We start from the raw sequence: 144,179 nt of genomic DNA, 5'->3' as shown, positions 1-144,179 counted from the left end.
GTAATATGGGTTCGGCCGCTCGGTCGGTCGAGAACAGCATGGGTCGGTTCGGCCGACACACCTTCGGTCGGATATTGTCGGCAGCCATCTGTCGGGGTCATCCGTCGGGGTCGTCCGTCGGGGTCGTCTGTCGGGGTCGTCGGTCGGGATCGTCCGTCGGGATCGTCTGTCGGGGTCGTCGGTCGGTATATCCCAATAGTTGCCCCCCACTCCTGAGTCCGATGTCGTGTTGACTCACGTGAACACATGGGCGACGGCTTCGGACGAAAGGAGTGGTTTTCCATCACGTCTTGCCCCGACTTTGGCGATCGCATCAACGAACGATCCGATGTCGGTCGTCCCGACTGTAGGTCGGGTTATGCACGTCGGGTCGGAGGTCGGCCAACCTCCGAACGTCGCTCGTCGACACGATCATTCCGTAGAGTCTGATAGTCGAGTAGCGTCCGACGTATTCGGATAGGATAACGAAGGCAAGTCGAATACCCATTGTCTGGCCCTTGATCGGGCGTGCACGTCGGGTCGTATGATAAACGGTGGCAAGCCGAATATTCTTCGACCGATCGTGATCGGGTCGGTCCGTCGCAAGTCGAATACCCGTTGCCCAAACCTTGGTCAGGCGGGTACATCATGGTTGTCTTGGAATTTTGCCCTTTCTTAGTCGAAAGTTTGGCAAGTTAGTCAACGGCGTTGGTCGAGACCCTTTGCCTTCAGAGGCGGAGGCTGCCGTGGATTCGACAATCGACGATCGAGCCGTAGGTTCGGTGATCGATGATCGAGTTGTTGATTCGACGACCGACGATCAAGCCGTTGGTTCGACGATCGGGCCGCGTTGGTCGAGGCCTTTGCCTTCAGAGGTGGAGGCTGTCGTAGATTCAGCAATCGACGATCGAGCCGTTGGTTCAGCGATCGGTGATGGAGCTGCATTCGTCGAGGCCTTTTGCCTTCAGAGGCGAAGGCTGTCGTAGATTCGGCAATCGGCGACCGAGCCGTTGGTTCAACGATCGGCGATGGAGCTGCATTCGTCGAGGTCTTTTGCCTTCAGAAGCGGAGGCTGTCATAGATTCGACAATCGACGATCGAGCCGTTGGTTCAGCGATCGGCGATGGAGCCGCATTCGTCGAGGCCTTTTGCCTTCAGAGGCGGAGGCCGTCGTAGATTCGACAATCGACGATCGAGCCGTTGGTTCGACGATCGATGATCGAGCCGTTGATTCGACGATCGACGATCGAGCCGTGGATTCAACGATCGGCGATCGAGCTGTGTTGGTCGGGGTCTTTTTGCCTTCAGAGGCCGATGCCGTCGGTTCGGCGATCGAACTGCTTCGGTCGAGGTCTTTTGCCTTTAGAGGCCGAGGCCGTCGTAGATACTCCGCTCCTTCGATCTCTATCAGGATCTGCACACGAGGAGCGGAGAGAGGGGTGTAGGAGTCATACCTACGATGCATCTGTCTCGGACTCCGTTGTCAGGATGAGACCCGTCTATCGGTGGGGCCCGCTGGGTTCAGCAGGAGCTCGATTTTTCTTCCGCTTCTCCTTCTGACCCGTGCCCTCGATCAGGCGTCGGTCGAAAGCTCCTTCGTCTGCGCGCATATATTTGTACGCATGCTCCAGCAGTTCGGCGTATGTCCAGGGGAGGGTCTTGTCCAAGGAGTAGGTGAACCGAGACCCCCCTAGTCCCCCCTTCATGGCCGAGATAGCCATGTCTTCGTTGAGGTTCCGGACCTCAAGTGTGGCCGCATTGAACCAGGCCACAAAGTGTCGTAGAGTCTCATTTTCTCCCTGCTTGAGGGAGAAAAGACTGTCTGAGGTTCGCGGCGGCTTCCGACTAGTGTTGAAATGAGCCACGAAAGAATGTTCGAGCTGCTCGAAGGAGTGGATACTTTTCGAGCGGAGGTCGGAGTACCAGGCCCTGGCAGCTCTGCAGAGTGTGACGGGGAAGCCGACGCAAAGGAGGGCATCGGTTGCCCCTTGGATTGTCATGAGAGCCTTGTAGCTCTCCAAGTGGTCGACAGAGTCGGTAAAGCCATCGTAAGGCTCCACGTGCGGCATCTTGAACCGACTAGGGATCGGTTCGTCGAGGATGAGTCGGGAGAGAGGTTGGATGGTCTGGAAGTCGACGTCGTTCGAAGACTTCTGACCGTCCACCATGAGCTGGGCGAACCGACGGTCGATTTCTTCGAACCTGCGTTCGTAGTCGTCGACCCGTCAGTGCCGAGAGACCCCAGAGGTGGAGTCTCCTGACGAATTCGAGAGGGAGGCGGACGGTGTTCGCGGCCGCTTCTCCTTCCTTGCTCGTTCCAGCTGGGAAGGGGTCAGTCGTCGAGATCGGCGGGCATCATGTCGTGGCCGCCTCTCTTTCTCTCGATGGGAGTGCTGCGACAGCCGCTCCTGAGGAGGAGACGGAGACCGACGCGGGCGTCGGCGGCTGCTCCTGGAGGGCATCGAACGCACCGCCAATTGCTCCGCCGGCGAGCGCGGCAACCGGATGGGTTGAAGGCTTTTGACCGCATCCATCAACACGGTCATCTGCCGCACGATCGCTGCGATCTGCGCCTCCGTGGTCACCACGGGACGAGGAGAGCTTGGCTCCGCGGTGGGGAGTGGTGGAGAGGCCTCTTCCGGGCGGGAAGAGTGTCTCACCGACCCGGTGGCTCTCGACCGCTGAGCCCTGGTCCTCGTCATCTTGGAAAGGCTCTTCGAACTCCATGGAGGTCGTATGCCGGTCGTACCCCCCTTCCTGACGCGCCAAACCTGTTGCGGCCAATCTCCTCATCGTCTGGTCGTCGGGAATGAGCACCTGCAAAAGAAAGTCCACACTGACCAGAGATGCCTCCGGCGGGGACCCTCCGACGGTCAAGTCAGAGAGGAGACTAGGCAACAGTAGAGAGGAATCAGGGGACTCAGCGGTGGAGAAAGCGAGAGCCAGAGAGAGAAAGGACCCCCTCTTCCAGCTGCTGCCTTACCTCATCTTATAGTAGGAGGTGGTATGGTCCCACCGTTGGTGATGTAGACAACTGAAGAGTTGTCAAATCGTCGGAGGCTGTCAGAGTCGCCACGGACTTTCAAGTCGCCGTGGGCTGTCAAATCACAGGGGTTGGCCTATATCCTTGGCAGGACGATGCCCCCAGGACGGCCACGCCGCATGTCCTTGTCAGGACAGTAGCCCATAGCAGTCGTACGGCGTTTGGGGGAGCCGACCGACCATACGTCGGTATTCGGCTGCGGGACGTCGGGTGAAGATTCGGAGACACCGTCGGCTGGTCTGGTGCCTTGCTTAAGTTGGACGTCGGCTGCCACCCCCGACAGTGAGTCGGTAATATGGGTTCGGCCGCTCGGTCGGTCGAGAACAGCATGGGTCGGTTCGGCCGACACACCTTCGATCGGATATTATCGGCAGCCATCTGTCGGAGTCATCCGTCGGGGTCGTCGGTCAGTATATCCCAACACCAAGTTTAGTCAAAATCGTGATCCATGCTCCATTCATCAGTCCAACAATCCAACCCTTCAATTTGGAGTGCAACCAACCTCACCTATTCATCTTAGTCTTCTACCAATCTCAACTTTTAGGGAGTCAATTAACATCATACATTTAAACCCCACGATTGAAGGTTTTGGATTTACATAAAAAATAACCCCTCTGTCTATCTATCTAGGTCCGTCTTCTGTATGCTAGGAAAATGCCTAATAGCTAACAAGTCTATGTAAGATTGGCCTGCACGTGTATGAACCAAGATCTTTTCCTCTTGAATCTTGAGCAGCGAGCATATCTAAAGATTATACGTACTTGCTTCAGAGTGCCTGTGATGCAGGCCATATTGAAAATTCACAGTTCAACAGTAGAGATGATATATAATCGAACTTTAACATTTTCATATTTTTTGGGTACAGTAAGAAAGAGAAATTACGGTCTAAAAAAATCCATATTCTCTCGTAAAGAGAAATTATGATCTAAGAAATCTGCATCTCCTCATGTCAGCATTGATCAAGTCCAAAATGATAAAGCTCCTTCCAAAAAGGACACGAAGGATGCTGAGGGAAGCCTTCTTAGAAATGATGCTAGGAGATAGATTAGCCAAGTACGGTGTCATGCCCTCGTAGACAAGGATTTGTATATTAAGCTCAAACTGGTTCTGGCATTTGTATTTTTCTTTTTTTTTTTTTTGTAGAAAAAAATATTGCTGATACTGGTTTTCTTTTCTTTTCTTTTTCCAATAGATATTGCCAGTGTTAGTCAAATTAATACATGAGCGATTTTTAGAATTCTCACAATGTATAAGGATTCATATAAAATCTTTTTTTTTTTTTTTTTTTTTTTTTTTTTTTTTTTTTTTTGAGTTTGATCTAGTACCACTGCACTTGCAGGGACTAGCTCAAATAAATATGTGAAACTTATTTGCAATTTATATATTAGATAATTGGTTACATAATTACTCTTAAGTTAACTATGAGCTAGTCTCAGCTCCTTGACCACCAGATCTAGTGCAGACTAATCTCAATAAATCTTATCCTTGATCCTTATATCTTATGGGGGCATTATCTAATAATACATTAAGTTTGAAATAAGCACCGATGAGCCACCTGCCAAGATTGATTCAAAACTTCAAACACGATATGTATAGTATAGATCTTCTTAGTAATTGTATTAATTAATGGTAATATAAGTCTGCATTTATTAGTTGATAATTTTTTTTTTTGAAAAAAATTCTTGAATTTCATTAAACTTAGAAAATTGCAAACAATTATAGAGAAAGTAATGATGAGATGAGTTGGTTTTTTAGTGTGTTAATTAACCATGCTATGCTTTAATACTCGAGCTCATAAAGAGAAAATATGAAAATAATGATTTTGGAGGAAAGGCTACACCATAACGGTGTAACCACCGCAAGTCGAGCTTCCATTGGCTTTACTTTTCTTCTGTACATTCTTTGGATATATAAAATAGGATACAGGCCATGATGTAATTAGGAGATATGTTTCCTTTTTTATGAAGAGAAGTAATCTTCTACACAATCCTTTCAAATCTTATATGAAATACGTTAATGTAGATGGTATACGTAAAGATATTTATGGTGTATGGATTTTACTATATATGGAATATGTAAATTTTGCCAAGCCTAATATACATCATTAACCATTGTTTCAGTGATTTAAGGTTTTGGGTCAGTTGATTATTTGACATGGGATCAAAGATTAGATTTTCTGGATGTTACGACATCTAACCCCCTCGATACTAGTTATTTATTAGTATACAAAGTTATTTAACATAATCTATGAGTCAAATCCTCTTCATACTAGTTATTTATTAATATACAAAGTTACTTAACATAGCACATGAGCAGCGAGAGCATGGGTATTAACTTTGATGTACATTGATAACCATTTTCCCAATAGCTAGAGCTTTGATCACTCCATGCTGATTAATATTTATCTTGATTATTGTGTTGACTCATTTTAATTATTATTATCTCTCCATATGCATGGTGTGACTTGGACATAAAAGGTGCCAAGTTTAATATGCGCTGTTGATCCTTTCCCTAATAATTAAAGTTTTTGAAGTTATTTTGTTATTCAACAAATCTTTGAATGTGGACTTTAATAAAGGCTCTCCTTCTATTATTGCATCTATTATTCATGTGGATATATTATCAACACTGAGCATTCTCTCATAGTTATACAATTGATTTGTCAATCCTCATCCTCTCAACTTGGGTCAATGAGACCCTGATCACAAGTTTTGTAAATCCTTCCAGTAAATGTGGGAGATATTGGAATGAAGGATCTTTGTTCCTCCTAACCGGGTCTTGTAGTGCGCTCCTACCAAACAGTGAGAATGACCATTACTAGCTGCCGGAAGTCTTTAGAACCTAACGGTAGTGCCGGTAGGAACAAATCACTAAACTTGTATTTATTATTAAATGAAAGGGCCTCGAATTCACCGCAAGCACCAGTGGTCTAGTGGTAGAATAGTACCCTGCCACGGTACAGACCCGGGTTCGATTCCCGGCTGGTGCAGCCTATTTGTAGTTTTAACCTTTTTTTGTGTCTTGTGGAATATTCGGAGCATATTCTAGTCTCCTTCCGCCCACCATGGGAGTCCTCTTCTTTCTTGTTCCGGTCCTTTTTGTAATTTCCTTTCATAATATTTCCAACATTAAATCCAAGTCTAAACAGATCCTCCCTGCGATCTTTTTCCTTAATTCTGCCATACAATTCTAATCTGAGTCGGTCAGTCTTCGTGATCTCTCCTTCTCTCTCAATCCATCCTTTTTACCGCAAAGATCCAATTTTTTTCATCTCTAGTTCCACAACCTGCCGAGAAGTAATTAATACCCAAAGAGAGAATAGAATTGAAAGGTCTCCTCACCCACCTGCCTCTTCCTCCAAAACCCAACACCAACCCAAACCGAGGCAGCACCGGCAACAGCGGAGATCGTTTGATCCCTTCCGAACAGCGGTCCGATGGAAGAACAGCATCAAGCCGCCGCGGGGGAAGAGACCGAACAGGCCGAAGCCGTCGAACTCGTCCTGTTCCACGTCAACGAGTGCTACGTCTATTTGGTTCCCACTCTTTCACTAATCACATCACCGGTTCTTCCATATTGTTATTGTTTTGCCAGTAGAAATCATCCCCTTTGTTGAAAAGTTTAATCCCACTTCTTGATTCATTGGGTCTTAGATTTGATTGGTTTTGAACAGATACCTCCGAGGAAGACCGCAGCTTCCTACAGGTTTTGCTTCCGCTAATTCATCACCCGTTTTCTCGAATTTATTTTCTTGAATTGTAGTTATTACTCGATGTTTTGATTGCAATAAAGATACAATCTTGAGGAATCTTGGAGTTGGTGAGACCATCCGTGGAGAAATTAGGGTTTTGGATAGTTTGGATTGTGCCCCGATTTTAATGCTTCTTTGGAATTGTGACTATTCGCAGACGAATATAATGTTTCCTTTGATGTACTTAACTTCGTACTGTATCTTTCATGCTTGGACTGTCTTAATTAGCCATGATTCTGAACCATACAACGTTACAAGCTCTAGCACTGTCTTAGGAAATTCGGCTGCAGTCTTAGATCAGTGCTTATATACTCTAATGCCACTATATCTCAAAATTGACTGTAGGTTGAAATAATGTATCACAAGGGACTGGTAATGCAACTGCAACTGCTTTGGAAGCCTCTCTTGATTGTTTGATACATAAGCTATATATGCTTAAAGATAAAGTTAATTCCCTTTTTGGGAAAGCATATTGGGGTACCTGAAGTCCATAGGCAGCAAATTGTTGTCTATATCTTGTTTTCAACAATGCTTTTTTTTTTTTTTTTTCAAACTGTAAAAAGGTAAATGTGCGAATGCCCTCCTGCTATGAGGATCAAGATGCTCTGCGTACAACTGATATTGATAGCATTTGTCTCAGCTTTGTATTGAAACCAGAAAATATTGGCAATAGTGGTTACTGAACGTTTCTTTTGCTATGTTTAAACCAGGGTTTTTGTCTTTGATTTAAATGTGCTGACACTCCATAAAGGCTTCAACTCTGTTTTGATCTCTTGGTCCACACTTAGATATATTCTCATTTAAGATATGTTCACATTATGTGAGTTTACTCACAAAAAAAAAAATCCTTTGGCTGAGTGAATCTGAACTCATGTTGTTGTTTTAGGGCTGATGAATGGAATGTCAACAAATGGAATTGGGAAGGGGCATTAAAAGTTGTTAGCAAGGGGGAGGAGTGTATTATTAGACTGGAAGACAAGACTACAGGTGTGGCTGTCTTTTTAGTTAGTACCATAGCATCAAAAAGTTGGGGGTGTGTTCTTAGATATTGCTTATAGTTCTTATTTTAACTGTTCTTCTGAAACATTTGACTCAGGAGAACTATATGCTAGAGCATTTCTGAGAGAGGGTGAGCCACATCCAGTGGAGCCTGTAATTGACAGCAGCAGGTTCATTATTTTATTTTTCTGTTTGATCTAATAAAATGTTGTAACCTGGTTCTGATTCCATTTGGTTTAAATCTTTGAATGTTACAAGCTGTGTTCTCTGAGTTGTTTCACAGACAATACATGTACAATCATTTCTATTCGCATTTGAACTTTTTTGTCACTAAATCATCATTCCTTGTTTCGCCAGATACTTTGTGCTTCGAGTTGAAGAGGATATAGGTTAGTTTTTTCTCCTTCCTTTGGATGCTAAAATATTTAGTTCAGTTTATAGGATTCTTTTTAACTTTCCTTGCAAGTTTTAGGCATGTGATGGTGCAAAAGGGCAATTCTAAGTTGAGCCAGTGAATCGTGTATTGGTTATATTAGAGAATAAAGTGATGGAAAAAGGAATCAATGTTGTACAGAATAATAATAACTCAGCTCTCTGTGAATGCGTCAGAAAATGAGCCCCCGCTCACCCCCCCTCTCTCTCAAGAGATCTAGATGGAAGTTAGTAGCAGGATGTAGGGAACTTTTTTAAGGAATCTTCTTAAAGTTGACTCCAACTAAATTTAATAAGGCTGATGGATCGTAATTTACAGGAGCATCAAAATTTGTGGGATATGTCCTGTGATCTGACATTTAATTTGAACTCAGAAAGCATTCTGAGAAACCTTTAAAAGCCTGCTACTTTTGATTTATATTTTCTTTATATAGATATTGCTGAACTGAAGTTTTGTGGAACCATGTTTAAAACCCAAAATCATTCCAATGTGTCTGTTGGAATTTTATAAATTTTTGCTAAGTGAGATGTGCTTGCTTTGTATTTGATCTATTCCTAACACTGCCATTGATATCATGTCACTTTGGTGTCATTGCTGAAATAATTGAGAAAATCAGTGCTTTTTCTTAACCTATAGTGCTATATCCATTCGTTAGCTTTTATGCAACACCGACCCATAACTTCGGCGAGCATTTAGTTTCTTTGTGAATTTGTTGAATTTTGTGGATGTGATCACAAACACAAAATTAAAAATTTGAAACATAAAAACTTGCAGGTGGTCGCCGACGGCATGCGTTCATTGGTATAGGTTTCCGAGAAAGGCCACAAGCTTATGACTTTCAAGCTGCTCTCTATGACCACATGAAGTATCCTTATGCCTACTCTACCTGTCCCCCACCATGTGGCTCAGAAAAATAACCTTTTTCATCCAAGCATCCAAAAATATTTTGGCCTTGAGCTCCAGCTTCCCGTAGGGGTGCATACTTTCAGTAGTCCATTTCAACAAATGTTTGCTCCTTTATAATCTCACAGATATTTAAACAAAAAGAAAACAGCTGAAGAGATGGAACAGCATTATCAGACTACATCATCAGTTGATTATAGTCTAAAAGAAGGAGAAACTCTGGTGCTCCAGATCAAAAATGTAAGTCTACTCTGCCTAAGTTGTTCTGACATATCACTTTCAGCTGAGAACAAGACTATGGCCAGTAATTTTACTGATATCAAGATGGTACAGTGCTGGTGCAGGTTTGTGCTTCTTGTGAGGCGTCGATGGTTACATTTTACACCATGTCTTTTATGTATTATACATACACGGATACACCTCTCCTGGTTCTTATTAGATATAATATAAGGAGTTGCATAATAAAAGAATTATCAACTTGAAAACTAAGAAATATCATTCAAAACCTCTTAATATCGTTTAGAAACATGGGTCAAAATATACCACCTGCACAAGAATCATCTCTTATTATGTATAATGGGAACTCTAAAGCATCTGTGATCCATTGGTCGGACATTCCATGGTATTCTCATGGGAAAAGAAGAAAATAAAGTCTCTTTTAACTTAATCTCTTTTTTAGAGTCCCAACATACAATCTATTTCTGAGAGACACACTACTTAATTTGTTCTAACCAATCTCTTTCTTACAGTCCCAATGCAGAAGCCTATTGAGTGTTTCTAGAAATAGTTTCTAAATGCATATCCCTAATCCCTCTGTCAGTTTGAAAATAATCAGATCTCAGTGCCTCTGTCTTTCTCTCTTACTCTGTTAAAAAAATTGTATTTTTGAGAGTATATACAAAAAAAGAAAACTATTCGGTGCTGTTCAGATGCATTGTTGTGTGCCACGATCTAGTCAATAGATATGCATGGAGTGAATCATGGTTCATGTTTTACATGGATGCTGTAGGCCATAGAACAATTACCACAGCCCTAACTAATAAGGATTGGCTTTTGTGGATCTGGTAGGTTGACTTTTTTCTTCAACTGAAACTTTTTAGTTTTTGCTAATTAGTTCCATTTAATGATATCATGCACACTCCCCAGTCTCAGAGTGCTGAGTTCCTTCTTACTTGAGCCCTAGATTTAGGTTGAACATGCCCTTACTGGTCTTAATCTGTTAGATCACTCTATTTTCAGTTGATACAAACTCCAAGTTTTCCTGTTTTACGTTTCGTGGTGTATGACCATAGCCATGACCAATTATCGGTTGCCCTAGCTAATTGGGTTTGGCTTTTGTGGATATGATAAGGTGACATTTTTCGACTGATTTTTTTTAGTTTCTGCTAATCGTTTCCATTTAATGATTATCATGCACATCCCCCTGTTTCAGAAAGCTGAGTTTTTTCTCACTTGGGTCCTAGATTTAAGTTGAACACGTCTTTAATGTTGCATCTTTTATGGAGTCCTTTTGTTCTGGATTTTCTACATTTACCTCAACATGTTGATCCATGAAGCAGTTATAAGGTGCATGATCTCTCCATTTGCCCAATTATGATCTATACAACTTGGCAAGCTTTTTTATGTCATCAAAATTTTTCTTGAAGCGCGTTTTTCATAGATATTACCCAGTATGCACCTCATTCCATTCACCCTGCTCCTACCTATTACATATTTCATCAAGAAGATCTCCGTTCTTCCATGCAATGGTTTTGATATGGAAAAAGAAGAACATCAAATTAGACTATTGCTTATTAGATTAAATCATTCTCATGCCCATTTTCGTAACCATTTTCATTACAATTTTCGTTCAGATAGCTTTTGGCATATGTTGCTTAATGTGCATTGACTTTTTAACCCTGTTCCAATATAGTACCACTTCTCATAACAAGCAGTATGCCAGTTGTGGCTAGAAATGCGTGATGTAGCCTGCGCTGCAACATAAGCTGATGGATATATAATGTACCAGTGATGTAAGACATGGATGCTTTGTGGATGGACCGAGTATTTGTTTGTTTCTAAATAACACAGATGCAATTTTAATGAGATGAAATTTGGCTCCCATTACATGTCTATATTTTTTCAATCTTATTGCATTCTCTTCTACATCAACATCCTGATGGGCAAATTTAGCTGGTCAATTTGTGGGACTAATCCTTGTTTATGCTGCAGAAAGGAGGCCACCGAGGAAAGCCTGCGTCTGTTGAGGAAGGCCTCAGCAATCTTTCATTAAATGAGAATGCAGCCAACAAAGAGGTTCCGATCTGCCTTAAACCTCCTCCTCCCCCGCCTGCACCCCTTTCTCCTGTCGGTTGTCCTCAGAGATCACCAACCAGCGGTGCTGGTGTGCATTCTAAATTAGAATTTCCATCCGAATCTGAAGAATCATCTTCTACCACAGAAAAGAGTGCTGAGGATTTCACAGAAGATGACTTTGGGGATTTTCAGGCAGCTGTCTGAATTTTATATATTCACTTCCTTTTTGCTGATATGCTTACGCCGTTTTCTTTTTCAATTTGTTATGTTTGGTTGATGCACAAAAAGTTATACGACACTACAATCCTTTTGTGGCCATTTTAGATATCTGTGCTATAATTTGCTATGAGAATTATTGTTTTATTGAAGTATTCATAATTTTTCTTTCCTTAAAGAAGAACAGAGGCTCCAGCTATTTAAAATTTGTAAGTTTGTTTGGAGGCACAGTGGAGTCATCAGCCATATGCCAGGCTTCAGAGTACGGCTTAGGGTTGTGGTTTTGTCAGGAAGGTATATGAAGCAATAACAGCATGTGTGTATTTTGTCTCGGTTTGTCTTGCGTGTGTTCCATCTATCGATTTGAAATGAGGAACTTTGGCTGGTGGTGCTTGGTGGTCTCGAGGTGCTTTGGCTGCATGAGCCTAAGAGTGGTGTGGTCTTCTTACAAGCACTGCGAAGCCCGGAACCCTTGGAGGCGCTTGGCACCATAACAACTCAAATTTGTGCTGGAAAGCAATTCTGTTTTGGCGTAGTATGTTACCTGTTCCTACCTGTGTGAATTATGTTCAGGTATTTCAACTGCATTATGGCGTGCAAAGGTCTAGGTGTTGTCAAGCTAAATCATGGAAGAAATATGTTAATATATGTTAGTATAAAATAGTTTCTTTCAAGGATCGATCGTGATCTAAATGAACTAACAATTAAAACTTACTAGTAAGTAAATATTAAACTAAATTAATTTTACAATCGGAAGCATGCAGTGTACTGTCCTAAGGCAACTTTCGATCCTCGTGGGGGTTTCAAATCGAAAACTCTATCTTAAGATATAACTGGCAACTCTTTTTGCGGGTATGATCGTGGAGAAAATGATAGTGTTTCGATCCAGCAGCAGGTGAAAAAAATATAAAAATAAAAGAAACTTGGATAGGAAGTCTTTTAGGGATTAATTAAGAACAGAACAGATGGGAATAGAAGGGGAAGAGTATGAATTACTTTGGCGTGTTCAGACCTCAACGTGCAAAAAAAAAAGAGTACCATCCTATAAATGCTAGCGCGGCATGATCGTCCGTGTACTGAGCCAGGCCGGGCCGTACGCGCATGTTCATAGGTTCGAGAAAAGGGTCTTCTACATAAATCCTTTTCTCATTTACTCTTTTTTCAATGTGGGACTAAACATTACAAAGACTAGAGAAAAAGGTTAGAGAGGGTTGGAGGGAATTTTAAGTTTTCATCTTCCCTCCAAAATCAATAATCTCCCTTAAAACTTAAAATTCTCGAAATAATTAAAAATTAATAATGTAGAATAATTTTTTGATGGGTATATATATGCTGTGTAATAGGTGAAGTGTCTTTCATCACTAAACTTCACTTAGTATTTATTAATAGGATTAATCTAAAGGAAATGGAGTAAACTAGGTCTTGAATTGCGTTTCTTTGACTCAGATTTTTACTATCACATATATAATATAGAAGCTTATATCACAGGTTCGCACATTAATGATCGTGTGCAAGAATCTTAATTATTTTATGAGAGTTTCTAGAAATTGCCTATGTCCCTAGCCACGGTCAAATACGGATACTCTCACATAGGTGAGCCCCTTCAGGGATGTGTGTAGTATTACATCTCGAGAAATACTTCTTGGGTCTCATTCAGAGATAAACTCTTCCTAACCACTACATAAGAGCACTAATCATTATAGGGATGCGCTGGAGTCTAAGACTCCTATATCTAATAAATCACGAGCGTTCTCTGACCAACCAATCAACTTGTTATTATCACATTGAACCTCCTTCAAGGGATCTCCTATCACAGAGGTTGGGTTCTCACTGCTGGAAGGTTTTTTACAGATTAAACTCTATCTCCCTCGATGACTCTAGGACCTTAGTTCTATTTAAGCCTTTTGTAAGACAATTTGCCAGGTTCAAATTAGTTGCAACATGATTCAAAGAAACAATTTGAAGTTTCTCTTTTTTTTTTACAAACTTTTGTCTTAGTTTAATATATCTATTTATTTTAGTATTTACAAGGTTTTTTTTTACAAAAAATTATTGCAGCTCTTGAATCACAATAAATTGATATGGGAGGAATAGGAGAAGATACTGAAGGAATCTCGGATATAAGTTCTTTTAGCCATTCGACTTCGGAACAAGTAGAATCAAGGGCCATGAGTTCAGCTTCCATAGTACTTCTAGTTAAAATAGTTTGTTTGAATAATTGTCAAGAAACATCACTTCCTCCTAGAAGAAACACAGCCAGAAATGCATTTAACATCTAATGTATTAGAAATCTAATTTGAGTCACTATAACCTTTAAGTACATCTAGATAACCTACAAAATGTAAGGGACAATCTGTAGAACCTTTAAGATATCAAAATACTTTCTCTAAAGTAGTCCAATGAACTAGACTAGGATTATTAGTATATATACTGAGTCTAGAGATAGCATAAGTAATATCATATCTAGTTCGATTAGATAAATACATTAAAGAATCAATGATCTGAGCATATCTCTCTTGGTTCATAGATTTTCTAAATTTTTCAAGAGATGGATGGATGGATTATATGGAGTAGATACAACAGAAAAGTCAGAATATCCAAATTTAGTAATAATCATTTGAGCATAATGAGATTGAGAAAGGCAAATTAAGTCAGAGATACGAATGATCTTCATATCGAGAATTAAGTCAGCTTCACCTAAGTCTTTTATATCAAAATGATATGATAGAAAATTCTTGATGCCATCGACTAAATCAAGACTAGGAGCAAGAATCAAAATATCATCTACATAGAGACACAGAAGAATATATCGATCATCAATTCGTTTATAATAAAGATAATTATCTGATTCATTGATTTGAAATCCATAGAAAAAGATTACATGATCAAATTTTTCGTATCATTGTTTAGGAGCTTGCTTTAATCCATAAAGGGATCGAACAAGCCTACAGACTTTGTATTCCTTGTCTGGCATAGAAAAATTCTCAAGCTACTGCATGTAGATCTCTTCTTTAAGATCTTCATGCAAGAAGGCAGTCTTAACATCCATCTGATGAACAATAAGCTTATGAATAGAAGCTAAAGCAAGTAGAACTCGAATAGTGATAATTGAGCCACAGATGAATAGGTATCGAAGAAATCAATACCGGCTTTTTGCCCAAATCCTTGAGCGACAAGCTTCATCTTGAATTTCTTAATTGTACCGTCAATTCTTATTTTTTTCTTAAAGATCCACTTGCACTCTAAAGGTTTAATTCCAAGAGATAAATCAGTTAAAATCTAAGTATTGTTTCCAATAATAAATTCAATTTCACTGTTAATTGCCTTCTTCCAAAATAGAGCATCAAGAGAGTTCATGGCTTCTAAATATGTGGTAGAAGTATCTTCTATTAAGAATGTAAAGAAGTCTTCATCGAAATATTTTTCAACTCTAGTTCTCTTGCTTCTTTTAAGCTTAGGTTCAAGAATAGAAATAGATGATGATTGAATATTTGAAGAGGATGGATAATCAATGGTTGATCTAGAAATTTTAGTTTTAAAAGAAAAGATATTTTTAAAAAAGGTTGCATCTCTAGATTCAATGATGATATTATTTGATATTGATGGTATTTCAGAGTTAACAACAAAAAATTTATAGGTATTATTATCTAAAGAGTAGCCAACAAAAATAGCATTAACAGTTTTAGATCCTATTTTAACTCTCTTAGGTTTAGAAATTCCTACTTTAGCCAGGCACCCCCAAACTTGAAAGTAACTAAGTCTAGTAAGATGTCTTTTCCAAAGTTCAAAGGGAGTTTTTTCTCTATCCTTAGGAGAAACTCTATTTAGGATATAGCAGGCTGATAGAAGAACCTCTCTCCATAAGTTCTAAGATACACTAGAACTTATAATCATGGCATTGACCATATTCAGTAGGGTCCGATTCTTATGCTTAGCTACGCCATTCAATTGAGGAGAATAAAGAGCAGTGACTTCATGAATTATCATTTTTTTCATAGAAAAGAGTTAATTCATTTGAAGTATATTCACCTCTTCGATTAGACCTTAAAATTTTAATCCTTTTTTCAAGTTGGTTTTCTACTTTTGCTTTATAAACCTTAAACTTACTTAAGATTTCATCTTTGGTCTTTAAAAGATAGATATAACAAAACCTAAAGAAGTCATCAATAAAAGTCACAAAATATCGATTACCTCCATGGGTTGGCTCTCTATTAGAATCACAAACATCACTATGAATAAGCTAGAGAATTTTAGTATCTCTAAAGTTTATAAACTTAAAAGATTTCTTAGGTTGTTTGGATTGAACACAAACTTCACACTTTTGATGTTGAATTTTGGAATTAGATTAAGATTAGATATTTTCTTGATTTATTTAAGATTTATATGACCCAGTCTACCATGCCATGTTTCACAAGATTCTGAATTTAACACAAAAGATGCAGAAGAATTAACTGAATTTCATTAATATTGGAAGGACAGATTACATTCAATTTAAACAATCCCTCAGATATAAAATTCTTTCCAATGAAAATATCTCCTCTAGAAATTACAACTTATTGGACTCTAAAACAACTTTAAAACCTAACTGAATAAGTAGAGAATCACTTAACAAGTTTTTTTTTATTACTAAAATATGCTGCACATCTCGAAGAGTTAAGATTTTTTTTGAAGTAAACTTCAGATTGATCGTTCCTCATTTTAGTACCTTGACAGCTGTCCCATCACCCATGGTCACACTTCCTCCACCTATCCCTGATATGAGGAAAATCAAGATCTATCAGAACAAACATGGATGTTGGCTCTTATATCAAGCCACCATTTAGAATCTAAGTAGGTTAGATTGATAGATGGAGTAAAAGAAACTGACCTAAAAGAAGATGATTCTCCTTCGACCATATTCACCTGAGGTCTAAGTGGATGTTGGTTCTTCATATTCTTTTTGTTGTAGATAATTTTCTGTCTTTTTCTATAGTAACACTGAGGTTCAAGATGATTATCTCGACCACAGACAAAGCAGAATCTCTCACCATCTTGTTTCTTAGGTTTTTGGATTTGATGGTTAGTGATCGCTGTCGTAGGCGGTCAAGAATAAAAACCAACTCAAACTATATAGATAGGATGAGTCGGGATCGTTTCTACGGAGATGTAAATCTGATTAATCATTCAGTATTTAGTTGGACTTTAGATAGGGTTGGTAAAAATTATGGACTCCTAATATTGCATCTTATGACCATATAAAATTGGGATGACTTTCTGACCCTGGGTTATAGATTGGTGCATAAGGTTCATTTATGTAGCTTCATTGAATGCAATCTCCTGTATGAATTCAGTTTAGGTTAGGTTCATCAAATAAGGATACTCCTCCATAACATGATCTGATGCATCGCATCCAATGCACATAGATGCTAGCACTTAGTTAAATTGGATATGTCTTTCATATTCTAAGGCTTCAATTCTGTTCGTATTCTGAGAAAGAAGTCAACACATTAGAAAAGAATCTAGATGTCTTAGCGTAATCAACTTCAAACGTTAAAAATACTCTTAATAATTTTATGCAAATCACTGACTAATTATTTAAATAATGGGGCCAATCAACTATAGCGGATAGTAAACTAGAAGAGGGTAGATTATCAAGCCAACTAAAGGATGACCCGAGAGCTCATAATGGTCTAGAACTTAAAGACTAGTTCAATCAGTTGAGAATATTCAGGTCTGAGGAACTAGAGGAGATACCCGAAGTTGATAAAAATAATGAGGTATCCACACCTAGTGACCATTACACTAATTAAACCCAAAATTAATTACTGAACCCTCATAACACTAGTTGAACCTCTGCTTAAAAAGAAAAAGGCAACAATAGGAGATCCAAAAATACTCCCTCAGCACATCGAGTATATAGATCTAGGTCTCTTAAAACTCCGACTAGCACTTAAGTTATACCTAGATCTAATTATAGAGGAAGAATTGTTAGTTATCAGGAGAATGAGTCACATAATGGTCCCAAGTAGAAAATACCTTGAGGAAAAGCCTGAATCATGTAGAGAATTACAGACCCATGTTAAGATTTGGACAGGAATAGGATAGGTACTCTTTTAGCGTCTGGCTGAAGACGTTAAACTTAGCACTTTTTGAGAGGCAACCCAATTTTTTTTTTATTTTAACTGATCTTCATTTCTTTTAAGAATAAAGGACCGCTCTATGTGGAAGCACCTGTCGATAATTTGGTCTGACTGAAGATAATAAACTTAGTATTTTTTGGGAGGCAACCCAGTTTTAGCTTCTGCTTTTGTTTTCTTTTGCATTTTATTTAGGTTAATCAAGGCTTGCTTCGTATCTTTTGTAGAGATTTGAAGACAAAATTGGTTAAGTTGGGAGGATAACTAATTTTGAAAAGATATCTAGATCAGATAACATCTCTTTTTTTTCTTTCTCTTTTTATGCATCTTTTATTTTTTCTACTTTATTGAGGATAATGTCGATTAAGTTGAGGAGAAGAATAATAATTTTTTTTATTTTTTTTAAGTCCTCAAGTAAGTTAGAATTTAGTATTTAAGCACCTGATTACACTTAAGAATCGAGTTAAACTAAATATTTTTTTAAAAAAATTGATGTATAGATCAGAGAGTTTGTGAGATATTGAGAGATCGAGTATTAAGAGAACTCAATAAAGAGTTAAGTTTAGAATTTAAATAATTTTTTTTGAGCATTTCTAAATTTTTTTATCAACATCAAAGAAGAGTTTACTTCCTATAGATTTATGTAGGATAACTATATGTTTCTTCATATTTAAAAAAAAAAAGAAAGAGTTTTCAAGTATTTCATGCTGAGTAATCAGGCCTCTTTGCTTAAGCAAGTATTGAGTTTCGTATCAAAAGGTACGAAAGGCAAAGAAACTTATTGTAAAGCTAGTTTTAACTCGTAGCCTGTTTGATTCGAGTAAGTAGGTTCGATGGATATTCTATACTTAGTACTCTAAAGCCATCTAGTTTGAGAGTTATTGGCTGAAAACTCACTACATGGATCAAACAGAAAGCTTAAGAGATTAAGACACTCAATAGCAGTACAATGTTAAAAAAAAAAAATAATCAATAAATGAAAGACAGAAGTAACAATATACTTGTCCATATGTAGGTTAATGATTTAGAAATAAAGATAAAAATAATTTAGAAAAGTTTAAAAAAAATTTAGTATTTTTAGCTTGACTCTTATATTAATTAGTATTAATATCCTAATGACATATCTCACTCACACTCTACTGAACATCAATGATTCTTTTTAAAAATTATTTGATGAAATTCAAAACTTTAAGTTAAACGGTACTTAATTCTAAATTCTTTCTTTACTTGAGAACGAGTAAAATTCAAGTTGGAAGGTGTAATAAGTGATATATTTTTATATTTATTGAAGATATTTTTGATAATTTATTGTGCTAACATCTTCTTAAAAACTTAATTTCATGAATAAATTAGATTTTTTTATAAAAATAAATAATTTTTTAAAAAATAAAATTAGAGTATATTTATGAAAAATAGATATTGATTTAATTGAAAATTTAAGCACCAAAATATTAAGAAATTAATAAAAATTTTTATATATATATATTTTAATTTTTCAGACAAAAATCAGAGCAAAAATCGAGTAAAAATATCTTAAAAAATAAATTTTATTATCTTCAATGCACGGTGGACCCACCGCTCGGTCCACAGATTTAGGGATGCGGTTCACAAAATAGTTTCGTGGTCTACAGCATGGTCCACGGTGGGTGGAAGCCTCTTTGCATGATCCGACAGTCAAAAATGAATCTGAAGTCTGATCCAACGGCCAGCATCGATCCCGACTTTAAATAGGAGATAAAGGATGCTGATCGACGACCTAAATCTCATCCGAAGCATGATCGGATGGTTGTGGTAGAATCCGACCATGATAAAAAGATTAACGTTGATTTTTGGAGCGATCTGGATGGTTCAAAGGCAATCCGATGATCAATAATTAATGTAATGGTTATAATACGAATTCTAAGGGTTTTAGGACTCCTTTTGTAATCAGAAAAAGGTAAAAAATTTATCTATAAATAGAAGATCCAGGAATAAGAGTAGAAAAGAAAAAAAATTAGAGAAAAAATAAGAAAAAATAAAAAAAAAATAGAAAAGCTTTAAGGATCAAAAAGAGGAAGAATATAGAGCTAGAGATCTTGATGCGTGGCTAAATCCTTTCAATCCAGGAATACGATGAAGTTTGTAAATGAATTTTTATTTTTTTTTATATTTAATTTTTATGTAATAAAATTATGCTTTTATTTCATATCTTTTTATTTTTGAGGTATTGATCTAGCCTACATGAACTATACCCTTCACTGACGTGCCGTGATCCCTGGATACGGTACGTGCCTAGGAGAGATAGATCGTGGTATGTTAGATTAAATTTTATATCTTATAATTAAATTTAGATAGTTTATACTCTGATAGGATGAGCTGTGATCTACTGATACAGTCTGTACCTCTTAAAAATAAGCTATACTAATACCTTAATCACAAGAATTAATATTACAACATAAAAAAAGAAAAAAATAAATCTAATTTGTATGGTAGATTTAAAAATTTTGAATTATTTTTCTGACTTATTTTTTTCATAAATTAATTATATTTTTAATTTAATTTTTACTATTCTATTTTTTTTAATCATTCTATAATCAATTCTCTTTTATTACTTCTTAAAAAAAAAAAGAAAAAATCATCCTAGATCCCCATGAAAACGATCTCGACTCATCCTATCTATATAGTTTGAGTTAGTTTTTATTCTTGACTGCCTACGACAGCGATCAAATTTTGATATTCATCTTTTCTCTTGGATCTCTAAACCTCTCTTATATTTTTCTCTAATTTTTTTTACTTTTCTACTAATTTTTTCTCCTCCTTACTCTTATTCTCAGATTCTCTATTTATAAGTAAATTTTTCATCTTTTTCTGATCACAAAAGAAGTTCTAAAATCCTTAGAATTTATATTATAACTGTTACATTAATTTTTGACCATCGGATTGCCTTTGGACCATCCAGATCGCTCCAAAAATCAACGTTAATCTCCTTATCAGGGTCGGATTCCACCACAACCGTCCGATCGTGCTTCGGATGAGATCTGATCGTCGATCAGTGCCCTTTATCTTCTATTCAAAGTCGGGACGATGTTGGCCATTGGATCAGACTTCAGATTTGTTTTCGACCGTCGGATCGCATAAAGAGGCTTCCACCCATCATGGACCGTGTTGTGGATCGTAAAACTGTTCTGTGGACCGCACCGCTGAATCTATGGACCGAGCGGTCGGTCCACCGTGCACCGAAAATAATAAAATTTATTTTTTAAGATATTTTTACTCGATTTTCGCTCTGATTTTTGCTTGAAAAATTAAAAAAAATATGTATTAAAATTTTTATTAATTTATCAACATTTTGATACTTAAATTCTCAATTAAATTAACATCTATTTTTCATAAATATACTCTAATTTTATATTTTTTTAAAATTAATTATTTTTACAAGAAAATCTAATTTATTCGTGAAATTAGATTTTTAAGAAGATGTTAGCACAATAAATTATAAAAAATATCTCCAATAAATATAAAGATATACCACCTATCAGTTAGGTTTAGGCTTTTGGTTTTGATACCTAGGTTTATTTTTCCCTTTAAAGTTCTTTTCTTTGGGTTTGAAATTTGGATTTTGAGTTCTAAAGTTTTGACTCTTAAGGTTTAGACTCGGGTTTTGAGATTCAGTAAGATTGACTTTGCATTTAAGCTAATTTTCTTCAATTTTTTTAAATTTTCTAAGTTTGAATTGATTTTTTATCCTAATGGATTGAAGGACAAATCTAAGAGTGAGAGAAGATTGAGATCTTCTAAGGTTATGAGCAAATTGAGACCAAGAGGGTGGAAGTTTGTCTATCAAGCATGAAACTTAATAGGTTTCATCAAAAGTGGATTCTTTTCTATGGATTTCTTGGATTAGATTTTGGAATTAATGAATTTGATTATTGATGGGTATGTTGTCCACCATTTTAAACTTATGAAAGTCTGAAATGGTGAACCTCATAGCCCCCTTATTGTCTCTGGTATAGGTTTCTTCTAAAGTTTGTAAAAGTTTTTTTGAGATTTTAAATTTTTTATATATTTCATAAAGTTTGTTGGGTACAAAATACCCACAGCTGAAACCCTCAGCGGGGCCGACATCAGAATGGCTCCGTCCGGACTCCTACGGGAGCCGGGCTCCACCGCCGACATCAGAATGGCTCCGCCCGGACTCCTACGGGAGCCGGGCTCCACTGCCGACATCAGAATGGCTCCGCCCGGACTCCTACGGGAGCCGGGCTCCACCGCCGACATCAGAATGGTTCCGCCCCAACTCCTACGGGAGCCGGGCTCCACCGCCGACATCAGAATGGCTCCGCCCGGACTCCTACGGGAGCCGGGCTCCACCACCGACATAAGAATGGTTCCGCCCCGACTCCTACGGGAGCCGGACTCCACCGCCAACATCAGAATGGTTCCGCCCCGACTCCTACGGGAGTCAGGCTCCACCGTCGATATCAGAATGGCTCCGCCCGGACTCATACGGGAGCCGAGCTCCACCGCCAATATCAGAATGGCTCCGCCCGGACTCCTACGGGAGCCGGGCTCCACCGCCGACATCAGAATGGTTCCGCCCCGACTCCTACGGGAGCCGGGGGTGACTACAAAAGAACTCTAAGGAGGTCCTGCTCCCTCTAACCTAGGGTGATCACCTCCATCCCCCAACCAGGACTGCCTCAGGCTCTCCACCATTTCCTCTAGTTCTTCTTTCTTTTGCAGCATATCCTGAAGCGCCTGACGAAGTCACCGGCTCTCAGCCTCCGCTTCCCGATGCCACTTCCGCAAAACTTTGGACTCCGCCTCTGCGTCCGCGACGGCCTTCCTCTCAAGCCCCAGTTGGATTTTTACTTGTTGCAGCTCGGCTGTCTTCTCCCCAAGGGAGACGGAAATCCCTTCGACAGTGCCTCTCAAGGCTAGGAGCTCTTCGGTATCTTGGGCGTTAGCAAGCCGTGCCCTAGTAACCAACTGCTGCTGGAGACGAACAATCTCGTCCGCCGCCTGACGGAATCTCCCTTTGTACTCTTCTACCTGCCGGCGCCAGCTGGCCCGCTGCACATCATGGCTCATCTCAGCGTCTTGAAGCTGCTTCTGGAGGTCGGAGACCTTCTGCGACCATTTTTGCTCATCAACCCGCACCAGGGCCCGGGACGAGTTTCCTTCCAGCTGGCCGATCCTCCTCTTCGCAGCCGACAGCTCCACCTTAAGGGCGCTGATCCTGGCTTCTTGAGCCCAAGTTCGATCGCTGGCGCTCTTCTTACATTCCTCAAGCTCCTTCGTGAAGTTCGCCTTCCTGCGACTATAGTCCATGATTGCCTTCACTTGGAGACTCCTAAAGTGGGCGGCCTCAGCGGCGGCCTCAGAATAGCATTTTTTTGCCTGACGGAGCTCGCCCTCCGACTTCTTCAACTTCTTCGTCAATTGGAGGACCTCCTTTTTCAGCCGCTGGATAGTTGACTTCAGCGGAACCCCCAGGGGCAAAGGGAGTGCTTTGGCGGGGCACTGCCATCGGAAGATGCAAACGTCAAAGACCGACTCATTACAAGAAGAAAGGCGGAAAAGGAGGAGCGGAGGGAAGAAAAGACCATCTACAATAAGAAATTCAACTTTATTGATTGATTTTGATGACAAATGGAAAGTATGGCGACAAAGGAAAAGTACAAGATCGGAGGCCTCAGACCTCGGGGGCAGGGGGCGGAGAGCCCGGCGCGGGGGGTGCGACTGCAGTAGCGGCGGGCGAAGAAGGGGCGGCCTCGTCATCAGATTCCTCCAAAAAATCGAGACCAAGGTCGGGATATCTGCTGGCCACCTTCTCCCGGCAGAGCTCGAATCCCTTGGTGAATGCCTCCAGGCCGAACTGGACGCTCAGCTCCCTCATCTCCGCGGAGGCCTTAAACTCCTCCACCGCAAGGGCCCTGGCCTCCGAGACCAGAACCGGAGTTTGCTCGGCCAGATGGGCGACCTCGGCCTCCGCCTTCCTCACCGACTCCTCCAGGCTCCGTATCTCCTCCCCCCGGGCTTGTCTCTCCTCTTCCCGGTCTTGTCTCTCTCTCTCCAGGGCCTCTCGGAGGGCGGCCACCTCGGCCGTCTTCGCTTGAAGACGGGCAACCTCGTCCTGGCAGTGCTCCTCCGCCCGAAGAAGGTCCCTCCTCATGCGGTCCGATGCCTCGACATAGGCGAAGAGCTGGTGCCCGATCTGCAAGGACGGATAGAGAATTACAACAAAGACCAAACGACCATGCAAATAAACATCCGCTTACCTCGAGAAAGGACCCCAGAGTGTCCCAGGCCCGCTGCTCGGGATCGGCGCGGTCGATCCTCTCAACGACATCGGACAGAATGCAGCCGTCGAGTAGCCGCCTGATCAGAGCCTTGTCGTTGAAGGGGTTCTCCGATCCCCCCTCGGAGCAGACGGACTCGTCTGCAGCGGTTCGGTGGCCGCTCGCCCTGCGGGCCACCGATTTCCTCCTCTTCCCCGCGGCGGGCGCCTCCGTGGGGCGGACCTCCGGAATGGGGACCTCGGTCGGCGGAACCTGGGGAGCCGCTGGCTCAGCATCCGAAGGAATGTCGATGGCCGGGGTCGCCTGGACGGGCGCAGCCAAGCTCGTCTCCTCCACCCTGGCCCTCTTCGCCGAACCGGAGGTCGTCGCGCCCTTCCTCTTCTGAGCTCTCATAGACTTGGCGAGCATCCGCGTGGCTTCGGCGTCCATTGCTAAAAAAAAAAAAAAAAAGAAAAGAAAAAAGAGCGACACCGATCAGTCCAAAAAAAAAAAAAAAAGGGGAGAGAAGAGAAAAAGAGAAAGAAAGAGGAAGAAAAGAGGAGAAAGGAAAAAATAAATAAAAGAAGAAGAAGGCGAGAGAAAAAAGGTAAATACTTGCTGGATCCTGGGGGCTCAGGCCGATGTTGAAAAGGAGCGGCTCCTTCAGAAGGTTAGGAAGAGAAGGAGCGAGATAACTCAGAAGCTTCTGGGCAGCCTGGAGGTCGTCCTCTCCCAGGCTGGGAGCCCGGCGGACGGAATCCCTCAGAGCCCCCCAACGGGGCAGGCCTAGTTCCAGGGTCGGGCAGTAGACAAAAAGAAATTTCCCCTTCCAGTTGTGAATCGAAGAAGGGGCGCCCTTCAGCAACCCCTTCTTACCGAACTGGGGGGAGAAGTACCACCAGTCCTTCGCTGAGGATGGCGTTTGAAGGTGTAGAAATGTCTGAACAAGGAGAGGGATGGCTGGACCTCGGCTATATGGCAGAGAGAGAGAAATCCTATCAAAAACCTAAAGGAATTCGGGGCGACAGAGGCGAGTGAAATATCTAAGAAGCGAAAGAAGGCGGCAACAAAGACTGGAAGCGGAAGCCGAAGTCCGGCGCGAAATGCCTCCTGATACAAACAAAAGCGACCGGGAGGGGGAGCGCTGGCCCGGTCAGAGGGGCCGGGAAGCTCCAGGTCGTACTCCGAAGGAACCCCGTATCGAGCCCTTATCAGGAGAAGTTCGTCCGGAGTCGACGAACACGGAATGGCGCCCGGTGCGAAAACCGGGCGAGACCCTACCCCGAGCGCGGGTTCGTCCGCAGAAACGGGGGCCTGGGGGTTCGAAGCAGAAGAACTCCCAGAACTTACAGGGGTAGAAGATTCGGAAGATATTTTTTTTGGAGAGAACCTAAAGGGCCCTAGAAAGGCAAATCGAGAAGGGAGCGAAACGCCAAAGGTCAACCCAGAAAAAGACACGAAGAAAATAAAAAGAAGAGAGATCCCTAGGCGGCGAGAAGAAGGTGGGCACTAACCTATCTTGCTCTGGGGATCCAGAGAGCAAGAAATGGGAGGCGCCTACGGCTCAAGAGGGCGTTCGCTAGAGCAGACTCTCGGGAGATGACAGACGCCAGCAAAAAATCAGAAATGGAGTGGGACGCCTGAAGGGGGGAGGACGGGTTTAAATAGACCCTGGGATCCGGCGCTATAATGATCTCGAATCCCCCCAGGCCAGTCCGCGTTCGACGCGTGTCCCACTCCCCGTGGCAGACGGCTAAAGACGGCTGACGGTTGGCAGGGTCATAATTGCACCGTACCTAGGCCGGTGTACCTGCGGGATTCTCGAAGCGTCCCCTCGTACCGCTCCAACTCGAAAAAACCCCGGCACGCGCTCATTTAATGCCAAAATATCTGGGGACAGCAGCGCGCAGGATTCGAAGGGACGGTCTCAGCTGTGTCTCTCTCCCTCTCTGTACTTCCTTCATTTGAAATTCAAACTCAAAAGTAGGGGGACTGGTGTTGGGTACAAAATACCCACAGCTGAAACCCTCAGCGGGGCCGACATCAGAATGGCTCCGCCCGGACTCCTACGGGAGCCGGGCTCCACCGCCGACATCAGAATGGCTCCGCCCGGACTCCTACGGGAGCCGGGCTCCACCGCCGACATCAGAATGGTTCCGCCCCGACTCCTACGGGAGCCGGGCTCCACCGCCGACATCAGAATGGCTCCGCCCGGACTCCTACGGGAGCCGGGCTCCACCGCCGACATCAGAATGGTTCCGCCCCGACTCCTACGGGAGCCGGGCTCCACCGCCGACATCAGAATGGTTCCGCCCCGACTCCTACGGGAGCCGGGCTCCACCGCCGACATCAGAATGGCTCCGCCCGGACTCCTACGGGAGCCGGGCTCCACCGCCGATATCAGAATGGCTCCGCTCGGACTCCTACGGGAGCCGGGCTCCACCGCCGACATCAGAATGGTTCCGCCCCGACTCCTACGGGAGCCGGGCTCCACCGCCAGCACCGACATCGATGCAGCTCCGCCCGGGCTCCTACGGGAGCCGGGCTCCACCGCCGACAGCAAGTGCAGCCCCGCCCGGACTCCTACGGGAGCCGGGCTCCACCACCAACTGCAACGCATCTCCGCCCGGACTCCTACGGGAGCCGGGCTCCGTCTTCAACAGGAACTGCGGGTAAGCTCCGATCGGACTCCTACGGGAGCCGGACTTCACCTCTAACTTTGGTTGCAGCACGGCTCCGCCCGGACTCCTACGGGAGCCGGGCTCCGCCCTCAACATCAACCGCAACACGGCTCCGCCCGGACTCCTACGGGAGCCGGGCTCCGCCCTCAACATCAACCGCAACACGGCTCCGCCCGAACTCCTACGGGAGCCGGGCTCCGTCCTCGACACCAACTGCAACGCATCTCCGCCCGGACTCCTACGGGAGCCGGGCTCCGTCTTCAACATGAACTGCGGGTAAGCTCCGACCGGACTCCTACGGAAGCCGGACTTCACCTCTAACTTTCATTGCAGCGCATTTCCGCCCGGACTCCTACGGGAGCCGGGCTCCGCTGCCAACATCAGAACGGTTCCGCCCGGACTCCCCCAGAAGTCGGGCTCCGCTCACGACCCCTACCGCCAGGAGGACCTCACCCGGACCTCAGCAGAAATCGGGCTCCGGCCGTTGCCGAGCTTCAATCGACAGATCCACGCCCCCTGACAGGCCCCCAAAACGGCCACAACCCTGCTCCACTTCCTGTGGCGGACTCCGCGCAGTGCCATCATTCCCTGACAGGCCACAGTGACGGCCACGCACCTGCTCCACCTCCTGCGACGGATACCGCGCGATTCTCTTATCCGCTGACAACAGACGCTGCTCCACCCCTCATAACAGATTCCACGTGGCAAGCCTCCGTGATGGCCACGCGTCTACTCCACTATCCTTTGCAATCAATTTCCCTGACTACGGGCGGTCCACTACCAGACGGTTACAAACGTCGCCATCAATCCGTTGCCTCCTCCGCCTATAAAAGGGGGACCCAGATACGTTATTCTCTAAGCTCTTTTTTCTATCTCAAAACTCTGCTAAATTCTCCGTTCGAGCACTCCATTCTTGTTGAGGCAGAGTACTGACTTGAGCGTCGGAGGGTCTTGCCGGAGCAACCCCACCTCCGATTTAGACTTCCCTTGCAGGTCCCGACGGTGGCGACCGCAGCTTCTCCGACTCCAGCTTCTCCGGCGCGAACAGATTTCTGCACCAACAAAGTTCATCTAAAAGGCAGTTAAGTATTTTAAATTTACAATGATAGTCTATTTCTTCAAAAGATTTAGAATCTGAGTCAGATAAAGATGATTTAAAAGGAAGTGATTTTTCTAGGATAGATAATAAACCTAAAGATATTAACCAGGCTTCTAGTTGTTCTTGCCATCTAAGAAAGTCTTTTCTATTGAATCGATCGAGTTTAAGATTAGATAAGTCTTTTGAACCTATAGATCGAAACAAAAAACTAAGGAACAAAAAAGAGAGAGATAAGAGCTGCAAAAAGAATAAATTGAAGTCTTTGAGTGATTTCATTATATATATATATATATTTATATATATATATATAGACTAATATGTAAAAAATTCAGAGACTAAATAGAAATACTAATATGCAAAAAATTTAGGATCTAAACAGAAAATACTAGTATGCAGAAAATTAGGATTTAAACAGCAAATATCAGTATGCAGATATTACAAGGTCTAAAAAGTAAATATCAATATGCAGAAATGTCAGGGTCTAAACGGTAAATATTAGTATGCAGAAATTTCAGGGTCTAAATAGTAAATAAATTTATATAGAGTAATCTGTTGATTAATCAGAAAATATACAAAAATTCAATGATTAAACAGAAAAAGAATTTATATAGACTAATCTGTCGAGAATTTAGTGATTAATCAAAAATTCTGTAGAAATTCAATAGTTAAGTAGTAATCTAATTTCCAGAAAGTTCTGAGGTTAAACATGCATTTAGATAAAATTTAGAAAAATTTTAATAGAACTAATTGTATAAGAATTAAAGGTAATGCAATTTTAGATAAAATCACACTCAGAACGGTATTGGCCTTGGATTGTTAGTATAAAATAGTTTCTTTTAAGAGCCGATTGTGATCTAATTGAATTAACAATTAAAATTGACTAATAAGTAAATATTAAACTAAACTAATTTTACAATCGGAGGCATGCAGCGCACTGTCCTAAAACAATTTCAGACCCTCGTGCAGGCTTCAAATCGAGAACTTCATCCCAAGATACAACTGGCAACTCCTCCTGCGAGTATGACCGTAGAGAAGACGATAGAACTTCGACCCAATAGCAAGTGAAAAAAATATAAAAATAAAAGAAATTTGAAAAAGAAGTCTTTTGGGGATTAATTAAGAAGAGAACATATGGGATAGAATGGGAAGAGCGTGAATTACTTCGGCATGCTCAGACCCCTTCGATACAGGCCTAATTTAGGCCCACGGACTAGCAATCCAACGTTAAGAAACGTTGATCTTACAACAATCCCATCTCAACAGTTGGTAATAGCATAACAAATCTCAACGTGCAGAAAAAAAATGGATACAACGTCTAGAAATCCAACGAAAAAAAAAAAAACAAAAAAATAAAAATTGGAGAAACAAAATATAGAACACACCATGATTGTTCATATGCAGGCTGGGTCGGGCCGGGGCCCGTGCATATGCTCATAAGCTCAAGAAAAAAGTCTTCTACATAAATCCTTTCCTTTTTTTTTTCCATTTGTTCTTTTTTCAATGCGGGACTAAACGTCACAAAGACCAGAGAAAAAGATTAGAGAGGGTTGGAGGGAATTTTAAGTTTTCATCTTCCCTTCAAAACGAACAATATATTCCGGCGTTGACAGCGGTGTCATCTGAATTTGCATGTAGAAGTTGGATCTCGTTTGAGCGGTACCATCTTTCTTTTTCTTTATCTTTTTCATTGGGACGATGCTATCATTCAAATGTTCATATGTGATTTACTTTGCAACTACGTTTGTTGCCTCTCAAACACCTTCTTGTGAGTCTGACCATATGAACAGAGCTTCGTTGCAAGGGCACGACCATGTTCTGCTTACTAAAATTTATCCACTCCAGTATTATTGTGTTGGCCTCTGCACACGAGTTATCCCATCGCCCATCCTTGTGGCTTGTTAGCATATTGCTAACCAAGTGAGTCTTTTTGGTTGAGGTTGGAAATGTTTCCCCCTTCACTTGGTGTCATTAAACTGAATTTTGATGGAGCCAAATGAGGTCCAACAGCAATTGCAGGTTTTATCCTGCCGACGTAATCATGTTGGTGGCTGTTATGGATGGCTGGGTGTTCATTGCCTTCTTATTCTGTTGCCAATGCTGAGTTTTCCTGTTTACAGATCCTTCTTCTCTGTCAAGCCCACTTGTTCTTTTGGTACAAGATATTTTAAGGTGGTGGAGGTATGGTATGGTGTTCACATTTTCACATATACCATGCGCTGCTTTTTGTGCTTTCAATAACCTCTTTCAGTTTCGTATGCGGCATATTTTATCTTTGCTGCCTATCGGATCATTGGCAGCAGACATGGACTTCTCATCTGCTTCACTTCATAGGCCTATTTTGTTTAATTATGTGTCAGCTGTATGGATTTGTTTCTGCCTTCAGTTGTGTTGTGCTTGTGCCTTGTGTTGCCTTCGTTATTGTCAGGTTTCCGGGTTTTGGGGGGGGTCGTCCAACCGTGCTCGTTGAGTCCGTCCCAGTCCCGGATGATGGCCGGTGGACGTGAGATTTGTCAGCAACTGGTCGCGCTCAGGGCGTGCATCACGAACCCGAACCCCGATCGAACACCGTTAAGATGATTAATTCCGAAGGTTCATTAGAACACAACTCATCCCGCCGTATCGGAGTCTGTCTCTTGCTCTACGCTGTGCCTATCGGACTTGCCCTTCCAAGTAGCCAGTAACCCTTGCGAGTACCTCCTCTACTTCTCTCTCTTCTTTTTTTTTTTTTTTGTTTTGCACCATCTCATTTAATAATAAGATTCTCCTATCGTGAGCATTTTTTTTTTATTTTTTTGTTTTTCCACTACTCAGGGTATTGTCAAGATCTACTAGTCTTGGCCTTGTCTGAAATTCTTTAACGAGGATTTCGGCGTCATGTACATATATTTTACCGAATTTTTTGGAACCCAACAGCAGTACACGAGGAAACGAAATAAAATGGAACAGAATGGAATCACAAAAGTTCTAGACTTTTTTCCTTTTTCTTTCTTTTTATTTTTCTTCTTTTTGTCGGTTGTTCCCCCACCGAGGAAGGTGTGTTTTCCATGATGGCCTCTGTTGCGGTTCGTCTTCGATGGGATGGTCGAATCGTCGCACCTGAGTGCAGAATAGCAGAAAACTGATGGAGAAGGACTGTTTATCGAAGAGAAAGTACAGACAAGAAGGCCAAGAATGAGAGCGAGATCTTGCGGTGCGATGAACGGAAGCAAAATCAACTCGGATCGGATGAAAAAGTCAGCCGACGGCGTCCGATAGCAGCAAAGAGACCTGCAAGAAAGTCTGCGCCAGAGGTAGCTCCGACGAAGACACTCCGATACTCAAATCAATTTTTGACTCAAGAAGTAGAGGAGCGAGTAAGGCATATTTCAAGACTTAGAGTTCAAAAGCCCCAAATGGAGAAATAGTAGCTCTAGATTGAAGTAGTGAATCGGATCTAAAGAGTCTAAAAGTGTGATATTATAGGAAAGAAAAATAATTAGTTGGTCCCAAAAATAGTGAATCTCGTCATCATATTCTTGGTCACGTAATTCAAAATTTGGAGTCATTTAACTAGAGGCAAGTTATGATTTTGGCAGATACAGAGGAGCATTGTGAGAAAATGTGAGAAAAAATATTCTAGAAATTAATATAATTCAATCAGAGGAAAGGATTGAAGAAATTTAGGTAACTTTTAGGTATACATTCATCAAATTTGCTAAAATCTTGCAAAATGTTATTTTTGGACCATAAACTAGATACAATGAGAAGACTATAATCTGAGAATTCTTCTATTATTTGAAGGTCGTGGGGTCACTGTTTGATCTTTATATCATCAAAACTTCAAGCCAATGTTTTGTTGTGTCTATCAAACGTGACTCTCCTTTTCAGATACATATATTTATGTGATGATACCGTACAGTATGGTCTACGCTGTTGTGTTTTCTTCTTTGTAATAGCTTAGTCAAGTCATATTCAAAGGATTGTCTTTGGAGATGTAAACCATGTCCTGAATGGGTTTGCATACAGTGAACAATGGAGGGCTTCTATTTTGTTGAGTTTTAAGGTACCTGAAATGTCCAGCCTATTCCCTAATTTTTGATAGGAAAACAGTTACAATGGATGTACCATGTTATGTTTCATAGTCATGAAAATAAGTTCTTTCCCCTAAGAAAAAAAAAATTTACTCCTTGAGGCATTATCAAGAACAGATGTTTATTTAAATCAATCAAGTATCTTCTGTACATAAAGCAGTCCAATGGTGTAAAGTTTTAATATCAATGGCTTGCTTTGTATCACCTTTTAGAAAAAAAAAAAGGTTTTTTCTGCAAGAAAAATTGGCCTGCTGAAATCATACAAACACATATGGAATGTATGATGAGAGTTATATAGGTCCAAGTGAAGCATCAGATCAGTTGGTCCTACTGGTGAAAATATCAAACAACCTCACGTTATCTAGTGGCTTCTGTCGATACAACTTGGGGCAGTTTGGTTTTCAGTTAGCGCATAGCATAGAGACCTAAAATACCTCAAGTGATTGATATCCGTGTCTTTTTTTCTTTTTTGATTGAAAAGCAAGCATAAAGGGCATTTAGACATTGTCCAACTTATCTAGATGTAATAGGCTTGTCTATACATGTCTCTGTGAGAGAGAGAGAGAGAGAGAGAGAGAGAGAGAGAGAGAGGATGTTTTGGACATGTGCAGATTTGGATGAAATAGAATTTATAGATTTGACTGCCAAAATTTAGTTTAGGGCTTCTTGCTTTACTTTTAGAATGCATCAAATCATGTTTGCTTTTTAATGCAACTACTCAATAATAAATGTCTAAGGTTAATTTGGGTTTTGGCAGTGACATCTTCAATATGACATTTTCGGCTATCAGAATGCAAGTTGACATTTGGAAAGAACTTTGAGGATTTCATGAAGCCGAGTGCACCAGAGTTGGTGACAATCAGCAGTCTTTGTGAACTCTCTGCATGTTTCATATATGAGAAGAAGTTTGTTGTCTTTATGGTCTTTTCATGCCAGGAAATGCATGCCATGTTAATAATTCTTTTACCATGCAGGCAGAATTTCTTTGGGACCTGTATGCACTTGTATAATGAATAGTTTAGAGTTCCAGCAAGCACCAATGGTGCCAAAGGTTCAAATCTCTCCTCTCCATGCATCTCGAGCATTTATCCACATTCATTCCTTTCCAAAAGAGTCCTTTGATTGAGCATCGCAACTTGTCGAAGATGAAGAGTCATCTAAAATCAATCATCTGCAGTCGAATATGGAATTATTTACTAAGCAGTATAAACTTGTGAAGATTCCAGCAGATGGATGAAGAATGTCAATTGCATGAGTTAGACAATGATATATACAGGGAAGTTGATAGTGCTTCTAATTATGCAAAAGTGCTTTGAATATTTCTGACAAGGAATTCCAAAAAAGGTGGAAGTTTGGACAAGCACATAATGGTAGAACACCTTAGAACAAAGGGATGAAGCACAGCAAAGGTGTGATCTGTTTTCTCATTTGAGTGTGACCTAATTTATACGATTCTTATGCCATACAATAGAGACTTGGGAGCTTATCAAGAAGAGGACTATAGAGGCCTTTATTGATCCCAAGGTGATGTCATGCAAGCATCAATTTCATGCTGTTGTTCCATGGTCCTCAAGATCTATCAGTTGGTGTCTGTGGCTCTTCCTCATCTTGAATTTGCTAATTTCTTTTATTCTTTAGTCATGTTAGGAAGAAAATGCCTGAATACCCTCATTCTCACAGAACGATATTTGCTATTTAATAGTGTTATGGATAAGGACTCGGCTCATCAAGTGAGGTATTATTTTCTCTGATCCATGGGCCTCATGATTTTGCCTTTTAAAAGGTGCCTCACGTGGAAAGAATTGTTCTCTCCTTATAAGTATGAGTCCCCCTTGACTCACAACCGATGTGGAACTATTGATGCCTCCACATTATTAGAACCACAACAGAGCCCCTCAGTCAAGGGGGACTCCAATGTGTACAGTCTGAGGAGCCCCATAGTCAGTTGAGATGGATCTCAGCCCCAAAGAATCGAGGAGGACCTCGACCCCTACCTGGCCACCCGACTGTTTTCGTTGGAATCGGTCCTCGAATCAGCCCAGTGCAAAGGGAAGCCCCAGGGAAGAGAAAAAGCAACAAAGAAGAATTGATTTTTTCATTCGTGAATAGACGATGGAAGACCGGTGATGAAGGAAAGGCCTTTTCTTGGGTTGAAGAGCCATCAACCCTTGGCCTTTGGATGGGGACGGAGAACAAAGAAGGAACAGAAAAGAGAAGGATGAGGCTCGATCAGTATTAACCGACACAATAAAGCAAAGCTAATTATAAATCGGATCAAGTTCGATGCCAGCTGAGTGGGATAGAGACCATAATACTCCAGAAGATTTTGGACGAACTTCGGAATCGAAAATCGAAGATCCGTCTGAAGATTTTCGACATAGAAGGCCACCTGATCCGAAGGAAGGGAGTTCACCTGACCATCGGCACCAGGCGCAAAGAGTTGATATTGCTCTGGGATACGATATTGTTCCTGAAGCTGTTCAACATTGGATTCGGATAATGAAAAGGCCTCCACTTTCGGACCCGATGGAGAGTCATCGGTCGGATTCTCCGACCGACTATCTCGAGAAGAAGAAGCTCTAGCCATGGGAGAAGAAAACTAAAGAGAGCAAAAAGGAAATGGACCCAAGAAGGAAGGACAAAAACACTTACCCTGAAAGCTAAAAGCAAAAAGACGGAGAAGAAACCCTGATCTTCTAGCACTGGGGCAACCTTCCGGCAGAATTTCTGCAACAAAGGATGAGGATGAAATGTAAAGTAAAAGTCTAGTCGAAAGCGATTCTATATAAATAGGATTCCTCAACGGCTAGGATGGAAGCGATCAAATCGGAGTATCATCAGATGACGACACGTGATAATATTCGGACCGACCAATGATCGAACGGTTCGACACACCTGCTTATGATCGTGCCACCTCATTGTCATCCACGTGAAAAGCTCCGATCCAATATCATTCGGACACATGGCCAAAATCTATTAGTCAGAATCATATCGTCTGATGTCGAATTATCTTTCTAAAATGATGTCCGATACAGACGTCTGATACCAAATTGTTCTATCAAAATGATAGCTCAATAATGATTCTGCAGTCACTGAAACGACAAAACAGCTGAAAAACTCTCATACTCAAAAGTGACTACCAGCCAAGTCGGGGCTCGAGATGACATGTGACAACTCTCTCCGTCCAATGTGACAGGCCACGTGATGAAATACACGTCGAGCCACCTTAAACTTGGGAGTGGGGGGCAACTGTTGAGACAATACAACCGACCTCCGGATCCGACTTTACATCTACTGAATGAATATAATATGCTGACTCACAATCGGTTGACCGACTGAGAGTCGGCTATTATCGATCAATAACAGATGACTTAGTTAACTTCCGATCGAAGACCATCGGTATATCAGAGTTACCAGCCGATGGATATTCGGATCTTCTACCGACTTATCAGTGTTACTGACATACAGTCGGCTTATCTACTCAACATATCCTAACCATTATGAATGGTTATCAACTACGTATCACGGCTATTAGTGGGAATAAACGACCCACTAACTCCACAATTATAGCCCGATAATTTAGTGGCATAAAAAGTGGGACCACGTGCTCGAATGGTTACATCAGAATCATCTATAAAAAGAGAGGTAAACGAGCAATACGGATAAAACAATTCTAGGCTGAGACTTTGGCACACCAAATTTTTGATTAGCTGTTCACCAACCCCTCTCTGACTTAAGTATCGGAGGATCTTCACCAGATACAACTCCGATCTGTGAAGATTTTATCTTACAAGTACTCTTCACCGATGACAGGCGGCAGGGAGTTGACTACAACAAATGACATTAATCTTTATTCTTTACATAGCCCTTCTATGTGGACTGCCCATGCATGCAAAAGCCAACTGCGAAAGTTATAATTGAGCAAGTAAATTATTTCTTGCAGTGATCAGAGCAAGGCGAGAATTTAAGTTTTGGACTGAAAAGATTATGCGAAAAGCACTTGAAACATAGAAGATCACAAGAGAACCACTGTATCATATGGGCTGGAAGCACTGCAGAGGCAGCAAGACAAGGTGGTTATGACCAACAGGAATGGAATTGGGATAGTTATGAAAAAATTAAAGTTGATATTGAATATGAACACCTTCAGCAGAAAGCGGAAAAAGCAAGGGCCAGAGATTGTAAAGCGAAGGGCAGAGGGAGTGTCAGAAATTAGAGCAGAAAATGTTGCAAGGCTTGCTAAACAGAAGAAAGGCAGTCCAGAGAAGGCAAAAGCCAAAAAGGTTGAGGTATTGTCATGGAAGAGACCAGAGGATGAGAAAAAGAAGATAGCTTGGTCTAAGGGCTTAAAACTCAAGGCAGGATTGACTAAGGTAATGCTACAGATACTCTCCGTGCCTTCACACTTAAAATATCCTGTTTACAACTGTTGACCAGTACTTGCTTTTTATTTATTAGGATTTACTCTGTCTGCATTTTGGTCATCTTCCCAAGATCCAACAAAACTTATAAAGATGATCGTGTGGATCTCTTATCATATAGACATCAAAAATTAATACCATTAAGATATAGACATACAAAATTAACGTATTTACTTTTCCACTTCCTAAACATGTTCTGAAATTATCTTGTTTTAATTTTGCTGGTTGTCTGACTCCCTTGCAACTTCTCAGCCTGGTATATTTATGTTTTCCTCGTAGTGTTTCCATCAATGTTTTATATTTGTTGCTGAAGTTCCACCACCGTAAGAAACAGTCAGAGAGATTCGTAAGTCTTCAAAGCAAGAAAATAGTTGAGACTGAGCAACTAATTGAGGAATGGGATGTACAGCATATCCAGATGGAAAGAATGAGAAGAAAAATTTCACTTGCTGATCGAATTCAGGCTGTGAAGAGCAGAAAAGCAGAGTCTACCACCAAAGAAGTTCCACCCCCCGTATTGTTTGATTCTTCTATCAAAGACAAGGCAGGAGGCTGAAAGTTCTCTTGCATCTCTTGGCCACAAGTAATATATGCCAGGAATACATTATGACGTCTTTCTACATATGGTGCTTCTTTTAGTTCTCTATCCCATTTAGCATGTGTCTCTGATAAATTCTACCAATCATGAACATTATGTATTCCAGAACTGATCACCAATCAGAATGATCCAAATGAAGTTTCTTCTACTTGTCCCTTTGACACCATTTTTACGGTTCTTACGTTGGCTCTCATGACTGATTAACAATATCACCTGGCTCCTTGCTTTTTCTCTTAAGAAAATAGAAAAAAAAAAACATACTAACTTTCAAAAATAAATCGAAAAAATTTTTCTATCATGCAAATTCTAACTATTTTGAAAATATCAGCAGACTCCATAACATGACCCACGAGTGTCATAAGCGACAAAAAGTTCTTAAGAAGAAAGCAGGCCATGCTGAAGCTAGACTCCATAATGTAAAACCCATGGTTAAAATGAACCATCAATGCATCTCGCATACTAATTTTCAGAAGTAAATTATAATTTTTTTATGTCATACAAATTCTGGCTATTTTGAAAATCTCAACGGATTTAAACTTTATCCTTTATAAAATCAAATTTTAGTGATAATAAAAATGATCAATATATCACAATCATTCACAATTTGTAGAGGTTTAATGCATATGCTTTGATGTACATCCTAGATGTTATTACTATTATAGTTGTCACGCTCCCGATCCGAGATTGTGAATCGAGGGTCATGGTAACTGCCGCATACTCATAGAAAATTCTTTCCATAAGCATGCAAGGCATTTTATCATGCTATCCTAAAATAACAGCGAAATAATTAGTCAATAATTTAAATCCAAAATATAACAATCTAAATTTTAACTTTAATATCTCAATAAATTCAACAATGTTCAATACACCTTACATCAAATTCAATAAGATTTTCAGTCTAAAATAAAAGTATGGAGATTCTGCTTCTCATTACTCTTCTATTCATATCTTGTATCATCTTAATTCCTCAACATCTGTAAAAACAGTAAAATAGGAGGTAATGAGCTAGACAGCCCAGTAAGCAATGATCACTTTCAACAGATTTTATCAGGCATTAAAGTAAATAATCATTTATAGAAAATAAGCATATAAATTTCATCAATTCAAAATCAATTTCGATTATGCAACATAGTTTATGCCAAATTCATTTTTTTTTCGAAAATTCGAGTTTATTGCGAGATTTCAATTATTTTCATTCTTAAGTTCTTTTCATTAACCATGAGCTATAACCATATTTTTTTTGTGGCAGGGTCATAACACCACGTATCTTCTTGCGGTGAGCTGCGAATCATCTAGCAGCAAAGTCTTTCGAAATTGCTGGTCTCTCTGATAGTTTTTCGCTAGTCTCTCTGACGACATAAATCCTCAGGATAAATCAATTACCAACGTATATGCCTCCATTGGCGGGGTCCTTTATATAGTCAGGTTGTCAATTCATATTGTTCTTATATCAGAATTCTTCATAAATCATGTATCATATTCTAATTTCGATAAGAAAACATATAATCATATAGTATCAAAATCAATCAATATAATGCATCATGAAATCAATATGTTCAATCATGCTTCATCATAACATTTTGAATAAGATATTTTCATAACAAAATATCATTCATCCAATTCAAGCATCGTTTCCTAAATTATATCAAAAAAATACATTATAATTTATCGATAAATCTAGAAAAAGTGAAACATTACTTACCTCGAACACATTCCAATAATCCACATAATTCTATAAATTTTCTTTCAAAAATTTTGTTTGTAGATCATATCGCGATATCTCATGATCAAACATCCATAATCCTATATAGGATCAATTTCAATAATTAGAAAGGATATAAATACCATATTCAATAGTTTAGATTGGGTCCGATTATCTGATTTCATCTAATCAAAATCTAATTAGGACATAAATGATCTAAAGTTTGACTATCAGATCAAATCGGATTCGAAGTGATAGGATCGAAGTTTCTTTATTGGTTTCATAAAATCAAGTAGAGAGAGAAAATCAGAGGAGAGAGAATTCATGAGGTACAATTCGAATTGATCAGGTGACACAATCCATCATTACGATTGGTCCAATATCTCGATTTGTAAAATTAATATGATCTGATCAAGTCATGGCTAGATCGGGATCATGGATGATCAAATCTAATGATTCATGGTCTAATCAAGGTGCTGGCATACTACATGACAACCACGGATCAGGATGCTTTCACTAGAATCATTCAAACTTATCATCACTCAAACTCATCAAAATAAAATTTTTTTCTTGATAAATTCTAAAAAAATAAACTTCTAGAGAGATACAATTCTAGAGAGAGAAATTTATGAAGATAAATCTGTACTAATCAGATGATACGGTTCAACAAATTCGACTGATCAGATCAAGATTAATCAAATCATACTGAAATTATCACATGGATAATTCAATAAAATTATGGATGATAAAATCTAAAGATATTTGATCTGATCAAGATGGGTGCCAGTACGCTGCCCGACAATCATGGATCAGGATTCTTCATCAGATCAAAAATATTAAAAAAAAAATTTATTGATAAATCGATCAAGAGAGAGAAATAGTTTTAGAGAGAGAAAATTTTAGAGAAAAATTCATCTTGGACTCTTCAGACGATATGATTCAATAAATTCAATCGATTAGATCAAATCATGCTGAAATTATCATGTGGATAATTCAATAAAATCATGAAAAATAAAATCTAAAAATACCTGATCTGATCAAAGTGGGTACTGGTGTATCATCCAGCGATCACAAATCAAAAATCCATCACTAGGATCATTTAAATACATCATCATTCTTCTCAAAATTCTAAAAAATCTTAGGAGAGAGAAATAATTTAGAAAGAGAAAGTAGAGAGAGAAAGAAAAAGTAGAGAGAAAAAAAGAGGGAGAGAGAGAAAGCAGATAGAGAAAGTCTCTCTCTTTCTTCTTCTTTTTCTTTTTTTTTTTCTTTTTCTTCTTTTTCTTTTTTTTTCCTCCTCCTTCTTTTTCTTTTCTTCTTCCCATGGCTTACCTTGGGCCGAAACAGGGGACCTTATAGTCCCCTCAATTAGTCGGCCGATCGACGGTCGATCGGCACGAGACTGGCGACGACAAGAGGACGATGACGGGCGGCTCGGAGGGACCCAAACTGATGGCCGACGGCGATCACTGACGTCCGAAAAAAATCAAAAAAAATCGAATCCTCTATTTTGACAAAATTCAACAACTTCGATCGCCGACGAGCATGCACACCGGCACGAAAAGGAAGGGGGAGAAGAGAGGAAGGGGAGGAGGCTCACCTTCGATACCGACGAAGCTTTTTTGACGAGAAATCTCGATGGGTACAGGGACGGTCTTCCGTAGTGGCTTTCCGACGATTGCCACTGACGAACTTCGGGTTCTTTAGTGAGAGGGAGAGAGGAGGGATCCCCTCCTTAAATAGAGCCAGAGGGGGCCTCTTTCCAACTCCAGTTGGGAGTCGGTGAGAGGAGGAAGAAGACTCCCTTCAGGAGTCTTCTCCTCTGTTTCTTTTTTCCTTTTTTTTTCGTTTGTGTATTGGGCTGGGTTGAAGGCCCAATGGACCGGGCTATGACATTCTTCCTCTCTAAAAAAAATTTCATCCTCAAAATTTTTTTTATTTGAGTCTTCATAGTTTCTTACTTGAATCTCATTCTCAAATATTGTAATATTTTAATTTTTGATATAAATTCATTCTTAAATAATTTCATAAGACAAAAATCAATACATCAAATATCGATCTGAAACAGAACCATTCATTTCTTATTATCAAAATCAACATCTCAAAGATTTTCAATATTTTAAGATTTCAAAATCATGCTCTCATTTCCTATAAAATAATGTTCAATACCTCATGACTAGATCAAAATCAAACTTATCTCTTGTAAATAGAAAAAAATTAATATCTTAATTTTCTGAATAAAAATTTTATTTTTTTCAAAATACTAGCCGCTCTTAATTAATCAATCCATCATAAGATAGGAAAACATACTTTTATAATGTTGGGAATAGTGTCCCAAAGCCAATCGTCAGCCTGTTGACAGTTGTGCTCCTTTTGTATTAATACATGAATTATAAATAAATAAAAATTATTTTGATATTTTTTCATCACAAATATTTCATCTTCTAATGAACTCCTGTGTTGTGGTGAAGTCCTTAGGACTATTTAGACTCAACAAAGGAGGAATTGTCGCTTAGTCCTTAAACCTGTTCGCGACCAAATGATACGTTGTTACCAAAGACGACAATGTTTATCGAGCATAGGTCGTTGTGTGCCATATGGGTTGGTTGTCCTCATAACCAAGGAGTGTGGAGACACTGGTATAGCATACAGGTGAGATGTAATGGTACATCTGCACTGAACGTGACCGACTCCGGAGCTATTTCTGCTGTCAAGATTTGCTCCGATGGGATATGGGTATAAATGTCCCTCCGACCTGAGACCGCCACGGTGACTTGCAAGCAACTCACTGCACTTAGGCACTGGACTACCTGAATTTCTAATTCAGTGACGGAAGGCTGCTGGGTGTAGTCAAGTACTTGACTTGTCGGTGCGTGTGTCAAGATGGGATTGACCACTCCAGTTTAGGAGCTGTGTATAGTCGTATTTCAATTTAGCAAAACCTTGGCCAGGATAGTCCTAGTGAGGAGTCACAGGACTAATTGAGTTGAGCACGATTCGGATGATCTCATCAGGGTTGACAGTTTAATCCTGAGTCGTCCTAAACACAGGGGTCAAAAGGAATGAATTATACGATAACCATATTCACGTAGGTTCTGAGTATTGCAATTGCAACTATTCAACTTATCCGGATGTCGGGTACCATTGCTAGATGGTCACTTCGATTAGTACAGGAATTGGTTCCTGTGCTACCGGCTTAGGTTTGAACCTGCGGGGTCACACATATTAGAGGTTCCTTTCTGATCTGATGGCTGATTATGAGTCTTATGTGTCTGGGACTCTATGATTGAGAATTAAGATTCTCTGATCATGAGTTCCACACATTTTAGGTACCGGGGTCAAAATTTTGAATTTCAAATTTTGAATTTGAACTCTTCGATCAAGGTTTCATATTGATGGACTTTGATACCCGATTGCCCATCGGATTTGGACTCAATAATTATGAGAGATTTTATTAGTGATTTGATCGCTAATTAACTCAATTTGATTGAGTAATTATTTTTAGATCAAGTCCAATTGAATTGGATTCAGTTGGGTTTGACCCGATTAGGTTAAGAGTTGACCTAATCGTCGAGATGGTTTGATCTCTGATTTGATCAGGGATTGAGCTTAGTCAATTTTTGATTTGATTAGAATTTTATTGAGCCTAATTAAGCCTAATTAAGTTAGGTTTAATTTAGTCTAATTGTGCTTAACCTATTTTGATTAGGTTGGTTCAATTAAGATCAAACCACCATTCGAATTTCAATCCCTGCACCACCTTAAATCTCTGCGTCCATTTGAATTCACGAGAAGAAACTTCTCGTGAATTTTTTCTCACGCAAAGCCCTTCTCACGCCCACTTTTGTGCACCATATGGATGGATAAAGCTGATTAGTTAACCATTCAAATTCAAAGCGTGTTTGAATTTGAATGGATAACTTATCTCTTTTGCCTTCAAGCTTATCCATCTTATGCGCCACATAATTCACATGAGAAAGGGTTTCTCGTGAAACCTTTTCATGCACAAAGAGTCCACACCCTTCTCTTCTCATGCCACAAGTGGATAGGGATGAGTTGGTTTTCATTTGAATTCAAATTTGATTTGAATTCAAATGTGTAACCACTTATCTTTATCCTCTCACGCGGATAAGACACGTTTTGAACTGTTTTAAAAGAGATAGGGAGCTGGGGAGTGCATAGAAAAAAAATTGAGAAAGAAAGTGGGGCGTGAGGAAGCCTCGTGCGTGAGGTGAAGGTCCAAAATCTTCCGAGAGAAAAAAGAAAGAAAATTGGATGCAGAATTTTTGGTGTGTACCCTAGGGTCTCTACCTAGGGATCAGGAAGTGAGATTTGTGTGCCATGAGTGTCGTGAGTCCACCAAATTTCAGGGAGAGATCCATCAGCCTCTCAACCAACCGTGCAGACGATCCAGAGCATCCGAAAAGTCGGCACACATCGATCGAAGGAGTTCGATCAACATCAGCCATCAAAAGGGTGAAATCACGAACTAGCATTCGTGAGGAGCCGATCAGACGGGAGCTTCGTGTGGACGATCCACAGAGGTCAGACACTAGTATGGCTATGACGTGATGATCAGAGCCCCCCGACGGTGATCAGATTGCGATGATCGACTATCCGCAAAAGGTGATGTGTTCTGAACACAGTACAGTAAAAGTTTACTGTTTCAAATTTGAATTTCAAATTTAAATGCATGCTGTTGTATCATATTTAGATCCTAGTGTAGGATTAATTAGTATTAATTAATGAGATTAATTAATAATTTTGCTATAAAATAATAATTTTAAAAAATTTTTAAAATTATCATTTTGCCCCTGCACTGAATTTTCGCTTCATATGAATCATATGATGACATCCTAATCAATCAAAATTCAAAAATATTTTTTTTTATTTGTACTTTCAAAGGTTGAAGATTTATCATTTCAATCTCATTCTCGAACTTTTGATATTTTAATTCTCGATGCAACTTCATCATTAAGTCATTTCATAGGAAAAGATCAATATCACCGGTGTTGATTAGAATCAAAACCACTATTTCTAGTCATCGAAATTTTCTTACTCAAACCCTCAAACTCTTAAATATTCTAATTCTTGAAGTAAATTTTATCATTAAGTTATTCCATAAGAAAAATTAATAACTCAAAAGTTGGTCTAAATCAAAACTTTTTTTTTTATAATCAAAATCAATGTCTTTATTCTAAGTAAGTATATCAATTTTCTTTATCTAAACATTAACTACTCTTAATTAATCGATTCATTATCAATTAAATTATAAATAACTTCAATCCATCTTTTATAGAACAATCATCAATATCAATAGATAACCTCTATCTTTTCCATTCAGTCAGAAAAATAATAATGATCAAAAGAGTTCAAACTTCAAATTTTATTATACCCTGAAGATAAATATTTGAGTATAATAATCTAAGATCAAAATCATTATTCGATAAACAATCTCAAATTCTTTCTAATAAATAGAGAATTATAAAATTCAATTCTAGAATAGAAAAAATTTATCTTTAAATATTCTAAATCTAAAATTAAAAATCAAGGATCCACTCATCCTAGAATTAGGATGCTAAATATTTTTGTAGCATAGTAGGTGGAAGCACTACTTTTAAAAATCACATTAAGAATATCCAAAATAATCTAAAATTTTAAAATATTATTCTTTCTAATATCAATAATTTTTTTGTATCAAATAATATCATCTATCATAATTTTTTAACTCAAAAAGTCAACATTCCTGATTTACTCAAAATAATCCAGATCACCATGCTTCCGCTGTGCACTCTATTCTAGCAATCAAAATTTCTTAGGTTCATCAAAAAAAATTTTGATCAAATTATTTCTTTATCTTATCAACAGAAAAAATCTATAATTTTAAATTTAAATTAAAATCAAAGATTAACTTTCGATTGTCAATCTTACTTTTACTGGTATACAATAATCTTGATTAACCCTTGAGTCCAATATCACATTTAAAACTATCATATAGGTCTACTATAATCAATATGAATCAAATTTTAATTTTCATATCAATTTAATTCGATAATTCCAAATCAAAATTCTATAAGTAAAATCAATAAGAAAACCCTTCGATGCTTCACTAAATTAGGACATAATCAGAATATATAAGAATTTCATATCATTATCTTTTCTAAAATTTTTATCATCAGGATCTTCAATATCTATCAAGTATTCTTTTACAACAATCATACAAGTCTCAAAAAATCAAATCCCCACTTAATAGATTCAATCAGGGAACTCATTAACCAAAGTAAAGGAACTTCATATCAATTCCTAAATCCAAAATTTCTAACTGTAAATTCTTATGAGTCCCATAATCTTTAATAAATATAAATCGAATCTTTTATCTTAATCTAAAGATAGCAGTCTTTCATTAACAACCTCAACAATAATATCAAAAAATTCTTTGATCAATTTAGATACGAAATTTTTAAATTAAAATTTTATACACATCATATAGTCTCCAAGAGACACAAATAAGATCTATTATTTATATCCAAAGATGATAATTAAAAATTTCAGCATAATGAATATCTTACAATCTCATAATCGATTTCATCAATAAGAAATAGACTTCTTTGTAATATCTCCAAATATGCATTCATCCTAATATGTCACTTTATATATGATCTACATACGAAGTTCAATTTTGATAAATATTTCAATCAAGCATCATAAAAGACTTTCTTAGTCCATCTTGAAATAATATTTTATCATTAAATCTTTATCTTACCAATAATAGTCAACTTTTCAACTAGAAATAATATTATAGTATTATTCTCACATCGAATTTGAGCTTACGATTCACTTGAATAATCAATGATCAAATTAATAACCATAATACACAATAAAATTTTCATGTCAATCCTTTTGTAATTACTTTCGATCAAAATCTAACTAATCATATCATAATCTATAGATCATCCATCATATTTCAAACTCTATATGTCATAATCTCTTGTGATCCTTTTATATATAATCTCAATGTTTAACCAAAAGTTCATAAAAATTTCTTTCACTACAATCATCAAAGATCTACACCATGATGTCCCTAGTGTCTATCCACTGACACTCATTCTATACACATCTTAGTTCATGCACTAATGCTCTGATACCACTTTAATTGTCACATTCCCGATCTGAGATTGTGAATCGAGAGTCATGACAACCGCCGCATACTCATAGGAAACTCTTCCCATAAGCATGCAAAGCATCTTATCATGCTATCCTAAAATAACAGCGGAATAATTAGTCAATAATTTAAATCTAAAACATAACAATCTAAATTTTAACTTTAATATCTCAATAAATTCAATAATATTCAATACACCTTACATCAAATTCAATAAGACTTTCGGTCTAAAATAAAAGTATGAAGATTCTGCTTCTCATTACTCTTCTATTTATATCTTGTATCATCTTAATTTCTCAACATCTATAAAAATAGTAAAATAGGAGGTAATGAGCTGGATAGCCCAGTAAGCAATGATCACTTTCAACAGATTTCATCAGGTATTAAAGTAAATAAATATTTATAGAAAATAAGTATATAGATTTCATCAATTCGAAATCAATTTCGATTATGCAATATAGTTCATGTCAAATTCATTTCTTTTTCAAAAATTTAAATTTCTTTTGAGATTTTAATTTTTTTTATTCTTAAGTTCTTTTTATTAACCATGAGCTATGACCATATTTTTTTTGTGGCAGGATCATAACACCGCGTATCTTCTTACGGTGAGCTGCGAATCATCTGGCAGCAAAGTCCTTCGGAACCGCTGGTCTCTTTGGTAGTTTGTCGTTGGTCTCTCTGGTGACATAAACCCTCAGGACAAATCAATTGCCAACGTATATGCCCCCATTGGCGGGGTTCTTTACATAGTCAGGTTGTCAATTCATATTGTTCTTATATCAGAATTCTTCATAAATCATGTTTCATATTTTAATTTCGATAAGAAAATATATAATCATATAGTATCAAAATCAATCAATATAATGCATTATGAAATTAATATGTTCAATCATGCTTTATCATAACATTTCGAATAAGATATTTTCATAACAAAATATCATTCATCCAATTCATGCATCGTTTTACAAATCGTATCAGAAAAATATATTATAATTTATCGATAAATCTAGAAAAAGTGAAACATTACTTACCTCGAACGCATTCCAATAATTCACATAATTCTATAAATTTTCTTCCAAAAATTCTGTTCGTAGATCATATTGCGATATCCCATGATCAAACATCCATAATCCTATACAGGATCAATTTTAATAATTAGAAAGGATACGAATACCATATTCAATGGTTTAGATTGGATCCGATCATCTAATTTCATCTAATCAAAATCTAATTAGGACATAAATGATCCAAAGTTTGACTATCAGATCAAATCAGATTCGAAGTGATAGGATCGAGATTTTTTCATTGATTTCATAAAATCAAGTAGAGAGAGAAAATTAGAGGAGAAAAAATTTATGAGGTACAATTCGAATTAATCAGGTGACACAATCCATCATTACAATTGGTCCAATATCTCGATTTGTGAAATCAACACGATCTAATCAAGTCATGGCTAGATCGGCATCATGGATGATTAAATCTAATGATTCATGGTCTAATCAAGGTGCTGGCATACTACCTGACAACCACGGATCAGGATGCTTTCACTAAAATCATTCAAACTCATCATCACTCAAACTCATCAAAATAAATTTTTTTTTCTTGATAAATTCTAAAAAAATAAACTTCTAGAGAGATACAATTCTAGAGAGAGAAATTCATGAAGATAAATCTGTACTAATCAGATGATACGGTTCAACAAATTCGATTGATCAGATCAAGATTAATCAAATCATACTGAAATTATCATATGGATAATTCAATAGAATTATGGATGATAAAATCTAAAGATATTTGATCTGATCAAGATGGGTGCCAGTACGCTGCTCGACAATCATAGATCAGGATTCTTTATCAAAGCAAAAATATTAAAAGAAATTCTTCATTGATAAATCGATCAAGAGAGAGAAATAATTTTAGAGAGAGAAAATTTTAGAGAGAGAAAATTCTAGAGAGATTCATCTTGGACTCTTCAGACGATATGATTCAATAAATTCGATCAATCAGATCAAATCATGCTGAAATTATCATGTGGATAATTCAATAAAATCATGAAAAATAAAATCTAAAAATACCTGATTTGATCAAAGTGGGTGCTGGTGTATCGTCCGGCGATCACAGATCAAAAATTTATCACTAGGATCATTTAAATTCATCATCATTCTTCTCAAAATTTTAAAAAATCTTAGGAGAGAGAAATAATCTAGAGAGAGAAAGTAGAGAGAAAAAGTAGAGAGAGACTAGAGAGAGAAAGAGAAAGTAGAGAGAAGAAAAGAGGGAGAGAGAGAAAGCAGAGAGAGAAAGTCTCTCTCTTTCTTTTTCTTTTCTTTTCCTCCTTTTTCTTTTCTTCTTCCCATGGCTTGCCTTGGGCCGAAACAGGGGACCTCACAGTCCCCTCGATTAGTCGGCCGACCAACGATCGACGGCACGAAACTGGCCGGCGATAAGAGGATGATGACGGGTGGCTCGAAGGGACCCAAACTGGTGGCCAACGGCGACCACTGACACCCAAAAAAAAATCAAAAAAAATCGAATCCTCTATTTTGACAAAATTCAACGACTTCGGTTGCCGGCGAGCATGCACACCGACACGGAAAGGAAGGGGGAGAAGAGAAGAAGGGGAGGAGGCTCATCTTCGATGCCGGCGAAGCTTTTCTGACGAGAAATCTCGATGGGCACAGGGACGGCCTTCCGCAGTGGCTTTCTAACGATTGCCGCCGACGGACTTCGGGTTCTCCAGTGAGAGGAAGAGAGGAGGGATCCCCTCTTTAAATAGAGCTGGAGGGGGCCTCTTTCCAACTCCGGTTGGGAGTCGGTGAGAGGAGGAAGAAGACTCTCTCCCTTCGGGAGTCTTCTCCTCTGTTTCTTCTTTTTTTTTTTTTTTTGTTTGTGTATTGGGCTGGGTTGAAGGCCCAATGGGCCGGGCCATGACAATAGTATGAGGCACAAATGCAGGGACTGGCAGGAAACTTGAAGTCCAGCGTTCCTACAAAATTTTTGGTGTTAAGGAATGAAAGAGGCTTTGTTTGCCGAGTTCAGGTATGAGAATTATTCAAAGTGGCATACGAAAGGTATTTTAGAAAATATAAACAAATAGAACCTAACGAATCAAAGTATCAATGAGAGAAATACTCGAGAGTTTCTATTTAATAATAGTATGAATTTGGTGATTAGCTATTTTTTTTATACACAAAAGAGATTGCAAAAAAGTTTTAAAGAAAGTTTGTTTTTATAAAGTGCAAAATTACCAAGCTAGTAAATAAAGCCTCCGACAATTTACCGAATTGGCTCCCTACTTTTTACACGGGATCACGTAGACGATAGGCAAGCCCCGTGTACCAGCATTTCCCTTTACCGCAACCAGATAATTTGACGGCTGAGATTTCGCGGAACTGAGTTTCCGCTGTTAAGAACAAAACAGCATATTTTAGTCATACTTGTTTGCTATAAAACCACGAAAACCTGGACATTTTTCTCTCTCTCTCTCTCTTACCCTTCATCCATGGCGGCGGCGACATCCTTCAAGCCTTCTTCCATCGCCGCCGCTTCCCCAGCCAAAACTCTAAAGCCGGCCCCCAAAACCCTAGCTTTGGGGTTGGGATTCTCGTCGTCGTCCTCCAGATCCCTGAGGCTTCTCCTCTCCCGGATGCACATGGATGCGGCCGCGGCAGGGCGGGGTGGCGCCGCCGCCCTCGGAGCTCGAATGGTCTCCGTGCCATCCATCAGCAAGCCCGCTCCCTCTCTTGACTTCGAGACCTCCGTCTTTAAGAAGGAGAAGATCACCCTCGCCGGTCAAAATGAGGTCCTTGCAGCTCTCCTATTTCTCAAATCTTTCCCTTATTTTCTTAATTTTTAACCCCTTCTTTGTGGGGCTCTGATGTGTTTATTGTTTCCTTTTATTTTCAGTATATTGTTAGAGGTGGGAGGGATTTATTCCATTTGTTGCCAGATGCCTTCAAGGGGATCAAGCAAATTGGCGTGATTGGTTGGGGATCCCAGGTGAAAAATCCTTCCTTTCGCCTTTCTCGTTTCTCCTTATCTTCTCCTTTTCTTGATGTTTTTGGAATTTTCTTTTTTTTTTAAAAAAAAACAACTGGCTCTAAATTTACGTCCTTGTAGCTGTATTTATGACGTCTGAGTTTACCGATCGTGAACAGTGGTCATGGAATTTAGTGCACAATATTTTTGCAAACATTCTCTGTGAACAATTAGAAGACACACGGAACTGCATGAAATTTGTAGTGGATATATATGGGTTCCTTCAGCTTTGCATTCTCTTCTGTGTGCTATTCTAATCATTTTTAAGAAAATGAGACACCAAGCATAGACGGTTGATGAGAACTGATGCACACTATTTAAGGGGAAAACTGAGGTTATTATTCATATAACTTTTAATTTTAGGTCTTGATTCTGTGGATGTCCAAGGATGGTTCCCATGCTCATTAAGGTTGCTGGTCTTTTTACCCTTATCATTAAATCAGTTTACTGGTCCAAGCACAGTGTTACGTGTTTCTTTTTGGAAAATTATGGGTAGCTCCTTGAATAGCTTCTATTCTTTTGTTTTCTTTAACCCGAATGTGCCCTTCTTTGTCCCAGATTCTGTGGCAGTCTTGTGCAAACATTTCTTATTTTGGAAACAAATGATTTACCGTCATCATTCCTTACCTACGTTTAGTGTTAAATTTGATATTTGGTCTTTTGGCTATCAATCTCTTTTTCACATCCAATAGCAAAATTTCTCTGTTTGCTTTGCAGGGTCCTGCCCAAGCACAGAACTTGAGGGATTCACTTGCAGAGGCACAATCAGACATTGTGGTCAAGGTGAGTCTGCTTCTTATATTCTACACATTCTGGCATTTGTCTGAGCACTGGAAGATGACAACCTGCTCAATTGAGTTGTGCATGAGCGAATTCATATGTTCTATTCTCAATTGCTGAGTACAAGGGGGCTGTCATTGGAAGGAAGACATGCAAAAAGTTGTCAGTTTTCAATCTTCTAAATTAGTCAAACTGCCGTTATAAGATAATAGAGGCAGAAAAGCATCATATGCTAGTATAGCTACTAAATGAACCATCTCTTCTCTTTCTTGTCAATTTAGCCTGGGTTCGACCCCCATCCAGACTACAAACACAAAAATAAACTCTAATCATCACAGACACAAAATTTTCAGTGTCTATTGTTTGATTTGCCTGTCTTCTGTGTTTTTTCTCCGTGGTGGAATGTTCTGGTCGATAGCTTCTTTTCTTTTTTCCCCCTCAAGGGGAAAAAAAAAAGATCGTAGTACTCTGTTTTAGTTTTGAGGAGTCTATGATACTTGAAAGTGGGGTTGAATGAGTATGAGATTTTTCTCTATTTTCATCCCAGTCTATTGTGTTACACCATGCAAGTTCAATCCTTTATTTGAATGTTTATCCCATCTGAATGCTACCAACTCTGTGAAACATTGTTAGAAGAGGAACATTATAGGGAAACTGGTCAAGGCTTTTTAGAAGGGTAATCACTATAGAGAAAAATGTTTTCTTTGTTTAAGAGAAGATCAGACTTAAGACCTCTCACTGTTGCTGCCTGACTTTACATGGTCAATTTTGTTGAGGTTGGCTTGATTGCATCAAGCTTCCTAATATCTTCCAGACAATGTTGAGTTGTGAATATGAGCTTAGCCCTTACCCTTTTGATAGAAAAGAGTAAAGTTCTTGTGATATTCCTCCACATGTGAGATGGTCAGATGTTTGAGAAAAGAGGAATAGAGGTTGCTTGAGATGAAGAGAGTATTTGGATGAGTTGCTTTTTCAAAAAATCTACCTTTTCACTGTTGAGAAGACCTTTTTTTTTTTTTTGTTGTGGGGGGGGGGTCTAAATGCTCTTTTCTTCAGGAAAGAGTCTGAATGATCCTGATCCATTATTTTAAACATACATTGCTTGTCTTCTCTTCCTGATTATGAACAAACCTTTACTTTTAATATCATGCATTATTTTGTCTTATTACTGGAGAAACGGGGACCATTTTTGTCCCTTCAAATGTTTTGTTATTGACATGGCTGTGTACTCTGCAATGTTTATATCTACAGATTGGTCTGAGAAAAGGTTCTCGTTCCTTTGAGGAAGCACGTGCTGCTGGGTTTACTGAAGAAAATGGAACCTTGGGTGATATCTGGGAGACAATTTCAGGCAGTGACCTTGTCTTGTTGCTGATTTCGGATTCTGCACAGGTTCGCATATGTCATACACAAAAACTTCTAAACCATTTCTGATTTAATCTGTGCCTCTTTTCACATGGTATAATATATGCTTCTGAATTTCAGACCTATTTTTTCAGGGATTCTATAGATTTATGTACAACATTTAGGAATTGGTGCCATGAGTTCGTCCTGTTATAACTGTAGTTCTTTCATTCAGTCTTATGTTAAGATAGCCATTAATAATATCTACTCTCTGTTTTAGATCTGGACTTATCTGTATAATTGTCAAGGATTCGTAGCGCCTCAATGCCCAAAAATAATTGTAACCCTTGGGAATAAATACAACCTCATAATTAACAGGTTTAGCATTATTTCCATCTCAACTATCAGTTGAATGCCGTTCTGTTATATCCATGTGAGTAATTTTTGACCTGCTATTTTTCTGGAAGTTTGGATTTTATTAGATCAATTTTCTTTGTGAATATTCTTCTCAATTATTTGACTTGCATAAATTAATAATCTGGACTTTTTACTTTTACTATTAGAGACCGGAGAAGTTAGTTTTAATAGATTTCTGCTTAAATTTACTTTATATGGTACTTTTACCACTGCACTTCTGTATAAAGTTCTAATGTGCACCTTTTTTGGTACTAATACTGTGCTGCAGGCAGACAACTACGAGAAAGTATTCTCTCACATGAAACCAAACAGCATTCTGGGGCTGTCTCATGGTTTTCTTCTTGGGCATTTGCAATCCCTTGGCCTTGATTTCCCCAAAAACATCAGCGTGATTGCTGTATGTCCTAAGGGGATGGGTCCATCAGTGAGAAGGTTGTATGTTCAGGGAAAAGAGATAAATGGTGCAGGAATCAATTCCAGTTTTGCTGTCCATCAGGTATTTCTATAAATTTAAAGTTGGTTTTCAATAATTTGTGCCTCTTTGTTTATATAAATCTATTTATAAACCTGGTTATATAATGAGTTTCAATATTTAGCTGTGCAATGATGTGGTAGTGTAGTTTGTGTGAAGTGAATAATAGATCAGCATCTTTTCACAAATTTCTTGTTTTATGTCAACAGGATGTTGATGGCAGGGCCACAGATGTTGCTCTGGGGTGGTCAGTTGCTCTAGGATCTCCTTTTACATTTGCCACTACTTTAGAGCAGGAGTACAAGAGTGACATTTTTGGGGAGCGTGGTGAGTCTCTACACCTGTCAGTGTGTTGGTTAAATAATTTCATGAGTTTTCTGACTATCTTGTGGTGTTTAGGTATTTTGCTTGGTGCTGTGCATGGAATTGTGGAGGCCTTGTTTAGAAGGTACACTGAGAATGGAATGAGTGAAGAAAAGGCTTATAAAAACACAGTTGAGTGCATCACAGGAATTATGTCAAAGACCATTTCAACAAAGGTAGGTTTTTATAAGGTGCTGTATACTATTTTTGAGACTGTATGGATACTCATTGACTTGCACTACTAAATGCAGGGTATGCTCTCTGTATACAACTCTCTGACTGAAGAAGAGAAAAAGGAATTTAATGCTGCATATAGTGCATCATACTATCCTTGCATGGATATCTTGTATGAGTGTTATGAGGATGTTGCCTGTGGCAGTGAAATTCGCAGTGTTGTTTTAGCTGGACGACGCTTTTATGTAAGCTTATAACCGGTTTTGTGTTTTCAGTATTAATTAATCGAGAGTTGTGGTAATTACCTGTTTGAAGCATTCGAAAACATAAATATTTTCTTGTTAATGTATTTATCTTTACATGAGCCAAGAAAGGGATGTTAAAAAAAATGTGGTTTTTTTTTGCCCCTGTCCTGACAGGAAAAGGAAGGGCTTCCTGCTTTCCCAATGGGTAAAATCGATCAGACACGAATGTGGAAAGTTGGTGAGCGAGTCCGTGCGGCTCGACCTGAGGGTGACTTGGGCCCCTTGCACCCGTTTACTGCTGGGGTTTATGTGGCTCTAATGATGGCTCAGGTATCACATGCCCACCTGTTTCTTTTGATGCACCTTACAGTAATTGGAAAAATGTATTGTTGATGTAAATTTGCTGAAACTATCGACACCTTTATCTTCTATTAAATGTTTTGCAGATTGAGGTCCTAAGAAAGAAGGGACATTCTTACTCAGAGATCATTAATGAGAGTGTGATCGAGTCAGTGGATTCCCTAAATCCTTTCATGCATGCTCGCGGGGTGTCATTCATGGTGGACAACTGTTCCACAACCGCGCGCCTGGGGTCAAGAAAGTGGGCTCCGCGTTTTGATTATATCCTTACTCAGCAAGCATTAGTAGCTGTCGACAAGAACGCTCCTATCAATCAGGACCTACTCAGCAACTTCTTTTCCGATCCAGTGCATGGTGCTATTGAAGTCTGTGCAGAGTTGAGGCCAACTGTTGATATATCTGTGCCACCTGATGCAGATTTTGTGCGTCCAGAATTGCGACAAACTGGCAATTGAGAAATGGCAATAGATTTTGATAGATAGCCTACAGCCATTGTGATATTTTGAGAGGGTAATCTTAGCATGAAAGCTCTTTAAACATCTAGGTTGTATGTGCATGCGAACATTGTGCGGTCTCTGAGTGCGTAGTGTCTGAATAAATTGGTGCGTGGCTGGGCATCAGTTGTGTGTACGTTGCACTTGTTTGACGGTAATTGAGTAATCCCTGGGAGTCGTTTGTAGCTTTCTGAGATCTTTCCCTTTTTTTTTTTTTGTGTGTGTGTGTGTGTGTTTTGCCTTGATGATAACTCTCAGTTTTAGATGCAAATCACGCTTGCTGTATTGGTGCATAGCTGGGCATCCAGCTATGGAATATTGAACCAATCCATGTTCTCAAAGAAACTGTTTCTTTTGATCCCATTTGCATATGTAGATCCGTCATCGACAAGAACAAGCTGAACAGCTTGGAGTGCTCTTCTTATGGATGTTTAGTAGCAGCTTCTGATCATTATGTTGCAATGGCGAACATTCTATAAGGTTGTGACAGTAGCAATTTTCTATATCTTAGCACGCTTGTTAAAATTATTTTAAGTGGGGTTAATCTCCAAAAAGTGAAAATGAGCATGTTTCAGTGTAACAAAACAAAGAGAGACCGAGGGAAGGTGCACTTGAGGTGCGCATGCGGATGTGTTAATCGCTCCGATTATTGCTGGAAGTAGATACGGTCGCGATTCCAAATGAGAGCCTTGGGTTCCCTCGCTACGATTATTGCTGGAATTAGATACGGTCGCGATTCCAAATGAGAGCCTTGGGTTCCCTCGTGCATTATATATTAACGAGGACGCATGGTAAATTCCCAGTCATTGTGAGATGGCTTCAGTAAGAGAGTGGGTAAGCGAGCGGAGAGATAATATAAGAGCTTGCGTGAATGCATAGGCTTTTTCTTTTTCTTGTTCTTTTTTTTTTTTTGATATTGATGGGAACTTGTGCCAAAAAGAAACGCTACGTACGAAAATGTGAATTAGGTTACCAGCATTTTAAAGTGGGGATAATATGTATAAGACAAAAAAAAAAAAAAACAGCAGAAGAACCGAGAAGAGGTTGGAGGGGAACAATAGAGGATGTTACAGAAGCGGAAACTAGAAAATCTTGTTCAATATTTACCTGCACTCCTAATCTTCCTCAAGCTCCTAACAACTGCATGTGTTTTCCTCTTACCCAGTGCAAACACCACCCCTAGTTAAGAATTTGATGCTTCAACCTTGAATGCTTTTGATCCCTGAATATCATGCGATTCTATTGAATCCAAAATCTCTAGCAGATAGCGATAGGAATCATATTTTTCCCAAGCCAAATAGCCTTCATAGCCTATTTTGTCCTTCATCTCCCCAAACTTCTTCCAAAGAAGCTGTTGCACCATGCATGCCTAACTTGTGAAGGAAATGCCTCCGAATCAAAGATGCAAATCCACATTGGAGGGAGAGTTGGGTAGAAGATTCTTCCAATTTACCACAGAATACGCATGACCAAGGACCTGCCCGGTTTCTTTTCTAAAGTTGTCTTTTTTGTTCTTTTTGGTAAAGTTCTAAAGTTGTCTACCGTCAAAGCTTGTTTTATAGAGGTATCCAAAACATAATTATAAGTTTGTAGGGCACGGGAAACTTCCAAAGAAGAGGAGTTTTTCTTCAGATTGAGAGAAAAACTATAACCGACGATATTGTTTATGAAGATATTTTTCATTTCTGTGTTAAATAGAAGTTTGTCCATGGTAGAAAATACATTATCATTAGGGCCATACTACTAATGTCCAGCAATAATTAACATGGATTATAGTTCTGACCGTGAGGACTAGTTCTAAATTGAGAAGTTATGTTATGTAACTATTCATATATTTTTATTATATCACATATCTTAGTCCTTTTCGGTGACTCTGGTGCTTAAAAGTTATTAAAAAAAAAACTGATTAACTTATACTATTGCAGGGGAATGGGAAAGTGATTTTCACTTCAAAATAATAACAAAAGAAGACTTGGAAACTAAATAATAAATCTTACATGCAGATTGTGATGTTTTACGATGAAGATAGGTTTTAGGGACATAAAAAAAGTTTGTTTGAAGTTTTTTTACCCCTCCCCAACCAGAAAAAGAGATCTAAATAGAGCAAATCAAAGACTTGGCCTTGAATTAGATTAAAACGTCCAAAAATTAAGCAAGAAAGCAAACAATCACATCAACAAGATGCCAATAACCAAAAAAACTCATCAAGATTATTTTAAACTTCCCATTCAACTAGAAATTTAGGACAAATGGTAAGCAATAAAGAAAGAGTTTGAGTTGTATTTTTCGTGAATGATTGATTTTTATTCATGATTTTAATCGTTGGATATATTTTGTACATCTTTTAAAATATGGCCAACCTCTTTCGTCCACCACAATATAGATCAAAAAGTTCATATTGTATTTTAAAAGATATATAAAATACGATCCAACAGACGGATGGCAATGAGTAAAATTTGGATCGAATATTATACTACTCATCTCCAAATTCAAACTTAATATCCTATACTCAAATCCTATTCGATATCCGATCGGATAAGAAAAAAGATATCCATTTTCATATCCAATAAGTTTGGAGATACCCACAGATAATCCATTTTTCAATATCCAATCCATACTCGCCTCATGTCTATCTTATACTAAAAAAAAATAAACAATCAAAATAATTTTATGCATATTATCAATCAAAATAAAATTATCAATTCAATATAGAACATAATTTATAAGTTTACATTTATAAAAATCAAATGTAGAAATAGAATTACAATTCAATATAAAATATATAAATAATTAAAATAATTTTATACATATTATTAATCAAAATAAAATTACTAAAATAGAATTATAAATATATATATTTGGATATGGATTCGGATATTATCCATACCGTATGTTCAGATCGCGTTCGGATTCGAATTCGGATAGAAAATAGTATTTTTCATATCTTATCATATCTGTGCTACAGTTTTTAGATTTTATCTAAATTTAAATCTAATAAAATTTTATTTTTTAATTTTGATTAAATTTAAATAAAATATATATCTATCGTATCGAAAGGGTTTTACCATCAACAGATGGTAAAAACTAGCCATTCTTTCACGTGAAAGGTACAATCCAACAGACGGATGGCAATGAATAGAATTTGGATCGAATATTATATTACTCATCTCCAAATTCAAACTTAATATCCTATAGATAAAAAAAGAGATACCCATTTTCATATCCAATGAGTTTGGAGATACCCACGGATAATCCATTTCCCAATATCCAATTCATATTCGCCTCATGTCTATTCCATATCAAAAAAAATAAATAATCAAAATAATTTTATGCATATTATCAATCAAAATAAAATTATCAATTTAATATAGAACATAATTTATATGTTCAGATTTATAAAATCAAATGTAGAAATAGAATTATAATTAAATATAAAATATATAAATAATTAAAATAATTTTATATGTATTATTAATTAAAATAGAATTATTAAAATAAAATTATAAATATATATATTCGGATATGGATTCGAATATTACTCATATCCGTAGGTTCGGATCGCGTTCGGATTCGAATTTAGATAGAAAATAGTATTTTTCATATCTTATCTATATTTATGCTACAATTTTCAGATTTTATTCAAATTTAAATCTAAATCTAATAAAATTTTATTTTTTTAAATTTAATTGAATTTAAATAAAATATATATTTATCGTATTGAATCAATTTTACCATCAAAAGGTGGTAAGAAAACCAACCATTCTTTCACGTGAAAGGTACAGCCCAAGCCCACGGAGAAATCCTACCCGTTCAGACTCCCTACCATCCGAACTACACTACCATCTCATCTTCCCTGTCTATTTTATAATTTTTCCACCTCAACGGTCACCAGCAAGTGGAAGTGTGATAAACGTCCTCATCGTCCGTCAATTAGTCCATCACAAACGCGACACTATTGCCGCCTTAACCGCTAAGCTTCCCAGAAAATTGTATTTGTCCACATCAGGTGCCCCTTCTTTATATTTATCCGCGAGACATCGCACCAACAAAACCGAGTGTTGATATTTATTATTTAAAAAATAAAAAAAAGAGATTCATAATTGAACGAAGGAGAGAAATAAAAAGAGTACCGCGGGTCACCGTTGACAGGCAGCCCATGTCGGTGTCTTGCTTGATCCCTTCCCTCCTTCGCTTCCACCACCAAACCCTAGAGAAAGAGAGAGAGATTCCGGTGGACGGAGGAAAAGATCTCCCATTCTCTCTCTAAACCCCCTTTCTACCCCCCGCTCTTCCCCCGAACATACGAGACCGTGCCATCGGCCATGGCGCTCAACATGAAGACCTTGACCCAGGCGCTGGCCAAGACGGCGGCGGTGATCGAGAAAACGGTCCAGACCACGGTCCAGGAGGTGACCGGGCCGCGGCCGCTCCAGGACTACGACCTCCTGGACCCGGTCGGCTCCGGCGGGCCAGGCCTGGCCTGGCGGCTCTTCGCCGGCCGGCCCCGCCCCTCCGCCCCATCTACTCAGTACCCGCTCGTCTGCGTCTGGGTCCTCGACAAGCGCGCCCTCTCCGAGGCCCGCGCCCGTGCCGGTCTCTCCAAGGCGGCCGAGGACGCCTTTCTTGACCTCCTTCGCGCCGACGCCGCCCGCCTCGTCCGCATCCGCCACCCGGGCGTCGTCCACGTCGTTCAGGCCCTCGATGAGAGCAAGACCGCGATGGCCATGGTTACCGAGCCCCTTTTCGCCTCTGTCGCCAACGCCCTCGGCAACCACGACAACGTCCCCAAGGTTCCCAAGGAGCTCAAGGGCATGGTACGTTCTATCTCTCCCTCCCGCCCTCTCTCAAGATATAATCTTTTCTATATTATGTTGTTCTCTTATCTAGATCTGGGGATCTAGACATCGATTGGTGCTTTGATCGATGTGATGTCTTGAGATGATTCTGATCCATAGGAATTTCAAGATATGGAGAGTAGGATCTAGATTTCTGGACATTGTGGGTCGGTGGTATAGATGAATTATTAATCTACTTGCGTTGATTGAGTTTTACCTGTTTGGGTAAGATTTAGAGAAGCGGATAACAATGGAGAATTCCTCAAAGATTTGAAGATTTATATTGATTTAAGGGGATTTGGTGACTTTATCTTGCAAACAAGCTCGTACGGGAAAGAAAGAAATGTTTTACAAAGAGCTCGGGTAAAAGAATGGGAAAAAGGGAAATTTGGGAATCTTAATCGGATATATTGTTGTTAAATTAATAAGTTCTAGCAATATGTCAGCAGTTTCAGCCATTAAGCCTGCAAGCAATTGGAAAGATGAGAATTTATATAATAAAGTCTAGGTATACCCACCAAGATTTGTTGAGGCTTTACTGCTGATATAACATTGTGTTTGGATTGTGGAAGTATATTGCTATATGCTGTCATTTTTAGATTCATATAGATGGAGCTGCCTTGATTACAGATTTGATAACAATTCGTATGGGGGCAACCTCTGATTATATCCATGAGGATGCTGTCTGCAATTATGTTTCCTTAAGACTAACTGCTAATTTCTATTTGTAACTATGACTAAGAGTTCTCGCCTGTACTTTTTAAGCTTGGATAAACATTCACAATACGTTGTGAATATAGCTAAGCTTTCTTTTATACACCTCAAAAAGCCTTATCTCATGAGTTTGCCAAACAATATAGATATGCCATTTGATTACTTACAAGTATCAATTAGAGAACTTACATCTAAACCCTAGTTGACCAAAAGGATGAGACAGGAACATATATGTCTAGAGGTGCATCTTTTCCTCATCCATCTTAATATAATCCTAGGAATGTATGTTCTTTTCTTTTCTAGAATGAATCCAGGGTTGCAATAGCTGATTTGGTTGTCAGCTTTAATGATCCTTATCTTCTTAATCCTAAATCTGCCGCAAAGTGGCATTTCATTCTTTTTAATTGGTTTGATAAAGTTTCTTTTCTTTATTTGCGTATTTATGGCTTTTTACTCACCCTTTATGCAACCTAAATTGCAACTCAATATCATTTATGATAGCATTAGCCTCTTTTTGAATATCAAAAGTTGATAAATATGGAACTTGTGAAATCCAGGGGCTTGGATATGATCCTTTATGAGGGCTTGTTGCTCTTGGCACACCCTAGTCTAGGTTGAGGGGTGTGGCTTATAATTCTCTCACAATCACATTTTCTAGCACTGTTACTATATTGTCTGACATGCTTTTGTTCCCCATTTCCCACCAAATAAATTCTTTTGGTAGTAGATCCCACAAGCATACTAAAAAAATGAACATAGATATGATCTGGACGAGAGTAAATTTGGAAAGATTTCATGTATTTGTTTTGTCCATGGGAATAGCTCACTGACTTCCCTAAGTTTCTTTCTACCTTTCTATTATGTTGTCCTCTGTTCCTTTCTTGATGATCTTACTGGATCATTGCCAACTAACCCTTGAGTGCAGAGTCATGGCCTGACGGGGCATTTTTGGTAGGTATCTTATTTGATAATTAGATGTCAAGTTACCATTGAATCAGCTTGTTGGGTTCTTAGCTCCATCTTTTCTTAAGAAAAGGGTTACTGTACAGTCTAGGCTTGGTAAGTGGGCGACCTTAACCTGGAACTTGGAAAGTATTGGGTGTTTGATGGAGTGTTGGGAAGCTTCACACTGTTGATCTGGCATATTTTGTCTGGGCATTGACTTATAATGATTAAAAAAAAAAAGGATATTCAATGTTTCGAGTGTCTTTTCACTGTACTGTCAATTACTATTTTTGGAGATTTTTGTTATTCCTAGGAAATCTTTCCAGTGTCTATTGCAGTTCTTGGAAGATATCTGCACGACAAAGTCTTCCATCATCTGGATGTCTACCATTGATTTATCTTGTTTCCATTTTAATTCCTTTTTTTTTTCCTGCATGTAGTTGGTTTTGGGGTTGTCCGGTTATGGAGTCAGATGCAGACCAATTTTATCATTCAATTTTTTAGTGTGCTTTAGCAGTGGTTCTTCAAAGATGTTTATGATTCAGATGAATTCTGATATTATTTAAGTAATAGTGTTATCATTTTTCTTTGTTCACTTAAAATGACAAATTAGTTTTACCATGTTTTGGCAGGAGATGGGGCTCTTGGAGGTCAAACATGGGTTACTCCAGATTGCAGAAACCTTAGATTTTCTTCATAACAATGCTCACCTCGTACATCGAGCTATATCTCCAGAGGTTACATTGCTTATCAATTATTTCATTTGTCCTATCATTTCTAAGATAAAGTACTCCATATTTAAATAGTGTCATGTTTTTAATCATTTTTTATTTGTGCTCTTTTGGCATTAATTACTTTTGTGCAGTTGCTGGATCATGATGGTTTTATTAGAATACATTTGATGCTTACATGGCTGTTTGATAATTGTTGACCATATGCTTGTTTCATCTGTATCTTGTTTTTGCTCTATTTGCTTATAGGTGATTCATTGAACTTACAAATATCCACTGATGTAAAGGACGATATGCAAATTCAAAGTAAAAAGGAGATCATGTGAATTATAGCTAAGGGGGAATCCCTGGAGATCCGAATTTGCTAGAAAAATGCTTTAGTCTCAATGTAGTTTCTTAATGGAGATCCAGTTTTCCTAGAAAATTGATACAATATGAAGAATGGAGATATCTTAAATGATGTGACATGCCCAGTAGAAATAAATAGGAAGAGCAAGACCCACGCCATTTATCTATATTGTTGGTTGGTCAAGTCAGTTCTAAACTTTACAGGGAGGAGCTTAACTCAACTCAATTCTGTTAATTGACCAGAGAGGTTTACTCTGTTAATCTGTTCATGATGAATGCTGAAGATATTCTGTTGAATCTTAACAGTCTTCAAATACAACTGGATAATCTGTCCTTTCATGTCTAATTAACCATGAAACCATTAACTTTCCAGCGAAATCTTTTCGTCTGACTTGAACATCTTGTTATAATGTAATCTATGATCTGCTCCTTGGATAATCATGTTTATATGACTTATAAATCATAATTATTTTCTAACTCCATATTTTTTCATGTTCATTGGAAAAAAAACTTTGTAACTTCACCTGTCAAAAATGTTCTTTCTGTATCAATTTTTTTTCTTTCCGTGCCTGTATTCTCATTTAGTTTCAGCATTTTGCATTTGCAATTCTGTCAGGAATATTCTTTGTTGTTATGCTTTGGAATCACATATAGCTTCAACATGAAAATTCTTTTACTTCTTAGTTAAAAGTAGTATAGGTTATTGTATACAGTTTACTAATGTATGGAAAACCTGATTTAGACTTGTTACCAATTTTTTGCATCCTATAACCCCTTAGACTGCTTGGAACTGTTATGCTTAAGGTCATTCTCAGGGAGAAATCCTTTAATCCTGTAGTTTGTAAGCTTTGGCATGTGAATTATTCACTTGATTTTGCTGTTGCAGACAGTCTTTATAACTGCAAGTGGAGCTTGGAAGCTTGGTGGGTTTGGTTTTGCCGTCTCTATTGATCAGGTCTCAGGTGGTTTGACATCCACACAACAATTTCATTATCCGGTCAGTTTTTTAACCGTTTGGAAGGACAGATATTGCCTTCTTCGTGTTTTGCTTCTATTTTCTCTAACTTGTTTTCTTTTTTTCTCTTTTTTTTTTTTTAAATTTTTGTTGTTATGTACTTCACCAATACATTGATGGATATATGAAAGCACTCGATTACTATATATTGCAACTCATATTCTGTGTTTGGTTCTAGTATTATCAATTGATCTATACCATGCTGCAAGATTCTCAATCTCGATACCGGACCCTTGACTGGTACCATGTTGGTACAGTGTTGGTACACCCAGTATGATGGTTTGTTCAATGTTCTGAATCTAGTATGCTCCCCTATATTGAATATTGGTTGGATACCAGTGTGGTACGATATATCTGGTATTGGCAGTACACCGATGTTGTGAACCTTGTATGCTGAGTTATGTTGCATTTGAACTTGTCATGCTGATTATCTGTGCAGTAGTTTTCTTTCTGTGTCAAAAATTGCTTCCAAGCTATTTATTTGCTGGATTTGTGTAAGCAGGAGTATGATGTCGAGGATTCCATGTTACCCCTTCAACCATCTCTAAATTATACGGCTCCAGAATTGGTTCGCAACAAAGCACCCACTGCAGGATATTCTTCTGACATTTTCAGTCTTGGATGTCTCGCATACCATTTGATCGCCCACAAGCCACTTTTGGATTGTCATAACAATGTTAAGATGGTGTGTATCATTACTTATTGTTTGTTTTTAGTGAAAGTCTATTCTTCAAATCATTAATATTTTATCATGTATAAAATTACTTTCATTTTTTCTTTTTTTTGTGGCGGGCGGGTGTGGGTGGTTTGGTGGGGGGGATGATATGTTAAAATTTTTCTTCTCCAGTTCATTGATCCTCTTGTTGATTTCAATAATTAAACTCTTGGTCACTTGGATCAGTGGAAGCTAAATGCATGTTTCTTGAATACTTGGTAAGGATAGATGTTCGTGATGCTGTAAACTTTGGTCTGTAAGATGATAACATGAATTTAATATCTCTTCAAGGTTGGTTTTACATCTCCTGTGAGCACATTGAAAAGTATAAGTGAGAATAATATATCTTTAGTCTGATCAGATGAGGAACAGGCCAGTCCACAATTTCAACCTTGTTTAAATATTATCAATTCTGTTTACTTTTTTAATTAATCTTGAAATTGCTGTATGTATTGATACTACAATTGTACTAATTTTCTTCTTTGTTTGTCAGGCTTTGAGGTTTATGTCTTGATTTGTTTCTTTGGCTTGTGATGTGCCTTATGGATACAATGCATTTCCCGGTTTTAGATCTTATGTTCTTCCCTTCTCATTTAGAATCTTCTATAGTTTATGGTATTGATGTTCAGAGACTTGGATAACCATTTGTATGGATAGGAATAGTCATTGGACGGATGAGAATTTTAAGTTGGTCATGCTGTGATGCTGGAACTTAAAAAAGATTATATTAGATGAATTGTTGGAGCTTCTCCAAAAAAAAGGGCTGTGGTTAGGCCACCAAGAAAGTAAGTTTTGAGGAGAGTCCTGTAAAGAGTTGAATGTGTTGGTGTGAAAGAGGAGGGAGATATGAAGAATTATCTGAAAATTTTATATTGATAATCTATGCAGCTTTTGCAAGAATCAGTGGACAAGGACACAAAATATAGAGCAATCCATCTGGTACCCATCAGGCATCTTTCATTTCTTAAGTTATGCTTACTGGATGATATGTCAGTCCTGAGAGTCTTTTTTTTTTTTCTGATCTTTATTCAGTAAACTACAGCTGTGTTTATACTGCAATTATTTAGTCAATGTTATCAAGAAGAATATATGGAAGATTCGATTGCTTCATAAGGCTATTTCGGAAACACCTCTTTGTTCTGCAGATGCATTTTTTGTTTGATTATCTGTGCTATTCTTCTTTAACTGGCACCATTAGTATTTATATATGTTAGTATAGGTATTGTGGGTAAGTTTAGTAATGGATGGGTTTGTCTTGGTGTGTTTCAAGTAATAGAGGTTGTAGATACTGTGTCTTTATTTTTCATAATTTATTTGTAACAGTTGTTTGCTCTTGCAGCACACAAATAGCTTGGCATACTTAACAAGTGAAGCATTCTCAGTCATTCCCTCAGAGCTGATTGCAGACTTGCAGAGTATGTTGTCTATGGATGAGGCAGCTAGGCCAAGTGCTTCAGATTTCACAGGTAGAAACGTGACTTTAATCTGCTTTGGTTTGCTATTGTCAGCATCTGAATATTTAGCATTCCTGACAAATACTGTTAACTTAATTATCTTGAATTTTTTTACAACATTTGTCCATGTGTGAGGGGACCATTTGCTGTAGCTGGCTCGCAAAAGTACCGGATTGAATTGTTTACCAGTGTTTATATGGCTGCTATTAGTTCATTTGAAATTATATTTAATTTTTAATTTTCAATTACAAAAGTAATTTGAAGCATTGTTTCATTAATTAGTTTCTATTTTTTTTATTGTTCGATATCAATAATGTTATTCTTTTCTTATGGCTTTATTAAGCCTAATTTAAAGATTGAGATGGTGGATGAAAGGATGAAGTACTTTATTGCATGCCATTAGCTGGTGGGATAAATGAAAAAATAAGCCAGTGATCACAAATTCTAACATTTATAAAAGAAAAAGATGTATATGAAAGATAAGGTCAATACTTTATTTGAAGAGTTGAGTTTTTACTGATAGTAAAAAAGAAAAATAGTGCTATTACTAGCTAGCTAAAGGAAGTTATATAAAGAACCTGATGAATCTTGAAGAAGCTTGTATGTATGTGTACTTCAACAGACACCTAACACAAGTTTGGCCTTCTTTAATGGTGGTCCATTTAAGCTGTATGTAAGTTGATCAAAATTCGAGGAAGATTGTAGGGGCCACCTTTTTCTTGAGGAGTCTTATGATATTTAATGAATGGTATATCTTGTCTAAGATAATGGGTGATCAACTACAAAGACTTGCTGATTGTATGGAACAGTCAGAACATTAGAAATGTTATCCAGTAATATGCATACTAAAGTTAGAATAGAAGGTTTCTAATATTGTTGGGGCTTGAAATATGAAATACAGTGACATATTATCACTAATTTATTACATTATTGCTATATACAAGAAGTCAGAGTTCATCTATAGAGGAAATTGCTATTTTTGGGATATAAATTTTAATGATGTGACAACCATAACCTAAGATGGTACCTGTAGGATTGGGGTGGGACATCATAGTTTATAAGCGGCAGTTTTTCCTCTGCTAATCAATTTAATCATGAACATTGTTTCTTTTCTTTTCCCTTGAACATTTTCAATGACAAAAAGGTTGCTGTGATAGACATGGATATCTAATGTCAAACTTGAAGTAAATTAAAGCTTTTCGCTGAACCATTCCTGTGACACTTAAAAAGTGACACTTGAGGGGGGAACTTTGATGCCACGGTAAGATTGCTCTATTGTGACTTGAACGTTAACAGTTCGAAACATAGAAACAACCACTCAACTTCCAGAATGATGTCACTTCTGTTGCTAAACTTTTGTTTCACTAGTTAGTATCGCTGGTTATCTTAAGAATGATTTGTTGGTTTGCAGGTTCTTCTTTTTTCCGGCTTGATACTAGGTTGCGTGCTCTTCGTTTCCTGGACCATATGCTCGTATGATTTCCTGCTTTTGAGTTTGATTAGTTGTTTCTCGCTAAAGGCCTGAAACATCTAATCTTCTTGTTTTATCATTTTGCAGGAAAGAGATAATATGCAGAAGACTGAGTTTCTAAAGGCATTGTCTGATATGTGGAAAGACTTTGATGCTCGTGTGCTGCGGTATAAGGTTTGATTCATTTTACTTCTCCATATATTCCCTCCCCTCCCCCCCTCAAAAGAAAGGAAAGAAGATGCATGTAGATACTTTCTTCAACACAGAACTGAATCCTTTTGGCAAAAGAACAAGCCTCATATATATTTTTCTTTCTCTTGTTCTCGTCATTGGAGTTATTTTGCATTTCTTTATAGAAATGTACCACTTGCATTGCAGTTCATTATAACTGCATAAACTTTTGCAGCTATCTGAATGATGAGATTAAAACAAAGTATGTTGTCTAGCATTACTAACATCGCAGGGCCTTTATGATTTTAGCTGGTCCCCGGGCCTAGGTCAAGTACGTTGTCCAAAACTTCTTGCTACATAAAATTGTACCTCCTATAGTTGTCTTTCCTTTAACAATCAACATGAAAATTTGAGAAATTCTTATATCTTGATCTCAAGATGATGACAATCTTAAACAAATTGATGTTAAAATTCTTTGCCAACCTAACTTCGAGCAAGAAAGGATTCTGTCCATGACCTGGGAGACCAGTTGGTGCAAAGGAAGGCTACCTTACGCATTACAGTGTTCCAATTTGTGCAAACAACTAGACATCTTCAAGATTGTTACTGGACTTAAGAAGTGTCCTTGTGAAGGGGCAAAAACAAGGGTTTTGCGAAGGAACTTGCATTAATCCATTTGGTGTCAGTTAATGAATTAGAAGCAAGAGATTCTTTTTCAAAATCTAACTTATTTATGTGAATATGCATGTTATATACCATTTTCTCCTCATAGTTGTTGAAGGTGCATTTTGTTATGGTTACTGTAGATCCCCAATCGCCAGCACTTTGGTGCATTGTGGCATTGTTGGGTGCTTGTTGTTTCAAGAATGATGTGAAAGCATGATAAGCATCATGTAAAATGAAACATATTTTACATGCATGCACTTTAAATGCTTTATCTCTGTTTTTTCCATTAATCAAATTCTCATTTCCAGAAGTTTGGGATTAAACAGTTGGAAGATTCCTAGGTTTACAAGGATAGAGTTTATAACTTTATGTATTTGCTGTAAATCCATTATACACAGTGTAGAAATGCAAAATTTCATATATGGCGTGGTTGATTCTGTTAATCAATTCTTTTCTTGATATGAGCTCAGACCAGCCCATGTACCTCAATGCTGTATGTACTGAGCTAAACTGAAACACCAATATGAAGGTTCACAATCTTAGCTTGCTAATAGATATCATGACATATTCCTTTTAGAGAAACATCTTGGCAGATATGCATTAATAATCATGTGATGGATTAAGTTACTAATCAAGCACAGGAGGTGATACAAGGTCATCTTCTTGGTTGATCACATGATTTTGTGATATGTACCCTTTTCTTGTATACTGCAAGTACTGATAAGAGTAAGTGGGCCGAAATGAAAGGTAGTTGTAAGGTTGATATAGATAAAAACTCTATGCCTCCTTTCAGGTAGATTTTCTTTTTGGCATTCTAAATCTTTATTTTAGAACAATTAAAGCCCTAGATTGCATTGCTTTTATCTTGTAGTTGAGTTTTTTTGCTTACAGGTTCTTCCACCTCTTTGTGCTGAGCTGCGGAATATGGTTATGCAGCCAATGATTTTACCCATGGTTCTCACAATCGCCGATTCTCAGGTATTTTTCATGTTCTGGTCCTCTGAATCTCTGAGATATCCAAATCAGTGTGAAGAATGGTGGCGATCTTTTCTTATCCAGCTTTGTTTCTTGAGGTTTATCGTCGTACAAAACATGCTTCAGTATTATATACCTGTTCAAGGAAGGAATTTCAGTTGCCTACTCTTGCTTAATTGATTGGAGATGATTTTGGCTGCGGTTGGCATTGTTGTCATTTAAAAAAAAAAATAAATTAAAAGTAGGATTTTATTTTTAAAAAAGTTGACAACAAAAACCTATTTGATAGTCATTGTTATTATTTTATTTTTCACAACAAAAAATAGGAAAACATGTTTGGTAAACCAAAATAGGAAATCCTTTTGCAGTGCTTTTCCTACGGCAGATTTTAGGCATGCACCCTCGGGCGATCATCAAGTGGAGGATACGTGAGATACAACATGAATTCTTGGACTGATTCTGCATTGTCCATCTCACGGATACATGCCGAATGAATGCTGGCAAGGGTAGCATGACCCTTGACATTCACATACTTTCCGGTCTCTCCCACCACCGTGATATCAGAGGTTGTTGTTGTTTTCATTATTGGTAGAGAAGCCACTGTTGATAGGGAGGACAGCGGGGTGGAAGAGGCAGGAGGGAGGGAAGACAGAGGAACTTATTGGTGAAGCGGGTGGGGATGGAGGCGACGAGGTACCAGTCTTTGAGGCCAGAAATAAATCATGGGATCTAACACTCAGTTTGATTTTACGGTTCAAAAAGTTGTTTTTTAACAAATAGTGGAAATAAAAAATTTTCATTTCCACTTTTTCTATAAATTATGGAATTTACTTTTAAAAATAAAAAACAAAAATGAGGGAACAAACATCTTTCTTGCATCGGATTTCATGTTTTCAATTTTTTTAAAAATAAAAAAAGGACAAAAGTGATGCCAAATAGGACCTTAATTTATCTCTTTGATTATAGTACATCATTATCTGCTATAATATCATGCCATTTGATTGGATTACTTGATTCTGCTTTTCTCTTTTCAATGATATTCAATAATACTTCAATCCTTTTTCTAGTCATCATGAAAGACTCTTTTTGTTATTCTCCTTCTACTAATGCAAAACTTCTCCAACAATGACAAAGTAAAATTAGAGTTAGATGTAGTTTTTTCTCCAATCTGCAGTCTGGCGATTGTGTATGGCAGTTCTGTGCCAATTCTCTCTGGTGTCTTCTGTTCATGTATATATACTGGAATTGTGAAATGGGTGCATCTTGTCTATTGTGTTAATATGGTGGCTGATGCCTTTGAATGTTGCTTTACTGTAGGATAAGGATGATTTTGAGCTTTCAACATTGCCTGCACTTGTCCCAGTCTTTAGTTCTGCATCAGGAGAAACACTTCTTCTGCTTGTGAGGCATGCAGAATTGATTATTAACAAGGTGATTAGAGCTTTCTCTCAATCTATGTGTTTCATAACTTTGGGTTCATGCTTTCATGACTTGTGACAGTAATTCCAGTAGTCATGCCTTTGAAATTTAAGAAGTGCAAGACTTATATTTTGAGTATGAGAGTAGTTATTCTCTAATTCCTTGTGGCCTTTCCATTTTTGCATTTTTTTTTTGAATATGATACTCTTTCTGTTATCTCAATGCTTTCGCTCCTGTAGAACTGCATGAAATTTTGTTTGATGCTTGTAAATGCCTTTACTTGTGTAGTTTGACACTTTGACTCTTCTCAACTATCAAAGAAAATAATCTCATGTTGTCCATTGAATAACAATTTGAGAAATCAAGATTTAATTTCCATGAATATTTCATTTTATTTTATCTACATATTCTGATTTTTTTTTTTACATGGTGTACTGTTGATGTTACAAAAATAAAGACTTCGGTTTTCATTTGAACGAGTATCCTGCATATATCATTTAGAATTCACAGGGCCTGCTTTTGACTAAACATGACATTTATCAGTGTAGAACTTCATGATACGAAGTTAACAATTGATAATTAGTGGTTTATGAATTTGAGAGCTGATACTGGCTATGAAGTTCATTCTGCCCACTACATTTTATTAGCAGTATGGTTCTATTTTGTTGTGTGGTTGGCACTTTGAAGTGATACCATGTTGCAATTATAGAAGGATGTAATAAGCAACAATGTGTTTTCTGTTGTTAGATTAATCCATATTTTTTTTTTGCTTCACATTTCCTTCCAATATTTTATGGATAATTAGCTTAATGTTACTTGTTATATTTAGAATTTACACTCTCTTATTCTGAGCAAGAGAAATCTTGGTCCTAGAAAGTTAAGCAGCTTGGTGTATGCGGTAGGCATTTTATGCCTTTTCCTCAAGTTTTCTTGAACACAATCATATGGCTTGGAATCTCTTACAGGCGAGTCAAGAACACTTGATATCAGACGTTCTCCCCTTGCTTGTTCGGGCATATGATGATACAGATGCTCGTATACAAGAAGAGGTATTGCGGAGAACTATTCCCCTCGCAAGGCAACTCGACATGCAGGTAATTAGTATGGCCTTTCTTAAGCATGAATGTAGAGCTAGCCTGCTTCTGATAAGGTGACCTTAATAATTATATGATTTTTAAGGACTTTGTGTTTTTTGACCATTAAATGATGGGTCCATAACATTACTTATTGTCATATAGCAGCAAAAATATCTTCGTCTCTGCAGCCTGTTTAAATTTCCTATTCATGTTTTTAGTTTCAGGAATGTATCTTGCAAGCACTTATGTAGACACTCAAACATGCATTTTAGGCTCTATTAATGCACAGTTATATTTATTCAGTTTTAGTGAAATTGTTTTTAGAATGTAGTGGCCTTTATAGCCCTGGATCTTATTAACTTGTTGCTATTATCATATTCTATTAAGCTAATAATTTCTCTTCCTTCATTGTTATGCAGCAGCCCAAAATAATAACCTGGTCTTCTATAAAGTACAGAATCTCAATGCAGACACCATATATAAGTTCGTTCTTCTTTAGTTTGTAATATTACTTCAGCATCCGTTTTGTAGTTGCACATACCCTAGAGCTTGGTTTAGTACTAAGGCTTGGCATATCTGAGCATGTGCCTCATAAGTGTTTTAAGTTGATCAAATGGATGTTTATCTTTTTTGAAGTCAATCCAATGGATGTTTATTTTCTTTAGGGTTTGTTTGGATGAATGGGTCCAAAATCGTATGGGATTTACAGGATAGGCTGGTACAACCATCAAAATCTGGCTGGCTAGGTCTATATTTATAAATACCAAGAGTATTGCTGAGGTCTTATTCTTCCCATGGGATTTAGGCCTGCCCACTCTAAAGGAGTATACTATCAGTATTTATGAATATAGACCTAGCCTAGCCAGATTTTGCTGGTTGTATTGACCCGCCCCACTAATCCCATAGGATTTTGGGCCTAATCACCCAAACAGCCCCTTGGTGTTATTCTAACTTAAAGGTAAATGTAGTAAACTTCAAGTCTTGTTCTAGGTGGCTACTTGGGTTTCTAGGTCTGCAAATTTCAATTGGCTACTTAGAATGACTATGAACCCACTTGATCATGTAAAATCAAAAGTCAAGGGACAACACATGTGAAGGCTCTTAAACACTTGGCCAATGTTCCAAGAAACAAATTGTTTCTTAAATTATAAGAGATGCTTGCCAATTGTGATGGTTATATATTTCTGTGTTTGAGGCACGTGTAGTGATTACATGAAATTTTGATTTAGGTTTTTACATGAATGGATGTAATCATATTTGTGATTTTGTAGTGAGAGAGCGTTTGATAGCATGTAATCCTGACAGAATTACATGTAATTTTGTAATAGGTAATCAGATTATACTGTTTGTTTCGTTACTTTCACAGGTAATGCTGCATTACATGTAATACAGTATTATCTCAAAAGGAGGTAATGTGATTGCGTAGGAGGAGATGGCTATGTGATTACATGTAATCTTACAGTATTATCTCAAAAGGAGGTAATGTGATTGCCTAGGAGGAGATAGCTATGTGATTACATGTAATCTTACAATCCTACAATCTTACAACAAGATAACTTCAAGACCAAAATACCCCCATCAAAATAAATCAAAATAAAGTATGGGTAGTCCCAGTTGGTGAAAATAGAAAAGAAAACATAATGGATGATGTCATGAAAAATGGTTGGTCTCAAAATTGTCCCTCTAGAAATTAGACGATAATCGATAAGCAAGGATGGGGGTACTTTGAAAAAATTAGTTTATATTCCATGTAATCTAAATTGTATACCAAACACTATAATGTAAGATTCTCTGTAATTTTACAACAATATTACTGCACATATCAAACACTGCAATATAGGATTCTCTGTAATTTTACTAGGTAATCACATTCCCTGTGCAATCATATTACCATAGCAACATTACCTATGTAATGTACCAAACACCACTTGAATTTTATATGCATGTGGAAACAAATCTTTACTCTTGCTGCAGCATGCCCGGATTATTTTTATGAAGTCATGTATATATGTTGATACTTGGCTGTTGCTGGAGATTGCTGAATGTTCCTTTTTCCATGGTGAATTGTGGATTGTGACCTTCTCACATATTGAGATTGCTTGCTAGATGGTTGGGATATGTTCCTCTTTACTGCCAGTTTTGAAACAGCTTTTAGCTTCTTTTTTGCAGCTAGTGAAGCAAGCTATCTTGCCTCGTGTTCATGGCTTGGCTTTGAAGACTACTGTTGCTGCGGTATTGTGTTGTTTTCTCATACACTGCCCTTTCCCTCAATAGTGCTTGTTACATAGAACTGATGATTTCTGTCATCTTTTATTGATCACTTGTGATAATGTTTATGAGTATGTGGAAGTTGCCTTATGCTGCTATGCCAGTGGACTGAACTTGCTCAGTCCTGAACAAACAGAACAGCATCACTAGTTCTTCTGAATTGATTGTTGACTGAAAACTAAAATTTAGCTTCTATAATGCAAACGAGTATTGTCCCTCTTTTTTCCCCAAAAGTGTTGTGACTAAGAATTTATTACCAAAAACATAGAGAACTAATATTAGGTTGGGAGCTGTTTACAAACCTAATGCGCATTTAGTTTTTTCTTTCTTGTGCTGGAGGAGGAGATATGATGCAGGGCAATCTTGAAAAATCCTGCTTAAGTTATTCGACAGTTTTGTGGAAGCATGATTAAATCCTTAAAAAATTAAAAGTAATTCTCAAAACAAACATAGGAAGTTTCAACTGCTTGTACATTTATTGTAGAAAATGAAATAGAAGATGGAAGTTTAGATGAATATCATCTTGAACAAATCAACACTTTCGCTATATTCATGTTTCAAAAGCTTGACTACATCTCAACTATGGACGAGATTAGAACTTTGATCAGTGGCGATGATGTGTCTGCTGGGTGTTGATTTGATGCACAGTGGCCAGCTTCTGGAAGCATCCATGCTCACATCTTAATGCAGTAAACTCACCATCCACAGCCAAGAGAAACAATTATTCTCACTAGCCAGTGGAGCCAACTTGCTTCCCGCAATAATAAATATTCATATAATACCAATGAGTAGGAGGCCTCTAAACTTGTACTCTGTTTTAGAGAAGCTATAATTTAGAGCCATTTGATTAGGCTATCCAAACACTAACTCTTCCATCAGACTTGTTTAGAGACTGATTATTAGGATGGTGTGTGCAAGGTCTAATACATTCATCTTCAGAGCATTAAAAAAAATATTAAATAGATTTCAGCCTCAGTGCATTTAAAAATGTACTAATCTTTCATTTGAGATGAATTATGGTTTTTTGTGAGTTATTGTTATATTGGACACCTTTTTAGTTTATATATGTCTAATATGATCTATCAGATAGGTTGATGCATGTTACTATCCATTTTGGGAACTATGTAAGGAGCCAGTGAATTGTGGGGTCCTTAGCATTGCTATCATTTAGTTTGACTTCCTACAATAGTTTAAGTGGGGCAGTACCGAGTGGCCAACAGATTGATGCTACTTAATTTGTGTCAGATGCACATATTGTCCAATTTTGGGTTTCTCTTGCAAAATTATTACCCAGAGTGAAGGGGACGTATTAAATGGTTGGTTTTCCTTGCATCATTTTCAGGTGCGGGTGAATGCCCTGCGTTGTTTTGGAGATCTGGTTTCCTCATTTGACAAACAAGCAGTTTTAGACATATTGCAAACAATTCAACGTTGTACTGCTGTTGACCGGTCTGCACCTACACTTATGTGTACTCTGGGAGTGGCAAATTCCATTTATAAACAGGTAAAATTGCTACTAAAAATTTGTTGCATCGATATTATTTCTGGTAGACCTTGATATATTCCTGTGTTGTATTTTATTTCTCCAATTCTTCATTTGCTTCACATTGGATTTTTCTTCCACTGAGCAAGCCTGGACTGCAATTCATTTTTTTCTTCATTTTTCTTTTCAGTATGGCATAGAATTTACTTTAGAGCATGTACTTCCTTTGCTCTTTCCTCTGCTTACTGCCCAACAGTTGAATATCCAGCAATTTGCCAAATACATGCTGTTTGTCAAGGATATTCTAAGGTATTGTATGTGTAGTAGAATCGTTTCCTCCATATTTATGCATCTCATCATTTGAACTGGGCTCATCCCCTATTGACAGAAAGATTGAGGAAAAACGAGGTGTGACGGTGACTGATTCTGGAGCTCCTGAGGTCTCAGCATCATCTGTATCTAATGGGCTTCATTCTGAATCATTACAAAGATCTACTGGACAGACAGCAAAGAGCAGCCCAGCATGGGATGAGGACTGGGGTCCCACAACAAAGAAAACGGCCACTTCTTCTCAGGCTTTAGAGTCAAACCTACAATCCAAGCAGCCATTACCAAGTTCACAGCCTATGCTGGTTACCGCTGCTTCATTGCAATCTCTCACACCGACACCTCCCCAGCAAACACCCACTGCATGTACTCCAGTTGACATTGAGTGGCCTCCAAATTCTTCTGCCGGCTTCAGCTCACAGCTGGGCGTTAATGAGAAGCAGAACTCAGGAGGTCCTGTTGGTACTTTTGATGATTTAGATCCTTTTGCTAATTGGCCACCCAAGCCAAGCAATTCAGCCAGCAGTTTGGGATCTCTGACCAAGTCAAGTCACACTCATGGAATTTCATCCAACACTAGCAGCACAGGATCTTGGAGCAACGGCAATCCTATTGGGCAGTCAAAACCTTATCAGGGAAGCTCTGTCTCAAATACAAACAACCTAAGTGGGTTGGGCCTGAATTCCCACACTCTTGGTCAGTTGAATCAGGGAAATTCAGGATCAGGTGTTGGAAATTCAATGTCGACTTTGGGTATGGGGTACCATAATTCTAGTGTTGGTCGATCTGCTGGTAAAGCAACAGGTGACCTTGGATCCATTTTTGCCTCATCAAACAATGGGCAGCCTATGCCAAGGCTTGCACCGCCTCCCACCACTGCAATTGGAAGAGGACGGGGTAGAAACCAAGGGCATTCAGGGCTCCCAAAAGCATCACGATCTGGCCATTCCAAAGTATCATCAGATCAACCACCTCTTTTGGATTTGCTGCAGTGAAAACTCTGTTCACTATTTTTTGTTGGAAACCAGCGGACCAGCTTCCTTAGGTAACTCATTCCCTTGAGGGCATCTAGTAACATATCCAGATTGCAGGTCATGGATATTGTTGAATTCTCTTTACACCGAGTACCGTGGTCATTTCTAATGGAATGCCAAGTATACCCGTCAATGTGGCAGTGCCTGTTGATATTATGTACTCTTTGAAACTGCTCCAGCCCCTTTGCCAGGTCATTGGTGATAATAAAGGAAGTCTGCGTGTAACCATTTTCTCTTCGTTAGTGTGAGAAAGGTCTGATTGAGCACGGAAAGAGGCTGTTTCTATTGTGGTTTTATGCCTTTTTTTTTTTTTTTTTTTAACTGGTGTAGATCTTCCAACTGTCCAGCGTAATACGGTGACTTGAATGAGAGTTATACTGTTGAACAGTTTGTCAGGAGAGAAACTGTATAGTTCTTCAGTTTGTAATTTTGAATGGAAACTGTTAGAAGCTTTGTGCGTCAAGAGTGTAATCATATACAAGCAAAAGAAGTAGAATTGCTTTGCACTTCACCCATTTAATAACTTGCCTTTTACTGCTAGCTTCAACCAGAGTATTGAACAAATGTCAAGATGGAACGAAGCTGTATATGCAAACATGATTGAATTGTTTGTGAGCCAAAATCTAAGCTGAAGTGTATGGCCGTTGCTTGGGGGCTTTGTGAACCATTGAGTGTGATGAGTGCTGGATGTAGTTTATGCATTTTCTTTTGTTTTTAACTTGGTGTACATCTTCCAACTTTCCAGCATAAATGGAAATATACCGTAAACTTGAATGAGTTATACTGTTGAACGGTTTGTCAGGAGAGAGATTGTATAGTGCCTCAATTTGTAATTTTGAATGGAAGGTGTTAGAAGCTTTGTGCGTCAAGAGTGTAATTCCAGACAAGACGGCACCCATTTAGTAATTTGCCTTTTGTTGCTAGCTCCAGTGCATTGAACAAATGTCAAGATGGAACGAAGCTGTATATGCAAACATGATTGAATGGGTTGTAAGCTTAAATCTAAGTTTAAGAAACGTTCCTATTGAACTATCGAGCGTGATGAATCCTAAATGTCGGTGCACCAGAGTGTTGTAGCTGTTGTTGTTTTTTATTATTATTACTTTTATGTTTTTATTTTATTTTTATTTTTTTATTGTGCCAAGGTACCTAGAGTCGTGATAAATGCTGGATGTTAGTGCAAATCGGATTTGTATTTTAGAATCGTTTCCAAGGTATGAAGTGTTGATTGTTGGATGTTAGTGCAAACTTGATTCTTTTTATTTTTATTTTTTCTGAATTTGTTGCTTAGGTATCGGATGGCCTGCTGCCGTTGTATTCTGGGTTTCAGAATGTGTAATGCGATATAGCGTGGCACGATAAGAATTAAACCTAGTGCGACTGGGCCCTTTTTTTTTTTTTTTTTTTTTTTTTGTGGGTAAGGAACGGTAACTTTTGACAGAGATGCCCCTTGTTTCTGCATGGTGGAAACGGGATTCTATTGGTAGATCTTCGAGCAGTTGCTTCCTTGCGAGGACATAAAGTTTAATCTTTATGTGCTGTAATGAGCATTCAGCTGGGAAACAGAGAAACATCTTGACAAAAGTGCAACTTGGTCATACAATTGCAGCCTCTATCTCTATGAGCTGTGCACAGTTTCTTGATTTTGATAAACTACATGTTTCAAACAAAATGTTTATTTAGAGAAGCTTTAGTCTGTGGTTACGCACTGGTTAACTCTTTTTAATATGTCACTGGAGTTTATTGAGCCCTCATCGTCTTAATTTCTTTTCAGCCTGTACGGCATATTCTGTGACAAATGCTTGTAGTAGCTCAGGCAAGTTTACAGGAAACTTGCCCATTCGTAGTTGACTAGATCTGTGGAAAGGCTGGTATGATACAAAGACAACCTGACAATATCATAATTTCAGAACATGCTTTGCTTGAGTATTATCCTGTTTTCCTTCTCTCCCTCCTTTTTATGATGAGCAGAGTAGATGAACTACAACATATATTATAAACAGGAAGCATTTTGAGCTGTCCTGGCCTTGCACTATGAAGACCTTTTTTGAAAGCTGTATGGTTGTGCTGTTAGCCGTTTTTTGTGCTTTCCATGGTTGTTCCTCCCCATGGTTCAGCCTTTTTCCTGATTGGATATCAAACTAAGATCCTCAACCCATGGATTGGCACAAATAGTAACAGTAAAGGACGGGCATTATAGATTTGCTTTCATTTGTGTCCGGGACCTGCTCACTTTCTTGTTTCTTGTGTTCAAGTGGCATCAAAACAGCACTGGTTACCAACAGAAAGAGAACAGGACGGGTATAGCTTTTCAACTATTACATCACTACGTTATGGTACACAAAAACGAGGTCTGGTACCACCTGCTCATTTGATTAAGAACAGGTCCCTCTATGACTCACTTGTTAGGTTAGAATGGACGGTGATGGGAGGAGAATGGCATGTGGTCAGACAGCGCAATAGAAAAGGATGGGACGTGAATGAAGAAGGCCAGCACAAACATGGAAGGATAGGGGATGGAGGACCTTCCTTTCTTTTATAATAATAATTCAGATGCCTCTATGTATTTGCATGGAGTTGGCCTCAATCAAGCCATAGAAGAGCAACAAGCGAGCCTAGGCCCATCCTTCTCTTCCCGCATGCATCTCCTACCGGTTTTCACATGGCATACCTTTTGATGGAATCTTCTATCTCTCTTATCCAGAACCATAATTGGGATGGGAGAATGGGTGCAAGGACTGGGATATATTTCATAGTCCACATCCAAAATTTTCATCGTATGACGCCAGCACCGATCCAACTATCCGAAGAAAGGTGTGGGTGGTCATCGCTATCGTTGAAGACATTTGCCATTAAATATGAAAGCGGATATGGAAAAGAAAAAAAATATAGCATGCTCAAGTTTACGTGGCTGGTGCGTAGATCTAACATTCACTACAGCTAGCTAAAAAGGATGGAGTACAAAAACAAAATTGCCTGTCATCAAAATCCTAATTTCAAAACACCCCATCTCGATTTTTCTTTCTAAAGTCAGGCAAAAGAAGGTGCGTATAAAAATCAGGTCGGGTTAGAATGTATAGAAGATTTTGTGAAAGGTTCAAGCAGATTTTACATCCAGTTGTTGTTTTGACATTAACTTTATGTCCATGATCTAAAGATTAACATACCAAGTGAGATGCAGACTGAAATACTAAGGATATATATTGAGTGAATATTGTGTAGATCCAAAGAGACGAGCTATCGACTTAGGATGATGCTTTTATAGAGCGGAAGCTAAGTAGTGGCTAATCAGTATGCAGATGAATGGTGGTGCTATCAAGAACTGTCATGCATGGTAGGTCACATGACATAAACCAACAAGTTAGTTATATTTATCTTATCATTACTTATACCACAATCTAAAACATGGGAGGAGTGATACAACTACTCAAAATATAGAAAAAATGAAGAGAAAACTATAATGTATGACAATAGTAGTCCATGTAGTGCAAATAGTAACGACAAGTATCGAAAGTTAAGTAAAGGCACCTATTCTAGTAGTTAATGATAACCATTTATAAATATCAAATTATAATCTCAAGACTCAAACTATAGTTGCTTTTATCCTTTTAAATTTTTTACTTTAATATCTTAGTAGAACTCTAATTTATCAATAACAGTAGAGCAACTTGTAGTTCCAACCATATCTTGCTTCTTCATCTATCAAGTTGGTAGTATTATGATAGGTCATGAAGGTGCCTGGATTCTTGCTACTATCACCGTCCCCTTCCTTTCTATTTTTTCTGGCTAATTAATGCTAATGAAACACTTGCACCACCATCAACTCCAGCTAACATAACTTGTCATCCCTATATGCAAGGAATCACTTTCCAAAATTAGTAGGAAATTTCTAATCAAGATAAATTTACATAAGAGCAACGCAGTAAACCTATTACGTGTGACTAGCTGATATGTGAAAACTTTCTGACCCCACGAGCAGCAAATTTTAAATGCTGGAAACTTTTTAATTGAAAACCTCCATGAAAGGAGGAGCAGGGAGAAATGGATAAAGTAGCAAGAGTTGGAAATGAGAATGAAGGGAAGAGAATAGGAACAAAACTAGCAAGCAAGCAAAAGGATAGATAAAGAACGGCCAACCATGAAAAAATGAGAGCTAGCTATAACCTCATCCACTTCGCTCTCCAGCGTGGAACCCAACCCCACCACCATGTGGCGCACGTGCCGGGTCAGCACCCTTCACGTGCCCCCATGCCAAACCACATGTAGCCCCAATACTTTACAACCTTAAACTCCCCCCCCACCACCTCCTTCCCACGTGATTACATCACATAGATTCAAGCAACCTAGGAACCCTCCCCACTTCCTCATTCCTCCTCCCTTCCATCTCTAATATAAACCCTTTTTTTTTTTTTTTTGTTCTTTAAGGTACTTCTGAAAAATATAAACCTCTTTGCTGGGGAGCTGATGATGGTTTCCCAACTTTTCTTCTGTGTCTGTACTTGGTCCTGGGAGAAGCTTTGTCACACATTGGCGATTCCCTGCTCCTAGACATTCTACTCCCCTCAAAGCCCACATGGTGGGCTTCTTGGGAGATGGGGTGATGGGGTCTGGTGTAGTATTAATGTTCCCATTTGGGTGTAACTTGATAGGAGTTTGGATACGTATTCTTCTGCGCCATGTTGGCGTTTGAGAAGCAGCAGTTGGTACTTCGCTTGGTTTCTTGTTCTTTAATTTGAAGATCTTTTGGAGGGAGAGACTCGGACCTGTTTGATAAGCCTTCATTTTGGCCTGTGATGAGCATTATATGGAATATCCCTTTAAGGGTGGGATAATTGTCAATGGAATTAGGATTGAAGGAGAACAAGGAGAATAGAACGAGAGAGCAGAAAGGTAAGCAAACCTTTAAATAAAGAAGTTGAGGTCGTGTGCATCTTTAAGAGTCATTCCCTCGAAGGGAGATTAGGAATAATAAACCACAAGGTAAAGTGGTAGACAATTTAAAGTCATAAGTTTAGAAAGATAAGTTTTTGAACTTAGCATTACCTAAAGATCTGCCTTTTTTTTTTTTTAAATCCGTCGTCATGTTAACATCTTTCGTCCCTATTCTTGTACTTCATGATTTTTTCCTCCTTTCTAGTGCTATAAGCTTTTTCACTTTAAACAGGATCTTGAGTTAGTTTAAAGAGATACTTTGGATGGATTGGATGTCTACAATAAATTACTAAATTGTGATCGAATTCCTTAACCATGCCAGATATTAAATCGTTTTTATATATGATGGTGGCCATTGCAGATTTTGGTGAGTTCAGACAAAGTGATTCAACTTCTCAGACTAAAATTAATCTGATCAAAGTACTTGAATATATGCTATGAGGGATTTATTTAGCAAACTTGAAATGCTCGAGTATTGTTGTATAAATGCTAAACTAAAAGTTTAAAGCTTATTATCCATTTGCCTATGAAATTCTTTGTCAGATATGGAAGCACGCCAACTATTGAATGCGTACATTGGATCACCCTCGGACTCCATTGTTTAGACAAACGATATATACCTTGATGCATAATGATAATGCTTTCTATACAGCTTCTTTACTTTTCCCAAAATGGAACCAATTGACCCTTCTTCTCGAAGCAAGTCTCTCGAGATCCATAGCAACAGAAATTTTGTGAAGTCGCGTAAGGGGAATTTATTAACAGCCAGGACCTTCTGTTAGTCCTCATCTCCGTTTTATTATTGTTTGCATTTTCTCCCTCATGAAACTGAGCTGTAACACTTTAAACTTCACATGTCTTCATTATCTCTTTCTATTTCCTTTTTATTTCTATCCAATAAAGTTGGGTGGCATTCCTCGCTTCTCTTTTCCTCAAAAAAAAAAAAAAGAACAACCAGGATCCTCTGCAGTGCTGCCCGTATACCGTAGAGTGTAGTTCATCTCTAAATAGCCACTATTTGAACACAGATGGCCATCAAACAACGTGCACTATGTAGGACACAGTATGAATTCGTGTACTATCTTATTTGATAGCCATTTGCCCATTCATTCTTTGATAATGGCCATCAATGGCTCCATGGTAATCTACGTTGCGCGCACCGCACTGCAGAAGATCCATGCACATTCATTAATGCTAAGCTTGCAAGGCTTGAAGGGTACTTCTCTACGCTTGAAGAATAAGCTCTTCAGCCAGTGCTCTGCAATATTTTGCAGCATTGAGCAATAATAAAATAATCGGAAGGAGTAGGTGACTGCATTAAGGGGACAGGTGTCTCTCAACTGCTTTTTCTTCAGTCTGTGGTTGGAAAAGGTTTCATAATAAATGCTAAGCAAAGGGCCTTATCTTTAGCACAAACAAGCCACGGCCTCGACACATGTATCCCACGGCCATCTTAATAGGTAGGACAAATGTGTGTACTTGATCATAGTAATAATGCCCTCCAAGTTATGGAGTAATTTTCATGTATTCAGCTATTTATCATTGGTTTACCGGCCCACCATTTCGAGGAATGGTTAGGTTAACCAAGAAGCTGCTCAAAAGTTGTTCAAGAATCATTCGCAATTTATTCATAAAATATTCTTGGATTTTTTTTAAAAAAAAAAAAAAAATTGGCACAAGGTTTGTTGCCGTTGCTACCAATGCTTGTTCTTTATCGTTTGAAGCATTCTGTTGTTACTTAATTTAGGCTTCTCCCTGATTATTTTTCTTTTTTAATGAAAGCCAAACTTTGGACCTTGCTTGTAGATTGATCTGCTGATCAAAATAACCAAATGCCCTTTAGTTATATTACTGTGGTATGATTAATGTAAGTAACGTGGTCTCCGAACGACTTCTTTGCAAATCCTAAAAATATGAATATTTTCTGACCAATGGAGATGAACAGGGATCTTGTCCTTCGAAGCAATGTCATTTTTATCAGGACTTGGGTATTACCAGAAAAGGTTAATTTAAGGGACACCTTAGCAAAGCTTGCATTGGACAAAGTACTTCATATTCTTAATCATTTCAACGATGCCATGGAATCTAGTAAGCTTGCCTTTCATGGGGAGAAGACAGAAAAGACTGCAAGCCATTCTACCTCAAAATTTGAAGGGACTGACAACACCACGTGAGCTTCTCGGTGCAACTTGTTAAAAAACGTCATAAGAAGGGCAAGACAATGACTACATATGCGTCCAATTGGCTCAAGTTTGGCCTATTGGATTTTGGGGGAACACAAAATGATCGATATGTTTCGAAAAGGTATCAAATCTTCCTTCTGTAATTAAGCATGGGCTAAAAATTTATTACCGTGCAGAAATTGGCAGGCTAAGTGTTTTCAATGGTTTAAGGCCACATGGAGTCCTCAATTCCACATGGTAATTTTATCTTTAAGGCAGTACGGTAGCCTCTTGCCCTTCCTAAGCACGAGTCCTACAATTCTCAACCCTGATTTAAATTGATTGACGAGCCCTGAGGGCTTTACATTTTTGCGTTACACATGCCTTCTAAAGTGCTCGTCTTTGTTCCCAAAACAAATGGTGCTCATTTTCATGACTTAGAAATGTAGGGACCATTGCTGCTGAAACCCAACTAGCTTGATGGGCACAGAGATGGTGAGTTTGCCGATGAGATTGGTGAAACTCTTGTTCAGATTGGCATGATCAACTTAGGAAAAACTTGATTTGAGATTGAAATCAAAATCGAAATAGATTGGAATGAAAATCAGAATGACCAAATCTCTCGAAGCGTTTGGTTCATGATCGAAATCGAAATTGAAATAGAAATTTGAATTCTTAGAAAAAAAATAAGGATTGAGTTTTAGATAGATTAGGCTATTCTCATTTCATCCCAAAATCGGAATCGAAATATAACTCTCTTCAATCAGACAGTTGGAATGAGAGCCATCCATTTCGATTTTCATTTTAGACCTCAATTTTTTCAAACCAAACATCTTCTTGGACTCGTTGCCGATCTCTAAGCTTGAGGAAGAGGGGTTAATTGATGATAGTTGTGCTCGGGCTAATATTCTAGTATCAAATCTGAAAGTCCACTTGTCGAAAAGTACCTAATAACTGCCACGATTGTTGAATAGTGGGCATTGGGCGGTTCTTAACCACATATAGAGTGGTGGCTATATGATAAGCTTTGGTAGGTTGGCTCCAACCATGCCGGTTGGGTCTGATTTGGTTTGATTTGGATGAGGTGGTTGCCATATGGTGGGTGTCCGTTGGTTGGTTTTGATTCAGCTCATAATAGGGATCTGACAAAATAAAGAAAACAAAAAAAAAATCAAAATGTGGGGCATAAAAGCACTTTATTCATATTTTAATGTCAATCCTCCATTATTTTCCACAATTACATAACGAAATCTGTTGTAAGGGCCACTGGGACAGCTGGGCCTATTCCATCTATTAGTTCTCAACTTAGTGTACTTTGCCTTTCCAAAACCAGGAGCCTTAAATTATTTTAGTTGTGCAATTAAAAGATCCACGTTAAGCAGTAGGTGATTCATTATTCTCTTCATGTAATTGACAAACATGTGTTACAAATCTTTGAGGAGAGACGAAAGAATGTCCCCATAAAAAGCAAACCATATGAGACAAAATTACTCCGAGTATTAGTCCTCTCAATAATTAATTTAATCACAATACGGGTATAATGGACCAAATCAAGAGGACTAACTCATCTATTCGACCCAAAAACCGCGTGCGGCTGGTCGTGTGGTATGCACGCTTCTACCGTCGCACTTGTTATTGCAATCGTATATTATTAATTATACATGGATTCGGTATGTGATATTTTCTTGTGGCATAACACTTGCATTAACATTTGTGAATAAGAACACATAGAAATGTTTAAAAAAATTATTTTGTTTAATAGAGAACCAACCAATTCAAGATTGGATGTACTATGGGTGGGGGAATATGGTTCTATTGAAGGGTATTGGCAAATATTTAAGTGTTCTTTTGGTTGAAGATAATTTGACATAAAAAAATGAATCTTATGTTATATTATCATGTTTGGTATGAAAAATAGAAAAAAAAATGATAAAAAATTGATGGGCTCCATATTTATTTTTCGGATAGAGAAGATAAAACATATATCACGAGTAGTGATAATTCATACCGGACAAAAATACTTTCAATAAAGCTATATATATAATCATTTGAACGTGTTTTAATGCCTTTCCAAATTTATTCAATAAAAAAGTTTTGCAAACAAATTAAGATGAAGATGATATTATGTAAGAGGCTATGTGATTATAGCAATTATATAAAAATTAAATAGAGATAATAGTACTATTCTGGTATTAAAAATTTATTTGATATTGGAGGGTATATTTATAAATTTCGTCATATTCCTATATAAGATTATCTCCAATCAAATATAGTAATTTTTTTTTTCTGTTGTTATTTTTTGAAGTAATTTTTCTATCAATCAAATATAGTAAAAATTTATTTTCTATCATAATTATTTTTTTCAGATAAATAATTTTTATGAATCATCAGATTATCCAGTAATTTGATACATCCCAATCAAATGAACCTTTAGAGGTTGTATGAAAACCTATAGGGTATGGAAAATATGGTGAAGTTCCCAAGTTAGGTGTGTTCCAGACCTGTTTTAAGTCGAAAAAACCTCCATCCATTGGAACCAAGGAAGTGCTGTGATGCTATGTCATGCCATATTGCATCATTTTACTTTTGCATGTAGCTAGTGGAGGAAATGAATGCTAAACAAGTATTGACTCAGGAATTATGTCCTCTAAACCTTGGTGTAATGATCCGTGCACGGAAAATTTCAATAAAAGCGTCTTGATTAAGTAAATAGAAGGATGAAGGGAGTCAATCATCAACCACCGAGATGTCGTTATAAATTAGCTTGGAAAAAATAGCAGTTAGCTTCACAAGTTTAGGATACACGTACAGGCAATCAGAGTTGATATAAGACAATTTGTTTTGAGTCATGCAGCATCACTACATCGATGACATTTAAATTTCAATGAAGGACAAAATGGTTTCTCAAAATAACAGATACCATCGCTGTATATAATACTATATAAAACAAATTCTACTGAATGTTTCACTCTAGTGCGATGTTCAACCATATGTGGGAAACAAGAGTGATAAATCAGCAACTGAAGGCTTTTTTGAAAAAAAAAAAAAAAATTCATCCTTATTTTTTCTTTCTTTTAAAATCCTAGAGTCACTTTCAGTCTTGAGTTATTTTTTATTTATGTTTTTGAGGGTTAGGGCTGTATCTTTCGTACCAAATAATGAATTTTTTTTTGGCAACATCAACCGTTAAATCACATCTTGCACAAATTTCAAAGCATTTCAATCACCATCTTCCCTCATATGCACAGATCTCCAGCACATATTATATGATCTAGTGGTTGATGTCACGAATGGAAGGGAATCATTCTTTACTCTCTTTGTATCCCATGTGACTAAGAATTATGCCAATTCCATGTGAATATTATCAGATGCTCTTTCTTAGTGCCCAACTTGCATCTCTCACAACAAAATGCTAATTATTATGTAACTCCTTTAAATTTTTACCAAAAAAAAAAAAAACCTCCTTTAAACTATGCATGTACATACCATCCTCTTTTAGTAATTTCTTGACCAGCTTTTTTTTTCCTGAAAAATACAATCCCTGAAATGCAAAGAAATTGAAAAAGCTAGTACATGCACATATATCATTTATTATTATTATTATTTAGAGGGGTTATTCACTATTATTCGTAAAGACGTAGATATATATGTTGGATCAAAGTGAGAAAGGACAAATTGGAATCGAACCCCGCACAAGTTGTACCATTCGAACTAACATTCAGCGGTACATAGCATCAATTTCAAACTATCATTAATTGTTGGGTCGGTAACCTTCAATTTTGCACCTCCTTTTATATTAATCATGTGCATAGATTGGGATTTGAATCCTAAAAACTTGAAACCCTTGTAATATCAGGGAAGATATGGGCCTGTTTGGTTACAAATAACTATTGGCAGTAATTGTCCTTTAGTTGCTTGATCATACGCAAATTAGTCAGCCATAAGTAACTTAAAAGATACACTGAAACAACTTAATTTAGGAGGCATTATTCTGGTATCAAGCTTTGCCACTAGATTTATGGCCAATTTGGCTATTAGGAAAGTCATGGCAAATGAAAAACCTTCGAAAAGTTAAATTACATCTTACCTACCATATCTAGTGAAGTATTTTAACTGGGTCACCTGCAATAATAAGTTCTCTCTTGCATCTAAATAGTATTTATAAATATAAAAAATTAAATAGTTTTGAGATCAATATCTGACTTAGACATCGAAAAATTCTTTATCAGATATGTTTTGGTAAATGAATTTTCAACTTTCCATTTCAAATTGGATTAAACATAGAAGTGTCGGATGAGCAGGACTGTCATTATCCAACCCTAACATAGTAGCTCGAAGACCAACAACAATCAACCTAATTGAACAAACAACCCATTGAACTCTCCATACCTATAGTCTGCTCAGTACCAAGATCAGTCCAAGTTCTGGCAGCAACAAATTCATATATTGCGGTATTAGTAATAGTAGCAAGGAAAAAAAAAAAAAAAAAGCAATGTCCCCCGGCCCGGGTTCTCCGCATGCAATCATATCACAGGAACCAGTCGGGAAGAAAGCGTACCAAAAAAAAAAAAAAAACAGCTGGGAAGAAAGGCCTTCGTCTCCCCAAGCCAATCCGGCAGCGAGGCAGGGTCGTAATCATAAGTCATAATCGGGTTAGTTTGATGGAATGATTGCATCCGTGGATCCGGTACGTATTGGCCATCATTCGCCCTCCGATCATGGACATCTGCCTCGAGATTCGCACCCGTGGTGATTGAGGCACAGGAGGTTCTGGTGGTCCCCTGCTTCAATTCTCGTGTCTTCTCTTCCTCGCCTCTTGCCTTCTGCTGGCTTTTACCGTATCAGTGCATGCCACGTCCTGGTAAAACAGCTGGCATATCTTTCCAGACATGGGAGCATGATACGGATATCTTTTTTCATTACATAAAAATTCCTATGCACTCATGTCGAATCTACCAGAAATACTAAATTGGAACGTTGATCTGCTGGTCTATCATCTAGTGTTTCAATAACAGCAATGCTCCGTCATAGCAAACAGATTTCTATGGAAATCAATATTAATTACAATAATGACGATAACAGTCCTCATTTATCTCAAAATATATTTTTTAAATTTTTTTTAATATTTAAAAAATAATTTTGTTGCCATCGAAATCTCAACTCAACCATTGAGGTTGGATGGAATTCGAGAATTTGTCCAATAAAAAAAATTTTAATATTAAAATTAATTAGATTTCAGTATAATAATGGTAAATTGAGAGAGTTGTGCAGTGTGGGAGAGTGAGGGCTTAAAAATACCTATTTGGAGATCTCCTGTGAGGTGGAAGTAGGTCTTAACCACCCGATAACGGTCCTCAAGTTGCACACTCGAGGAATTTTAATTATATTGATCATACAGTAACAACAAATCTGCTTGGGACAAGCCGTAATCACCCCTCAATTTGCAAGATCATGTCTACGCCTTTAATGATAATTAATTATCTTAGATATATTTGAATGGGAGACACATGCAAGTGGTTTGTTCTAACTAACCTACCGATTCTAATTGTCATCTTGATTTATATCAAGGTTATAATAAGTAGCGGACCCTTGAGATTAGTGGCTTGTTTAGTTGCTTAAACAGGTTGCTCGGTTGTTACCAAGCTCGCCTTTTCGGTTAGTAGTTGAGCTCATGTTTGATATATATCTCAATCTCACCAATTCTTATAATAGCTATTATATCAGTATTATGACATAGAATAATGAAGAATAATGGGAAAATAATGCTAACACTTTTCAAATCACTGCTAACTAAATGGAAAAAATATTATCTAAATGGTACACACTTTAAGAAGGAAAAATAATTTAATATATAAATTTTAAATGCATACCAATTTATTAAGAGAAACATTATGAGTATAAATGATGACTGTTATTTATATTATAACAGGTTGTTAGAATTCTAAATATTCCCATAAAATGGCTTTTAGCTTTCACTCTAATGTTTTATATATAGCATAATAATCGACGTTCGCCAAGACTCTTATTTTAAACCTTGCCATCACGTCGCATACAAGTTTTTATGCAGCACCAAGTTTTGGCAGAGGACAGCATATTCTGTACGTCGACGCGGCGAGGGCCGTGTCTCGCACGCTTCGGGAGAGCAATGAATTAGGAGTGGTGGGCCCGGGCCCACAGTTTTGGACCACCGGAGGAGGCAACGCGATCTTTTCTCTCGACGGATGGCTCCATCATTACCGTAGAATTTGGTGGACCTTTCCGACTGAATCAGAGTACAAAGTTTGGTGGGTTTTGATTGGAACGGATACCAGGGTCAGAATTCTAACAGGGTCCAAGTCGTTCCACTTTGGATCCCATGGCCATGGTACATAGAGGGAGATGATAAGGGGCTGAGCCAAATGTCCGAGGCTCGTTAGGCTTGGCCAAACTTGGAATAGTCCTTTTTTTTCTTTTCTAATGTCTGTCTTAAAATGGGTAGAATTTTTTTTTTTTCTTTTTTTTCCCCCCTCAACTTACAAATTTAAAGATTTATATGATTGCCAATTTTTCGCTGGTATGTGAATGAGAACCAATTACACACCACCTGCTTCAAAGAACGAAAGTGTGAGTAAGTGTGTATGAGCACATGCGGGTTGGGATGGCTGGCTGTGTGCAAACCTTATAATCCTTGACCTCTTTGGAAAAAAAAAAGTTATAAAACCTTACGTTTTTTTTATAAATTATCAAAGGTCATATAAATAAAAATCATTTTAGCAAATTGTCCATTATATATATATATATATATATATATATATATATATGTATATATATATATATATATATGTATTGAAGTCTCTCTCCCTATCTATCTATCTGGTATAAATATATATTGTAGGTATGGCCTTTCTTTAGATTTCATATTCAACCATGAACGATGGACATGTTATTCTCTCTGAATCTTGACAAGCACAGAAACATGCACCGCTCATACATATCAAGACGCCAATCTATATGACACAAACTTATGCCAACCAGTCATGTTCTTTGTATTGACCGTTTGGATCACAGATGGAAGAGTTTCATTTTCAGTTCTGTTGCAGCCAATTTTCTAGAATGCTTGATGCCGGTGAAAATTATCTGCAAAAGAAGTCCACACTGATCGGAGTTGTATCTAGCGGAGATCTTTCGATGCTTAAGTCAGTGAAGAATGGTCGAATAAAAAGTAAAATATCAAAAGTGACAGAGTATCAGCCTAGAAGTATCTTACCCACACTATTTATTTACCTCTCTTTTATAGACGAATTGTTTGTAATTGTATAGTTAGGCACGTGGGTCCTACTTATTTCGATACTATACGATTGTGGAGTGGACAGTTAATGCCTACTTAGTGGACAGTTGATGGCCTGATTATAAAAGTAACCATTACGCGCTTATTGCGCTGACGATTTCTGATAAGTAGACTGGAGGTCGGTGATACCGACTGGTAGTTGGTGATCCTAATATTATGTCGGAGTTGTCGATGGTATCGTTGATGGCATGCCGACAGGATGCCGCTACCAATTAGATGCTGATAGGGTGCTGTTATTGATTGGATGCTGATAGGGTGCCGTTACCAACTGGATGTCGGGTCATTTGAGTCGGTCACGGCTTGAGTAGACGATCGGCAGTAGGTTGTTGGCGTCGAATGCTGATAAGATAGTCGGTATGGTGAATTGTTAACTCCTTTGATCAATTAGACCATTCGGCTGGACATCGATCAGCGACACATAGTTGGATGCCATTGTCAAGTCGGAGATATCGTGTGTCGAGTGTGAATCAGGATAGCAAAATCGGTTGTCCCAATACTTACCCCCCACTCCCAAGTTCAAGATGACTTGACACATTGGATGATGAAAGTAGCTTCTATTATGATTTGGCACCAGATTTTGTGGTTGCTTTGGCTACCGGTATTCATGATTTCTTTGAAAATTGAACCATCATCCGCCTTATCACTTCATTGATCGTCATTTTGGAGGTCGTGCAATCATTATTGGAGTGTCACCTCGAGGAGATAATTATTTAATGTTGCAGGTGACTAGATGGTGGAATGATTTGATTCGATTTGATTTCGACCCGTCAGTAATTGCCACATGTCTGATGGTTGTTGGCTCCCGGTGATTCATACGGATTGTGCCCTCGTGTCAAGATCTGATGGCAGGTGCATCGAAGGGTCTGAACATCGAAGGGTTCGGATGCAGCCACGTGTCAGGATCCATGAACGTCTCAAGTTAGGCAGAATCATCTCAGTTGTTAAGGGGTCTATATAAGGTTTGCCATCCCTATTATTTGGATATTCTGCTGTGACTGAGAAACATCCTTTTGCTGCAACAGAGAGCTGAGTGCTGTGGGTATAGAGAGCTAGCTAGTTTCTTCTTTCTTCTTCATGTTTTCAGAGTCCAGTCTTGCTTTCAGGTTCCTACACCTTCCTTTCCTTTCTTTGTTTCTTTATTTATTCTTCTTCTCTTGATAATGGCTTCTGGTAAAGGTACTAAAGGTAAAAAACTGATAGATGGTCCTACAAAACTTCCTCGGGGTAGTCAGTTGGGTGATCTGATTGACGATTCTCTTCCGGATTCGGACATAAAAGTTTCTTCCTTGTCCAGATCTGATGTCCTTCAACTCCGAGGGCAGTACTGCATCCCGAAGCAATTTCGGCTTTCTGCGCTTGGTTCGAGTGGTCGGATGAATTTTTTTCCTCCTGTCTAGGTAGCGGTTTATGCGGAGGACCTCCGAGCAAGTCTTCGCTTTTCGATTCTGAAATTTGTCTAAAATCTATTTGATTATTATGGGATCTGTCTGACTCAGTTGTACCGAATGGTATCTAGCTTATCATTTTCTTTGCTCTGCTCTACCATCTTATCCCGACCAACCCTCGTCCATCACTATTTTGGACATTTTTGTTCTCCAACCCCACCCTGAGGCCTAGGGTTGGTGGTTTTTTGTTTCGAGATAGGGTCTTCGAATAATCTCCGACCTTCTTTTTTCTATCTATGGATGGAAAAATGAATTTTTCTTCGCTTCTTCTCTGTCGGCTTGAGGTTTTCCCTCTTCATGGGAATATCCTAGGTTAGGCTTGAATGATAATGACTGGATAGATGTCGGAGATTGGGAAGACTTCTTCTGATTGAAGGACATGGAGGTCCCTGAACAACGAGAGTTGTTGACAGAGCAGCACTTGTATGATGTCGGATTTGGTCTGGTTCCCTCTGTAGGTATAACTTAGTCATTTTTGTTGCTTTTCATTTGTCGATTTAATTTCAAAATTGTCATTGAGACGTCGCTTTTCTTTGCAGGCATGAGGCTGCCATTAGTAGAAAGGATTTGGCAATGAGCTACTGTGGGGAAGAGGCCTGGTGGTGCGGGTTCATCTTGGGTACTGAAGAAGGTCCGGCCCGGTACGTCCTCAGTAGTCAGCCTTTCTGAGATGCGAGCAGATCCTATCGTTGCCTTGCTAGTTTTTGAAGTCCCACCAGTTGCCGACGTTCCTCCGATAATTCTAGCAATGGCAGAGGCTTCAGTAGGTGTTCGCGATGGTGATGTCACGATCGTTGAACTGCCTCTGGCATCGATGACGTCTCGAGCGCCTTCCACATTGCGTCGATCTTCCACTCTCGATTGGTTGTCGGCTCCAATCGACGGACCATCAGCTTAAGATCGAGGAAAGATGCCACAACTTTCCAATGGCACAACTGGTGGAGATATTCCTAACGGCTTCACAGAATATTTCAACATCTAGGTGTCCAAAGGCGAGTCGGCCTTGAGCAACCCAAGACTGGCCAGGAAACTCGTAGAGGCTACACTTCTTCTGAAGAACCGAGAGACCAGAAAAGATTGGACTGTGTCTAAGATGTTTTTTTTATTTTATCCTACTCTCCTCACTATAAGTCGATATTCTCTCATCCGTCCATTTTTCGTTCACTGATTTTTGTGATTCTGACTTTTTTCTTTCTTTTCAGTTGGCGCACGATATATCATCGCTGAAACGAGGATATCGAAAGTTTGTAGATCTTCGTCGGACATGGTCTGACAAAGTGACGACCACAAATATCGAAAAAGATACTGCCATACGGGCAGCGGCTCAAATGGAGGAGAAGCATCAAGAAGAGACCTCCAAATTGAAGGTCGAGTTGGAGGCAACTCAAAAGCCTACCAAATTTCATGAGGCCCAGGTTTAACAGAAGAAAAAGACCATCAAGTGAGTTCAGAAGGAACATGATGACGGTCTCCAGGAGTTGGGGAAGCTGTAGAAGCTGCATCGAGCCACCAAAGAGTGGTTGATAATGATCGATGCAGAGTCGGTTGCTACGAAGGAGTCGGTGAAGATGGCTCAAGAAGCCTTAAATCAGGCCATCAAGGACTATAAGGAGTCCGATGACTTTGAAGAAGCGATCCTCAAAGTCAGCCATTAGGCTTATTGGGTCGGGTTTAAAGCTTGCAGAGAGACGATCATTTATCCAAACCTCGATCTGAGCAGCATTCAAGTTGAGGCTCCGGAAGACACTATCCTGACTGCTGAAGAAGAACCAGTGCCTACTACTGAGGTAATTCCAGCATCTGCTGAGGAAGAGCCAGCTGTTGGGGTTCAAGAGACTGATGCAGTGGCGGCGACTGGAGAGACAGCCGATGGAGTCGATGAGAGGGAGTCGATGTAGTTTTTTTTTTAATTTTTGTATTTGGACCTTAGTCTGCTTTTTGTAACCCTTTGACTTTTCATAGTAATGAAAGTAAATTTTTCTAAGTATTGAGTACTTTCTTTTTTTTTCTTTATTTGAATAATTAATTAACTGATTAATTTTGACTATCTGGAGTCATGCTCAATCGATCGAAATCGATATTATCAGTCGGCGTTATTTGATTAGAGTCGGTATTTACGAGTCAATCTTTTACCAATCAGAGTCGGTCTTTAACCGATCGGAGTCGGTGATTTACCGATCGGAGTCAGTCTTTGATCGATCAGAGCCGATGATTTGTCGATCGGAGTCAGTCTTTTATCGATCGGAGTCGATAATTTGCCGACTGGAGTTAGTCTTTGGGCAATTGAAGTTAGTGATTTGTCGATCAGAGTCGGTGATTTGCCGATTAGAGTCAGATCGGTAGATAAGTAGCTTATTGATAGTCGAATATTCAACAAAGATGTCGAAAGCCGATCATGTCATTTCAAATATTTGTCGAAGACATATCTACTAATAATATACACGTAGATTGTCAGCATTCCATATTTGGGTGATGGATGTCTCATCAAGAGTTTTGAGCCAATATGCTCCCGAGCATAGAAGTATTTTTTTTACATCATAATTAGCTATCATTGTCGAGACAACGACAGCATCATCATGAGGAGTTTGAACTTTTCGAGCATCTTCTTCTGAAAAGAAGATTACAGTGTCGTGTCGTCATTGTTTGGATGACTCCTCTTCGATGCTTGCCCCCCAATTTTTCGATCAGTCTGTGATTATATTGATCACCTCTGCAGTCAGTCGATTGAAAATCTTTTCAGTCGGTGGTGGGGGTCGCTCTGTAGCAACTTCAGGTTGTCGACCTTGGACATATTTTTTGAGATATCCTTTACGGATGAGGTCCTCAATTTCATCCTTCAATTGGATGTAGTCGTCGGTGTCGTGTCCATGATCGCGGTGGGACTCGTATCGGTGGGGGCTTCCTTACATATTCTTCCTTCTCAATCTCCATAAAGATTTGAGATCGAGGAGCCACAAGCGGAGTATAGCTGTTGTACTTATAGTTTGGGCTTCTCGGTCTCGACATTGATTGTCGTCGAGAAGGGTCCCTATCAGATCATCTTTGACCCAAACCTTCCTCGATCTCGTTCTTCTTCAAAGCACCTCTATCCTCACCATCGCATCGAGTAGTAGCAGCTTCTTCGGAATGGATGTATTTTTGTGCCTGGACGAGGAACTTAAAAAATAACTTGAGGGCCGTCTTATCCAGGGAGTAAGTGAAGCGTGAGCCATGCAGTCCCTGAGCAGCGGCCGCCATAGTCGTATCCTGATTAAGGTCATAGACTTCCAACATGGTGGCATTGAAATGCGTCATGTAATCTCTCGGTGATTCTCCTTCCCGTTGCTTGATCGAGAAGAGACTTGCGAAAATATGCATCAACTTTCTACTGGTGTGGAAATGCACTGCGAATTGCTGGTTGAGTTGATAGAAGGAGCTGATGCTCCATGGACTAAGTCCTGAATACCAAGCTCGGACTGCCTTTTGAAGGATTGCCTGGAAGGCCACACAGAGGAGGGCATCGGTCACATCTTGGATCATCATGAGAGCCTTGTAACTCTCCAGATAGTCGATGGGGTCGATGGAGCCATTGTATGGCTCCATCTGCGGCATCTTAAAATGAGCTAGAATGGGCTCGCCTTGGATGCACCGAATGAAGGGCAGCGTCGAATGGATGCCAAGATCATCAGAGAGCCCACGTGCATCCACTTGGATTTATGCGAGTCGACGGTCAAACTCCCTAAGCTTGCATTCGTAGTCATCGAATCGCTGTCATTGGGATATTTCCGACATCGAATCTTCTCCAAAAGAACTCGAAGGGAAAGAACTTGGTGATGAGTGAGGGCGTTTTCCCTTCTTTGTACTACGATGGTGAGAGGGAGAAGGAGACCGTCGCTCTTTGTGATCGGCACGATGGGAGTGCCAGGATGGTTGAGGCTCAACACAAGACTACCGAGCCTGTCATCATTTAGGGGGCTGAGAAGGTGATCGCCATGGCACATGGCGACTGTGCCTTGATGGCACTTTGTGCGGCACTGGTTCCTCCGATGCCGATCACTGCTGTTGCTATTGTTGTTGTTGCTGTTGGAAGCTATGCACCACCTCCATTAGTGAGATAACTTGCTGCACTAGAGCAGCAAACTGCTGAGCATCCGTCGTGATGATCGGACGCGAGGTGCTGGGCTCCGTCGGTGGTGGCGGACAGTCTTTCCGACGGAAAAACTGTCTGACGGAGCTAGTGGAGAGTTGTGCTCTCGTTCTTGTCATGATTGATAACAAAATAATTATTCTCCCCCCCAACCTGATGTGCCAATCTGTTGCGGACAATTCCCTAGAGCGCCTAACATCGATGAAGAGTATATACAAAAGAAGTCCATACTGACTGAGGTTATATCCGGTGGAAACTGTCTGATGCTTAAGTCAGTAGATAGTGATTGAACAGAAAGTAGAATACAAAAATTGATAGAGTATCAGTCCAGAAGTATCTTACCCACACTGTTCATTTACTTTCCTTTTATAGATGAATTGTTGGTAATTGTTCATAATGATTAGGCACGTGGATCTTATTTATTTTGGCACTATGCGATCGTGGGGCAGTTAATACCTACTTAGTGGGCAGCTAATGGCCTGATCATAGAAGTAATGGTTATGTGCTTATTATGCTGACGGTTACACGCTTATTGTGCTGACGATTTCTAATAAATCGATTGGAGATCGGTGATATCGACTAGTAGTCAGTGATCCCAATATTATGTTGGAGTCATCGATGGAATCATTGATGGCATACCGATAGGATGCTGTTACCGACTGGATGCCGACAGAATGTCGTTACCGATTGGATGCCAATAGGATGCCATTACTGACTGGATGTCGGGTCGTCTTAGTCGATCATGACTTGAGTAGATGATCGATGATAGATTGTCAGTGTCGAATGCTGATAAGATAGTCAGTGTGATAAATTATCAACTCCTTTGATCGATTAGACCATTCGATCGAACATCGATCAGTGATACATAGTCGGGTGCCGTTGTCGAGTCAGAGATATCGTGTGTCGAGTGTGAATCAGGATAGCATAATCGATTATTCCAACAAGTTCTAATGTACTTTTACTTACTGTATTATTGTTGGGGTTTGTACTTGTAACTACATCCAGTGTCGATGCGGTTGGTTTAGTTTTTACTATTATAAATTTGGTTTTATAGGTGCTGTAACTTTTTATTAAGCAAATGATCTTTTTTTTTAAAAAAGAAAAATCTTGACACAAACATTATATCACAAACACCTCCGATATTGTTGCATTTATGACATTTCAGAGCTCTTACTATAGCCTGATTGAAAGTTGGAGGATGCCAGATGCTTGAGCTATATTAGGAATATCATCCGAATGTGTTATCGGAAGGAACAAGAATAATTCCTGTTGGGAGAGATCCCCGATCTTTACTCGACTATCTTTCTTCCTCACCTCCCAACCGACCAAGTGCGTCATGCTGATCAGGTTGCTGTGGCCCGACCTGATGTGGATCTACGAGCCTTGACCCAATTGTCTTTTCATCGACCGCAATCGACGACACCTGGCCAACTAAGGGCGACCGATTCAACCAGGTCAGTACCGAGCCGACTTGGCTCCACGTACAGTCTACGTGCAACCTATGACTAGCTGATGATACTCAGCACTTAGCCGATTTTTCCTCGATATTCTACCGACTTTTCGATCAAGTGACACCACTCCGCAGGACCTTTCATTCGACTTTCGGGGCACAAGTATCAGCTGAGCTGTCGTATGCTAGACATGGCCGCCGTGCTGTCCCGTCAAGCCACAGCAAGTCATGTCATCGAGGAGCCATATCTCGAGCGGCTGGTTGCGCACCATGATAGGAAACCACGAGCTTATTAATTGCGCCATGCGCATGGTGATGTCCACCGCCATGGCCACCTGCACACCGAATAAAATACATGTCCACCGTCAGAGCTATTTAAAGATATCCATACATTTCTGTACGATGGGACATGCTCAAAATGACCGCTCGTCCTTTTACTATTGACTTTGCTCTCTTTATAAATAGAGATGAGAGGGGACCCCTCTAGGTATATGAGGCTAACGCCAACGTCAAAACTCTACTCCTCTCTCTATTGAGTGGTATCTTTGACTTGAGCGTTAGAGAGTCTTCACCGAAGTCATCTTCGGCGGGACTTCCCTTGCAGATCTCGCATTCATGGCGTCGAGCGGAGACCAATGCCGACACTCGCCGCCAACCTCTCAGTCTCTCTCTTGGCTCCTTCAACTGTGCATCTTCTTCGACGATCAGGCAACCTCTTTCGACTTCTCGCAGTCTGACTCCCAGGTGTAGCAATTCAGCTTCTGGCCGACTACCCCATCGGAGAAAGACTGCAACAATTCCCAACCGATTTGCTTATCCCCATGGCCTCAAAGTTTATACCTCAATAATATTTTCTTTTGATAACTCTGATGTATTAAATGAAACTAAATGTGAATAGATGCATCTATGAAAAATCAAAAAATTGAATTGAAATATCAGTTGAGGAAGTTCTCAAAATTGATTCCATAAAATCTGCTACCTGAGATACCATTAAAATAGCAACACTGTTAGTCTCTTTATAAATATGTGAAACATCATTCGAGATCAATAAGCATAATATCTTCCAGTAATCCTACAATAAAAGATGTAGACCTCTATCAGCAAGAAATTGACTAGCAAGTCATTGGTTCACCATCATAGAATAACCCTCTAAACAAACATACATCAATAGTATTCAATATCCATAGAAAAGTTGTCTGATAGTTGACAAATATATATTAGATCACATTGCGAGAATTGTATCCTTAATTGTTGACATGAAAGATTTTTAAGCTTCTCTCATGAATTGGCATGGCCGTCAAGAAACCATATGATGGCTAGTCAACTATTACGAGAGGTTGGTTGATGAGTTGGCCAACCGGAGTGAAACGCTGAAGCTGTTCATTCCTTTGTGTTTAACCTAGTTGTCATTAATGAAGAGAGATTGAATACTTTTGTATTATCTGTTACTACCAAAAGGAAAAAGTAATTTTCTATTACCCTCAATAAATAAAGAATTTGTTCTTATCAACAAAAAAGAGATTTGGATATTTAAAGAAGAATATTGAAGGGTTAAACGAAAAGTTTTGAGTGAAGTAAGCTGAATGTTAAATTAAGAATCTTGTGGATGATGTTAATCACATCTGTTAAAACTAATCTAGATATTTGTGCTGAACCTTCTTGCACTTAGGAAAGAAGGAGATTCTTAAACTAGGAGCTGAGTCATTTATCTTCTTCACCATACTTATTCTTGCTCTAGGATTTGCATCATGCCTAAACTCTACTAACATGATAGGTCTTAATTATCCAAAACAAAGGTAATCTAATTTCTATGTGCATAAATCCAAACTATTGAGGTTTGCTTTAGTAGTCATACCTTTTTGCTTAGCAACAAAATGTCAGATAGTTATATTACAATTCAATGAGGCGAATTTAATCTATTTGCAAAGTTGGAATTGATACGAAGCTTTCTTGTAATTCATGTAGGAGAGAAGTAATTTTTATGACAATTAATTATAATTTTATTATTCTCTAATATCATTATCCATCATTATATATTTTAAAAACATACTAATTGTACTAAAGCAGCTACACAAAGAGAATAGATAATCTATGCTTCCATTTATCCTTGTGTCCTATGAAATTAGATATTTGAAGTGAATTGATTACTCTTTTGATACCACCTTTCAACTTTATTTAACTTGTTCCACGTGTAAATGCTTCTTGTATACTAGAAGGAACTAATTGATAGAGTTGGCGAAGCCTCTTGTGGTTGCTATTGAAGGATCTAATTCGATCTGATTGTTATCTTGATTTCTTGTTAGAGTTCTACACATCCTACTTTTTATGGAGCAAAGAGAAATATGAAAATGATTTCAATTGGAACATAAATCTATACAACTTTATTCAAATTCTATGCACTCAAAAATGTGCAAAATAATTTTCCTTCACCGTAGATTTGATACATTGAATAATATTTTATTTTTTTATAAAAATATTTTATTTTTTTTTTAAGCAATGCTTCCTATTGTTTTCAAAAAAAAAGAAGAAGAAGAAGAAGAAGAAGTGCACAATAACAAATCCTGATCCCAGTCTTATAGGTAGCAAACCAATGAAAACGGTAACTACCAACTACGATGCCTCACCGTAATCAAAGTATTTTTCATTAACACTCAATTATGGTCCTAAAACCCAGTCCTAGCTTTAATCCACAACAATTAATTTTAAACACCTTTTATTAGCGCGCCGAGCTGCCACGTGACGAGCCGGAGGTGACGGGACCGTGGCTGTTAAGGTTTCGTCTCGACTCGCCGCCGCCTTGAGGTCAAAAGCTGCCGCGGGGTCTTGATCGATGGGTGCAGCCCCTCGGGTCCTCTAACCAACGGTTTGATCACCTCCCGACGGAATATTCCACGGTATCGGGTTGGGGCCGTCATGGTCGCCGTTAGCTACGCAGCTGGAGGGCGCTGGAGCGCTTAGGTTCCCTAAACGGGGCCAGCTGGCATAGCACACCGCACATGCTCAGCTGCCCCTGTCGCGAGGGCGATCCAAATTACCAAAAGGCCCCCCAGCATCACGGTAACTCCGCGGGTTTTTCGTAATTCCGCGAGGTAACTGAGGGCGTTCAGGTCATCCGGTGCGGGTTTGAACCTCATCTTGCTTCTGGCACGCGTAAGAAGAGAAGTGGGAATAGTACGGAATCTAACCATTAATTTTGCATAAAAATTTGGGCGAGGAGAGGCCACGGGAAATAAATATTTGCACACCAAAAGATCAATAACGATAAGCAAATCTTTCTTAGAAACAAATTTCCATAAATAAGAAAATTAAAAAGAACAAGGGAGAAATCCAAGCTCATTAGATGGAAGGGTGATCGGATCTCAATTTGTGGGGTAGTGGAAAGAAACAATACGGTACATGCAATGGATAGATAAGGATGGGGCTTGAGGTTTTATGCAGATCGTGATGTAAAGATTGATATAAATTGGATAAAATAAAAAAAATTAGGAGGACAGAAAGTGTCAGTCAAAATTAACATTTGGATTATATAAAGGAAACAAATGAAGTTTATATAACTAAGAGTCTAAAAAAAATCATAATTGAAAGGATAAAAAAATTGATTAAGAATAAGAAAATGGCTTATGCAGCTGAAACCAAATGTGGATTAATCGGAGTGATAATTGGATCTTAATTGAATCGATATCATCCCTGAAAACAATGGTATCTGTAGAAAGTTTAGAAGAGTGGGGTTTAAGCAAATCATGATTAAATGAAAAATATTCTGTTAATTGACTAAGAAAAGGAAAATCTGGGAGACAAACAGAGATGAAATCTCAAACAATGGGCAAATGATTGAGTCTTTCTGAAAGAAATTGGAAGAAGGAAAGAAGAATACAGTATTTATACATGGCGATGGGAGGAGGTAGAGGACAGCAGGGGTTCTCGTGAAATAGAAGAAAGAGAGAGAAGGGAGCGGAGGAGGGGCGAAGGTAGTGAAAGTTTGCCCCTTTTTATTGTTCCATACTCTCGCCCTCTCTTCTTTTCTTGTTCTCCTCTCCTTTCGTCTCTTCCTCTCTATTCCTCCCTTCTTCTCCTCTTCTGTCCATCACCAAATCTACCCACATTCATTCCTTGCTTTCTCCCTTCCGAATCACGAGATCCCCATCTTTCCCACTATAATCCCCTTCTCTTTTCTAACACCCACCCCCCCCCCTCTCTCTCTCTCTCTCAGTCCTCGTATATTTCTTCTTCTATGTCTTCAACTCTCTATCGCTGTCCAAAAACCGTATCTCGTACTGTTCTCGCCTTCCCTTGTAGCCACTACAGCTAGCCACGGGCAGTGATCCAGGTGGTGGCCGGAGGAGATCTAAGCCGCGGGAGCCCAAGAGACCCCTCGAGCCCAGATGTCCCGCCCCGGCGAGCTGACCGGCCGGACCCAAAGGCCCCATCCTGGCGTCGGGGTCGAGCCCCCCTCCGGTCGCTTCCAGTCTGCCCTCGCCCTTGACGCCAACAAGCCCGACTCCAAGGTATCGGCCCTCGATCTCGGCTCCCCCGTCTCCCCGCTCCAGCCCCGTGCCGCCTCCGCCGCGGTCACCAACACCAACACCAGCAGCAGCTCCAGCTCCTCCGGCTCCTTCACCGGGAAGACCCGGGCGAGCGCCGCCGCGGCACGAAACCTCGCCTCCGGCGGTGCTCCCGGGAGGCGGAACCACTCCGGGGAGCTCTCCGGCGAGAGTAGCCCCACTGCCTTCGACGGCAGGGGTTCGAGGCCGGGCCACCACCGGACCGGCTCTGGCCCGCTCATCTACTCCGGCAACGGTGGGAGCAGCTCGGCGAGTTCTCCGGTGACCAATGCGCTTCCGGCGGGGAACATCTGCCCCTCGGGGATAATCGGGAAGACGGGCATGATCGCCCAGAAGACGCCGAGGAGCGACGTGCTGGGATCCGGCACCGGGAATTACGGCCATGGGAGTATAATGCGCGGTGGGGCTGGCGGCGCGGTCTCGGGGAAGGTCGGTGGGGACGCTGTGATGGGGAATTTGGGGGATTCGGCGGCGCGGAGGGCAATGGCGAGCTCGGATCTACAGGAGGTGACAAGGGTGGCCAACGAGCAGTACAAAAGGGAACAGTTCGCGGAGGCGCTGAGGCTCTATGATCGAGCGATTGCGTTGTGCCAGCACAATGCCGCGTACCGGAGTAGCCTGGCATCGTGCCGGAGTAACCGGGCGGCGGCGCTGATGGGGCTCGGCAGGTTGGGGGAGGCGGTGAAGGAGTGCGAGGAGGTGGTCCACCTGGATCCGGTGAATGACCGGGCACACCAGAGATTGGCTTCGCTATACATACGGTGAGAAATCTCAGGCATTTACTCTTCTTCATTTAAGTTCTTCTTTTTCGAGAGATTTGGATACTTGTGAAGTGGTTATTGGTGGAAGTATTTGATCTTTATGAGTTGGATGTGCTGCTCTGATGCCTGGATGTGTTTATCGTTAGAAAGATTGGATCTTTGTTAGTTACAGATCTCTTCTTTTTATCTGCCTATCATATGTTTGTCCTTGGTTGTTGGAGACTGGCTCACTGAATGCGTTTTGTCGTCTGATATGAACTGACTTTTGCTTAGACCCATGGTTCATAGTTTGGTGTGATCTACTGCTCTGCGTTCCCTTTCCTTTCACATTGTTTTGCTGTCTGCTATTATAGAAATATAGTTGCTTGTTGATTGCAGCTTGGCTTGTTTTGTTTGTTGTCTTTTTGTGCCGTTTGGTTGGAGTTTTAATTTTATTGGCGACTTTTCTTTGCTTTGATTTTTGATGATAAATTATCCTGATGTTGAGGAGCCTGTGGTCTACTTAGCATAAAAAATCATCTGTGAAGGGTTGCTTGATAGCTATTTAATGGTAGAAAGAACATTTCTTCCTAAAAAATGACTGAATTGCCAGTCCATCTTCATCCAGTCAGTCTGCTTTGAGATAAATTTTTATTCAATATTCTAGAATGAAGTGATTCTCTTTGATCTGTTTCTTATGATTTCTTGATTTTTTTGGCAACTAATATCCTTTCCCAATTTAATGACTATAATTTTATTTATTTAGGATTATGTAATCCTTTTAACTTTCAATTGTTTTTCCTGTGTCACATTGTTTAAGTGGTTCCTCATGACAGCTTGGGGCAGGTTGACAATGCCAAGCGGCATATCAACTTTGGGGGCCAGCAGTCTTACGCTTTAGAGTTTCAGAAGCTCCAAGTATTGGAGAGACATCTGGGCAAATGTATGGATAGTAGGAAGCTTGGTGACTGGAAGAGCGCACTTAGGGAAGCTGATGCAGCCATTGCAGCAGGGGCAGACTCTTCTCCATCGGTAAAATTCATATTGGTTGTTATTTCTTAGTGGTCATTACAGGGAATAAATGAATGTGAAAGTCATATTCGATTGGAATTTGCAGCTCATTGCATCGAGAGCAGAAGCCCTTCTCCATCTCCATCAACTTGACGAGGCTGACTCAGCTTTATTAAGTGCACCTAAATTCAATACATCATTCTCACCTTCCTTGCAAACCAAATTTTTTGGTATGCTATCAGATTCCTACATATACATTGTTCAAGCCCAAGTTGATATGGCATTGGGAAGGTGAGCTCAGCAGTTTAGATTTCTACTAGTTTTTTGTAAAAAGTCTTGCATGAATGAGAATGATCAATGGAATTTTTACAGATTTGAGAATGCTGTTGCAATGGCTGAGAAAGCCAGGCAGATAGATCCTACAAATAAAGATGTGACAGCAATTCTGAATAGTGTGAGATCTGTGTCGAGAGCTCGAGCTCAAGGAAATGAGTTCTTCAAATCTGGATACTTTGCAGAGGCATGCATGGCATATGGGGAAGGTCTAAAATATGATCCTTCAAACTCAGTCCTCCACTGCAACAGAGCAGCTTGCCGGTCTAAACTTGGACAGTGGGAGAAAGCTGTTGAGGATTGCAATGAAGCCCTCAGGATCCATCCCAGTTACACCAAGGCCCTTCTCAGACGTGCTGCCTCCTATGTGAAGGTAAATTGTGTCTTATTGTCTGGTTGTTATCCTTGGTTTACAATGTCATGTGATGTCAGGGTACAAGAACAGTTTGGATTGATCTGTTTAATGTTTCTCATTGGGTTGATAGCTTGAGCGCTGGGCCGAAGCTGTGCGAGATTATGAAGCTCTAAGAAAAGAACTTCCCGGTGACACTGAGGTGGCTGAAGCCTTATTCCATGCTCAGGTTGCACTGAAAACATCTCGTGGTGAGGAAGTTTCTAATATGAAGTTCGGTGGGGAAGTTGAAGAGATTACTAGTATGGAACAATTCCAAGCAGCGATATCATTACCTGGTGAGCTTTCCCTTTCTATTTGCATCAAATCTCCAAACTATCAAGCTTTCCATACTGTACACCTCTTTGCTGAAAAGTTCCTGCAGTCTAGCTGGATGTTCTTTTTAGAGGTGCAATGGTTTATATTAATCTTATTGTCAACCTACTCACGTCAAACTGCCTGTTTAGATGAAATACACATTTTCACCGCAAGGTGGATATCTAAGAGAAAAAAAAAATATTGCTTTATGTTCTTGTATTTATGAGATATATTTTCAATCAAATGCTCTTGTGCCATTCTCCTGGGATCTCTTGTTCAGTTATTATTCTTTTTCGTTGTAATGGTATATTTTGTACCATAGTTTCATAACCTCGCTATGTCTGATATTGGCCATGGCCATTGCCCATGCAACTTATTGCACTAAGATGGAACTCGTATCATTTCAGGAGCTTCTGTTGTTTATTTCATGGCACCTTCGAACCAGCAGTGCACCCAGATGTCCCCATTTGTGGATGCACTATGTACACAAAATCCTTCTGCAAATTTTCTAAAGGTAATTGGACATTCCCTTCGCTATGTCTTGTTTCTTTCTGAAGCATTCATCTATTTTCTTTTCTCATTTTATGTTATCTGATTTTACTGTATTTATCTTAAAGGTTAATCTCCACGAGAGCCCTGCCATTGCCAAAGCGGAGAATGTGAGAATAGTCCCAAGCTTTAAGATTTACAAGGATGGGATGAAGATGAAGGAGATGATCTGCCCCAGCCAGAAGGTGTTGGAGGTATCGGTGAGGCACTACAGTATCTTGCATTGAAACAGATGGTTCATTTGATATTATCTTTGCAGCCCAACCTTCAATTCATAGAAATGTCAGCTACCACTGCAAACCTAGCCACAAAATAATTCATCCAGCTGAAGCATGAACCAGAGTGATAGAAAAGAGCCCATTTTTTTCCCTTCACTTTTTCCCCCTTTTTATTTACCTTTACCTCATTTAGTTCAATCCTCGCCCACCTTATTTATTCTTTCCATTTGCGGAACTTTGTCTCATTTCAACCGTTCAGCCCATTCCCTGGTTAACCTAGGATGCTCATAAATTTTCTTCCAGAAGAATCCACTTTTCTCTTGTTGGTAAGCTTAAGCGTACCATTTATTTGGCACTGCAGTCTTAGAGAGATTGAGATAGCTGAGAGAGATGGCTGCTTGAAATTATTACATGTATATATACTACATAGCAATTATTGGGAGCCATTGGGAAGATTGGGTATCTGGTGGTCGGGAAAGGAAAGGGAGAGTAGATATCATTGATGGTTTTGCTGCCGGTGCTGATACTTCCATTTTTATGAATAAAAACTCAAAATTCTTTCTCATGTCATCACAAGCATTTTTCAGTTTGTTTGAATGATCTTGCCATCATTTGTAAACCACAGGGAAATATTATGTTTATCAGACTACTTTTTAATGAAACCCTAAGTGCACAAAGCTGTTTTGGTATGTATGGGAGGCACATTATTTCCTCCATGACATCTCTACATCAGGGTGAAATCATTCCCTTCCTCCCCTGCGTCTGCTACTGCTTTATATTTTGGACTGTTGGATTTGTAAAGCGTAGTTCATGTGTAAGGGGTGTCCAAATGATCGAGAAGGCTTTTCTTTCCCTTTCCTCCCCCTTTCCCTTTTTTGCTTTTAAATGCAGTCCAATCGAGTGGCAGATACTTTTTTGAGTCAAAATAAGGAGCGTCTGAGTGGAGATATCTAAACTCTGAGGTGTGCCCGTTTGCCTTTTAATAAAGATAAATTTTAAGGAAACCCTTTAATTCAAATGGTGTTTTCTTTAACACGCTTCTGTTGGCATGCGGAGCCTAAAGATAACTCATGCTTTTCAAAATCACAGTTGGAGTGGGAATTAAGACATCGATTGGTAGGCTGGACTCATGTATGGTAACATCAAGGTGATGGGCTCCATTGATAAAATAGGAGAAAGGAGCATGAACATGAGATTGGGAAGATCTAGCAGGTCCAGCTCTAGCATGGGAAATGTGCGAATCTTGTGATGGTGATTTTTAGAATTAAAGAGCAGGAAATGCTTGATGGACGCGTAACCCTTGCAAGGTTTTACCATCAAATAGAACTTACATTGGGGAGAGGAGATTATTATGTGAAAGATGAACAAAATTTTCTATTTAAGAGGTGATTCACCGCACCATCCCCGTTCCGGTCCCCGGATGAGATTGTACATGGGGCCCATCTATTGCACGAAACCCCGACTGCCACGGGGATTGGTGCTCCATACAGGGAATAGAGTGGTGCCGGGATGCAGCTCTCTATCCGATTTAGTATATTTTCACGGGGCAGTGGCAGTTTTTCTTTTTTTTAAATAAAGGAAAAAAAAAAAACTCAACAGCTCATTTGGTTAGGGGCAATCTAGCATGGAAAACTAAATATTTCTTTTCCTAGTAGATACTAAGTAGAGAAAATCTGAAACTAATATTTCCTTTGATGAAAATGCCTCCATTTATATTATATTAATATGTTTATTAATATAGCAAAAATATACTGAAATTCACTTATGGTAAATAATATATTTAATATATATAATTAATTTAAAATATTTGTTAACTTATTTGAATTATTTATTCAAAAGTATCGTTAAAAATTTAACAATATTTTCATATAATATTACCTCGAAGTAAATATGATAATCTTTTTTCAATATCATTTTTAGAATAATTTTTTTTATCAATCAAACATAATAATTTTTTTTTTATAATTATTTTTTTAGATAAATAATTTTCAGAATCACCAAATAAACCTCCAAGTTTATTATGTAATTCCCTGGACGCATTAAGTAACTTGTTGTTTTCCTAAGATATCGTACATATTGATTTCTTATACTATTACAGTGTTACGCTTCGGTGTTTCCTTCTATTTCCCTACTTCAACTACAATTAAGCAAAGAAATGTTAGCTTATTAATGCGAAGAGAGGGAGGAAATTGATAACCATTACATCAAATGCAAGTCCTTGATTGATGACTCAGTTTTTCCAATTGAGAGAGAGTGAAAAAAGAAAGGTTAAAGGGCAGATCCAACTAACTAGGACTCAAAACAATGGAATCTAGTTTTGCTCCTTCCATCATTGAAAACGCTCATGATGATTTTGTTCGCAAGTCAGCAGTTGTTTTCCTTCTCTTTTGTTGTTTGTCGGCAGCCCCAACCCGTGACATGGCTGCCCCACCGCCACCTCCAAAGGATCCATGGCCAAATATTGCTTCATGGCGTGAGGCCTCTGCTGTTATCAAGCAACAAAGAAAAGGTCGTGGGGAATGAGACCTAACCCGTGATCCCAGCGTCGTGGCCTTGGCACGCCATAAAGGCTGGGTGGTCTCAAACCTCTTTCCCTTACGGACTATTATTATTTTTCTTCCTTAACTTCCCTTCCATCTCAACTGGAAGTGATCAATTACTTGCATGGTGTCTTTGGAATTTTATCTTCGATAAAATTACATATCTAGGCATCCGATCTGATCTAATAAATCTCCATATGCACTTAATAAACATACACAAACAGCATCAAATTGATATTAGAATTCATATTATTAACTACTTGTCCCAAATGGATTCAATCAAAGTGAGTGTTATATCCAATTAAATAGAACATTAATAAATGCTTGTACCGTAAGATTGGAGAAGCTACCATCTGCATCTTTAAATATATACACCTTTTTGTCAATGCCATATCATCTAGAGGAGAATAACCTGTTGAACAGGTGAATTTGGTTATTTCTCTTGAGATCCTTAACCGAAAGGATCAGATGAGGTTGCAAGGTGATGAATGAAAATTATTAACCTCTTGTGACATGTTCTCCAAAAATACGTGAACTTATTCTGTAAGTAATTTGAGTCATTTTTATTCTTTATCGCATCCAATATCTTTCTCATGCACAATCGGTAAATTCTTCCTCCTTGCGACATGCACATTATGCTTTCTACGTTCCAACGGCAAAATTGCAAGCACAAACAAGTGCAACACTCTCTTAGGACGAATGAAATGGCAATCAAGCTGCCTTCCTTCCTTAGCAATGGCTGGTGCTTGCAGTGACAGCTGCCGTCAAATCATTTTTGACCTTTTAAGACGAAGCATCCATCAATATCAATACTGAATTGGTTGACTAGTCCAATCATATACCAATGCACACAAATCCACGTTAATTCTATGCTTTCTCTTTTGTTTCTTTTTGCCCATTTTTGGGTGTGTTGATTCGTGGTTGAATTGGTCCACCACTAAGTTAGTAGTTCTGATCCAACCAATAATCTCTCCACCGGTTATGGAATGCAGTGAAGCTTTTTTTTAATTATTATTTTTTATTTTTTATTTGAACTTAATTGTGATGGTCCAAATCTCTCCAATTAGGAAAAAGAATGTTCGACATAAGCAACTCATTTTATTCTTGTGGTCCTAAGAATAGTTTTATCTATGAGCCTTATTATTATGCTTCTATCCTATTTTCGTTATATAGTATATACCATTGTCATAAAAGTTCTTGAAAAGCTAACCAGTATTTTTTGTGGAACAATGTAATGGCGTTCCTTAGTGATCCAGGATAGGGTTCGTTTATCTCAGGGCACAGAATTCTTTGAAGCAAACTAGAAGAAATGTAGAGATATGGACACCAGGGTTGCTCTTTTCCAAAGTAAAATATACCACCTCTATGTGCTTCTCTACCTCATGTTGGCTGTCTCCTGAAACCAGAGAGCAGTAGAATATGTCACATCATCAATTCCACCGACTTCTTAGATGCATTTCAGAATCCAATTCCTCTCTCCCCATCGTATTCTAGTTCTTGTACCTACGGGTGAATAATAATAAAAAGGAGGCTAGCATAAACAAGGTCATAAATTAACAACACGTCCATACCTTCCCTAAAGTCTAAAAATGTGGACCATTGACTATGGCAGCGCAATTGTGTGAGTGCGCTTGAGATTTTTTTTTTAAATAATATTTTTTTAATAAAATATTTTCAAAACACAATCATTCAGAAATTATTTTCAAAACTATCGTTTGGACGCCATGTAGGCTAAATTCGTGGGTTGAACCCATGATTTTTGAGTCCAGTTGGATATTTTTTGATGCTGAATAGGAGTGACAGATTTGATTTGAAAATATAGATGGAACCCATGATTTTAAATTCATAATTTCAACCCACAAATTTAGATTTAAAAATATGGATTGAACCCACAAAATTATTTAGCTTTTTTTTTTTCTTTTTGTTTCCTTCGTTTCTTCCTCCTAAACATGGCATTCCCAGCGCACCGCCTTCGACGGCCCACCCCCCCACCTCCGGGACCACCTCACCGACACGTTCCTTCGCCTTCCCCCCATGCGCATCCCCTTCGACACCCCCCTCGGCACGTTTCTCTGCCTTCTTCCCTTCCTGCACCCCCCCCGCAAGCGCACCCACCCTCTCCGGTGCCACCCACACCTCCTCCGCTCGGTGGCTGCTCCTCCACGCCCTTCCCCTCGGCCCCACACCCGCCCATGATCCCCCCTACCTAGGGCGCCTGCTTCACCACCCTGCCCTCCGCCCCTCCCACGGCAGCCCACACCCCCCTTTTCCCACCCCCAGCAACACCCAGCCCCCACACCTCTCCCCCTTCTGCCGGCGATGCTGCAGCTCCACCACAGGAAGAAAAAAAATAAAAAATAATATATATATATATATTATTTTTTAAAAAATAATTTTAAATAAATATATATATATATATATATGATTGTTGAGAATATAAAATATTTTTTTAAAAAATATTATTTTATTTTTTAAAATAAATTATTATTTTTAAAAATAATTAGTTGAAGATCCACGTATTGCACGAGGTCAGATGTACGAAAAACCTCAACTAACAGGTAGAATTTTCAAACTCAAAGAAAGGGAGAGAGAGAAGAGAGTGAAACTCTCTCTCTTCTTTTTTTTCTTCTTCTTCTTCCACGACTTTTTTTTGATGGAACACATCTTTATAAATATAAATAGAAATAAATATTTAAAAAATATAAATAAATAAATATTTTAAAAAATATTTAAATATTTTATAGAATATATTTTTTTTATACGTTCTCTCTCTCTCTCTCTCTCTCTCTCTCTCTCTCTTTCGGCACCTACACTACCAGTCAGCCGATTGCATTTTTGCTTGTGCAGCATATCATATGCGTGAGTTGTATAATATATTACTGAATATATAATTAAGACTGTTTGGCAATACATTATAGAATATCACGCTGAACTCAATTGAATTTCAAATGACAGTAGTATGCATCACTATTTCATTTTTATTGTAAAGAATTAGCCCACATATACATATCCTTGTCATATATTTAGTTTCGTCTAAATTCCTATTTAAGTTTTATGTCAAACTCTTCGTGTAGTTTATAATTACTACTGGAATTTGATTAGCACCATACTCCATTGACTTTTAATTTTATGATCATTCTAGGAAAGTGGAAAAGAAGAGGTTGGGGTGGAACTTGTTGAAGAGTCGTCTTTGTTTATCAAGATCCGTAGCAGTGCATATTCTAAAAAAAAAAGCAATACCCCTAACAGTCAGGAAAATGAGTGCTTTCCCATCAGATGAAGCAAAATGCTTTCCCTTATTGCCTTTTTGGCACCTTCAACCACTGCCATGCATTGGTGCCTTATTATATTTATGCTCTCTATGAGTTTCTCTCTTTTTTTCTCTCTCTTTTCGCTGAGTTTGAAAACCCCAATTTTCAATTAAGATTTTTTTGTATATCCACCCTATACAATGCACAAATTTTTGATTAATTATTTTTTAAAATAATATTTTATTTTTCAAATAAACTAATATTTTTTTTAACAAATAATATTTTATTTCAAAAAATTAAAATAATATTTTTTTAAAAATATTTTATTTTTTTAAAATTAAATATATATATTTTATAATATATATATATATATTTTTTCAAAATTATTTTTAAAAAATTTATTTTTGAAAAAATTATATATATATATATATATATATATATAGTGGCATCACAACGATGCCTCCGTCCGCCACATGTTCACGTTCTTTGTTTGACGCATGTATGGAATTATTACGGGAGAGATTTTCGATAGAGCATGATGGACTAATGCAAGACTGGGCTAATGCAGAGGTCGAGCATGGTAAGAGACTCCACGATACCGTCGCTACCAATAGTGGGGAGGTGAACGCCGGTCTAAAGAAGACCGTCTTCATCACCTCTACTGTCATGTTGGAGAGGATGATCCTGAAGAGGAATCTAGTGGGATCCAGATTCGTGGATCCGGCACTCATGGGGCTGATGGCGGATGTTTTCTGGCTAGAGCCCTGCGAATGGGACTAAGAGAGCCAGCTGAGGAATCTCTAGCGATAGAGGAAGAAGTACCTCCTTTCCACGACAGCGTACTATCTATACACGATGGTGGAGGGAGGGACGTATTGGATGCCGCAAAGATGAGCATGGTTGTTGCGGGGGCAGCAATGGTGCGGCCGGTGGTGTGCAAGGAGTGCGAGGGGGCGAAGGAAGAAGAAAAATAATAAAATAATATTTTTAAATAATAAAAAATATAATATATAATAAATAAATAAAATATTAAAAAAATATTTCATGCATCGCATGAGGCTGTAAACTAGTGTGTGTGTCTATATATATACATATATATATATATATATATATATATATATATATATATAATTTATTTATTTATTTTTTTTCTCCTCTCGCGGTGGAGTTGCAGCATCGCCGGCAGAAGGGAGAGGGGTGTGGGGGCTGGGCATCGCAGGAGCGGGGGCCGGGAGGGATGGGGATGGGGAATGTCGTTGGGGGGGGGAGGCGGAGGGCGGGGCGGGCGCTTGGGGTGGGGGGGACCGCAGGCAGGCGTGGGATCGAGGGGAGGGTGCAGAGGAGCGACGGCTAGACGGAGGAGATACGGGTGGCATCGAAGGGGGTAGATGCACGGCGGGGAGGGGGAGGCGTCGGAAGGGAAGAAGGCGAAGGAACGCGGCGCCGGTGGGGGGGGGGGGTGGGGGCGCTGAAGGGGGTGCGCGCAGGGCGGGGGGGGGGGGAAAAGGCGGAGGAACGCGTAGGAGGGGAGGGGGTGTGCACGAGACGCACTGGGCGGGCTGAGGGGGGAGGGGTTAGCATGTTTGGGAGGAAGAAATGAAGGGAAAAAAAAATAAAAACCTAAGTAACTTCGTGGGTTCATCTCATGTTTTTAAATATAAATTCATGAGCTGGAACCATGAATTTAAAATCATGAGTTTAACCTATATTTTCAAATCAAATCTATCACTTTCACTCAGTATCGAAGAATATCCATCTGAACTCAAAAATAATGGGTTAAACCCACGAAGTTAAGCAACATGGTGTCCGAACGGTAGTTTTGAAAATAGTTTCTGTACTATCATATTTTGAAAATATTTTATCAAAAAAATATTATTTAAAAAAAATCCAGTGGGCTTGCACTTTTTTCAGTACCAAAGGAGTAAAGGAAGCTTCAAAGGTCAAATAAAGAGTGCTATCCTTATGTTCCCTCAGGGCCCAACGATTAGGTCTGCCAGTCCTGCCAACTTGCAGATGAATGAAATTCCATGGTCTTCGGAAACCTGGGCCATGGAGACCCTTGCAGCGTCCAACTAGTGCAATTGTTGCAGTTTGACCTCGCGGTAAGTTCTAAGAGAGGTACATTTCGTGCCCCATTGGTGGCACTTGATCAGAGGATATATTTGCTTTCAAATTGCAACATAACCAGGTCTGACAATCTTGCGGCTAGGAAGTGTTACCCCTATCGCACATAGAAATAAATTGAATCAGGCACAAGACATAAGAGAAATGGTCGTCCTCTTGGAGGGGTTCAAAGTTAAATGCTTTATGATTTTCTATATTATTTGTTAAAATCTGGTGAGAATGGAGGATTTGGTTTGGATTCTGGTACCCAAACAAGGGATGCTGTGATCGAGTTAGAAGTCGTTTGATGTGTTGCAGGATGCTTCGTGCATACAAACTATAAACTTTTTTTTTATTTCTTCCTGACTAAAAGTTTAGTTTCGTGTACGCACGCAAGTGTTTTGTAACTTTACTAATGCCATGAACAAAATCTGTAATCCTCTTTTTATTGAATATAATTTTTATAGTCAGTTCGATCATGAAAAAAATTATAATCGGACCATCATCATTTACCACATGTTTTCCACCCATCAAAAAAAAAAAAAAAATTTCTCCTCCACACTCAACCCCACCCTCCCCCTTTGGCAGCTCCTCCCCGACGTCTGCACCCCGCCCCCGACCACTTTCATCCTGGCCCCTCGACGTCCACGCCGCCCCCGCACCCCGACCCCTAGCCCCCGCCACCCCACTCCGATGCCTGCATCCCGACCTACGACCGCTTGCAACTCGACCCCCCGCCGTCGGTGCCACCTCTACCGTGGCCCCACTCCACCACCATCCATGCCGCTCCCGCTGCGGCCCCGCTCTTCTCCTCTCCGGGCTCCAGCATCACTAACCTCCCTTCCTTCCCTCCTCCTCTCTTCTTTTTTTTCTCTTTCTGCTTCTGCTTTATGATTCGTGGGATGGAGGATACGTGATAGACGATGACGATCTGATCATAATTTTTTTATGATCGAACCGAATATAAAAGCTTTATCCCTCTTTATTGATGCTTTTATGAGTTGGCTTCCGGTACCAACGAGGAATCTCATGCCTTTAAGGCGACTAGCCTAAGAGACAAGAAGGGTTTGTGGATAAGTAATCAAGCAATGAGCTGGCTCTGGGTCAAGTATACCTAGGATTTTTCATTAGGGTTAACCCCAAACGCGACCCAAAGTGTACTAAAGTTTGGCCCATGTTCAGGACACATTGTAAGTGGAGGTCTCCATAAAGAACTTGTGCTCATACGCATACCATCTTATATTAGCAACTCATTCAAAATTTCATATTTTCATATCGACATGCTCTCACGTCCGGCTACCTAATCCAATATTCAGTCACCTAAAACATTCATCACATTTGCGAGATTAAAGACACTGCATATTTAATCTTGGGGCTAGTTGGCTATTGATGTTAATGGGCTGGGCTTGGTTCAAGAAATCCATAATTCTAAGTATGTACTCAACCCCATTAACTAAAATCAAACAATACAATATTATAGGTATACTCCTATATTACATTGATCTTGTACGTAGGAAGTGGGTGACATACATCATCCTTCTTTTCCATATCTTATGCCTACATACAGCGAGATTGTTTCTATGTTCCGTGATGCATAGATTATAATCTAGTAATCTTATCATTGCATCAAGACCACTTAACAAATTATATATATATATATATATATATATATATATATATATAGAGAGAGAGAGAGAGAGAGAGAGAGAGAGAGAGAAAGCCAAACTAATGTAAGATTGATCAGATTTGGACTTAAATCCAATCAGATCAAAATTGGACAATAAGGATTCTACATCGATGATCCAAATCATTGGATATGATCTATTACCTCAAAATTGCTTACACATTAAAAATTATATAATTTGAAGATCCTTAGTCTATACATCAAATGATCAAAAAATATATCTAATTCAACTTTAAATATTTAGACTATTTAATTTTTGACAACTTGATACATAGACTAGAGGACTCTAAATCTTTTTTCTTTTTTTTTTGTAAGTAGTTTTGAGATAGTGGATCATATTCAACAACTTGAATCATTAATGTAAGACTCTTATTATAGAAGTTTGATATGACTGGATCAGAATCCAAATCCGATCAATCTGATTTTAATCTGACTATCTCTCTATATAAATTGCATTACTATAACCTCAAATCAATGCTTAATTTGTAGCTCAAATTCCATTTTAGCTTCCAAATCACCATCATCGTTATTCTTCTCCCATCAAATATGCGATTGACAACAACGTAAATTAAGGACAGAAAAACATGGCAGTTCAATAGGCTTCTTTTTTATTCACGTTCCATGCGCTCACAACATACCGAAGCATAACATAAGAAGCCAGAGCCCATTTCAACTCCCGGAGAGCCGAAGGCAACACCAAACCAGCCAAGCAACATTGAGAGCACCATACTCGAATCGCCCGTTTGTACGCCAAATAAGCGAGCTCCAAAACTCCCCTACTGACCGGCAGCAAAGGCCTCCACGGGGAAGGTTTTGGTGACCCCAGCCAGACTCTTGAAGTGGATCTTCCCGGTAGGCGGTTCATCGACGGTGATATCGTTCACCGGCGGCCACAAGAGCAGCTCCCTGGTCTTCACCCCCTTGAGCTTCTTGATGCGGTTCTTCTCAACGTAACCATGGATCTCAGTGTCATAACTCACCAACTTATCGATCATCTTGAAATTGTGCTCCACTTTCTTCGTTTGGACGATCCACATGTAGCCGGTGCTCCTCACGAACCCAACCTCGATCACGCCAGCAAGCGGGAGGAGGCCGAGGGGGAGGCCGAACTCCTCGAGGAGGGATAAAGCAAGCTTCATCGCATCCTCATGGCCATTCTTGACGAGACCCCCCTCATTCTCAGCCATGGCTTGGTTACGTGCTAATTAGATATCAAACAGATTGAGATGTGGTAGGCTTTGGAGGTTGTCTCGAGGGAGGGCCGGTCTGGTGCAAGTGTTCTGTTTATATGCAGGGAGAGGTAATAGAAGCCAAATAGGTAGAACTGAGACAGGTTCACTAGCGGAGATGGAGAGGGATGCAGTCCTTTGATTGGCCGTCAATCTTTGTAGCTGTTGTAAGTTCTGAGGACTGGCAGTTGGATTCACGTTTGTTTGTTGGGATAGTTGGGATATATATCCTGACTGGTCATGGACAAGTAACAGTAGTGCCAATTACCTGATTTCTTAGATGAGAAGAGAACTGGTTGGATGGTGGAACTGCATAAATAATTGTTCAACTTGTTAGGAAAAGCTGTGGATGTAGGATATTTTATTCGCACCAACTTCGAGTCTACCGGTTACACCCAAGGCATGTTTAGTTGAGATGGACTTCGCAATGGAAAAGGGAATAGATGACTCCCATTTGGAGATAGTTGGATTTTCAATCAAATTCTAGGTAGAAATGGAAATGCTTTAGTCTCCTAAAATTCAATTTCTACTCTCCATTAATATTTAAATTTTATTTTAATTTTAATTATGGTAATAAATCAAACATATTATAAGATATGATCATTCTGATTTTCATTCTAATCCATTCCTATTCTCATTCTAATTTTTGTTTCGATAATGAATCAAAGGCATCTCTAAATTAAATCTGGCTTATATGTTAGAAAAATTAGGCGGGTTGCCAACTGTTGCTATCGATCTTCTCATCTAAGGTCAGACGTCGAAGTAGTTGTGGCTGATGTAAATTTTTTGCTGTAGCTTCGCCCGGACACCTGCAAAACAAGTCCACACCGGGAGGTTGACTCCAGTATAGACCCTCCGATGCTAAAGTCAGGAGATGGAGAACGATGAGAGGAAAGAATTAGGAGTCGATTGATTGCGTATCTTTTGAGAGTTTAGGAGCCTTTAATTTATAAGAGAGGAGTTTGAGACGTATTCGACTCGGAGTCCTGGTGATTTTCGTATTTATCGGATGGATAGATTCGAAAGAGGATTTTTTTTTATGAGAGATTTGATCGTAAAGGAGTTCTATCTTATCTGGACTTTTCAAATTTGGAGAAGAGTCTATTTACAGATGTAATAGTTCCACAAGAACCAACCTAGTAGGTGGTGCGGATACCAAAACTATCAGAAGTCGGCAACATAATTTGGATTCGATTTGGATCGAAGAAGCCCCATTAGATTCACTCTACTTTAGTTATTTATTTTCAGTCAATAAAATTATCTTGATGTATTTAGTTTTGGATCCATAGGGCCATACTTGGATTTGTATTGGGTTTGTCCATGTCATCTTTGGAACCACAACTCTCCACATGGCCAAGAAAAAATATGCATGCCAGCATGTGCCGTGCCCAAGGATCCTCATGCCAAGCTGTGCCAAGCATCAGGTGCCCACATGGAGTTTCATTTTTTCTCTAAGATTCTTTAAAAATTCTTGGTTATCTACTTATTTTGTTGAAGGACTAATTTCTTTCCCATGGTAGATTACTTTATTTGGAAATCAGACATAATGCTTTACTTTTTTATGGGAGGACTGATTTTTTTCTTGTAAAAGGTAAGGGATTCCGAAAGAAATAGGACCCCTAGGTTTCTATATAAATCTTTATATTTTTCATGAAGAGGATAATGAATGATTTTATAAATCTCATAAATACTTATGTCAATCATTTCAAGAGAGAGAGGGTGTAAGACCCAAAATCATCCTATAAGGAGAGGGTGTGAGGCCCACTTTCTTTTCTATCCCTTTAATCTTCATTTTCTTGAGATCTAGTATTTCTACGATCTCGATTCGACTTCACCATCTATCCATGTAAGCCTATCCCACCAAGAGAAGATCTATCTCCTTCAGGATTCTTGTTTATCGTGATGAGAGAAAAGAGTGATCCCTTATTCTATAGATCATATGCTGTCAAGGATCTTCATTCTTTCTTAGTTGATCTTTGATTTTTATTTTTCTGTTAGATCCGACGTTGGTAAAGACTTAGTTCTTTATCGATGGATCTGCTTGGTTAAAAGATTAAAAGTCCTAATTAAGATAGTTTTTTAACTACCACGATCTGAATTCTTATCATTTTCTCGAATTTTTTTACAGATTTAATATTTTACTCTTCCTCATCCTATTCATATTTCCTTTTGCATTTACTCATGAGCATGTTTAATTTCTGCTATCTGTTTATGTACTTTCTTATTGCTAGTTGTTTACTGATCTCTAGAATGACATTCATCTGCATCATTTAGATTGATCTCATTTTGATCTCATATCAATCATTCGCACCTCCTGAGCAGAGTATAGGCAACTATACTGTATGTCCTGAGAATAATGATGCCCCTGTCCGAACGTGATTTGTTATTGATGAACAGAAGGGAGCTTGATCTTTAGGAATGATTTTTTTTCTTTTTCGTTAGGGTTGTCCCACATCAATTTGGTATCAGAGCTAGTTGATTAGAGCTTTAGTTTAAATTCAGTAATTTAAATTTTCACAAGTTAAATTTTCATACTTCAAATTTCACAATTTACTTTCAGGCATTTTAATTTTTTTACTGCACCTTATTTCTATATCTTAGATTTGCATGACCACTAGATCAGGTACCCAGTACCAACGTCTTACTTTCCCATCGAGCACCAACATGGACCCCAATATAGCAGCTGATAAGTAATATATTTTTATATTTATTTTAGATATTTTTGATAATTTATGGTGCTAACATCTTCTGAAAAATCTAATTTCATAAATAAATTAGATTTTCTTACAAAAATAGATAATTTTAGAAAAATATGAAATTAGAATATATTTATGAAAAATAGATGTTGAGTTAATTGAGCAATTTAAGAATCAAAATAATAAAAAAAATTAAAAAATTTAATACATATTTTTTTTCTATTTTTCAGACAAAAATTGAAGTAAAAATCAAGCCAAAATATCCTAAAAAATAATTTTTATTGCCTTCGATGCACAGTGGACCGGCCGCTCGATCCACAGAAGCGATGGTGCAGTCCACAGGAATAGTTCGCAGTGTTTTGGTGCGGTCTACGGGTGAGCGAAAGAAAATTTGCACCATCCGATGGTTGATATCAATTCTGAGAGAGATCGAACGGTCCATATTGGTTGCTGGTTGAAAGAAAGATTTCTGGATGCGATCTGATGGTTGAAAATTGATCCATCGCTCGATCCAACGGTCAGCATCATTTTCGACTGTGAATAGGAAATAAACTGCGTAGATCAACACTCCAGATTCCATCAAGTGCCTGATCCGACAGCTGGTATTCATCCTGACTTTGAATAGGAGATAAAGAGCGCGATCCGATGGCCCAGATCAAATTCGAAGCACGATCAGATGGTCAGCATTGTCTTCAATCCCGATAAAAAGTATAATACTATTTTTTGGGCAGATCTAGATGGTCCAAGTGAGATTCGATGGCCAGAAAAATTTTTACGGGTATAATACGTTTTCTAAGGATTTTAGGACTCCTTTTGTGACTAAAAAAAGATAAAAAATTCATCTATAAATAGGAGATCTGGGAATAGGTCTTAAAAAAAAATTAGTAAAAAATTAAAAAAAAATAGAGAAAAAAAATAAATAGATTTAAAGACTCAAGAGAAAAAAGAAGAGAAGTCGGTTTGCTCTACGGAGTATTAAGGAAAAAGGAGAGGTCATCAACCATCTTCCTGATGAGGTTAGACTGATCAACTTTAGATCCTTATTACAGTTTTATTTTTATTTTATTTTATTATTTTTTTAAAATTTTTTGTACTTGAATTATAATTTTAATTAATGTAAAATTTATTTTCTTGCACTTTAAATTTCTGTATTTTATTTTTATTGTAATTAGATGCTAGGATCTAGTTAGTAGATCTTAGTATCAATTTATTTTATATATTTTAAATTTTTATTATTTTATTTTTATTGCTAGTAGAAATTAGGATCTAAATAGTAGATCTTAGTATCTGATTTATTTTTTATATTTTTAATTTTTATTTTCTGACTTGAATTGCTTTCTTCAAAATTTTATTTTTATTTTTATAAAATCAAAGATTTCAAATCAAAATCCTATATTCTCTGTGGATTCGATCTGACTCGCTACTTTTTACGTATTTTTTATTTTTATTAAAATCAAAATTAGATTGATAATCACGGTATCTTAACAACAACATCACGATCTTATTAATTTTTGACGTCGTTGCCAGGGAAGGCATCAATTTTAATGTTTGATTTCTTTGATTTTCTTATGAATATAGCTTACTAACTTTTCTTATTTTTTATCTTTTTACAGAAAAAAAATTAAAAAAAAAAAGAGATAGAAAGCTTTCACTTTTGCTTGATTAGATTAATCCTATCCCTAATCCTAACTATTTTTTTAATTTTAATTATTTTTTTTTCAAATTAACCTAAAATTCACCAACATAAACCTAATAAAAATTGCATGACAAGAGTAGAAACATAATTGTTAGAAGCATTCATCATCTTAGATTTTCTTTTGGTAATCGCTGGAGACAGGGTAAGCTTTCAAGTTTGATTAATTTTATGCATCTAATTTAATTGCATAGAATCCCTTGTTTGAATTTGGTTGTGCATATTCATCTCAAATCAACTTAAGAGCAATACTCATAAACAAAATAAGGTAAAAATTTTATCACCTTTTTTTAGCCCAAAAACAACCAACCAGCATCCCGTATTAATCCAAACCTAACTAAAATCAAGTAGACGTTGACCCCAAGGATCAATTAAGTTTAGTTTGAGTATTATGGTGAAGTCAAGTACAAATTAAGTTTGGACTCACACTTGAAATTGGTGTCTAAGGTAAGAGGTTACAAAGGCTCAGCCTAAGTGGACTCGTGGTTATTTAATTGGTTCCGTTAGCTTATCTGGCCAATCCAATTGGTGTCTAAGGCAAGCAACGGGAGGGACCCCCACGACCCCACCTCTTATCTGGCTAGTTGAAAGAAGTGAGAACAAACCCAATCTGCATTTAGGCTAAGCCAATCTATATCAAACTGTTAGGTCTAAAAAATCCATAGGTATCTAGATTTAATTGTTTGCTAACTTGATTACAATTAACACTTAACCACAACTAATTCTTCTCATCTTTCGTCTTTAGGTCTAGGACTTTCTTAAGGATCTCACCTTTAGAACTTTTTTCTTTTCTTTCTCCTTCTTTTTTTAAAAAAAAAATCTAAACCCCACACATTAGGGTTTGCATTGGTATATGCATGGTATAATTTTTTCTGATTTAGTTGAATCTAATTTTAAAATTGAACGGCTGATCCATGTTAAAATTGATAATCAAATGGCTGCAAATCTTGAGAAGCACCTAGACAAATGAAAGAATATTTTATTTCTTCTACCTATAATCCATCAATATTTTCATTATTCTATGAGATCAAACATTCAGATTCTAGTCCTAAGGTCGATTTGAATCTGATAGCCCAAAAATTAGATAAAATCGACCTTCTTATAGATAAATGCCTAGTCCTAGGTCCACAATCTCCTGTGCAATATATACCACCTTCTAATTATCAAGAGATTTATTCTATCTGTGCTAGCCCAGCCCATCATATGAGTGAATATCCTATGGCTGTACCATTTTCATCTTTCATCCAAGAACAAGTTCAAGCTGCTCAAGGTTACTCTAATCCTGTCAATGACCCATTCTTAAATATATATAATCAAGATTGAAGGAACCACCCTAATTTTTCTTGGAGATCCCAATAGACTCAGGCTCAGATCCAAATTTTTTCTGTGCAGAACTTTCAGAATAGGCCCCAATACCAAAATTATGCTTATAATAGAGATCAGCCTAGTTAGTTTATCCAGCCATCCTATTACAATCAGCCATCATACCTACCTCCTCAACAGACCAATCTAGCCGACGATAGATTCAATCAACTTCAATAAATGATTATGACCCAATATAATCTCTCATCAGGCTAGAAGTACAAATAGATCAATTAGCTGAGTCTACCATGAGGAGAGAACTAGGTAAATTGACGAGCCAATCAATACCTAATTTCAAAAATGATCCACCCATCCATCAACTACCTGGACCTAGTCATCAATCAAATATCCCACCTAAGAATCCTCAATTTGAAAGTGACAAAGTAATTTCTGAGCTTAGAAGTGATAGAATTTTTAAAGACCCATACTAAAATCAGGTGAAAGAGGTTAGTACTGATGCTAGCCAAAAAAAAAATTTAGAAGAGGAGATTGTACTGAGACTAACCCAATAGAAGAACCTGAGCCCAGTACTGATACTGATTTAAGTGATAAAGAGAAAAGCGGATGAGTTACCTGAGATATATTCATCAAGAGTTCCATTTTCTTCAGTTCTAGAAGCCGATTTTTCTACTCTAGAATCATCACCTCCTCCAGAAATAAAGTTATCTTTGATCGTACCTGAGTACATAAGTTTAGAATCAAGTAACACCCTTCCAACACCCATTACTTCAAATTCAACTCCTAACCTAAAAACTCAATTCATGAGCATTTTAGAAGAACAAATAAGAAAAATTCTCAACAAACAAAGATTTGTGAATAGGTTTGTGAATTATCTTACTACAATTAAGAACAGAAATGTAAACTACTTTTTAAAGATTGACAACAAAATACTGAAATTTATTATAGGCCATCTTCCTGAGATTGACAATCTAAAATTATTAAAATTTATCAATCTCATATTTGATACGGGGTAGGTGAGAGAATCGGCATGGTCTGACTGAAGACGGTAAACTTAGCACTTTCTGGGAGGCAATCCAGTTTTTAATTTTTAGCTTTTATTTTTGCTTTCTTTTGCATTTTATTTAGGTTAATCGAGTTTTACTTAGTGTCTTTTGTAGGGATCTGAAGACAATATTGGTTAAGTTGGGGAGAGAACTAATTTTGAAAAAACTTCTGGATCAGATGATATCTCTTCTTTTCTTTCTCTTTATATGCACCCTTCATTTTCTCTACTCCATTGAGATAATAAAATTTTTTAAATTTTTTTAAAGTCTTTAAGTAAATTAGTATTTAGCATTTAAGCACCTGATTATATTTAAGAATTGAATTAAATCAAATATTTTTTAAAAAAAATTGATGTACAGACCAGAGAATTTGCGAGATATTGAAGGATCAAATATTAAAAAAACTCAATAAAGAGTTAAGTTTAGAACTTAAACAGTTTTTTTAAATATTTTTAAATTTTTTTATCAACATCAAAGAAGAGTTTACTTCCTATAGGCTTGTGTAGGATAACCATACATTTTTTTCATATAAAAATAAAAAAAAAGTGAGTTTTCAAGTACTTCATGCTGAGTAACCGGACCTCTTTGCCTAAGCAAGTATTGAGTTTCATGTCAAAATGTATGAAGGATAAAGAAATTTTATTGTAAAGCTAGTTTTAACTCGTAGCCTGTTTGATTCAAGCAAGTAGGTCCGAGGGGTATTCTATACCTAGTATCCTAAAGTCATCTGATTTGGGAGTCATTCATTGAAACTCGCTACATGGATCAAACAGAAAGCTTAAGGGATTAAGACACTCGATAACGGTATAACGTTAAAAAAAATAGAGAAAAAAAAAATCAATAAATGAAGGACGGAAGTAACAATATACTTATCCATATGAAGGTTAATGATTTGGAGATAAAGGTAGAAATAATTTAGAAAAATTCAGAAAAAATTTAGTATTCTTAGCTTAACTCCTATATTGATTAGTATTAATACTTCAATGATATGTCTCACTTACGTTTTACTGAATATCAGTGATCCGTTTTAAAAATTATTTGATGAAATTTGAAACCTTAAGTTAAACGGTATTTAATGCTAAATTCTTTCTTTACTTGAGGACGAGTAAAGTTCAAGTTGGAGAATGTGATAAGTGATATATTTTTATATTTTTTTAGATATTTTTGATAATTTATGATGCTAACATCTTCTAAAAAATCTAATTTTATAAATAAATTAGATTTTTTTATAAAAATAGATAATTTAAAAAAATATAAAATTAGAGCATATTTATAAAAAAATAGATATTGAGTTAATTGAGTAATTTAAGCACTAAAATAATAAAAATTTTTAAAAAATTTAATGTATATTTTTTTATTTTTTAGATAAAAATTAGAGCAAAAATTAAGCCAAAATATTTAAAAATAATAATTTTTATTGCCTTTGGTGCACGATGGACCGACCACTCGATCCACAGAAGCGATGGTGCGATCCATAGGAATAGTTCGCTATGTTTTGGTGTGGTCTATGGGCGAGCAGAGAAAAATTTGCACCATCCGATGGTTGATATCAATTCTGAGGGAGATCGGATGGTCCATATTGGTTGTCGGTTGAAAGAAGGATTTTTGGGCACGATCTGATGGCTGAAAATCGATCCATTGCTCGATCCAACGGCCAGCATCGTTCTCGACTATGAATAGAAAATAAACTGTGCTGATCAACACTCCAGATTCCATCAAGCACCTGATACGACAGTTGGTATTCATCTTGACTTTGAATAGGAGATAAAGAGCACGATCCGATAGCCCAAATTAAATTTGAAGCATGATCGGACGGTCAGCATCATCTCCAATCCTGATAAAGAGTATAACACTATTTTTTGGGCAGATCTGGACAGTCCGAGTGAGATCCGACGGTCAGAAAATTTTTTACGGATATAATATATTTTTTAAGGGTTTTAAGACTCTTTTTGTGATCAGAAAAAGGTAAAAATTTATCTATAAATAGAGGATCTGAGAATAAGTCTTAAGAGAAGAAAAATCAATAGAAACTTAAGAAAAAAATAGAGAAAAAAATTAGATAGGTTTAGGGACTCAAGGGGAAGAAGAAGAGAAGTCGGTTCGCTCTACAGAGTACTAAGAAAGAAGGAGAAGTCATCAATCATCTTTTTGATAAGGTTGGACTAATCAACTTTAGATCTTTATTATAGTTTTATTTTTATTTTTATTTTATTTTATTATTATTTTTAAATTTTTTATATTTAAATTTTAATTTTAATTAATACAAAATTTATTTTCTCATACTTTAAATTTTTATCTTTTATTTTTATTGTAATTAGATACTAGGATCTAGTTAGTAGATCTTAGTACTAATTTATTTTATATATTTTAAATTTTTATTATTTTATTTTTATTTTTTATTTTTTATTTTTAACTTGAATTACTTTTTTCAAAATTTTATTTTTTTTACAAAATCAAAGATTTCAAATCAAAATCTTATCTTTTCTGTGGATTCGATATGACTCACTATTTTTTATATATTTTAAATTTTTATTAAAATCAGAATTAGATTGATAATCACAGTGTCCTAACAATAATATCGCGATCATATCAACAGCCATCATTAATACTCTGACTGAAAAGTTTGATGACATAAAAAATTTTATTAAAGTCATGAATGAGAGAATAGTAGTATTAGAAGAAGCTAGATAGAAACAATCTGAACCTAAGTCTCCCCGGCTACCTATAGAACAGAGAGGTAGGAACCTAAAACTAAATCGACCTATAGGGGCACATCCGCACCATATCCAGTTTGATCAAGATGAGTATATTCTTAGAAATATGAAGGTTGAAGTTTCAAGTTTTGATGGTTGTCTAGATCTGAGAGAGTACCTAGACTGAAAATCGAGCATGGACCACTACTTTGGATGGTACAAAATATCTGAAACAAAGAGAGTTAGGTTTGCTAGAATGAAGTTGGTTAGGCAAGTCCGACTTTATTGAAAAAGTGTTGAGCGTCTTCTCAACCAGAGAAGACAAGATCTGATAGAAATCTGGGATAAGATAAAAGAGAAACTCAGAGAGAAGTACCTCCCCACCTCCTACCAATAAAAATTTTTAGATCAATGGCAGAGACTTACTTAAGAGAATAGATCGATCATCGAGTACATTACGAGATTTAATGAGTACCTCATGAGATGTGAAGTAGCCGAAGATAGGGTTGTTACCTTGTCTAGATTTAGAGTTAAATTATGAGAAGATATCCAGCGTAAGCTCTTTCTACGAGAGATAACTACATTAGAACAAGCTTATCAACTTGCCTTAGATTTTGAGAGATTTTTTACCTATTCGACTTTTCGTCGTCCTGAACCCAGCTGAGTAACCCTTCTGGATCGAGACCCAATATTAACCAGGCTCTTAGTAACGGACCTCCACCTACAAATCCTATTGAGAGATAAGAAGATAAAGAAAAATGAGCTATAGGAGAGTTATCAAAAGGAAGTAGTTCTCGATCCCATTGCTTCAAGTGCCATGGTTACGGTCACTTACTGTACAATGCCCCAACTAATCATTATTAGTGAAAGAATTAGAGGAAGAAATCCTAAAAAATATTGAGAAGAAAGTTTATGAAGCTGATCCAGACTTAGTCGAGCAGTTTGAGAGTACTGAGGATATCCTAGGTTATGTTGCATCCGAGTCAGACCATAGGCTTGGAGTTGTTAAGTATGTTCTAACACAGACCAAGAGAAGTGAAGACTGGCGTAGAACCTCTATTTTTCATATCTTAATAAATTTTGATGATAAAATTTATAAGGTGATCATTGATAGTGGTAGTTGTATCAATGCCATCTCCATCGATACGATTAAATGATTAGGATTAACTCCTGTAGATCATCTCAGCCCATACCGTGTGTCCTAGATAGATTTTTTCTCTATTTTCATCAAATTTAGATACCATATTACCATCCAGCTTCATTCTTACCAAGATCATATTTGGTGCGATGTCTTATCCACGAAAGTCGGAAATATCATATTAGGTCGGCCTTGGCTATTTAACAATGTATTACGATTTATGGCCGAACCAACTCTTGTAGTTTTACTCATCAGGATAAGAAGATCACGATTAATCCTTTCCCACCTAAGGCTACCAATAGAAAGATAGGTGATGGACAAAAAAAAAAACATCAAGAAAAAAAGCCTCCATCTGATAGGTGCTAAAGAATTAGAGATGACCATGAGTGAAGGATCATCAGTTTGGATGCTTGCTGCAAGAGAAGTTCGTGAGGACCTTAAGATAGATTATCCTAAAGAAGTAGCTATCCTTCTTAGTAAGTTTCATGATGCCTTCCCTGAGGATCTCCCAGATTATTTACCACCTATGAGAAACATTCAACACGCCACTGATTTAGTTTCTAAATCGACCCTACCTAACTTACCCCACTATAGATTGAATCCTACTGAGCATGCCGAGCTACAAAGACAAGTTGGAGAGCTTATGAAAAAAAAATTCATGAGAGAGAGTTTGAGCCTTGCACAGTTCCTGCACTATTGACTCCAAAGAAGGATGGTATATGGAGGATATGTATAGATAGTGTGCCATTAACAAGATCTTTATTAAGTACCACTTCTCCATCCCTAGATTAGATGACATGCTAGATATGATGGTTGGAGACACTATTTTTTCTAAGATTGATCTTAAGAATGGATACCATCAAGTAAAGATTAGATCGGGAGATAAGTGAAAAACTACTTTTAAGATGAAAGATGATTTATATGAGTGGATAGTGATGCCATTTGGATTATCCAATGCTTCTAGTACTTTAATGAGGTTGATGACCCAAGTATTACGATCGTATATAGGAGTGTTTGTAGTCATAAACTTTGATGACATTTTGATCTATAGTCAAACTAGGAAGGATAATCTAGACCATCTTCGAAGAATGTGTCAAGTTCTTAAAATAGAAAGCTTGTTTACCAATCCTAAGAAGTGCGCTTTCATGATAGACTGTGTCATCTTTTTAGATTTTATTGTTACCCCCGATGGTGTATTGATGAATATTTAATTTAAGCCACTAGAGGCATTAAATATTATTATAATTGATATTATTTTATTAAAATTTAATGCTCTCTAATCTATTTTGCAGATGATGGAGAGTTTGGGTTAATACGATTCAAATTGGACTTAAATCGGATCAGATTTGAGCGAACCAAGCAACTAGTTCTCATTTTAGTGTGAACATGACTTAAATCTCAAAGGCTCAGATTAAAAGATCACTCTTCATGAAGATCCAAGGGTCTTTATTCATGCTCCCACTTCTCTTTTCATGAAACCTTAGCCTCTCCACTCTATAAATAGAACTCCAAGGCCTCCATCTTCTCCAATAAAGTCAACGCCTAAGTTTCTCTCTAAGTTGCTGCCTCCATCTCTCCTTTCTTCTCCATAAGTCTAGGGGAGGTCCTAACCCTCGCACACCTTCTATCAAATCTAGGAGAGGTTCTAATCCTAGTACCGCTATCCTTTTCTCTTCTACATACCCTCTGTCATCTACCTTTCATCCTTGAAGTTCCTAGACCAAGCTTTCCAACCATCCTGCCACTGTCTGCACAGAGGAAGATGAAGGATTCAAAAAGACACATCCACTATCGGGTGCAGCGAGAAGATCAACTTGGTTTAGTTGTCTTGTATCATAATTTTATTTTTTTTCTTTATATATACTTTTTTATTTGATTTATGAAAAATAATTTTATTATAATTTTTATGCTTTTTTCTTAGTTTCTTGCAATCTATTATTCTTTTCTTTTGTGTTTTCGAAACAATCGATTAAGATCTCTACAGATATGATTTTGACTCACTTTATCTACATAGTAGTGAGTAGAATTAATTTTGATGTACTACGATACGCATCAAATTTTGACATCGTTGTCGGAGATCTTGATGTGATTATTTTGAAAAAAAATTAAAATCAAAAAAATATCTGCAAAATAATAAAAAAAAATTTACTACTTTCTAAGATTTTATTTCTTACTTTAGATTACTTGACTGCCTTATATGCTTTACTACTTTATATTTCTAATTGATTATTTTTTTTTATACCTTATTTTTCATACTTTATTTTGCTGATGAGTAATTTACCTTTTATTGTTAGTTAATTTACTTAAATTACTTAATTATCTTCTATTTCTTCTTCTATCTTTTAAAAATTTTTATCTCATATTGCTTTCATATACGGTAGATTTACTACTTTATATCTAGATTTTTTTATTTACATGCATAAAAAAAATTTTTTGCTTTTTATAGCATAGTGATTTACTACATTTTATAGCTTAGAATAATTTACTATTTTATATAATTAGTAATTTTTTGCTTGCTAAGTAGATTAGATTCTTTATCTTTTATTTAGATTATATAATTACTTTTTATTCTTAATTATGAGATTACCTTATTTACATAGTTAAGTAATTACCTTATTTATTACTGCTCATTATTCTTAGTGATTTACTAATTTTCATAGCCTAGAATAATTTATTATCTTAAAAATAGATTTAATTTGTTACTTTATTTGTAGGTTACCTACTTGCCTTTTAATCTGAGCATTATTTACTTTCTATTTAATTAGATTCACTAGATCTTCTCATACCTAATTAACTTAATTTAAAACTTATCTCTTATTTTTTCTTACTTAAAGATAACATAATATAAAAAGAATACAAAGACATCACATAATACTTAACTAATATAATTAAATTAATTAAATCTTAAAAGTTACTTAACATATTTGGATACCTTTTTTTTTTGCATTACATATTTTCATAAAAAATCTTAATAGCAAAACTCTAATCAATATAAGGTGGAGATTTCATCATCCTTCTTTGACCCACAAACCACCATCTTGCAATTGCACTGACCTAAACCTCTAATTTAAAATCGATTAGATGTTGACCTCTAAAGATCTTCGAGCTCAGTAAGACAAGAAATCCAAAAAATTGGATCAAATTCAGGTTAGTCAGTTTAACTGGTGTCTAAGAAAGTGGTTCAGAGATTACATTCCGAAGGAAGGTGGTTCATTAATTGATTTCGTTCGCTTATCTGGCCAATGCAGTTAGTGTTTAAGAAAAGCAATGGGGGACCCCCACTAACATTATACTTATTTGGCCAGTTAAGCGGCTAGTCTGCTACCTGGAGTGCTTGAAGGTGATCTTGACAATTAGGAACTGTTTAGATCTAGGATAACCCATAGTCAGGATTAATTGAACCACATGATTGTTAACAAAAATATCAAACCTAATTAATTTTTTTCTCTCTTCTTAGCCTTAGAACTCCTTAGGTTCTCTTCTTTAGAACTCTTTTCTCTCCCCCTACTTTTTTCAGCTTTTTTTTCAAAAAAAAATTACTGAAATTAAAACTCAGCGAGATCTTTTGGGTGCATGCTAAGACAATAATCATTACAACCTAATTTACACCCATTAGATCTAGAGCTAGAAAGAATGATTCGAACAAACCAAATCAAAATCATGGATCCAAAATAGGAGACTGACCCACCACGATAATTGAGGGAGTATTTTACTCCCTCATTATACACTTACTTACCATGTATCCAGCCTCTTCCTGTGGAGACGGCATAATACGAAATCAAGTCAGGATTATTCAAATGCTACCATCATTCTATGGACTGATGAATGAGGATCCGTACAAATATTTGGATAAATTTTTTAAAATATGCTCCATAGTAAAAATTCAAAACTTCTTCGATGATGCCCTCAGGTTGAAACTATTTCCTTTTTCACTTAATGATAAAGTAAAGCATTGGTTAAACTCCCTATATTTCATAACTATTTCAACCTGGGACCATCTTCAGAGAGAGTTCCTCAAGAAATACTTTTCAATTGGAAAAACAAATCAATTTAGAAAAGCCATCATTAGTTTTTTCCAATTGGATTGTGAACTTTTTCATGAGATATGAAAAAGATTAAGGGACATTATTCATAAATGCCCCCACCATGCTGTCTCCAAATGGCAACTTGTTCAGTGTTTCTACGATGTCTATTGGAGAAACACCGACAAATGATCGATACATCGTATGGTGAGACATTCATGCTAAAGAGTAAGAATGAGGCTTGGCAGCTCTTTAAAATACTTAGTAAGACTCCCTGCATCACATATCTGCCACCTTTATAGAATAACCCATGTCTCAATAGAAAAAAGGTGGAATCTATCAGATTGGAAACGTTATAAATATCCACAATAAAGTAGATGAGTTTGTGCATCCACATTAAATATCCACAATAAGGTAGATATCCACATTAGACCATCTTCTAAATACTGGATATTCTTTGATTCTACTTAACCCTGTCTAAGATGTTTGTGCATTGTGTGCAAGTCCGACCCATTTTGTTAGTGAATGCCCAATCATACTTTAATTTTCTGAGTTTATGCACGAGCAGGTCCAGCAAGCTCAAACCCAATAAGCTCGTAGATCAGAAAATGATCTATATTCAAATACTTATAACCCTGACTGGAGAAACCACTCAAATTTTTTCTGAAAACCACAACCAATGGTTTGCCCTGCTATACCTAGATTCAACTATCAGGATCCGACATATAGGCTTGGACCATACTATCAGTTCCAAGATGCTCCTCAACCATCTACCATTAGTCACAGCTCAGTTTTTGAGGAGAAGGTTCTAAAAATGCTAGAACAATTAGAAATCAACACCCAGACTCTTAACTCCCACACGTAATCTATTGCTTAGCTAGAGACCTAAATAGGTCAACTAGCAATCGCAGTCAGTAGGAGGGAAGGAGAAAAATTATCTAACCAATCTAAGAGCAATCCGAGAGGATAATTCATGGTTGAGAGCTCCAATGCTCTAGAAACCTTTTCTAAACACGTCAAATCAATCATAACTCTTAAAAGTGGAAAGGTCATTGAACACATAAGTAAAACCAATGAGACCAACCCTAGACCTCTGACCAAGCTCGAATCACCTAAGAACAAGGAGGACCCAAAAGTAGAGATGGACCAACTGTACCGAAATCACCTTACTTGCCTAAAGTCCCATTTTTGAGTGCCCTAAAAGCCCCAACTCTTATGGATAAGAAGGGAGGAAGACTTGATAAGATGTTGAAATTATTTAAGCAAGTCCAAATTAATCTCTTCCTTCTAGGCACAATCAAACAGGTCCCAGTTTACGTAAAATTTTTGAAAGAATAGTATACCTAAAAATATAAATCTCAATCACAACTTTCGAAAAAAGTATGCCTCACCGAACAAGCTAGCTCTATATTACAGCATGCTACCCCTTCAAAGCTTAAAGATCCAGGTATCCCTACCATTTCTTGTATTATAGGAGATTTTCATATCGAATAAGCTCTCTTGGACCTAGGGGCCAGTGTGAACCTTTTATCTAGCTCGATTTATGAACTTTTTGGGTTTGAAAAATTGAAACCCATGTCGGTCACTTTATAGTTAGCTGATAGATCAATTAAAATACCACGTGGGACGATCGAAGATATTTTGGTCAAGGTAGATGAGTTCTATTTTTTAATTAATTTTCTAATCCTTGATATGGAACTGAGTGGCAATCCAAGATAAATTTTCATTATCTTACGTTGACCCTTCCTAGCTACGGCAAATACGTGCATCAATTGTAGGATAGGAGTCATGAACGTATCGTTTAGAAATAAGAAACTAAGATTGAATATGTTCAGTGCATCTCAGGGACCATCAACTAATAGTTGCTTCGAGATAGATACATTCGAGGATATCATAGAGGAAGCAACATCAATGACTTTTGCACATGATTTTTGAGACACCCACTTGACGTACTTTGGAGTGGATGACTGTGATATAGAGGGAGGTAGCGAAGAAGTAAATATTCTAGTTGATACATCAAATACTGAAACTACTCTTCCTTAGACAATCAAGTACGAGTCATTGTCCGCATTAGCCAATACACCTACAGCTCCATCATTAGTATCATCACTTGCACTAGAATTAAAGCCACTTTTGGCCGCACTCAAGTATGCATTCCTAGGACCTAATAACACCCTCCTGGTGATCATTGCATCAGACTTGACCCCAGATCTGGAAGCATAATTGGTTGGTATTCTGAAGAATAACAAAGAGGCTATCAGCTGGTCCATTGCCGATCTAAAAAGAATTGACCCCTCCATCTATATGCACCACATTCATTGCAAGGTAGATGCCAAACTCCATCGAGACATGCAGAGGAGACTGAACCCAAACATGTGAGAAGTAGTGAAAAAAAAGATTGTAAAATGGTTAGATGCTGAAATCATTTACCCTATATCCGACAGTAAATGAGTCAGTCCTATCCAAGTAATACCTAAGAAATTAGGTATTACTGTGGTGGAGAATGAAGAAGGTAAATTATTTCTCACTCGCACACCATCTAGCTGGCGAGTATGCATTGATTATAGGAAACTAAATGCTGTTACTAGGAAGGATCATTTTTCATTACCCTTTATCGATCAAATCCTAGAATGGCTAGTGGGTCAATATTTTTTTTGTTTCTTAGATGATTATTCAGGATACAATCAGATATCTATATTTCTAGATGACCAAGAAAAAATCACCTTCACTTGCCCTTATGGCACTTTCGCTTTTCGACATATGTCGTTCGGGCTCTGCAATGCATCCGCTACATTTCAACAGTGCATCTTGACCATTTTTTGGATATGATGAATAAATATCTCGAAGTATTCATGAATGATTTTTTCATATTTGAAATCACTTTTGAGGATTATCTTCACAACCTCTTCAAAGTCCTTAAGTACTGTATGGAGATAAATTTGATTTTAAATTAGAAAAAGAGCCATTTCATGGTTCGAAAAGGAATTGTATTAGGACATATTATTTTTAAAAGGGAGATTGAGGTAGACAAAGCCAAAATCGACATCATATCAAAACTATCACCCCCCACTTCGGTTCGATAAATTCGATCCTTCTTAGATCACACTGGATTTTACAGATGCTTCATCAAAGATTTTAGCAAGATATCGAGACCCTTGTACAATCTACTGGTCAAGAACATGCCATTTGTCTTTAATGAAGAATGTCTACAAGCCTTCCACACATTATGAGCAGCTCTGACAATAGCATCCATAATAAAATTTTTTGATTGGTTCTTCTCATTTGAAATCATGTGTGACGCTTCTGATTTCGCAATAGGGACCGTCTTAGGTTAAAGAATCAACAAGGAGCCACATGTGATCTATTATGCTAGCAAAACTCTATTCGATGCCCAATTGAACAACACCATGACAGAAAAAGAGCTACTAGCGGTGGTATTCATCCTTGATAAATTTTATTTATATCTAATAGGGTCTAAGGTTCTAGTGTATTCTGATTACATGGCTCTGAAATATCTGCTTTCAAAGAAAGATACTAAACCGTGATTGATCAGATGGATCCTTCTGCTTCAAGAATTTGACCTAAAAATTCAAGACAAAAATAGTTTCAAAAATGTGATCGCTGATCATATTTCTAGAATCTTAGTTGATCATACGATGGGTACAGATGAGGTTAAAAAAAAAATTTTTGACGAACAACTTTTTGCAACCTCCTATGATCAAATCCCATGATTTGCCCACATCATTAACTATTTGGTAATAGGACAAGTTTCTCTCCATTGGATAAAATAGGAGAAGGATCGATTCTTCTCACAGGTCAAACATTATTATTGGGAGGAACCCGAATTATTCAAACATTGCCTTGATCAAGTGATTCGACGCTGTGTCCCTGAGAGTGAGTATCAAAGTATACTTACCTTTTGTCACTCTCATGCATGCAGGGGACATTTCAGTAGAAAGAGAATGACCGTAAAAGTGTTACAAAGTGAATTTTACTGACTGACATTGTTTAAAGATACATATAAATTTTATCTTGAATGCTTGCACTGTCAGCAGATGTAGAATATTTTTAAAAAAAAAATATGATGCCACTATCCCCCATCTTGATCGTGAAAGTTTTTGATGTTTGGAGAATCAATTTTTTGGGCCCCTTTCCTCCATCCTATGGATACAAATATATTTTGGTTGTGATAGATTACATATCTAAATGGGTTAAGGCTATGGCAACCAGAACGAATGATCACAAGGTGGTAATCAAATTCATCTAACAGAACATCTTAAGTCGATTTGGTTGTCCAAAAGTCATTATTAGTGATGGAGGTACACACTTCACGAATAGATACTTTGAAATTTTAATAAAAAAATATAAAAATATTCATAAAATTGCCACACCATACCACCCCCAAACTAGTGGCCAAGTGGAAGTCTCCAATAGGAAGATCAAACGAATTTTCAAGAAGATGGTTAGGCCTGATCGAAAAGATTGGTCTGGATGATTAAACGATGCATTATGGACCTACCGTACTGCATACAGGATCTCGATAGCAATGTCTTCCTACCGGCTCATTTTCAAAAAAGCTTATCATCTACTGGTAGAACTAGAACACCGTGCATTTTGGGCTATAAAGCAATTCAATTTCGATATAGAAAATACAGGTAGTAATAAGAGACTACAATTGAACGAATTAGAAGAGCTATGCAATGAAGCATACGAGAATTCACGAATTTATAAGGCTCGAACTAAGGCTTATCATGATAAATACATTTCACGAAAAATATTCGAACCTAATCAAAAAGTATGGCTTTATAATTCGAGGTTGCGACTATTCTCTGAAAAACTCCGTTCACGTTGGGATGGACCATATGTCGCAACTCAGGTGTTCCCTCATGGAGTAATTGAAATCAAAGATCCTAAACAAAAAAATACCTTCAAAGTAAATGGCCAACAATTGAAACATTATGTGGATGAAATTAGAGATGGCGAACAAGTTGACTCAATTGAATTGCAGGATCCAGTCTACAATCTAATATTTTATTTTTTTTGGTTATCCAGATTTTTTTTATTTTGTAAGAATCTAATAAGGATGACTAGCTAAGTTGAGGAGAGAACATCATCAACATCTGACGAGGGATATTGAAAAACATGAAAGAACTTGCAAACAATAGCAAATCAGGTAGTATCCTTCCTTGTTATATTTTATTATGATTCTCTTCTTTCATTGGGGATAATAAAAATTATGTTGGGGGGAGAATAACTAATTTAATTAAGTCTTCGAGTATAGTCAGAAATAATTAATTTTATTTAAATTTTATCTCGATTTGAAGTTAACTAGGCACCTTAATCAACGAGTGATTAATGATCTAGATAATTCTAAAAATATTAAGAAAAAAATTATTAAGGATATCCAATTAATGGTAGAATTTAGATCAGACTAAATTTTGAAGTGATTCTAGAATCCTCTTTCCACCTATCTCAATGAAGAATCTGCTTCATGCGGGTATGGATAAAAATGTCTAAGGATGCAAAAAGTTTACCTTAATCATTGATGAAAAAAAAGAATTTTTAGCATTTCTCACTAAGTAATCAGGTCCCTTCGTCTAAGCAAACGTTGTTGTTTGCATCAAAAGGTGAGAATGTGAAGAAACCTCTCGTACCTAGTCAGTTTTAACTCGTAGCCTTTTTGACTCGAGTCAGTAAGCCTGAAGGATGTTTTAAACCTAATACCCTAAAGCCAATTGGTTTGGGAGTCATTGGTCTAAAGCTCACTACAAGAGTTAATTAGAAAGCTTAAAGGGTTAGGACATTCTACCGACTATACATATAAATATTTTTCTAAAAAAAAAGAGAAAGAATAAGGAGAATAAACTGCAAAAAGATACTACATCAAATCCACATTAAGTTAGAGGATTTAAAGAGAAGAGTGGGGAGTCGATGAAAGAAGATCTCTAAAAATTTTTATGGCTAATACTCAACCACTAATTGGGTCGAATTGATAATCTAATGAAGTATCTCTTTAAGGGTCTAGCAGGATATCTACTACAGTTAGGAATGTCTAGGATAATTTTTGATTCAAGAATAATTTGATGCTCAATGCTAATGTATCTATTTTACTCAAGGACGAGTAAAAATTCAAGTTGGAAGGTGTGATAAATATTTAATTTAAACCGCTAGAGGCACTAAATATTATAATAATTGATATTATTTTATTAAAATTTGATGCTCTCTAGTCTATTTTGCAGGTAATAGAGAATTTAGGTTCATATGATTTAAATTGGACTTAAATCGGATCAGATTTGAGTGAACCAGACAATCAATTTTCATTCCAGTATGAACATGGCTTAAATCTCAAAGGCTTAGATTAAAAGATCACTCTTCATGAAGATTCAAGGGTCCTTATTCATTTTTTCACCTCTCTTTTCATAAAATCCTAGCCTCTCCACTCTATAAATAGAACCCCAAGGCCTTCATCTTCTCCAATAAAGCCAAAGCCTAAGTTTCTCTCTAAGTTGCTACCCCCATCTCTTCTTCTTTCTTCTCCATAAGTCTAGGAGAGGTCCTAATCCTAGCACGCCTTCCATCAAATTTAGGAGAGATCCTAATCCTAGTGTCGCTATCCTTTTTTCTTCTACATACTCTCTGCCATCTATCTTTCTTTCTTGAAGTTTCTAAATCAAGCCTTCCAGCCATCCTGTCACTGTCTGCACAGAAAAAGATGAAGGATTTAAGGAGATACATCCACTATCGGACACAGCGAAAAGATCAACTTGATATTTTTTTCTTTACGTATGCTTTTTTATTTAATTAATAAAAAATAATTTTATTATAATTTTTATATTTCTTTCTTAGTTTTTTATAATATATTATTCTTTTCTTTTGTATTTTTGAAACAATCGACTAAGATCCCTGCGGATACGATTTTGACTCACTCTATCTACATAGTAATGAGTAAGATTAATTTTGGTGTGCTACGACACGCATCATATATCTATCGATCCTAAAAAGATTAGAGCAATAGTTGAGTAGCCGATACCCAAAAGTGTGCATGACGTGCGGAGTTTTCATGGATTAGCAAATTTTTACTATAGGTTCATAAAAGGGTTTAGCACCATAATTGCTTCCATCACTGACTGCATTAGAAAGAGATATTTTGAATGGATTAGGACAGCCAATAGAGCCTTCCTAAATATTAAAGACAAGATGACCCATGCCCCAGTCTTATGTCTATCTGACTTTTTCAAGATTTTTGAAGTAACATACGATACGTCAGGAGTTGAGATTGGTGGTATCCTTAGTCAAGAAGGTCATACGGTAGCATATTTTAACGAAAAACTTAACGATTCTAAACTCAAGTATTCTACCTATGATAAAAAATTTTACGCAGTAATCCAAGCTTTAAGATACTGGAGACATTACCTACTATTGTAAAAATTTATTTTGTACTTTGACCATGAAGTCCTTCGATTCCTGAATTTCCAAAAAAAACTGAATCATAGACACGGTAGGTGGGTCTAGTTTTTGTAAGCCTATACTTTTATTTTGAAACATCGTGGAGGTATAGAGAATCACGTTGGTGGTGCCCTGAGTCATCGTCATACTTTGATGTCTACCGTTAGTATAAAAGTTGTTGGTTTTGATAAGATTAAAGAAGATTATGAGAAGTGTTCAGATTTTGATAGCATACTTACCACTTTATATAAAGGGCCATCTAGAGAATATAGTGAATATATCCTTCCAGATGGTTACTTATTTAGAGGAACTAGGCTGTATGTCTCCCGTACATCTTTAAGAGATTTTCTAGTTTGAAAATTATACGCTGGAGAATTAGCCAGACACTTTGGTAGGAATAAAACCATAGAGTTCGTAGAAGCTCAGTTCTTTTGGCCAAGCATAAAAAGAGATGTTGTCCGAATTGTTATCCATTATAGAACGTGTGCCATGGTCAAGTAGAGAAAATAAAACATCGGCCTATATACACCCTTACTTGATCAGACTGTCCTTGACAAGACATTAGTATGGATTTTCTTTTGAGATTACCTAGGACAGCTAGGAAGTATAATTTTATTCTAGTGGTTGTAGATAGATTTTCAAAAATGGCTCATTTCTTGCCCTGTTGCCAAATGTCTGATGCATCGAAAGTTACAAGGATACACTTTGATGAGATTGTTAGACTATACAGATTGCCTAAAATCATTGTAACTGATAGGGATGTTAGATTATAAGCTACTTTTGAAAAACTCTATGACATCTTCTAGGTATAAAATTAAAATTTTTTTCTGCTTATCATCCGCAAACGGATGGTCAGAATCGAAGTGGTTAATAAGAGTCTTGAAAATCTGTTGCATTGCTTGATTGGGGAACATATGGGTAACTGAGATCTTTGGTTGTCGCGAGCTGAATTTACATATAACTGCTTTATTAATAGGTCCATTGGCATAAATATTTTTAAAGTAGTTCATGGATATCAACTTAAAAAATCAATAGACCTCATCCTACTGCCCATGCATACTAGGATTTCCAAATCTGTAGAGTTATTTACACAGCATGTCAAGAGTCTGCATAAAGAGATCATTAAAAAAATTAGTATTAACAATAAAATTTAGAAATAGAATGCAGATTCTCATCGACGTATCCAAGAGTTTGCAAAGGGAGACTATGTGATGGTTCGATTGAGGCGTGAATAGTTTCCACCTGGAACCATAAAGAACTTATATGCCCGAAAAGCAGGTCCGTTAAAGATCATAAAGAAAATCGGACCGAATGCATATGTTGTGGACTTACCTTCTAATTTTGAGATTAGCTCTACTTTTAACATTACAGATCTCATCGCCTATATAGAGCCAACTCGGATACCTAGTGAAACGTTTGAGCTTCAACCAACTTTTGAGAGTGAGCCTGTCCCTAAGTGTCCACCAACCAAAATGTCAGTAAAATACCATCGATCAGATTGAGAAAATTTTGGACGATCAGATCCTCTCCACCTAGAGCCGAGGCTATCAGTGATATTTGATCAGATGGTGAGGTCGACTGGAGTCTGGAGATATCTGGATCACTCGAGAAGAGCTGCAGCACATTGATCCCGATTTACTTGAGCGTCACCAGAGTGAAATCGACCCACACTCGATAGAGTTGAATTCTCCCCACCCTAGGAGAATTGATGTGGATATTAGAGCCATCAGAAGTCGACGATATGATTTGGATCAAAGAATCTCCATTAGATTGACTCTACTTCAGTTATTTATTTTCATTCAACAAAGTTATCTTGATGTATTTAGTTTGGGTCCATAGGGCCATAATTGGGTTTGTATTAGATTTGTCCACGTCACCTTTGGAGCCACAACTCTCTACATGCCCAGAGAGAAAATATGCATACCAGCATGTGCCATACCCAAGGATCCTCATGTCAAGTTATGCCAAGCATCAAGCACCCACGTGGAGTTCCATTTCTTTCCTAAGATTTCTTAAGAATTCTTGGCTACCTACTTATTTTGTTAAATGGCTGAATTCTTTCTCATGGTAGATTACTATGTTTGGAAACCAGACATAATACTTTATTTTTTTATGGGAGGATCGATTTTTTCCTCATAAAAGATAAGAGATTCTTAAAGAAATAGGACCTTTAGGGTCCTATATAAACTTTTATATTTTTTATGAAGAAGACAATGAATGATTTTACAAATCTCACAAATACTTATGTCAATCATTCCAAGAGGAAGAGAGTGTAAGACCCAAAATCGCACCACAAGGAGAAGATGTGAGGTCCACTTTCTTTTCTATCCCTTTAATCTTCATCTTCTTGAGATTCAGTATTTCTACGATCTCGATTTGACTCAACCATATATCCATGCAAGCCTATCATACTAAGAGAAGATCTGTCTCCTCCAAAATTTTTGTCTATCGTGATAAGAGAAAAGAGTGATCCCTTTTTTATAGATCACATGCTGTCAAAGATCTTCGTTTCTCCTCAATTGATCTTTGATTTTTATTTTTCTGTTAGATCTGACGTTGGTAAAGACTTAGTTTTTTATTGACGAATATGCTTGGCTAAAAGATTAAGAGCCCTAATCAAGATAGTTTCTTAACTATCATGATTTAGATTCTTATCATCTTCTTAAATTTTCTCACGGATTTAATATTTTACTCTTCCTCATCCTATTCATATTTTTTTTGTATTTACTCGTGAGCATGTTTAATTTCTGCTATCTATTTATATACTTTTTTATTGTTAATTATTTACTGATCTCTAGAATAGCATTCATCTACATCATTTAGATTGATCTCGCTTTGATCTCGTATCAATCAATCATACCTCCTAAGCAGAGTATAGGTAACTATACTATCTGTCCTGGGAATAATGATGCCCCTGGACGGACATGATTTATGTTGATAAACATAAGGGAGCATGATCTTTAAGATTGGTTTCTTTCTCTTTTCGTTAGGATTGTCCTACATCAGTAGGTCTTCCTAGGCAACAGCCAACCTAGTAGGTCTTCCTCGGCAACAACCGACCTAGTAGGTTGCCAAAGTCGAGAAACGTAGGATCTTGCAATCTAAAATTGACTGGCTTGAAGTAGATCATCCATCGAGATAAGAAGGGATCAGACTGAGGAAGAAGATTTACTGTTAATCCAATAAATTATACTAGGCGATCACCTTGTCTATCTAATCCAGTAAATGCCATCTCCTATAGCTTAGCTATAACTTGCTCGATGGTGATGAGATTGTTTAGGCCGAGGCTAAGGTGCAGATCTACAACAGATGCCCCATACTCTCAAGATCGAGCTACAAATAGGTCAGTCGAAGAGAGTACTTAATCCGAGGATGAGACTGAGAGGATCACTGTTCACTAAGGACACGCATCAAGAATCGAATGACAGAGATGAACCATCTTTGAATATAGAGAGTTGATTCCTCAGATCTACGGAAGCCCTGCTTTGACCAATCATCAAGCGATGCTTGTCGAACATCGATCGGAGGAGGTAAATCATCAGTAGATTGGAGCCGTTCTGGGGTTTTATAAATAGGACCGCGGTAACTTTCTTTTTTTTGCCTCTACTGTTCAAAGGGGAAACTCTGGCACTTTGGTGATTCTGCAAACTTGCTCGGATAAAGATGAGCTAGTCGGTCTTCCTCTACTCCTCATCCCCCATTTGCTCGACCACTTCACTTTTAGGTCAGTCCCTCTTTCTTTCAACCATGAGTGATTCTAATTTTTTTGCCGACACCTAGAGCATAGGTGATGATTTTAGGAGTGCGGGCCCTAAGGCATCAAGCTCGGACGACAACGTTAGGAGTGTCACCCCCAAGATGTTAAGCTCGAGGAGATAACATTAGAAATGTAGATCCTGAATTTAACATAGCTTGTTCTTCAGGAAGATCCAAGGTTCCAGACTTCGATCTATACAGGATAGATTCTGTCCTTACCTCCGAGGACTTAGAAGTCCTTCGATTAAAATACCAAATTCCTTCTGAGTATAAATTGGGGATCGCCATTCCAGGCAAAAGAATAGCTCTTCCTCACCCAGACCGGGTTGGTCTATACGAGGAGGCTCTGAAGGTCAGAGTTTGGTTGCCCTTCCACTATCTCATAGTAAATTTTTTTAAATTATATAAAATAAGTTTCTATAGTATCACACCAAACTCGTGGTGCCAGATCATAGGCTTCTTTGCTCATTGCCTTCTCCTCGGGGTTGAGCCGACCTTCTATCTTCTTTGGGCCTTTTTCACATTAAAGGAGTATCCCATAGAGAATGAATGGTGGTATGTTTCTCCTCGATGGAGACGTCATCACTTCCGAGGTGCTCCTTCAACAGTTCACAACTGCAAGGAGCATTTTTTTTTTCATCTCGATCGAGCAACCCGAGGACTTCTATACATCATGGGGTAGACCCTATAGGTCGGCGGTTAGGGCTCCAGCTGTGTCTGATGTCGAGGAGGAGGTGTTAAAGCAGATCTTCTGTCAGACTCCTCCTTCACTAGCTAAGTTTCTTATCAAGTATACTTTGTTCAGGATCAGGTTAAGTCTAGTCGATCCAAAGAGTGAGTAGCTTTTTATAATCTTTTTTAGCTCGTCATTTTTTATATTTTTTTTACTGACTTCATATGCCATGTAGAAATGGACCCCAAGGTTGCCGAGGCTCTTTGTCAGGCTATGAAGAGAAAGAAGATGAGCGCAGCCCTAGCTCCAAAGCACAGCCGCACTAAGGCCATTCTTGCTCAGCCTGTTGCTGGGGGCTCCTCGAGGCCAATCGAAACTCTGAGAAGGAAGTCGTCGACACCGACGAGTGCAGTCGTGTTGCTACAATCTGCTACTCCAGGAAAACCTGGCTCCCGACCTTCTGCATCTTCATCACAGAGGAGTTCAGACAGGCCCTAAATTTTTGTGAGGATATCTTTGCTACTAGCCGACATACAGGTCAATTCTTCTGCTCCAGTGGGAGCTTCCTCGGGCATCGAGGCCCAAGACACCAGGATAGGTATAAACAACTTTCGAGTTGCCCGATCCCTGATCTAGTCGATCCTCCTACCAACTGATGTCGAAGCCTTCAACACTGATTGCGATGCATTCTGTATGCATTGTGTATACGACTCCATACTTCAGGTAAGCGATGATCTTCCCCATATTGCTTGATCATTACCGATCTCGATATTTGATACTAAATTAAAATTTTTTTTAGCTCATCCATCATGTAGACTACTATATCGAGGTGATGCGTGAAGCTCGACGCATCTCAAAGGAGGCTGAAGAAAAGATCGATCAGACTAGTAGAAGGGCGGATGACGTCCAACTGGCAAAGCTTAAGGCCGAAGAGAAGGCTAAGTCACTAGAGGAGGAAATGAAGTGACTGAAATCTGAGCTTTCTAAAGCTCGGGCTGAATCTGAAGCTCGGCTTTTGATCGAGAAAAAAAAGAATGAGGAGGAGCTGAAGGCCGCCAAGATCGCCGCGGTTAAGACCTTCAAATCTTTGATCGAGTTCTGCAACATCAAAGCAAACTTCGGAGTGGCCTCATATGTGCAAGGTATCGCCGACCTCAAAGAAAATGTCAAGAAAATAGCTCTGAATTTTGACCTCAGCCTATTGGAGTCAAACAATGAGAAGGAGGTCGGCAAGGGTGGAGATGAAGGTCTGTAGGTTGAAGA

At 38.2% G+C, this 144,179-nt stretch overlaps 6 protein-coding genes, 1 non-coding gene and 1 pseudogene across 7 annotated transcripts; 6 read left to right on the top strand and 2 right to left on the bottom strand.

Annotated features, from left to right (window-relative positions):
* Window positions 1-5,940: 5,940 nt before the first annotated feature.
* Window positions 5,941-6,011, top strand: TRNAG-GCC (transfer RNA glycine (anticodon GCC)). The gene has a single exon. It is a non-coding gene; the product is annotated as a tRNA-Gly (tRNA).
* A 306-nt stretch (window positions 6,012-6,317) lies between these two features.
* Window positions 6,318-11,781, top strand: LOC105038964 (uncharacterized protein At1g03900). The gene is made up of 8 exons (XM_010914913.4): window positions 6,318-6,557; window positions 6,696-6,727; window positions 7,660-7,760; window positions 7,870-7,942; window positions 8,130-8,161; window positions 8,980-9,070; window positions 9,237-9,348; window positions 11,320-11,781. The coding sequence occupies exons 1-8, from the start codon at window positions 6,459-6,461 to the stop codon at window positions 11,605-11,607; spliced, it is 828 nt and encodes a 275-aa protein (XP_010913215.1). The 5' UTR covers window positions 6,318-6,458; the 3' UTR covers window positions 11,608-11,781.
* An 11,627-nt stretch (window positions 11,782-23,408) lies between these two features.
* On the bottom strand, window positions 23,409-24,441 carry LOC114912958 (uncharacterized). Its single transcript, XM_073251395.1, has 2 exons — window positions 23,996-24,441; window positions 23,409-23,931 (listed from the first exon to the last, which is right to left on the bottom strand). The coding sequence occupies exons 1-2, from the start codon at window positions 24,422-24,424 to the stop codon at window positions 23,410-23,412; spliced, it is 951 nt and encodes a 316-aa protein (XP_073107496.1). The 5' UTR covers window positions 24,425-24,441; the 3' UTR covers window position 23,409.
* An 8,413-nt stretch (window positions 24,442-32,854) lies between these two features.
* Window positions 32,855-36,822, top strand: LOC105038973 (uncharacterized; annotated as a pseudogene).
* A 12,379-nt stretch (window positions 36,823-49,201) lies between these two features.
* On the top strand, window positions 49,202-54,600 carry LOC105038981 (ketol-acid reductoisomerase, chloroplastic). The gene is made up of 10 exons (XM_010914934.4): window positions 49,202-49,530; window positions 49,635-49,727; window positions 50,484-50,549; window positions 51,798-51,938; window positions 52,576-52,803; window positions 52,989-53,106; window positions 53,179-53,318; window positions 53,394-53,561; window positions 53,736-53,891; window positions 54,008-54,600. Exons 1-10 carry the CDS (start codon window positions 49,231-49,233, stop codon window positions 54,374-54,376), a joined length of 1,779 nt encoding a protein of 592 aa, XP_010913236.1. The 5' UTR covers window positions 49,202-49,230; the 3' UTR covers window positions 54,377-54,600.
* Window positions 54,601-58,590: 3,990 nt separating this feature from the next.
* Window positions 58,591-76,577, top strand: LOC105038989 (SCY1-like protein 2 A). The gene is made up of 14 exons (XM_010914945.4): window positions 58,591-59,229; window positions 61,542-61,646; window positions 62,875-62,985; window positions 63,506-63,688; window positions 65,058-65,184; window positions 66,584-66,645; window positions 66,731-66,817; window positions 68,372-68,458; window positions 69,773-69,886; window positions 70,840-70,968; window positions 73,120-73,182; window positions 74,561-74,722; window positions 74,892-75,010; window positions 75,090-76,577. Exons 1-14 carry the CDS (start codon window positions 58,738-58,740, stop codon window positions 76,021-76,023), a joined length of 2,775 nt encoding a protein of 924 aa, XP_010913247.1. The 5' UTR covers window positions 58,591-58,737; the 3' UTR covers window positions 76,024-76,577.
* Window positions 76,578-101,650: 25,073 nt separating this feature from the next.
* Window positions 101,651-105,878, top strand: LOC105038996 (inactive TPR repeat-containing thioredoxin TTL3). The gene is made up of 7 exons (XM_010914956.4): window positions 101,651-102,827; window positions 103,643-103,838; window positions 103,924-104,108; window positions 104,190-104,523; window positions 104,636-104,840; window positions 105,267-105,373; window positions 105,477-105,878. Exons 1-7 carry the CDS (start codon window positions 101,887-101,889, stop codon window positions 105,633-105,635), a joined length of 2,127 nt encoding a protein of 708 aa, XP_010913258.1. The 5' UTR covers window positions 101,651-101,886; the 3' UTR covers window positions 105,636-105,878.
* A 9,894-nt stretch (window positions 105,879-115,772) lies between these two features.
* LOC105039004 (uncharacterized) lies at window positions 115,773-116,536 on the bottom strand. The gene has a single exon (XM_010914969.4). The coding sequence runs from the start codon at window positions 116,389-116,391 to the stop codon at window positions 115,981-115,983; it is 411 nt and encodes a 136-aa protein (XP_010913271.1). The 5' UTR covers window positions 116,392-116,536; the 3' UTR covers window positions 115,773-115,980.
* Between the last annotated feature and the right edge of the window lie 27,643 nt (window positions 116,537-144,179).

Source organism: Elaeis guineensis, chromosome 2, assembly GCF_000442705.2.
Source record: "Elaeis guineensis isolate ETL-2024a chromosome 2, EG11, whole genome shotgun sequence".
NCBI classification, from domain to species: Eukaryota; Viridiplantae; Streptophyta; class Magnoliopsida; order Arecales; family Arecaceae; genus Elaeis; species Elaeis guineensis.
This window is presented reverse-complemented; position numbering and strand designations above follow the sequence as displayed.

Coding starts and splice junctions, on each gene's coding strand:
- LOC105039004 (XM_010914969.4), bottom strand. CDS start 116,391: ATGGCTGAGAATGAGGGGGGTCTCGTCAAGAATGGCCATGAGGATGCG.
- LOC114912958 (XM_073251395.1), bottom strand. CDS start 24,424: ATGCTCGCCAAGTCTATGAGAGCTCAGAAGAGGAAGGGCGCGACGACC. Junction 23,932..23,995: donor CTCTGGGGTCCTTTCTCGAG/GTAAGCGGATGT, acceptor CCGTCCTTGCAG/ATCGGGCACCAGCTCTTCGC.
- LOC105038964 (XM_010914913.4), top strand. CDS start 6,459: ATGGAAGAACAGCATCAAGCCGCCGCGGGGGAAGAGACCGAACAGGCC. Junction 6,728..7,659: donor AAGACCGCAGCTTCCTACAG/GTTTTGCTTCCG, acceptor TTGTTGTTTTAG/GGCTGATGAATGGAATGTCA. Junction 8,162..8,979: donor TCGAGTTGAAGAGGATATAG/GTTAGTTTTTTC, acceptor AAAAACTTGCAG/GTGGTCGCCGACGGCATGCG.
- LOC105038981 (XM_010914934.4), top strand. CDS start 49,231: ATGGCGGCGGCGACATCCTTCAAGCCTTCTTCCATCGCCGCCGCTTCC. Junction 49,728..50,483: donor TGATTGGTTGGGGATCCCAG/GTGAAAAATCCT, acceptor TTTGCTTTGCAG/GGTCCTGCCCAAGCACAGAA. Junction 53,562..53,735: donor TAGCTGGACGACGCTTTTAT/GTAAGCTTATAA, acceptor CTGTCCTGACAG/GAAAAGGAAGGGCTTCCTGC.
- LOC105038996 (XM_010914956.4), top strand. CDS start 101,887: ATGTCCCGCCCCGGCGAGCTGACCGGCCGGACCCAAAGGCCCCATCCT. Junction 102,828..103,642: donor TTGGCTTCGCTATACATACG/GTGAGAAATCTC, acceptor TCCTCATGACAG/CTTGGGGCAGGTTGACAATG. Junction 105,374..105,476: donor CTTCTGCAAATTTTCTAAAG/GTAATTGGACAT, acceptor TTTATCTTAAAG/GTTAATCTCCACGAGAGCCC.
- LOC105038989 (XM_010914945.4), top strand. CDS start 58,738: ATGGCGCTCAACATGAAGACCTTGACCCAGGCGCTGGCCAAGACGGCG. Junction 65,185..66,583: donor AAGTGCTTCAGATTTCACAG/GTAGAAACGTGA, acceptor GTTGGTTTGCAG/GTTCTTCTTTTTTCCGGCTT. Junction 70,969..73,119: donor CAAGGCAACTCGACATGCAG/GTAATTAGTATG, acceptor TCTTTTTTGCAG/CTAGTGAAGCAAGCTATCTT.